The sequence below is a fragment of the Pelodiscus sinensis genome, chromosome 22 (genome assembly GCF_052426305.1).
Source record: "Pelodiscus sinensis isolate ZL-2025 chromosome 22, ASM5242630v1, whole genome shotgun sequence".
Taxonomy (NCBI): Eukaryota; Metazoa; Chordata; order Testudines; family Trionychidae; genus Pelodiscus; species Pelodiscus sinensis.
In genome coordinates, this window is record NC_143073.1 from 545,523 (window position 1) to 682,155 (window position 136,633).

General features: G+C 62.1%; 4 protein-coding genes across 5 annotated transcripts in view; 1 reads left to right on the plus strand and 3 right to left on the minus strand.

Moving 5' to 3' along the window:
- Positions 1-29,569: 29,569 nt before the first annotated feature.
- On the minus strand, positions 29,570-62,543 carry NCSTN (nicastrin). Of its 2 annotated transcripts, XM_075908336.2 has the most exons (17): positions 62,413-62,543; positions 61,302-61,406; positions 56,487-56,610; positions 52,440-52,558; positions 50,365-50,510; positions 49,605-49,755; positions 47,048-47,157; positions 43,972-44,124; positions 40,849-40,953; positions 40,601-40,678; positions 38,286-38,455; positions 36,200-36,302; positions 35,874-35,969; positions 34,214-34,301; positions 33,942-34,096; positions 33,032-33,244; positions 29,570-30,224 (listed from the first exon to the last, which is right to left on the minus strand). In XM_075908336.2, the coding sequence occupies exons 1-17, from the start codon at positions 62,474-62,476 to the stop codon at positions 30,111-30,113; spliced, it is 2,094 nt and encodes a 697-aa protein (XP_075764451.1). In that variant the 5' UTR covers positions 62,477-62,543; the 3' UTR covers positions 29,570-30,110. The 2 variants fall into 2 exon arrangements, with proteins under 2 accessions (XP_075764451.1, XP_075764452.1); XM_075908337.2 differs by lacking the exon at positions 56,487-56,610.
- Positions 62,544-62,564: 21 nt separating this feature from the next.
- On the plus strand, positions 62,565-107,192 carry COPA (coat protein complex I subunit alpha). Its single transcript, XM_075908334.2, has 33 exons — positions 62,565-62,697; positions 63,999-64,112; positions 65,382-65,455; positions 65,824-65,904; positions 67,106-67,182; positions 69,147-69,256; positions 76,039-76,148; positions 76,918-77,017; positions 77,694-77,829; positions 81,363-81,445; positions 83,542-83,692; positions 84,227-84,293; positions 84,722-84,797; positions 87,260-87,342; positions 88,442-88,581; positions 89,598-89,683; positions 91,663-91,801; positions 92,406-92,568; positions 92,654-92,800; positions 95,126-95,315; positions 95,570-95,665; positions 96,370-96,458; positions 96,635-96,758; positions 98,456-98,545; positions 98,623-98,732; positions 99,298-99,375; positions 99,545-99,613; positions 99,779-99,915; positions 100,269-100,455; positions 100,544-100,654; positions 104,199-104,360; positions 104,570-104,764; positions 106,578-107,192. Exons 1-33 carry the CDS (start codon positions 62,658-62,660, stop codon positions 106,635-106,637), a joined length of 3,675 nt encoding a protein of 1,224 aa, XP_075764449.2. The 5' UTR covers positions 62,565-62,657; the 3' UTR covers positions 106,638-107,192.
- A 2,077-nt stretch (positions 107,193-109,269) lies between these two features.
- LOC142819511 (protein S100-A11-like) lies at positions 109,270-113,534 on the minus strand. The gene is made up of 3 exons (XM_075907243.1): positions 113,397-113,534; positions 110,636-110,791; positions 109,270-109,586 (listed from the first exon to the last, which is right to left on the minus strand). Exons 1-3 carry the CDS (start codon positions 113,397-113,399, stop codon positions 109,413-109,415), a joined length of 333 nt encoding a protein of 110 aa, XP_075763358.1. The 5' UTR covers positions 113,400-113,534; the 3' UTR covers positions 109,270-109,412.
- Positions 113,535-127,279: 13,745 nt separating this feature from the next.
- LOC102459675 (uncharacterized) overlaps positions 127,280-136,633 on the minus strand; it is a 20,187-nt gene continuing 10,833 nt past the window's right edge. Inside the window, exon 2 of the mRNA XM_075908318.2 lies at positions 127,280-131,755. Coding sequence (XP_075764433.2) covers positions 127,283-131,755 — 4,473 coding nt within the window. The 3' untranslated portion in view covers positions 127,280-127,282. The remainder of the gene's footprint in view (positions 131,756-136,633) is intronic.

The window sequence follows — 136,633 nt, forward strand, 5'->3', positions numbered from 1 at the left end:
GGATTCACACACAAGTGCTGCAAGGCCCATGGAGTTACATGGGGGGGTCAGGGGGCTGGATTCACACACAAGTACTGCAAGGCCCATGGAGTTACATGGGGGGGGGTCAGGGGGCTGGATTCACACACAAGTGCTGCAAGGCCCATGGAGTTACATGGGGGGGGGGGTCAGGGGGCTGGATTCACACACAAGTGCTGCAAGGCCCATGGAGTTACATGGGGGGGGGTCAGGGGGCTGGATTCACACACAAGTGCTGCAAGGCCCATGGAGTTACATGGGGGGGGGGTCAGGGGGCTGGATTCACACACAAGTGCTGCAAGGCCCATGGAGTTACATGGGGGGGGGGGTCAGGGGGCTGGATTCACACACAAGTGCTGCAAGGCCCATGGAGTTACATGGGGGGGGGGGTCAGGGGGCTGGATTCACACACAAGTGCTGCAAGGCCCATGGAGTTACATGGGGGGGGGTCAGGGGGCTGGATTCACACACAAGTGCTGCAAGGCCCATGGAGTTACATGGGGGGGTGCAGGGGGCTGGATTCACACACAAGTGCTGCAAGGCCCATGGAGTTACATGGGGGGGGGGGGCAGGGGGCTGGATTCACACACAAGTGCTGCAAGGCCCATGGAGTTACATGGGGGGGGGCAGGGGGCTGGATTCACACACAAGTGCTGCAAGGCCCATGGAGTTACATGGGGGGGGTCAGGGGGCTGGATTCACACACAAGTGCTGCAAGGCCCATGGAGTTACATGGGGGGGGGGCAGGGGGCTGGATTCACACACAAGTGCTGCAAGGCCCATGGAGTTACAGGGGGGGGGGTCAGGGGGCTGGATTCACACACAAGTGCTGCAAGGCCCATGGAGTTACATGGGGGGGGGCAGGGGGCTGGATTCACACACAAGTGCTGCAAGGCCCATGGAGTTACATGGGGGGGGTCAGGAGGCTGGATTCACACACAAGTGCTGCAAGGCCCATGGAGTTACATGGGGGGGGGCAGGGGGCTGGATTCACACACAAGTGCTGCAAGGCCCATGGAGTTACATGGGGGGGGGCAGGGGGCTGGATTCACACACAAGTACTGCAAGGCCCATGGAGTTACATGGGGGGGGGGCAGGGGGCTGGATTCACACACAAGTGCTGCAAGGCCCATGGAGTTACATGGGGGGGGGCAGGGGGCTGGATTCACACACAAGTGCTGCAAGGCCCATGGAGTTACATGGGGGGGGGGCAGGGGGCTGGATTCACACACAAGTGCTGCAAGGCCCATGGAGTTACATGGGGGGGGGTTAGGGGGCTGGATTCACACACAAGTGCTGCAAGGCCCATGGAGTTACATGGGGGGGGGGGTCAGGGGGCTGGATTCACACACAAGTGCTGCAAGGCCCATGGAGTTACATGGGGGGGGGTCAGGGGGCTGGATTCACACACAAGTGCTGCAAGGCCCATGGAGTTACATGGGGGGGGGGGGTCAGGGGGCTGGATTCACACACAAGTGCTGCAAGGCCCATGGAGTTACATGGGGGGGGGGGTCAGGGGGCTGGATTCACACACAAGTGCTGCAAGGCCCATGGAGTTACATGGGGGGGGGGGTCAGGGGGCTGGATTCACACACAAGTGCTGCAAGGCCCATGGAGTTACATGGGGGGGTGCAGGGGGCTGGATTCACACACAAGTGCTGCAAGGCCCATGGAGTTACATGGGGGGGGGGGGCAGGGGGCTGGATTCACACACAAGTGCTGCAAGGCCCATGGAGTTACATGGGGGGGGGGCAGGGGGCTGGATTCACACACAAGTGCTGCAAGGCCCATGGAGTTACATGGGGGGGGTCAGGGGGCTGGATTCACACACAAGTGCTGCAAGGCCCATGGAGTTACATGGGGGGGGGGGGCAGGGGGCTGGATTCACACACAAGTGCTGCAAGGCCCATGGAGTTACAGGGGGGGGGGGTCAGGGGGCTGGATTCACACACAAGTGCTGCAAGGCCCATGGAGTTACATGGGGGGGGGCAGGGGGCTGGATTCACACACAAGTGCTGCAAGGCCCATGGAGTTACATGGGGGGGGTCAGGAGGCTGGATTCACACACAAGTGCTGCAAGGCCCATGGAGTTACATGGGGGGGGCAGGGGGCTGGATTCACACACAAGTGCTGCAAGGCCCATGGAGTTACATGGGGGGGGGCAGGGGGCTGGATTCACACACAAGTGCTGCAAGGCCCATGGAGTTACATGGGGGGGGGTTAGGGGGCTGGATTCACACACAAGTGCTGCAAGGCCCATGGAGTTACATGGGGGGGGGGTCAGGGGGCTGTATTCACACACAAGTGCTGCAAGGCCCATGGAGTTACATGGGGGGGTCAGGGGGCTGGATTCACACACAAGTGCTGCAAGGCCCATGGAGTTACATGGGGGGGGTCAGGAGGCTGGATTCACACACAAGTGCTGCAAGGCCCATGGAGTTACATGGGGGGGGCAGGGGGCTGGATTCACACACAAGTGCTGCAAGGCCCATGGAGTTACATGGGGGGGTCAGGGGGCTGGATTCACACACAAGTGCTGCAAGGCCCATGGAGTTACATGGGGGGGGGGTCAGGGGGCTGGATTCACACACAAGTGCTGCAAGGCCCATGGAGTTACATGGGGGGGGGCCAGGGGGCTGGATTCACACACAAGTGCTGCAAGGCCCATGGAGTTACATGGGGGGGGGTCAGGAGGCTGGATTCACACACAAGTGCTGCAAGGCCCATGGAGTTACATGGGGGGGGGGGGGGGGGGGGGGGGGGGGGGGGGGGGGGGGGGGGTCAGGGGGCTGGATTCACACACAAGTGCTGCAAGGCCCATGGAGTTACATGGGGGGGGGTCAGGGGGCTGGATTCACACACAAGTGCTGCAAGGCCCATGGAGTTACATGGGGGGTGCAGGGGGCTGGATTCACACACAAGTGCTGCAAGGCCCATGGAGTTACATGGGGGGGGGTCAGGGGGCTGGATTCACACACAAGTGCTGCAAGGCCCATGGAGTTACATGGGGGGTGCAGGGGGCTGGATTCACACACAAGTGCTGCAAGGCCCATGGAGTTACATGGGGGGTGCAGGGGGCTGGATTCACACACAAGTGCTGCAAGGCCCATGGAGTTACATGGGGGGTGCAGGGGGCTGGATTCACACACAAGTGCTGCAAGGCCCATGGAGTTACATGGGGGGGGGTCAGGAGGCTGGATTCACACACAAGTGCTGCAAGGCCCATGGAGTTACATGGGGGGTGCAGGGGGCTGGATTCACACACAAGTGCTGCAAGGCCCATGGAGTTACATGGGGGGGGTGCAGGGGGCTGGATTCACACACAAGTGCTGCAAGGCCCATGGAGTTAAATGGGGGGGTGCAGGGGGCTGGATTCACACACAAGTGCTGCAAGGCCCATGGAGTTACATGGGGGGTGCAGGGGGCTGGATTCACACACAAGTGCTGCAAGGCCCATGGAGTTACATGGGGGGTGCAGGGGGCTGGATTCACACACAAGTACTGCAAGGCCCATGGAGTTACATGGGGGGTGCAGGGGGCTGGATTCACACACAAGTGCTGCAAGGCCCATGGAGTTACATGGGGGGGGGGGTCAGGGGGCTGGATTCACACACAAGTGCTGCAAGGCCCATGGAGTTACATGGGGGGTGCAGGGGGCTGGATTCACACACAAGTGCTGCAAGGCCCATGGAGTTACATGGGGGGGGGGGGTCAGGGGGCTGGATTCACACACAAGTGCTGCAAGGCCCATGGAGTTACATGGGGGGGGTCAGGGGGCTGGATTCACACACAAGTGCTGCAAGGCCCATGGAGTTACATGGGGGGGTCAGGGGGCTGGATTCACACACAAGTGCTGCAAGGCCCATGGAGTTACATGGGGGGGTCAGGGGGCTGGATTCACACACAAGTGCTGCAAGGCCCATGGAGTTACATGGGGGGGGGGGGGTCAGGGGGCTGGATTCACACACAAGTGCTGCAAGGCCCATGGAGTTACATGGGGGGGGGGGTCAGGGGGCTGGATTCACACACAAGTGCTGCAAGGCCCATGGAGTTACATGGGGGGGGGGTCAGGGGGCTGGATTCACACACAAGTGCTGCAAGGCCCATGGAGTTACATGGGGGGGTGCAGGGGGCTGGATTCACACACAAGTGCTGCAAGGCCCATGGAGTTACATGGGGGGGGGGGGCAGGGGGCTGGATTCACACACAAGTGCTGCAAGGCCCATGGAGTTACATGGGGGGGGGGCAGGGGGCTGGATTCACACACAAGTGCTGCAAGGCCCATGGAGTTACATGGGGGGGGTCAGGGGGCTGGATTCACACACAAGTGCTGCAAGGCCCATGGAGTTACATGGGGGGGGGTCAGGGGGCTGGATTCACACACAAGTGCTGCAAGGCCCATGGAGTTACATGGGGGGGGGGGGTCAGGGGGCTGGATTCACACACAAGTGCTGCAAGGCCCATGGAGTTACATGGGGGGGTCAGGGGGCTGGATTCACACACAAGTGCTGCAAGGCCCATGGAGTTACATGGGGGGGGGTCAGGGGGCTGGATTCACACACAAGTGCTGCAAGGCCCATGGAGTTACATGGGGGGGGGGGGGCAGGGGGCTGGATTCACACACAAGTGCTGCAAGGCCCATGGAGTTACATTGGGGGGGGGGGGGTCAGGGGGCTGGATTCACACACAAGTGCTGCAAGGCCCATGGAGTTACATGGGGGGGTCAGGGGGCTGGATTCACACACAAGCGCTGCAAGGCCCATGGAGTTACATGGGGGGGGGGGGTCAGGGGGCTGGATTCACACACAAGTGCTGCAAGGCCCATGGAGTTACATGGGGGGGGGGTCAGGGGGCTGGATTCACACACAAGTGCTGCAAGGCCCATGGAGTTACATGGGGGGGTCAGGGGGCTGGATTCACACACAAGTACTGCAAGGCCCATGGAGTTACATGGGGGGGGGGTCAGGGGGCTGGATTCACACACAAGTGCTGCAAGGCCCATGGAGTTACATGGGGGGGGGTCAGGGGGCTGGATTCACACACAAGTGCTGCAAGGCCCATGGAGTTACATGGGGGGGGGTCAGGGGGCTGGATTCACACACAAGTGCTGCAAGGCCCATGGAGTTACATGGGGGGGGGGGGTCAGGGGGCTGGATTCACACACAAGTGCTGCAAGGCCCATGGAGTTACATGGGGGGGGGGGTCAGGGGGCTGGATTCACACACAAGTGCTGCAAGGCCCATGGAGTTACATGGGGGGGGGGGTCAGGGGGCTGGATTCACACACAAGTGCTGCAAGGCCCATGGAGTTACATGGGGGGGTGCAGGGGGCTGGATTCACACACAAGTGCTGCAAGGCCCATGGAGTTACATGGGGGGGGGGCAGGGGGCTGGATTCACACACAAGTGCTGCAAGGCCCATGGAGTTACATGGGGGGGGGGCAGGGGGCTGGATTCACACACAAGTGCTGCAAGGCCCATGGAGTTACATGGGGGGGGTCAGGGGGCTGGATTCACACACAAGTGCTGCAAGGCCCATGGAGTTACATGGGGGGGTCAGGGGGCTGGATTCACACACAAGTGCTGCAAGGCCCATGGAGTTACATGGGGGGGGGGCAGGGGGCTGGATTCACACACAAGTGCTGCAAGGCCCATGGAGTTACAGGGGGGGGGGTCAGGGGGCTGGATTCACACACAAGTGCTGCAAGGCCCATGGAGTTACATGGGGGGGGGCAGGGGGCTGGATTCACACACAAGTGCTGCAAGGCCCATGGAGTTACATGGGGGGGGGCAGGGGGCTGGATTCACACACAAGTGCTGCAAGGCCCATGGAGTTACATGGGGGGGGGGCAGGGGGCTGGATTCACACACAAGTGCTGCAAGGCCCATGGAGTTACATGGGGGGGGGGTCAGGGGGCTGGATTCACACACAAGTGCTGCAAGGCCCATGGAGTTACATGGGGGGGGGTCAGGGGGCTGGATTCACACACAAGTGCTGCAAGGCCCATGGAGTTACATGGGGGGGGGGCAGGGGGCTGGATTCACACACAAGTGCTGCAAGGCCCATGGAGTTACATGGGGGGGGGGTCAGGGGGCTGGATTCACACACAAGTGCTGCAAGGCCCATGGAGTTACATGGGGGGGGGGGGTCAGGGGGCTGGATTCACACACAGGTGCTGCAAGGCCCATGGAGTTACATGGGGGGGGGGCAGGGGGCTGGATTCACACACAAGTGCTGCAAGGCCCATGGAGTTACATGGGGGGGGGTCAGGGGGCTGGATTCACACACAAGTGCTGCAAGGCCCATGGAGTTACATGGGGGGGGGGTCAGGGGGCTGGATTCACACACAAGTGCTGCAAGGCCCATGGAGTTACATGGGGGGGGGTCAGGGGGCTGGATTCACACACAAGTGCTGCAAGGCCCATGGAGTTACATGGGGGGGGGGGGTCAGGGGGCTGGATTCACACGCAAGTGCTGCAAGGCCCATGGAGTTACATGGGGGGGGTGGCTCTGCCCTCTCCCAGCTCCCCCAGGCCAACTCCTCTTCCCACCAGCTGCGTCTCCTCTCAGCTGACACGGGCGGAGCCGAGCAGAATCCAGCCCTTGGCTCGTCCACACAGGAGCCCAACGGCTGCTTTCTCCGTCTCCCAGAGACGCCCCCGGCCGGGCCGGGCTGCGTGGCCAGTGCCCAGGGGCGAGGTGGGAGACCCCCTTTCTCTCTGCCTGTCCCTCCAGCCTGCAGCAGGGTGGCGAGTGCGGCTCGGAGCCGGCCTGTTAGCAGCGCCAGGGCCGTGGGCTCCTCTGCGGCTGTGTTTGTGCACCCGTGGTTCTGGGGACGGTGCCCCTGCATGTGCGTGCGCAGCCGTGTGTGCAGGGCCATGCACGCCACGCAGAGCTGGGCGGGGTGCGCACAGGGCTGTGCGTGGACAGGTGGGGTGTCACACGCCCGTGCCCGGCTCTTGACAGGTCCCGGCTCTGCGCGGCTCTCCGCACCCTGGGCACGCCTGCCTGGCTGGTGACAGAAGGTCTCGGCTCCCCTCACCCCTCTCCCCTCCTCGCCTTTGTCTCCCTGGCTTTTATGGAGTGCAGGTTTTGTGAGCGGCCGGTGACAGACGGCCCCGGCGCTCGCTCACCAGACAATCTGTCACTGCTTTCCCGAGGAGAACGCTCCTTTCATGCGCCCGGCTCCTCTGGCCCCACTCGTCCCTTTCCCCACGTGGGCCCGGCCCGCCCCCGAAAAGCCAAATAGCGACAGAAGCTGCTGATCATAATATCGCTCTAATTGAGTCTGTCATAATCGGATCCAATCTAATTACGCCCAGATCCCTCTCCTCTCCTGACTCTCCCTTGCCCGCCCATCTGTCCCCCTCTCCCCTTCCAGTCTTTGTGTCCGGGCATCTGTTATCTGCAGGCCCTTCTCCCTCCCCGCCGGGTCCTCGCGCCCAGCCCCCGTGCGGCATGGCGGCCCGGCCGGCCTCCAGTGGGTCCCTCTCCAATCCAGCTCTGAGGCCTCGCCATCAATCCACTTAGCAGCAGCTCCCTGCCTCGCTTAGCCCATCTGCTTCTCCCTTGCTGGAGGCGGCGCCTGCTTTGTGTGCAAGTCCGTCTTGATTAGCCCCAGCAACCTCGCTGCCTAACGCTGCGCCCGCAGGGCTGGGGAGAGATCACCGGAGTGGGACGGGGCCCCGGGCCCTATGCAGCATCCAGCCCCCTGCCTGGCGTCTCGCCCCTCCACGGAGGGGGCTGGGCGGCACTCTGCACCCACTGTGACAGCACGGGGGGGGGGGGGGCAGTGGAGAACGGGCCCCTGCAAGAGGGGTGGGAGGGATCCCCCCGCAAACAGGAAACATCAACCTCTCCCTTCTTCCCAAACCCGCACGGAGAAAACGGAGTCCCAGAGATGGGCCTGGACAGACAGGCCGTGAGGGGACAGGTGGCTAGAAGGGATCGGGGTGTGAGGGGATGGATCGGGGTATATAGGGATAGATCGGCGCGAGTGGGGATAGGTTGGCATGCGAGGGGATAGATCAGCGCGTGTGGGGAATAGGTCAGTGCACGTAGGGGTAGATTGGCATGCGAAGGTATAAACTGGCATGCGAGGGGCTGGATCAGCGCACGAGGGGTAGATTGGTGTGCAAGGGGATAGATTGGCGTGCGAGGGGATAGATTGGTCTGTGTGGGGATAGGTCAGTGTGCGAGGGGATAGCTTGGTCTGTGTGAGGATGGGTTGGAGTGCAAGGGGATAGAGCGCCATACAAGGGGATAGGTCAGTGTGTGGGGGGATAGATTGGCGTGTGAGGGGAGAGCGCCATGCGAGGAGATAGGTCAGCACGAGGGGATAAGTCACCATGCGCGGGGATAGGTCGGCGTGCGAAAGGATAGAGCGCCGTGCGAGGAGATAGGTCAGCGCATGAAGGGATATGTCACTGTATGCGGGGATAGAGCGCTGTGCGAAGGGATAGGTCGGCGTGCGAAAGGATAGAGCGCCGTGCGAGGAGATAGGTCAGCGCACGAAGGGATATGTCACTGTATGCGGGGATAGAGCGCTGTGCGAAGGGATAGGTCGGCGTGCGAAAGGATAGAGCGCCGTGCGAGGGGATGAGTCACCGTGTGCGGGGATAGAGCACCGTGCGAGGGGATAGAGTGCCGTGCGAGGGGATAGGTCGGCGTGCGAAAGGATAGAGCGCCGTGCGAGGGGATCAGTCGGCGCGCGAGGGGATAGGTCAGTCTGTGTCAGGATAAATTGATGTGCGAGGGAATAGGTTGGCGCACCAGGGGTTAGGTCACTGTGCGAGGGGATATGTCGGTGTGTGAGGGGATAGGTCAGCACATGTGGGGATATGTTGGTGCGTGTTGGGATAGGTCGGTTTGTGAGGGGATAGGTCAGTCTGTGTGGGGATAGGTCGACGCATGAGAGGATAGGTCGACGTGCAAGGAGATAGATTGGCGTGCGAGGGGACAGATGCGTTGGGCCATTGCTAGGTAGAAGGGGGTGCGCGACAGTGCGAAGTGACACACAACTGTGCCATTCCACCTTGTGGCACTTTGCTCCGCTGTGCAGGGCTGTGGCTGAGGACACATGGTGGGGCCCCCACAGAACCGGGCCCCTTGTTTTCCAACCCTCCAAAGTGGGGGGGGGGCACCACGCCGGAGCCGGGGGTGGGTTGGATGGGGGGGCACTTGTGTGGTTCTGCCGCCTTCCTGCCAAGCAGCTGGAGCTGGCTGCTGCCAGCCAGGGGCCGCGGTGCGGATGCAGATGCGGCCTCAGCGCCGGGTTCCGGACACGTGGGGGGACTTACTTACCTGCAGGCTGGGGCCAGTCAGCGTCCTGCGGCTCCTGTGCTCCCCCCCCCCGGCTGCTCGGCAGGTAGGACAGGACGGTGCGGGAGCAGGGCCTGTAGGCGACACTGCGCTCAGAGGTGCAGCGCCTGGCTGCTTTGGGAGCCTCCATGTCACTCCAAGGGGATTTAGGCACTTCACCGCTCAGACCCATCGGCAGTTGATGGGACTAGGCTCCTAACGAGCCAGGGCTGGTTTGGAAAGGAGATCCCAGAGCTCTTGTGACCCGGGGAGCAGCAACAGGGAAAGACCTTTAACAGCTGGGCCAGCAAGGAATGGGGTCCGGTGCCTAGAACAGGCTCTGATGCCTAGAACGGGGTCCGGTGCCTAGAACAGGCTCTGATGCCTAGAACGGGGTCCGGTGCCTAGAACAGGCTCTGATGCCTAGAACGGGGGCTGGTGCCTAGAACAGGCTCTGATGCCTAGAACGGGGGCTGGTGCCTAGAACAGGCTCTGATGCCTAGAACGGGGTCCGGTGCCTAGAACAGGCTCTGATGCCTAGAACGGGGTCCGGTGCCTAGAACAGGCTCTGATGCCTAGAACGGGGTCCGGTGCCTAGAACAGGCTCTGATGCCTAGAACAGGGTCCGGTGCCTAGAACAGGCTCTGATGCCTAGAACGGGGGCTGGTGCCTAGAACAGGCTCTGATGCCTAGAACGGGGTCCGGTGCCTAGAACAGGCTCTGATGCCTAGAACGGGGTCCGGTGCCTAGAACAAGCTCTGATGCCTAGAACGGGGGCTGGTGCCTAGAACAGGCTCTAATGCTTAGAATGGGGGCTGGGAGACAGGACTCCTGGCTTCTGTGTGCACCACTATCCGGGACTCATGGCATGACTTGAGCTGGCCAGTTAGCCACTCTGTGCCTCAGTTTCCCTCAGCTGTAAAATGGGGCTGACACCACTCACCTAGCCTCTCCCCTCCCCGCCATGAATCCTTGTGATCAGAGTCCTTGCGTACGGAAGGGCCGGGCAGGCGACTGTGAAAGCCAGTTAATCCAGCTGGGGATGCGCCCAGCCAAAAGGCACCAGGGACACGCACACTCCGTTCGGCGTGATGCAGCAATGGTCACAGGCCAACGGGGTCAGGTTGAATTTCAGGTGTCTAAGTGACATGCCCAGGATCACATGGGAAGTCAGTAGCAGAGCTCCATATTGAACCCTGACCCCTGGGCCAGTGCTTTAAGCACCAGATCAGCCTCCCTCAGCAGAAGGAAGCTTGGGGATGTGACCGCCCCAATGAACCCAGCAGCAAGGGACCAAACCCAGACATCACAGCTCCAGGCAGCAGCGGGCCTGCAGTCTAGGGCCGCACAAGGGGGAGGGAGCCTGGGCGCAAGGCGTGCGGCTGGCAGGAGCCGGGGCTGACTGCATCCGAGGCCGGGTGCCACGGGCAGTGGGGGCCAGGCGGCACCTTAGAGAGGGAGGCACCAGCCCGATGGAGCTTTGAGCCTTGTGGCATGGCGAGGGGGGTTGCTAGCCACCCACCCCTCAGCGCAGGGACCGCGGAAACCCGGGCCGAGTCCCACAGCGCCAGCTGCTTTTGACCCTTCCCTCGCCCCCGCTCATCCGCCCAAAGTGCTTCCTCCCGGGAACAGCGGCACCAGGCCTGGCCTTGCCCTGGGCGCTCAGTCCCTCCCTGTCTCCCCGCAGCCCCCAGCCAGCAGCTCGGCGCCTGGGAGGAAGATGCACAGCTCCTATTTGATTCCTTTCTCCTCGATTGACTCTCCGCTGCCCCCAGCCCCGCCCCCAGGCACTGGGGCAGCTGCAAACCCTCCCCTCCGGGCTCAGCCCCACCCCTCCGCCCCCAGGGAGGGAACCGAGGCCAGAGGCCAAGCCCGGCCGCGTTGAACCCCCCCAGGCGTCAGAAGGGAAAAGGAAATTAACGTGGGGGATGGGGAGCTGGGGGTGCCACCGGGGGGGTCGGATGCGGCCAGAGGCAGGGGATGCTCTACATCAGGGCCTGCAATTGCCGGCTGCCTCTCCCCCAGGCCGCCCCACCCCACCGACCGCAACCGGGGACGGCTTGTAGGACTCCAGCAGGCTGGCTACGGCGGGGGGGCATGGCCGCTGGAGAGTCACCCTGGGAGCAGGGGGCAATGGCAAAGTTGCCTCTCTTTTTCCAGCCACGTGCAGAATAACTGTTGCTCCATGCACCATGGTACGTGCGGATGTGCACCACCGATATACGCACCTGCTGCCGGCCATGGGCGCTCTGCTAACCAGCTGGGGGCACCGGAGTCTCTCCTGGGCGGGCGGGCCCCCCAGCGCTCAGCTGCAGGGGAGCTGGGCCAGCAGGAAGGGGAGCATGCCGGGCAGTGTGCTCAGGCAGGCTCCTGGGAGGCCCTGGGGTCCCCTTTGGGCAGGGTCTGTCCAGCTGCCCTTTGAACCAGGCCCCCAGCGGAGGCGAGGCCACCTCAGCTCCTCTCCTGCTGCTGGGGCGCCCCTCCAGGAGACAGCGGGGCCGGGGCCGGAGCTGGGAGTGCGGCAAGCAGTGAAAGCGGAGGGCTGGGCGGACGTGGCGGAGGGAGGGTCGGGGCTGGGAGTGCGGCAAGCAGTGAAAGCGGAGGGCTGGGCGGACGTGGCGGAGGGAGGGTCGGGGCTGGGAGTGCGGCAAGCAGTGAAAGCGGAGGGCTGGGCGGACGTGGCGGAGGGAGGGTCGGGGCTGGGAGTGGGGCAAGCAGTGAAAGCGGAGGGCTGGGTGGACGTGGCGGAGGGAGGGAGGGTCGGGGCTGGGAGTGGGGCAAGCAGTGAAAGCGGAGGGCTGGGTGGACGTGGCGGAGGGAGGGAGGGTCGGGGCTGGGAGTGGGGCAAGCAGTGAAAGCGGAGGGCTGGGTGGACGTGCCGGAGGGAGGGAGGGTCGGGGCTGGGAGTGGGGCAAGCAGTGAAAGCGGAGGGCTGGGTGGACGTGGCAGAGGGAGGGTCGGGGCAGGGGCTGGGAGTGGGGCAAGCAGTGAAAGCGGAGGGCTGGGTGGACGTGGCAGAGGGAGGGTCGGGGCAGGGGCTGGGAGTGCGGCAAGCAGTGAAAGCGGAGGGTTGGGTGGACGTGGCAGAGGGAGGGTCGGGGCTGGGAGTGGGGCAAGCAGTGAAAGCGGAGGGCTGGGTGGACGTGGTGGAGGGAGGGTCGGGGCTGGGAGTGCGGCAAGCAGTGAAAGCGGAGGGCTGGGTGGACGTGGCGGAGGGAGGGTCGGGGCTGGGAGTGGGGCAAGCAGCGAAAGCGGAGGGCTGGGTGGACGTGGCGGAGGGAGGGTCGGGGCTGGGAGTGGGGCAAGCAGTGAAAGCGGAGGGCTGGGTGGACGTGGCGGAGGGAGGGCCGGGGCTGGGAGTGGGGCAAGCAGTGAAAGCGGAGGGCTGGGTGGACGTGGCGGAGGGAGGGTCGGGGCTGGGAGTGGGGCAAGCAGTGAAAGCGGAGGGCTGGGTGGACGTGGTGGAGGGAGGGTCGGGGTCGGGGCTGGGAGTGGGGCAAGCAGCGAAAGCGGAGGGCTGGGTGGACGTGGCGGAGGGAGGGAGGGTCGGGGCTGGGAGTGGGGCAAGCAGTGAAAGCGGAGGGCTGGGTGGACGTGGCAGAGGGAGGGTCGGGGCTGGGAGTGCGGCAAGCAGGGAAAGCGGAGGGCTGGGTGGACGTGGCGGAGGGAGGGTCGGGGCTGGGAGTGTGGCAAGCAGGGAAAGCGGAGGGCTGGGTGGACGTGGCAGAGGGAGGGTCGGGGCTGGGAGTGGGGCAAGCAGCGAAAGCGGAGGGCTGGGTGGACGTGGTGGAGGGAGGGTCGGGGCTGGGAGTGCGGCAAGCAGTGAAAGCGGAGGGCTGGGTGGACGTGGTGGAGGGAGGGTCGGGGCTGGGAGTGCAGCAAGCAGTGAAAGCGGAGGGCTGGGTGGACGTGGTGGAGGGAGGGTCGGGGTCGGGGCTGGGAGTGGGGCAAGCAGCGAAAGCGGAGGGCTGGGTGGACGTGGCGGAGGGAGGGTCGGGGCTGGGAGTGGGGCAAGCAGTGAAAGCGGAGGGCTGGGTGGACGTGGCGGAGGGAGGGTCGGGGCTGGGAGTGGGGCAAGCAGTGAAAGCGGAGGGCTGGGTGGACGTGGCGGAGGGAGGGAGGGTCGGGGCTGGGAGTGGGGCAAGCAGTGAAAGCGGAGGGCTGGGTGGACGTGGCGGAGGGAGGGAGGGTCGGGGCTGGGAGTGGGGCAAGCAGTGAAAGCGGAGGGCTGGGTGGACGTGGCGGAGGGAGGGAGGGTCGGGGCTGGGAGTGGGGCAAGCAGTGAAAGCGGAGGGCTGGGTGGACGTGGCAGAGGGAGGGTCGGGGCAGGGGCTGGGAGTGGGGCAAGCAGTGAAAGCGGAGGGCTGGGTGGACGTGGCAGAGGGAGGGTCGGGGCAGGGGCTGGGAGTGGGGCAAGCAGTGAAAGCGGAGGGCTGGGTGGACGTGGCAGAGGGAGGGTTGGGGCAGGGGCTGGGAGTGCGGCAAGCAGTGAAAGCGGAGGGCTGGGTGGACGTGGCAGAGGGAGGGTCGGGGCAGGGGCTGGGAGTGGGGCAAGCAGTGAAAGCGGAGGGCTGGGTGGACGTGGCAGAGGGAGGGTCGGGGCAGGGGCTGGGAGTGGGGCAAGCAGTGAAAGCGGAGGGCTGGGTGGACGTGGCGGAGGGAGGGTCGGGGCTGGGAGTGGGGCAAGCAGTGAAAGCGGAGGGTTGGGTGGACGTGGCGGAGGGAGGGAGGGTCGGGGCTGGGAGTGGGGCAAGCAGTGAAAGCGGAGGGCTGGGTGGACGTGGCAGAGGGAGGGTCGGGGCTGGGAGTGGGGCAAGCAGTGAAAGCGGAGGGCTGGGTGGACGTGGTGGAGGGAGGGTCGGGGTCGGGGCTGGGAGTGGGGCAAGCAGTGAAAGCGGAGGGCTGGGTGCACGTGGCAGAGGGAGGGTTGGGGCTGGGAGTGGGGCAAGCAGTGAAAGCGGAGGGTTGGATGGACGTGGCGGAGGGAGGGTCGGGGCTGGGAGTGGGGCAAGCAGTGAAAGCGGAGGGCTGGGTGGACGTGGCGGAGGGAGGGTCGGGGCTGGGAGTGGGGCAAGCAGTGAAAGCGGAGGGCTGGGTGGACGTGGCGGAGGGAGGGTTGGGGCTGGGAGTGCGGCAAGCAGTGAAAGCGGAGGGCTGGGTGGACGTGGCGGAGGGAGGGTCGGGGCTGGGAGTGGGGCAAGCAGTGAAAGCGGAGGGCTGGGTGGACGTGGCGGAGGGAGGGAGGGTCGGGGCTGGGAGTGGGGCAAGCAGTGAAAGCGGAGGGCTGGGTGGACGTGGCGGAGGGAGGGTCGGGGCTGGGAGTGGGGCAAGCAGCGAAAGCGGAGGGCTGGGTGGACGTGGCGGAGGGAGGGTCGGGGTCGGGGCTGGGAGTGCGGCAAGCAGGGAAAGCGGAGGGCTGGGTGGACGTGGCGGAGGGAGGGAGGGTCGGGGCTGGGAGTGCGGCAAGCAGGGAAAGCGGAGGGCTGGGTGGACGTGGCGGAGGGAGGGTCGGGGCCGGGGCTGGGAGTGTGGCAAGCAGTGAAAGCGGAGGGCTGGGTGGACGTGGCGGAGGGAGGGTCGGGGTCGGGGCTGGGAGTGGGGCAAGCAGTGAAAGCGGAGGGCTGGGTGGACGTGGCGGAGGGAGGGAGGGCCGGGGCTGGGAGTGGGGCAAGCAGTGAAAGCGGAGGGCTGGGTGGACGTGGCGGAGGGAGGGTCGGGGTCGGGGCTGGGAGTGGGGCAAGCAGCGAAAGCGGAGGGCTGGGTGGATGTGGCGGAGGGAGGGCCGGGGCTTGGAGTGGGGCAAGCAGTGAAAGCGGAGGGCTGGGTGGACGTGGCGGAGGGAGGGCCGGGGCTGGGAGTGGGGCAAGCAGTGAAAGCGGAGGGCTGGGTGGACGTGGCAGAGGGAGGGTCGGGGCTGGGAGTGCGGCAAGCAGGGAAAGCGGAGGGCTGGGTGGACGTGGCGGAGGGAGGGTCGGGGCTGGGAGTGGGGCAAGCAGTGAAAGCGGAGGGTTGGGTGGACGTGGCGGAGGGAGGGTCGGGGCTGGGAGTGCGGCAAGCAGTGAAAGCGGAGGGCTGGGTGGACGTGGCGGAGGGAGGGTCGGGGCTGGGAGTGGGGCAAGCAGCGAAAGCGGAGGGCTGGGTGGACGTGGCAGAGGGAGGGTCGGGGCTGGGAGTGTGGCAAGCAGTGAAAGCGGAGGGCTGGGTGGACGTGGCAGAGGGAGGGTCGGGGCTGGGAGTGCGGCAAGCAGGGAAAGCGGAGGGCTGGGTGGACGTGGCGGAGGGAGGGTTGGGGCTGGGAGTGCGGCAAGCAGTGAAAGCGGAGGGCTGGGTGGACGTGGCGGAGGGAGGGAGGGCCGGGGCTGGGAGTGGGGCAAGCAGTGAAAGCGGAGGGCTGGGTGGACGTGGCGGAGGGAGGGTCGGGGTCGGGGCTGGGAGTGGGGCAAGCAGCGAAAGCGGAGGGCTGGGTGGACGTGGCGGAGGGAGGGCCGGGGCTGGGAGTGGGGCAAGCAGTGAAAGCGGAGGGCTGGGTGGACGTGGCAGAGGGAGGGTCGGGGCTGGGAGTGCGGCAAGCAGGGAAAGCGGAGGGCTGGGTGGACGTGGCGGAGGGAGGGTCGGGGTCGGGGCTGGGAGTGGGGCAAGCAGTGAAAGTGGAGGGCTGGGTGGACGTGGCGGAGGGAGGGAGGGTTGGGGCTGGGAGTGGGGCAAGCAGTGAAAGCGGAGGGCTGGGTGGACGTGGCGGAGGGAGGGTCGGGGTCGGGGCTGGGAGTGGAGCAAGCAGCGAAAGCGGAGGGCTGGGTGGACGTGGCGGAGGGAGGGCGGGTTCTGGGAGTGGGGCAAGCAGTGAAAGCGGAGGGCTGGGTGGACGTGGCGGAGGGAGGGTCGGGGCTGGGAGTGGGGCAAGCAGTGAAAGCGGAGGGCTGGGTGGACGTGGCGGAGGGAGGGTCGGGGTCGGGGCTGGGAGTGGGGCAAGCAGTGGAAGCGGAGGGCTGGGTGGACGTGGCGGAGGGAGGGTCGGGGCCGGGGCTGGGAGTGCGGCAAGCAGTGAAAGCGGAGGGCTGGGTGGACGTGGCGGAGGGAGGGTCGGGGTCGGGGCTGGGAGTGGGGCAAGCAGTGAAAGCGGAGGGCTGGGTGGACGTGGCGGAGGGAGGGCCGGGGCTGGGAGTGCGGCAAGCAGTGAAAGCGGAGGGCTGGGTGGACGTGGCGGAGGGAGGGAGGGTCGGGGCTGGGAGTGGGGCAAGCAGCGAAAGCGGAGGGCTGGGTGGACGTGGCGGAGGGAGGGTCGGGGCTGGGAGTGTGGCAAGCAGCGAAAGCGGAGGGCTGGGTGGACGTGGCGGAGGGAGGGTCGGGGCTGGGAGTGGGGCAAGCAGTGAAAGCGGAGGGCTGGGTGGACGTGGCGGAGGGAGGGTCGGGGCTGGGAGTGCGGCAAGCAGTGAAAGCGGAGGGCTGGGTGGACGTGGCGGAGGGAGGGTCGGGGCTGGGAGTGCGGCAAGCAGTGAAAGCGGAGGGCTGGGTGGACGTGGCGGAGGGAGGGTCCGGGCTGGGAGTGGGGCAAGCAGTGAAAGCGGAGGGCTGGGTGGACGTGGCAGAGGGAGGGTCGGGGCTGGGAGTGCGGCAAGCAGTGAAAGCGGAGGGCTGGGTGGACGTGGCAGAGGGAGGGTCGGGGCTGGGAGTGGGGCAAGCAGTGAAAGCGGAGGGCTGGGTGGACGTGGCGGAGGGAGGGAGGGTCGGGGCTGGGAGTGCGGCAAGCAGTGAAAGCGGAGGGCTGGGTGGACGTGGCGGAGGGAGGGAGGGTCGGGGCTGGGAGTGGGGCAAGCAGTGAAAGCGGAGGGCTGGGTGGACGTGGCAGAGGGAGGGTCGGGGCTGGGAGTGCGGCAAGCAGTGAAAGCGGAGGGCTGGGTGGACGTGGCGGAGGGAGGGTCGGGGTCGGGGCTGGGAGTGGGGCAAGCAGTGAAAGCGGAGGGCTGGGTGGACGTGGCAGAGGGAGGGTCGGGGCTGGGAGTGCGGCAAGCAGTGAAAGCGGAGGGCTGGGTGGACGTGGCGGAGGGAGGGTCGGGGCTGGGAGTGGGGCAAGCAGTGAAAGCGGAGGGCTGGGTGGACGTGGCGGAGGGAGGGTCGGGGTCGGGGCTGGGAGTGGGGCAAGCAGTGAAAGCGGAGGGCTGGGTGGACGTGGCGGAGGGAGGGTCGGGGCTGGGAGTGGGGCAAGCAGTGAAAGCGGAGGGCTGGGTGGACGTGGCGGAGGGAGGGTCGGGGCTGGGAGTGCGGCAAGCAGTGAAAGCGGAGGGCTGGGTGGACGTGGCGGAGGGAGGGTCGGGGTCGGGGCTGGGAGTGGGGCAAGCAGCGAAAGCAGAGGGCTGGGTGGACGTGGCGGAGGGAGGGTCGGGGCTGGGAGTGGGGCAAGCAGTGAAAGCGGAGGGCTGGGTGGACGTGGAGGAGGGAGGGTCGGGGCTGGGAGTGGGGCAAGCAGTGAAAGCGGAGGGCTGGATGGACGTGGCGGAGGGAGGGTCGGGGCTGGGAGTGTGGCAAGCAGTGAAAGCGGAGGGCTGGGTGGACGTGGCGGAGGGAGGGTCGGGGCTGGGAGTGGGGCAAGCAGTGAAAGCGGAGGGCTGGGTGGACGTGGCAGAGGGAGGGAGGGTCGGGGCTGGGAGTGGGGCAAGCAGTGAAAGCGGAGGGCTGGGTGGACGTGGCAGAGGGAGGGAGGGTCGGGGCTGGGAGTGGGGCAAGCAGTGAAAGCGGAGGGCTGGGTGGACGTGGCGGAGGGAGGGTCGGGGCTGGGAGTGGGGCAAGCAGTGAAAGCGGAGGGCTGGGTGGACGTGGCGGAGGGAGGGTCGGGGCTGGGAGTGGGGCAAGCAGTGAAAGCGGAGGGCTGGGTGGACGTGGCGGAGGGAGGGTCGGGGCTGGGAGTGGGGCAAGCAGTGAAAGCGGAGGGCTGGGTGGACGTGGCGGAGGGAGGGTCGGGGCTGGGAGTGGGGCAAGCAGTGAAAGCGGAGGGCTGGGTGGACGTGGCGGAGGGAGGGTCGGGGCTGGGAGTGGGGCAAGCAGGGAAAGCGGAGGGCTGGGTGGACGTGGCGGAGGGAGGGTCGGGGCTGGGAGTGCAGCAAGCAGTGAAAGCGGAGGGCTGGGTGGACGTGGCAGAGGGAGGGTTGGGGCTGGGAGTGTGGCAAGCAGCGAAAGCGGAGGGCTGGGTGGACGTGGCGGAGGGAGGGTCGGGGCTGGGAGTGGGGCAAGCAGTGAAAGCGGAGGGCTGGGTGGACGTGGCGGAGGGAGGGTCGGGGCTGGGAGTGGGGCAAGCAGTGAAAGCGGAGGGCTGGGTGGACGTGGCAGAGGGAGGGTCGGGGCAGGGGCTGGGAGTGCGGCAAGCAGTGAAAGCGGAGGGCTGGGTGGACGTGGCGGAGGGAGGGTCGGGGCTGGGAGTGGGGCAAGCAGTGAAAGCGGAGGGTTGGGTGGACGTGGCGGAGGGAGGGAGGGTCGGGGCTGGGAGTGGGGCAAGCAGTGAAAGCGGAGGGCTGGGTGGACGTGGCGGAGGGAGGGTCGGGGTCGGGGCTGGGAGTGGGGCAAGCAGGGAAAGCGGAGGGCTGGGTGGACGTGGCGGAGGGAGGGTTGGGGCTGGGAGTGCGGCAAGCAGGGAAAGCGGAGGGCTGGGTGGACGTGGCGGAGGGAGGGTCGGGGCTGGGAGTGGGGCAAGCAGTGAAAGCGGAGGGCTGGGTGGACGTGGCGGAGGGAGGGAGGGTCGGGGCTGGGAGTGGGGCAAGCAGTGAAAGCGGAGGGCTGGGTGGACGTGGCGGAGGGAGGGTCGGGGCTGGGAGTGCGGCAAGCAGGGAAAGCGGAGGGCTGGGTGGACGTGGCGGAGGGAGGGTCGGGGCTGGGAGTGCGGCAAGCAGGGAAAGCGGAGGGCTGGGTGGACGTGGCGGAGGGAGGGTCGGGGCTGGGAGTGCGGCAAGCAGGGAAAGCGGAGGGCTGGGTGGACGTGGCGGAGGGAGGGTCGGGGCTGGGAGTGGGGCAAGCAGTGAAAGCGGAGGGCTGGGTGGACGTGGCGGAGGGAGGGAGGGTCGGGGCTGGGAGTGGGGCAAGCAGTGAAAGCGGAGGGCTGGGTGGACGTGGCGGAGGGAGGGTCGGGGCTGGGAGTGGGGCAAGCAGTGAAAGCGGAGGGCTGGGTGGACGTGGCGGAGGGAGGGTCGGGGCTGGGAGTGGGGCAAGCAGTGAAAGCGGAGGGCTGGGTGGACGTGGCGGAGGGAGGGTCGGGGCTGGGAGTGCGGCAAGCAGTGAAAGCGGAGGGCTGGGTGGACGTGGCGGAGGGAGGGTCGGGGCTGGGAGTGGGGCAAGCAGTGAAAGCGGAGGGCTGGGTGGACGTGGCGGAGGGAGGGTCGGGGCTGGGAGTGCGGCAAGCAGTGAAAGCGGAGGGCTGGGTGGACGTGGCGGAGGGAGGGTCGGGGCTGGGAGTGCGGCAAGCAGTGAAAGCGGAGGGCTGGGTGGACGTGGCGGAGGGAGGGTCGGGGCTGGGAGTGCGGCAATCAGTGAAAGCGGAGGGCTGGGTGGACGTGGCGGAGGGAGGGTCGGGGCTGGGAGTGGGGCAAGCAGTGAAAGCGGAGGGCTGGGTGGACGTGGCGGAGGGAGGGTCGGGGCTGGGAGTGGGGCAAGCAGTGAAAGCGGAGGGCTGGGTGGACGTGGCGGAGGGAGGGTCGGGGTCGGGGCTGGGCGTGGGGCAAGCAGTGAAAGCGGAGGGCTGGGTGGACGTGGCGGAGGGAGGGTCGGGGCTGGGAGTGGGGCAAGCAGTGAAAGCGGAGGGCTGGGTGGACGTGGCGGAGGGAGGGTCGGGGCTGGGAGTGGGGCAAGCAGGGAAAGCGGAGGGCTGGGTGGACGTGGCGGAGGGAGGGTCGGGGCTGGGAGTGGGGCAAGCAGTGAAAGCGGAGGGCTGGGTGGACGTGGCGGAGGGAGGGCCGGGGTCGGGGCTGGGAGTGGGGCAAGCAGTGAAAGCGGAGGGCTGGGTGGACGTGGCGGAGGGAGGGAGGGTCGGGGCTGGGAGTGGGGCAAGCAGCGAAAGCGGAGGGCTGGGTGGACGTGGCGGAGGGAGGGTCGGGGCTCGCCCGGGGACCGGGCTTTCCAGCAGGTGAGAGCGGGGCCAACAGCATTACTGCCCTGGCCAAGCCCCTTCAGTCCTTGGGTGGGCAGCCCCCAAGGGGCATCAGCCAGCTGCAGCCCCCTCCCCTGGGGAGCCCCCTCCTGAACGCAATCAGCCCCTCGTCCGGCCTTCAGGCTCTCCAAGCCCCCCCGGCCGGGCCCCCCCACGGCAGCACAGACCCTGCCAGAACCACACGTGCGACTCTGCACGCCCTGCGCAAGACACCTCTCCAGAGGGCGGGTCCAGGTCCCACCCCGCCTCCCGGGGGCACCTTCCCCCCCCCACGCAGGACACGCCCCCTGCCCCGTGGCTGACACCTCTCCAGAGGGCGGGTCCAGGTCCCACCCCGCCTCCCAGGGGCACCTTCCCCCCCCCACGCAGGACATGCCCCCTCCCCCGTGGCTGACACCTCTCCAGAGGGCGGGTCCAGGTCCCACCCCGCCTCCCGGGGGCACCTTCCCCCCCCACGCAGGACACGCCCCCTCCCCCGTGGCTGACACTTTTCCGGAGGGCGGGATCTACCCCTCCTGCTGGGGGCACCTTCCCCCCCCCACGCAGGACACGTCCCCTCCCCCGTAGCTGACACTTCTCCGGAGGGCGGGATCTACCCCTCCTGCTGGCGGCACCTTCCACCCCCCCACGCAGGACACGCCCCCTCCCCCGTAGCTGACACCTCTCCAGAGGGCGGGTCCGGGTCCCACCCCGCCTACCAGGGGCACCTTCCCCCCCCCACGCAGGACACGCCCCCTCCCCCGTAGCTGACACCTCTCCAGAGGGCGGGTCCGGGTCCCACCCCGCCTCCCAGGGGCACCTTCCACCCCCCCACGCAGGACGCCCCCTCCCCCGTGGCTGACACCGTGTGGCCGGCGCTGGGCTCTCAGCTGAACTGACAGGAAAGTGACAAATGCCCCTTGTGGCTGCCCGTCTGCTCTGCCTTCACCTGCCCGGGGAGCCTGCGCCACTGCCGAGGGCCAAGGCGGGGGGCTCCCATTCGTCACTCGGGCAGACGCAGAGTCCCGGGCTCACTGGACACTAACCCGCGACCACGGAGCCGGGAGGGGCCCGCCCTGCGCCGCCGGCCCCTCACAACCCTGCCCGCACATTGGGCGCGGCTGTCCCTGCCCTGCAGGACACCCTGGGCAGCTCAGAGCAGGCCCGATAAGAGCGGAGCCGGGAGCGCAGGGCTACAAGCCGACTGCGCAGCCGCGCCTGCGGTAGGGCTGCCAGCTCTGCCCGCACGTCTCCACGGGCGACGCCATGCCAGGGCCTAACCCGCTCTGCCACCCTCACGCGACCTGAGCCAGCAGCCCCTTGGCGTGGGCATCGGCCAGGGCGGGCGTCTCTGCACCGCAGGAGAAACGGGCACAAACAGGGCGTCAGGAATGGTCACACCCCCGCCTGCAGGGAACGGGAACGGGGCCTGGATTTAACGCAGCCCTTCTTTTACACAAGGGACGCCTGGCCCTGGGCTGGGACAAGGACATTGACTGGTCGGCGCATTGCAAAGCTCGTTTCTCCTGCCTTTACCGTGCATTTCCCTCAAACGCTACGCGGGGGACACACCCGCCCTCTTAACTAGCCTCCTTCACACGGGCCCTGCAATGGACAGGCACTGCGGAGCTCAGCCTCTGTCCTCTCCCACCCCCGAGAAGTGGGCTTTGCCTAGGGAAGCTCATGGGTCTATAGACTTTGGTCTCTCGGGTGCCACAGGGCGGCTCGCTGGTTTTAAGTTACAGACTAACACAGCCACGGCCCTGTCAGCACGGAGACCCCGCCAGCCCGCACATGGTGCGGGAGGGACACATGGGAGGGTGCACTGAGAGCAGCCAGTTCCACCCCATCGCACCCAAGCCCTTCCACCGAGTTCTCACCGGAGGCCACGCGACCGGCGCTGCCCTCTCCTCTGGGGCAGGGCAGAAGGCCTGTCTGCCCCCAGCTCTGCCCATCCCTTCTGCAGGGCCCTCGGGAGAACGTCTGGGCCTGGAGCGGCGGGGCAGGGCCGCCCTCGGCCTCGGCGCAGATTGCTTGCAAGCAGCAGCTCTGTGCACAGACAACCTCCCGCCCCAGGGAGCAGCTGCCCCAACACCCGCAGGCGTCAGCAGCCTGTTTAAACAGCGTCTCTGCAACGCTTGCCACAAGTTGCATCACTTCTGTGGCCTGCCCAGGGCGGCAAGGGGGTGGGAAATCAGCTCCGGAGCCCCGCGTCTCTTCTCCCCCTTGGCCCCTCTGCGCATGGCGCCGGGTGCACAGCCGCTGGCACAAGCTGAAGGGCTTCGTGACACCCGCTGCAGAGCGGGAACCTGTGGCACCAAGCAACCCAAGACGGGTCGACGGGAGAGGTCTGGCCCTCGCGGGTCAACACGCCGAGCTCCGGCGGGCTTTGGCTGACACCTGGCCGGGCTGAGGGACGGTCTCTGGGCATGACGCACCTCTAGCTACTGGGCGCTAACGGGGTCTGCGTCTCTGGAGGAGCTTCTCTCATTGCTGCAGGGCTCTTGCTCCTTCTTTGGAAGCAGCTGACACGGGCCGCTGTCCGAAACAGGATCCTGGACAAAGTGGATCCACTGCTCTGAACCAGGAGGTCCAACCCACGGCTCCTGCAGATGGGCCAGTGGTTGGGGAGTTTAGGAGACTGCAGTTCAATTCTCTGCCACAGACTGTGTGGGTGACCTTGGGTGAATCACTTGACTGCTCTTTGGGCCTCAGTTTGCATAGCTGTACAATGGGGATAAAAGCCCAGCCCTGCCTCACAGGAGGCTGTGAGGCAAATACATTAAAGGGCGAGAAATGCTCAGATTCTCCACAGCTGGGGTCTATTGACATACCAGATAGGGAGATGCTCCAAGGGAGAGGTGAGCTGTCCTAGCTGGATTAGCCCTGCCATGCTGACAGCACTGCCAAAGCTAGTTTGTGCGTCTCTCAGCTCGGCAGTCACAGCTGGGGAGCTAAACTGTGACCAGACAGAACACGCAGCCGCGGCGAGACATGGCCACGGAGCCTGCTGCAGAGAAGTTATTTACTTTCCATGTGCTTTGCATAATTTCCCTCGCCGCCTTTCCTAATTATCAAAGCAAACTGGCCTGGAGCGAGGGAATTCGCCAGCGCCTCGTCTTCCTGCACAGGCGGCCAGGTTGGAGCCGTGGCGCCAGCTAGCGCGAGCACCGCCAGCTGCAGAAGATCAAGCAGAAATAGAAGCTGGACCGTCTTCGAACAAGACTGGCGCAAACACATTTTCGGGGCGGGAATTGCGGGGGTGGGGCGGGACCCCCTTACAGGAGAGGACTGGGATTCAGGCCTGCGGGGTTCTGCTCCCAGCACTGCCATGGGGCAAGTCATTTCCCTGCTCCATGCCTCAGTTTCCCCATCTGGAACTGTGGGAGCAAACTGCGCCCTCCTGTTGCCTTTCACCATGTAGGCAGACAGTGAACGGGGCTGCCACTCTTTCTAAGCACAGGGTCTTTGGAATTGACCTGCCAGCCAAGATCCTCCTCAAAAATAAATCCCCTGCCCCTGCTCACTCCACCCTCCCTCCCTTTCACCAGGCCGGGGCAGAGGTGGGGCACAGGCTCTGGTCTTGGTTAAGGAATTTGGGGCATGAGAGGGCTCAGAGCTGAGCTTGGGGCAGGGCGTGGAGGTTCCAGGTGCAGGCTCTGGGAGGTGTTTGGATGCAGGGTGCTCGGGGTGCAGGAGGGGGGTTCATTGCCGCTCTACTCTGCACTAGTTAGGCCTCAGCTGGAGTACTGTGTCCAGTTCTGGGCGCCACATTTCAAGAAAGATGTGGAGAAATTGGAAAGGGTACAGAGAAGAGCGACAAGAATGATTAAAGGTCTAGAGAACATGACCTATGAAGCCAGGCTTCATGAACTGGGCTTGTTTAGTTTGGAAAAAAGAAGATTAAGGGGGGACATGATAGCGGCTTTCAAATATCTAAAAGGGTGTCACAAGGAGGAAGGAGAAAATTTGTTCCTCTTGGTTTCTGAGGTCAGGACAAGGAGTAATGGGCTTAAAGTGCAGCAGGGGAGGTTTAGATTGGACATTAGGAAAAAATTCCTAACTGTCAGGGTGGTCAAATATTGGAATAAATTGCCAAGGGAGGTGGTGGAATCTCCCTCTCTGGAGATATTTAAGAACAGGTTAGATAGACATCTGTCAGGGATGGTGTAGACGGAGCTTGATCCTGCCTTGAGGGCGGGGGGCTGGACTCGATGACCTCTCGAGGTCCCTTCCAGTTCTATGATTCTATGATGACTAGGGTAGGAGTTCGGGGTGTGGGCTCCAGATGGGCCCTGCTGACCTCAGGTGGCTCCTGGGTGGGGTGCAGCGGGGCTGAGGCAGCTCGCCCCTGCCCTGGCCCCGGCCCCATTCCCCAAAGCAGCCGGCGAACTCCCAACCAAGCCCTGGATATGGATGGGACACCCTGCTCTGCCTGCCCTGCCCCACGTGCAGGCAGCTCCCCGGGAGAGGGCAGGCGCTGTGCAGCAGTGGGGGGAAGGGCAGCTGAGGTGCCTCTTGGCCAAGCAGCTCAGGGTCAGAGGCTCCGAGATGCACCGGTAGCTCCCGACCCCCTGGCTGGGGACCGCTGCGGTGACCTCTCGGGGGCGGGACGGCCGTTGCCTTGCGTGCGTCCCCCCCACGCCCAGCCGGCCCTACACAACCCGCCTCCTCCCCACGGCCTCCCCTCCCTCCCGGACCCCAGCCTCCCACCAGGGCCCCGGGCAGACACGCCAGCAGCAGAGCCCATGACTCGCGCTGCGTCCTGCCACCGGACTCGCCGCATCTCCCGGCCGAGGCTTCGCTCCTTCGCAAGGGGCTGGGAAGCAGGGGGATTGCCCCACCGCTCCCCAGAGCCGCCAGCCTCGAGCGGGGAGAGATGCATCCAGCAGGCGCTCCAGGCCCACACAGGGCCCTGCCTCACGCTCCCATCCCCGGAGCCGGCCTGCTGGCTGCTCTCCGGGCACCTGCCTCAGCACTGCTGACTGCGAGCCACCCAGACAGAGCGAGCTCCAAGCCCCCAGACCTGGAGCCTGCACCCCAAACCCCTCCTGCCCACCAATCCCCTGCCTCAACCGGCACCCCCTTCGTATTCCGACTCCGAGCCCCCTCCTGCACCTCTCACCCCTCCTGCCCAATCCCCTGCCTCAACCGGCACCCCCTTTTGTATTCCGACTCCCTGAGCCCCCTCCTGCCCACCAAACCCCTCACCACTCCTGCACCCCGAACCCCTACTGCCCACCAATCCCCTGCCTCAACCAGCACCCCTTTCGTATTCCGACTCCGAGCCCCCTCCTGCACCCCAAACCCCTCACCACTCCTGCCCCCCAAACCCCTCCTGCCCACCAATCCCCTGCCTCAACCAGCACCCCTTTCGTGTTCCAACTCCCTGAGCCCCCTCCTGCACACCAAACCCCTCATCACTCCTGCACCCCAAACCCCTCCTGCCCACCAATCCCCTGCCTCAACCGGCACCTCCTTCGTATTCCGACTCCGAGCCCCCTCCTGCACCTCTCACCTCTCCTGCCCAATCCCCGGCTTCAACCGGCACCCCCTTTTGTATTCCAACTCCCTGAGCCCCCTCCTGCCCACCAATCCCCTGCCTCAACTGGCACCCCCTTTCATATTCCGACTCCCTGAGCCCCCTCCTGCACCCCAAACCCCTCACCCCCCCTACCCAATCCCCTGCTTCAACCAGCACCCCCTTTTGTATTCCGACTCCCTGAGCCCCCTCCTGCACCCCAAACCCCTCACCCCTCCTGCCCCCCAAACCCCTCACCCCTCCTGCCCAATCCCCTGCCTCAACTGGCACCCCCTTTCGTATTCCGACTCCCTGAGCCCCCTCCTACACCCCAAACCTCTCACCCCTCCTGCCCAATCCCCTGCCTCAACTGGCACCCCCTTTCGTATTCCGACTCCCTGAGCCCCCTCCTACACCCCAAACCTCTCACCCCTCCTGCCCAATCCCCTGCTTCAACCGGCACCCCCTTTCATATTCCGACTCCCTGAGCCCCCTCCTGCACCCCAAACCTCTCACCCCTCCTGCATCCCAAACCCCTCCTGCACCCCAAGCCCCTCACCCCTACTGCCCAATCCCCTGCCTCAACCGGCACCCCCTTTTGTATTCCGACTCCCTGAGCCCCCTCCTGCACCTCAAACCCATCGTCCCTGGCCCCACCCGAGCCTGCACTCCTAGCCAGAGCCCTTACCCCCTGCATCCCAACCCCCTTCCCCAGCCCTGAACCCCCTCCCACACTCAGAACCCCTTTCACCACACCCCCACCACAATAATTGGTATGTGCACCAACATGGGGACATGTCACGTCGCGCCGCATGTCCCCTCCCCCTTGGTGCACATAAAATTCATTGCGCTCCAGGTATGAAAAGTTCGAGGGAACTCTGGCGCTGACTAGTTTTCTTCTGGGTTTCTACCTTATTGTCTCCAGCACGAGGCACGGGAGGGCTGTTCCGTCTCCCCCCAGATGAACCCTCTCTTACTTCAGGGTGCTGCGTGCACCGCAAAGGTTAAGAGGAAATCAAAGTCGATGGCAAACCCTCGATTTCCCGGCCATGATCAGAATAAGCATGGCGCGCAGGCAGCGGGAAGGGCTTCTTCGCCACTGCTTATTAGCATTAGGAACGCTCTAATTAACGTGTCTAATCGCGGGAATGATGGAGAGAGCGTATCAGGGGAGTTCAAAACTGTGCTCTGTTGCAGCTGAGGACTGCTGCCGTACAGGCGCTGAAGCCAGAGCCCCTGCCAGGATGCAGCCCCAGGGAGCTAGGGGAGCAGAGACGAGGGCTGGGTAGGACTCTGCCGCCCCGGGATGGCTTGGGAAGAGGAGAACGAGCCCTCACACTGGGATGGAAGCGACTAGTCGACTATCCGATAAGCAAAAGCTCATCAGGCAGCCTAGTCCCGCCCCCCTTGCTGCTGGGGAGACCAGGAGCCGGTGCTGGGGGAGCCGGCTTAAAAGCCATTTCCCCCCTGCACCGTCTCCGCGGGGGCAGGGCAGCGGGGACCGGGCACGAGTGGGAGTCCCCGGCTCGTGTCCAGTCCCAGACGGAGCCCGAGTCAGGCCTGCTCTCGCGCCAGGGCCCCGCTGCCTGCTGCCCGCTAATACATCGACTAGGCAGAGCTGCAGCGGGCGGGCTCCGGGGTCGGGAGCTGACCCCGCTGTGGCTCCCCTGTGGGTGGAGAGTTCAGTGGAAAAGCCATCGCCTCGTCCATTAGCTGGTTAAGCTAAGTGGAACGTCCCTAGGCTCCACTCTGGGCAGTGCAGCCTGCTCCCAGTAGATGAGCATGTCCCCCAAATGCTACCGCTGCCACGGGGCCCTTGGTTTGCAAGTCAGGGGCGGATGAGCCATGGGGCGGGGCGCAGGGCGCGATGGGGCCTTCTCCGCGTCCGTCACGGCCGGCGAGCCAGCACCTTTCACTGCTGCTCGCTGCGTTTTCATCAGAAATACGGTGCCTCTCGCGCCGCCCATGCCCAGGATCGCAGGCTCCCCACACTCCTCTGCCACCCCACAATATCCTCCCTGCTCACAGATGGCACGGGCAGGGGGAGGGGGGGGGGACACTCACTTAGGGACCAGAAACCAGGGGCTGTGGATTCAGGTCCGCAAAGCCGGGAGCAAACCCACAAGTCCTGACTCTTCGAACTGGCAGGAGGCTGAACACCTGAGTCATTCGCTGAGAGCAGCAGGACGGAGAGGAGGGGGAGGAACGTTCCTTGCTCTCCCCCTGATCCGGGGAGGCTGCTGGCACCCAGGGCTTCTGAGGGACTGAAAACCCCCAAACCAGGACACATTCTGGGCTGTCAGTCAAGCGACTTTTGGTGTTTTGCAGCCTTGGCAGCAGCGTGGAAAACGCGTCTTTGGCGCTCTGCTCTCCAGCCTGGCCCCTCGCTGCTCCTCTCCCTTTGTCAGCTCCTGATAGGAGCACTGCTTATTGCCCCGTCCACAGGGAGACCTGCTGGCCGTCCGCGGAGCGGCGGAGGCACAGACAACAGAGGCAGCTGTTCGTCAGCCTCGCCAGCCATCGGCTTGGGCACCAAGAGCCTGGAGTGGAGAACGAGGTGGGGGAGGGTTTGTGTCTCTTCCTAGAGGGATAAATACTGAGGGGCTCAGTCAAGCCGTCCTCAGCAAACAGCACGAGCACTGAATCTGCACGCCGCAGGGAAACCCCTCTTAGAAATACGGCTCAGGCCGAGGAGAGCACCAAGAACGATTCCAGCCTGGCTTTAAGCGGAACCCTTCCCCCACAGACCCCTCAGCGCTCTGCGGTTACCCAGCACCCTTCTTCAGGGAGCAGAGCTCGGCGCCCCTGGCCCAGCTTGGGCTGGGTTAGAAATTCGGTAGGGCCAGGGGCCCCTGATCGGCGGCCAGGCCAGCAAGCGAGCAAAGGAAGCGTCTCAGGCCCGGTGTCCTGCCAGCAAGGCGTGTGGGGGGGACCAGCTCCCCGGCCCAAGGGAGGCAGGGGGATCGCACAGCACGTCCCGTCCCAGACTCCACTGGAGAACAGAGCTGGGGACCCTTCCGGAGGCTGCCGCAGGACCACACCTTGCTCCTTACGGAGGCTTAAGGGGTTTGGGGTGGAGCTGACCAGCTCCACTTGCTGAGAGTTGCTCCTTGACCCAGATCTGAGCGGGCCACTGGGGACAGCAACACCATTTCCCTTAAATCCAGGCTGCTGAAGGACAAGAGGAATTTCTGATAACCCAGCACCACTGGAGCGGCGGCTTCTCCTGCCCTCCCCAGCCCGCACTGCCGCCAACGAGCGCTCAGGCCCGGCAGGTGCTGAGGCCAGCGTGGAGAGTGCTCACTACTAGCCATGTTTTGGTGAGCGCGCCCGGGGCTATCCACGATGGGGGCCCTTTGCCCTGGGCGCTGTAAACAGAGCAGCAGACACCCCCGCCCCGCAAGGCAGACTTTTTAAACAGACCAGGGGAACAATTCACAGCCCAATCTGCGGGCCCGGCTCGCTCTCCTCCTCCGGCCTACTGACCACACAGAGAAACGCGCCATGGTGAGAAGTAAGATCTGACAAGCTCCATTTCCCCAAGAGCAGACGTGGCAATGGCCAAGGGACTGCAGGCCCACAATCCCTGGCCCCTAAGACGCAGCAATGGAGAAAGGCAGCAGGAGCATGTAGTGGGGGTTTTAATTAAACCAAGCTATTTATATATGTACAACCCCACCCTCCCCCCAATATTGCACCATTAAAAAAGGAGCTTTTACATCTAATTATTTGTTCACTTCCCCTTCCCTTGCCCATACTGTAGTTTGCACCAATTCACAGCAGCTGTCAGACAATTCCTCAGCCAGTCCAGTTAAGTGCGGGACAACCGGGATTCTGAGAGAGCAAAGAAATCTGCAGTCCAAGTATGTCCGGAGAGGCCTTCTCTCGGGAAGCAGCCATGGCAGTACCCAGTACTGACCTGTCCAAACGGAAGGACAAAGCCTCAGAGGCCTGGTAAACGTCTAAGCAACATGATTTCTTGAGGACTTGGTCAACACAGGTTTCTGGGGGAGCGTCTTCTGTTTCAGGCCTGGCTCTCGGGCTCACCCTTGGAAATCACAGCGCGATCCCCGTCACGGCAGAGGCACGTTCCAGCATCTGCCGTGCAGCGTGAGTCAGAGGAGCTGTAATCCAAGCGGGGGCTCGTGAGCCCGCCGGACGCGCTCAGTAAGCCACGTCCCCAGGGCTGCTGAACAGCACGTGCGCTTTGGCATTGATGAAGTAGGTTGCGAGGAGCGAGAGGACCAAGATGGCGATGCCCACGACCAACGTGATGATCTACATGGGGACAAGAAAGGAAACACGTGATGGCGCGGTTACGAGCGCAGAGCAACGCGCTCACACCGGATGCAGAGCCCACCACGCTCCTGCTGTGGCCCCCAGGACAGAGATGGCCTCTGCCCAATGGCTTGCCATCTAAATCGAGAGGGAGGAAGGAATTTCAGGCCGAACCCTGCAGGGTCCATCCAGCCTTCTGTATCTCAACTGACAGCGGCAGGCACTTGGCGTCAGAGAAGCAAGTCCAGGCCTTGCATTAGGTAGACGTGGATAAACTGCTCCCCACGTTCGCTTTTCTTTCAGTACCTCAGAGTTACAGGTTAGTTTAAGCTCCAAGCGTGAAGGTCACTAGCTCTTCCAAAATGTATGTTTGCATTAACTAGCATCCTCAGACACCTCAGTCCCCCTCTGAATCCCGCCAAGTTCTTCAACTCCACAACGTCCAGTAGCAGAGAGTTCCACAGTCTAAGTGCCGTGTGAATTTTTTCCCCTTTCTTTAATTTTGAATCTGATGCATTTTCATTTCATTGAACGTCTCCTTATTCCTGAGACACGGAGAGCAGACGTTCCCTATCCACCTCTCTGTCATTTGTTATTTATACACGTATTTCCTCTCTCATCGGACACCTTCTTAAGAAAGCAGAGAAGTTAACTGATCCGTTTATTTGTTCTTCATTCCAACAGCTCAACACCAACTACTGAGCATCAACTCTTTGCCCTTGCTGAGCTTTTTATCCATTCCTAAGGTCTCATAACGGGCTGCTCTTTGGAGTCACCAGGCCTGATTCATTGATCCCCACGACTGCTGAGTACATGGCTACAGCTAACGCCCATTTCAAGGCTCCTTTACACTGTTGCGGGGTCATAAAGGCGCCTTTGTAGAACAGTGAACCCAGTTCGTTAGCTTGCTCACTTGGCTAGCTCTGCGGGTCTTGCCTGGGTATTTAAAGGCGGAGGCAGGGAGCTATTTTTGCCCCGGGTGGAGTTAAGAGCGACAATGCTGTGATACTCACTCAGTGGGTGGTTGCTTACAACCCTAGCAGCCCAGCAATTGCCCCGACATGCACGCCCGGCCCCAGGGCCACTTGCTGCTGTCACACAGGTCAGGCTGTGCATTCTCAGGTGGTTACAAACGGGCATGACATCACCAACAGCCAACCAGAGAGCCCCACGGGAGCCCCACAGCTGGAAGGGGATCTCAACCTTAACCCTTCTGTGGCTGGGGCTTAACAGCAATGTAGTCACTGGAAGCTGGCGCCAAGAATGTTGTGAACCTGACTAGCAATCGTGTAACAAACAGGTGAGTTGTGTTCGCTTGGTACCAGACCGATTTGCCTTGGAGCCCGTTTCCTTCCTAGGAGACGCACTTGGTGCTGCTCGGGTCCTTAACGCAACTGGCTTTTTAAAATGAAATGAGAATGCCCAGGCTTCATTTGAATCGCTGACGTGGGGCAGGGCTGGGGAGGAGGGTTCAGATGCAGGCTGACGGGGGACGGGGACGGACGACGGGACAGCCCCAGCCCTCTGTCATTGCAGCCGCTTGGGGCCAGGTGAGAAGAGCCTCTCCATGGCTGCGGCAGCCGCAGAGGGCGCAGCCAGGGGAGGGGTTCAGCCTGTGGGCTGGGGCGAGTCCACGTTCATCTGCCCCCTGCACTTCCCAGCCAACTGGGCACTGGCCCCTTGCTCCCTGATGAAGGGGAATAGCTGGAACACCCCTGTACCAATGGGGGGAGGGAGCTGGGAGGCCCGGGCTGGAGCAGTCCCAGATGAAGGGGTGCCCCCAGCCAGCCAACTGGTTTTATGAAAAGCAATGCCATTGCAGGCACACCCCATTGTCTTGGCCCGACCAAACCCTGACCTGGCTTTACGTTCTGCTAAGAGGAAGCTGCCTCCCAATTTGGCGGCCCAAACTAAACTGCAAAAACAGGCGCTCAGCAGTGACGTCTGGCTTCTCCTTCTTTGTGCACCAGCACGACAGAGCCTTGGTACAGCATCACACAGAATGAATGCGGAGTTAACGGCAACATCAGAATTCGAAGTCCCACTAGCATGTCGCAGGTTTGTTTTTTCAGGCTGCCTACAGTTCCAAGGGATGCACTTCATTGTCACTTACCGCACGATTCGAAGGCCTTCCGTCCCCACCGGGGCTAGAACCGTGTTTTGAAAAGGAAGAAGAACTCAGGGAAGGACAGAATCGCTGAGTGATCAGAGCCCTGAGGACGCCTGCTGAGGCCGACAGAACACTCTGCAATTTCTACAGGGCCCCATCAGCCCTGAGGATCCCAAAGCATTTTACGCGCCTAATCCAACACACAGCACCCCCTTCAGCTCAAGCTGGGAGGGAGCTCAGAGCAGTTTCAGAGCACCTCGCCCCAGCTGTTTGGGGAGAAACTGAAGACGAATACGGTGCCTAGCTAAACCACACGGGGATCTTTGGGGAACTGAATGGAATTACCCTTGTGGAATTTTGCCAGACTATAGAATTTTGCCTTCTACCTTGCCAAGTGTCCAAGGTCCTTTATTCACCCAAACTGGAGCAAACTCGGGATCAGGCTACAGGTTCAGAAATGACTGAGGGGGAGGTGAGGAGGAGCACACCCCGGCCTTCTGTAGAGGTTATCCCAAGAGTTGAGCAAGCCCAGGCCTGCTCAGCTGGGGAGAGATTTGACAGGAAGCTGGCAGAAGGTGTCATGAAACCTGGTCCCAGCATATGTTTCAAAGCTTGCCCAGAGACACTGAAGTCAGCATGGCGCCTTGGCATCTATTCCCAGCATCGTCTTGATGAGGCTCTAAACACAACGACTCACCTCCAACTCCTTGCTGGCCACGAGAAATATGCGGGCGCGGATGTCCTTCCAGCGGCTCTCTGTCCACGTGGAGTACTCTGTGGAGCCCCACTCCTTCAGCTCGAAGGCAGGAGAGAGGGCCTTGGTCAGGTGGACAGTTGACTGGACGCAGAAGGGCACTCGCGACGTTGAGTTTGGCTCCCTGGAGCCCTGCACCCAGGTGTAATCGTACATCTGCCGAGAGAACACAGGGAAGTAAGAACAGAACCGTACAGCATCCCCCTCCCCCGGAAACTTCACTTGTTCTGGATCGTAACAGGCTTTGCTGATTACACTGCCAACATGCATTTGCTTCACCCACTGCTGAGAAGCGACCACCTCTAAGGCGGAGCATGGATGCTGTTTAACCACACACAGCAACAATGTACAACAGCTAAGGCCTGGCAGTAACAGCCCTGGGTCCAGCTGAAACTGCAGGGGAATGTTTATTGGCAGAACGTAGTTCACAAGCTAGTTTATCCAGCACCTCGGGACAGGCTCCTGTCAACGGCCTCACGAGATCTCTGATGCCCACCCGTGGCCAAGGTCTCGGCAGGAGCTAGAGACACGGTCTGGCCACAGAGCGAAGGACCGGACGCTCTCAGAGCTGGCACCCCCCTCGGACTGGATGCCCGCACTGCCAGCGCCTGTGCTGTCTGTGTGGAGTCTGGACCCAAGCTGCCCCCCCGCTGTGCTGCTTTCAAGGAGCACTCCCCTCCGACATGTCTCCCGCCTCGGGCACAGGAACGTCCTTCCTCTCCCCACGTCTCGCTCAGGACAGGAGGAGACTTTCCCACCCTGCGTTCTTCAGAGAGACGGAACGAGCCCAATTGCGCGCAGGGACGTCCGTGAAGCTCCCACCCCACCCTCATTCTGCTCCCCAGCAACTTACTTCCTTGTCGGCGCCGGGCGCTCTTTCGGGGTTCAGGCATTCCTCCTTGGTGAAATTGACCACCGTGCCCGTGAGGTTGGCCAGAACGAACTGCACTAGCTGGGTGGTGTTCACCGGGTAGGAAACCGCAATGTAGTGCTGGGGGGGCTCATCACCTGGAGAGTGCGAGCAGACAGGGTTGGCAGGGAGGAGGAAAGCCAGGGCCACGGGGCTTTAGAAAGCTCCCAGGGGACATGGGAACTAGCCCAGAATTCTTCCCACGCCCGGCTTACCCAGGAGTCCTTTCAGGTCTTGTTTAATGATGGACTGGAACCAGGAGTTGTTGGTTTTGATCAGAAATCCATAGAGCATTCGGGAGACCTGAAAGGGAGATGGGAACAGGCTCATCCCAGGCAAGAGTGGTGTCTGCCTTCAGCGGGAAGGACGTCAGAATTGACAGGCCCCAGCTGGAGAGCTGTGCCCAGGGCTGGGCACCCCACTTGGGAAAAGATGTGGACATACAAGTGAAAGTCCAGAAGACACCACCACAAATGAGGAAAGGTCTAGAAAACGACCCACGAGGGAAGCCAGAGAACTGGGGTGTTCAGTCTGGAGAAGAGAAGACCAAGCGTGTAGAAGGTTGCTAGAAAAAAGCGACACGTTCTCTTTCCCCAGGACAGGACACGAAGCAACGGGCTTACATCACAGCAAAGCAGGTTTAGCTTAGACATTAGGAAAACCTGTGAACTGTCGGCACAGCCAAGCACTGGGACACGTTACCTGGGCAGGCTGTAGGTTTCTCCGGGTGTTTTTAAGAACAGGACAGACACACACCTGTCAGGGATGGCCTAGCTGATACTTAGCCCTGCCTCAGCGCAGGGGACTGGACAAGATGACCTGTCAAGGTCCCTTCCAGTCCTACATTTCTATGATCTAGTCGGGGTGGGCAATCATTTTTGGCCAGGACCACTTCAAAAATTTTTGAAGTAGCCTCAGGCCACCCCAGAAGGGGCGGGGCCTAAACAGGAAGGGATGGGGCTCCCCCACCCCCAGACTATGAGTGGTTTGGAGGTAGGGGAGCCCCTTTGTCCCCCCTTCCCACTAGGCACCCATGCCCTGGAAGAGGCTTGGCATGCTCCCCCACCCTCAGGCCAATCAGGGCCTGGGGAGCGCAGGAAGTCTCCTCCCACTCTGCCAGGAGCAAGTGCCACGGGTGGGCTGGGGCAGGGGGAAGGAAGCTTCACACAGCTCCCCCTCCCCCCAGGCCCTGATTGGCCTGCAGACGGGGGAGCGCACGGCGCCTCCTCCACACTCCCCCCACCCTGCGAGCAGCGCGCGGTGCTTCAAAGTGCCACATGCTCCTGGCAGGGCGGGAGGCGGCTTCACGCGCTCCCCCACCCCCCAGGTCCTGATTGGCCTGCAGACGGGGGAGCGCACGGCGCCTCCTCCACACTCCCCCCACCCTGCGAGCAGCACGTGGTGCTTCAAAGTGCCACATGCTCCTGGCAGGGCGGGAGGCGGCTTCACGCGCTCCCCCACCCCCAGGCCTTACTTGGCCTGAGGGCAGGGGAGCAGCAGGGCCCACCCCAATCTAGCAGCTAAAAGTGCAGGGCTGGGAGTCAGGACTCTGTTCCAGGTTCTGTCCCCCTCGTGGCCACGGACTTCTTGCCTGACCTCGCGTGATGCATCTGCACAGCCGCGCCCCCCGCTTCCCGGCGGGGACTCTGCACGCCAAGGGTGAGTATTGCTCTTGTTCAGCTTAACGCCTACGACGCCGGGAGCTGCTGGGAGGCACCAGAGAGGGTAAAGTGCTAGTCGTTCAGCTACAGCAGGGGAGGCAGGCACCCCGAGAGACAGACAGGCCAGCATGATGTGTAAACACACAAACAGAGACAGAAGGGAACTGTGAGAGCTCAGCATGCATGCCAAGGAGAGGATCCCATCTGCTCGTACCGTTCTTGGATCCGCCTGAATAGCAGAAGTGTTGCCGGTTCCCCCCGCAAGCTGGTACAGGGCACGGGCGACCACTGTGGCTACTTCTGCCAGGGACTGCAAGGGAAGAGGGCTCTGTGTTAATCAAGACAGGCAGGCCCAGCACAACAGGGAAGGAGAGCCGGCCATTCCTCACACATCCATCAAAGCATTTACCACACTCGGATCTGAGCGCCTGATGCCACCGGCGCAGCAGAAAGCCCCCAGGCCCCAGGAATGGGCAGCGAACCTGCCACCCAGAGGCGGATCCCCAGGCTCCACCCGCCCTGCGTGCAATGGACAGAGACCTGAGCTGTGTCCGTGACGTAGTCCAGAGTCTCCTCGGGGCTAAGCCCCTCGGGATACCGCATCAGGATGTTCTCCGCTGTGTCGTACACACTCTGGTAATATCTGAAAGAGCAAGGGAAACGGGGCTGGGGAAGGTGCGGAAAGAAGCCACAGGGCATGGAACTCAATGAAGCAGACATTGGGAGCAGTCCCCTGCCAGAGCTGGCCTCCCACGCACTCCTTAAACGATTTAACGAGGCTTTGCAAAGGTCTTTGGGCCTGGCACCACTTCTACCATCTGAGGAGTTGAATGCAATTGACAAGCTGCGATTAAACCGCAGTGTCCGGTGCCTCAGTTTCTCCATCCGTTACGTGGCTGGAGAAACTGAGGCTCGGAGTGGGGAAATGATCCACGAGGCCACAACACGTTCATGGGACCAGAACCCAGAAGTGCCGATTCCCAGTTCCTTTCTCCCAGCCAGGCCCACCGACTCCCCTGCACCCAAAGGTCCGAGAGGTTCCAAATGAACGAATGCTGGGAGACTCGCATCAAGAAATCTGCAGCAGCAATGCCCAGCTGAACGGAGGCTTGGGCGAGAAGCCCAGCACGATGGTCTGTGCTTCCAGGCTGGATGGGAATGCTGACAGCGATTCCCGAGAGCGAGAGCTGGAGGGACGAGACGCACTGCCCTCCGCTCCAAGCCTCGCCAGCACCCAGCGCGGGGCTGCTCCACAGGCCAGGAGAAGTGGGGTGCACCGGGGAGAGCGGCAACCTGGAAAGACAGGATGGGCAAGAGCCGCCCCGCCCCTCCATCCCCCAGCGCCCCGGGAGAGGAGGCTCATGGGACATCTACGAGGGGGTCAGGTGGGGTGAAGGGAAGAGCCGCCCCCTGCCCGGGGCCCTGCCGCTGCTCGATTAGAACACAGCAGCTTCGGGAGGAGCAGATGAGGCCCGGCACGCTCAGCTGCCATTTGCTCACCTCTGGCTCCCAGCCAGCTGCAGGGAGCGTTTCTGTACAAAACTGGATTTCTTTCGCTTGTCAGGATGATTATGTCGCGCCTGGTCAATTACATGGCACGTGGCTGCTCCCCCCACCCTCTGCCCTCCATCCACCCACTGTTCCGGGGGCTGGGCTGCCCTCTGCTGGCTACCGCTGGAAATGCGTCGTTCGGCCCGTGGCGCCGGTACCTGCCCCGCAATAGTTCCGCGGGCAGGTTTGCTAGGCTTTGCGCGCGCCGCTAACCCCGCAGTGAGGAAGGCTCCAGCCACCTGGGGGCAGGTGCTGGCTGTGATGAACCCCCCCCCCCCCCCGCCATTCCTTTTATGATGGACCAGAGGGCGTCAGGCATTTGGGTGGGTACTGGAAAATGCAAAGCGTCCCAGGACTCCTTAGGTCAGCAGGGCATGGGCCAGGCTGCCTCCGCTGGCCAGGAATCCTGGCTCTGCTCTGCAGGGTGCCTCACTTTGGCTACCACCAGGAGACCTGCCGTTCGAGGGTCTGGAAGCCAGACTACTCGGGCTACAAGCCGCTGGGGTTCCTGCCCTGTTCCGTGCCTCGCACGGCCCTTCTCTCGCGCACATTCCGCACTCCCGCTGAGCGGGGCACCGTGGCTGGGCGATGGGAAGGCAGAGGGAGAGCCCAAGTCCAGTTCCTAGCAAACAGGAGGCAGAAGAACCCGAGAGCTGCCAGACCGTCTAGCCCAGAGCCTTGGCAGTTTCAGCACAGAGGCTGATGAGCAAGTGAGTCTGGCCTCATGCCACACGGGCGGCGTGATGCAGGGTAACTGCTGTGGCTAGCAGTAATATTACAGAATACATTTTGTTTTATGCACCAAGGCATGTGTGGACGTGCACCACAGTAGACACGCCGCTGGCTGTGGGAGCCCATGCTAATCATTTCAATCTTTCCTGGGTGGCAGCCCAAGCGCTCAGCTTGCGGGGAACACTGGCCAGCCTGCAGTTTGCAGCACCGTTAAGCCCACACTGAGAACTTGTTTTGCTCCTGCAGTTTAAACCCAGGCGGGAAGAAATCACATCCCAGCTGACCCCGCCTGCCGCCCTCACACCCGCCCCGGACGCACAGGAGAGGGCGCTGCTCCCCGTACCGGTTCTGGAAGGCGGCGCGATGATCAGCCAGCACCGCCCCAGGGATGGGCCTGGCCCTCAGAAAGCGCTGGAAGGAAGAAGGCGGGAGGGGCTGCGACTGTGACACCTCCTGCAGCGTCACGTTCACACCCAGGCTGCTGTTGAGCAGCGTTTCCACCAGGGCTCTGACCTGCAAGGGGAGCGAGAGGAGTCAGGAGCGCGCTGCCGCTTACATCACAGTCCTTAGGCACAGCTGGCGCTCACGGCCGGGAGCTGAACCACTTCGGGCTGGGGTCTCACGCTACCCAAGGTCAGCGCTGGGGGGAGAACCCAAGTGCTGCAGGAGTAGCAGTGACTCAGAGGGTCCCGCCAAGTCAGTGAGCTGGGAGCGCAGAGATACGAGGAGGGGAAACAAGGTCCTGGCCGCTCGTGACCGGGAAAGGTCTCCGGGCACTTTTCGCCCTACGGTCTGAGCAGTGTGCAGCTTCACTCTGGCTCGGTCAGTTCCCGCCTGCTGGCCACGGAGACAGGACTTTTCACTCTGCCTGAGCTGCTGCACAAGTCTGCAGCCCTGCTCGCTCGGCTCAGACGGCTGCAGCTCCGGGTCAGAGAAGCCGGCCCAGGGGCTCAGACAGGTCTGCAGCGCTGCTCGCTCAGCCCAGAGGGCTGCAGCTTCGGGTCAGAGAAGCCGGCCCAGGGGCTCAGACACAGGTCTGCAGCGCTGCTCGCTCGGCCCAGAGGGCTGCAGCTCGGGGTCAGAGAAGCTGGCCCAGGGGCTCAGACACAGGTCTGCAGCGCTGCTCGCTCGGCCCAGAGGGCTGCAGCTCCGGGTCAGAGAAGCCGGCCCAGGGGCTCAGACACAGGTCTGCAGCGCTGCTCGCTCGGCCCAGAGGGCTGCAGCTCCGGGTCAGAGAAGCCGGCCCAGGGGCTCAGACACAGGTCTGCAGCCCTGCTCGCTCGGCCCAGAGGGCTGCAGCTCCGGGTCAGAGAAGCCGGCCAAGGGGCTCAGACACAGGTCTGCAGCGCTGCTCGCTCGGCCCAGAGAGCTGCAGCTCCGGGTCAGAGAAGCCGGCCCAGGGGCTCAGACACAGGTCTGCAGCGCTGCTCGCTCGGCCCAGAGGGCTGCAGCTCCGGGTCAGAGAAGCTGGCCCAGGGGCTCAGACACAGGTCTGCAGCGCTGCTCGCTCGGCCCAGAGGGCTGCAGCTCCGGGTCAGAGAAGCCGGCCCAGGGGCTCAGACACAGGTCTGCAGCGCTGCTCGCTCGGCCCAGAGGGCTGCAGCTCGGGGTCAGAGAAGCCGGCCCAGGGGCTCAGACACAGGTCTGCAGCGCTGCTCGCTCGGCCCAGAGGGCTGCAGCTCCGGGTCAGAGAAGCCGGCCCAGGGGCTCAGACACAGGTCTGCAGCGCTGCTCGCTCGGCCAAGAGGGCTGCAGCTCCGGGTCAGAGAAGCCGGCCCAGGGGCTCAGACACAGGTCTGCAGCGCTGCTCGCTCGGCTCAGACGGCTGCAGCTCGGGGTCAGAGAAGCCGGCCCAGGGGCTCAGACACAGGTCTGCAGCCCTGCTCGCTTGGCCCAGAGGGCTGCAGCCCAGGGGCTCCTCACACCAGGGTGCTGTTCAATATCCAGCACGGGGGTTTGCAAACAAACGTTCCTTCTCGTGACCCGCTGAAGAAAATCGCTGACGCTACGACCAACAGAATTGGACTGGTGCGTGCCCCGGGGAGAGGGGGGTGCTGAGGATCAGAGCTGTGAGGGGGTCAGGGCTGGAGCAGGAGGGGCGGCTCCCAGGCAGCAGGGGACTAAGGCAGCTCTCTGTCTCTCCTGTCCCCGCAGGCCAGGCCGCACTCAGCAGGCTCCCAGCCGGTGGGAGTGCAGGGTTACTGCTCAGGGCAGAGGCAGTGCGCGGGCCTGTCCCCCTAGGAGCTGGGGCTGCTGGCGGCCGCTCCTGGGTGCAGCGCAGTCTGTGGGGCCAGGCCAGGCAGGGAGCTGCCTTAGCGCCCCCGCTGCTCACCTGAGCACCCTGCAGCTTCGAGCGCCAGGGCCCGATATCCCGCCCCCCAACCAGTGCTGGGGCATGGCCGGTAGTCTGAAAACCGCTGGTCGGACACTGAAGCACCTATGGAGAGCGACTCCCCCCCTTCCCCCGAGACTAGCAATAGGCCAAGAGGTCAGCAGAGTCAATGGACGGAGGGAGCCGTACCCCGGCCGCCTCAGCCCACAGAAGCCGCTGTGCTGCTCGGATGAGGAGGGGTGCTCCCCCGCCCGGAGGAACTGGCTTCCCCTTGGGCCTCCGTGTGCAGCTGGGAACACAGGCGCGGGCGTGGAGCGTTCCGTTACCTGCGGCCGAACAGACTCGTTCCTTCCAGAGACGGGGTCCGTGTGCACCCACAGGGCAGAGGAGTTCCGCAGCGCCACCTGCCAGAGAGCGAGCCGCCTGTCAGCGCCCTGCCTGGCGGGGTGCAGAGGGAAGCCACCGACTCCCGCCCCCCCGGGACGAGACTGAGTGGGAGCTAGAGCGACCACCGCAGGGCAGCCACCAAGAGGCCACGGGGAAGGGCTGGCTGGGGAGAGAACCGAACCGGCACCTGACTCAGCTCCAGGAAGGAGTGAATGTTCTCCAGGCGGACGGGAAACTTGTTTCTTTCCATGTCGTAGACCATGCGGGAGCTGCCGATGTAATCAAAGGTCTCCTGTGACGGAACGAGAGCATCCGTGAGCCGCGGGCATTTGATAGTTCACCAGCGGGGGGACACTCTCCAACTAGCCTCTGTCCTCACGTGTCTGCAAATGTTGCCATTTGGTGGAGGCTCCAGAGCCGCCCCTCCCCATAAAAACCGCGTTGTCTGGTTCTGAGTGGGGGATAAAGGGCCCGAGGGCAGGGCCGGCCGACAGCAGCAGCCAGAGAGCGGCTAGCGACTTCCAGCAGAGCCCGGGGCGTCTCCACCCACCTCTGCTCTTGGCGAGCACTGACGGCCACTGGGACTTAGCGGCATAAACTGGGTGTGAACAGGCTCCACGGGCCTGCTGACGAGGGTACTGAGGCACCTCAGGGTGCAGGTAAGTGCCTTGAGCCCACAGAGCCAGGAGTGCCTAAGGGGCCTGGCCACCGTGGCACTTCCCACCAGTCTTCCTTCTACATCTCTGCGCGGGAGAGGGTCCGCTCCCCAGGGCGCTGCTCCTGCGGAACGAGCCGGATCCGCTCGCTCGGCCACTTGCTCCGGAATCAGGGATAACTCGCGCTGGCTCCATGTGCCTCCCTCACCGTCAACGGGAGATGCCTGGGCACCAAGCCCCGCCAGCCTCCGCACATCACAGTGCCTGCCCGCCGCCCCCGCAGGGATCCCAGAGCAGCTCTCAGAGAAGGGCTGACTGCAGCCCCCCGCGGGGGTCACATGGCCCCGCACACCAGAGCTCCACAAAGGAGGCGGCTGCAGATGCCTGGAGGGGAACATCAGCTGCTCACCATCAGCCTCCTTCCCCCACGAGCCTACGCTGGCTTAACACAGCCGCCCCCGGTGCCAGCGCGCGCTCTCAGGCAGGAGCCCATCGCGCTGCAGACAGCTCGCCCGCGCCTGGGAGTCACTGACCGGGCACGAGACTCACTGCCCCGTCCGGCCAGGCTAGAGGTACCTGGGAGAGCCTGGGACTCACGCCAGTACAAGGGACTAGGGAGAGCCAAGGGGGACGCGCTCCAGGCCAGAGGTTCTCACCCCGCGGTACGCGCCCTCCCGCCGGAGCTCTTCCCCATGGTACACGCCCCCGCCCCAGAGCTCTTCCCCGTGGTACATGCCCTCCCGCTGGAGCTCTTCCCCGTGGTACGCGCCCCTGCCCCAGAGCTCTTCCCCGCGGTACACGCCCCCGCCCCAGAGCTCTTCCCCGCGGTACACGCCCCCGCCCCAGAGCTCTTCCCCGTGGTACGCGCCCCCGCCCCAGAGCTCTTCCCCGTGGTACGCCCCCCCGCCCCAGAGCTCTTCCCCGTGGTACACGCCCCCCGCCCCAGAGCTCTTCCCCGTGGTACGCGCCCCCCCCCGCCCCAGAGCTCTTCCCCGTGGTACACGCCCCCCTCCCCAGAGCTCTTCCCCGTGGTACACGCCCCCCTCCCCAGAGCTCTTCCCCGTGGTACGCGCCCCCTCCCCAGAGCTCTTCCCCGTGGTACGCACCCCCCTCCCCAGAGCTCTTCCCCTGTAGTACGCGCCCCCCCTCCCCACCCTCGCAGTACGCGTCCCCCTGCTGGAGCTCTTCCCCGTGGTACGCACCCCCCTCCCCGCCCTGCCCCCCCCCACAGAACTCTTCCCTGCGGTACGCGCCCCCCTCCCCGGAGCTTTTCCTCATGGTACACACCACCCTCCCCAGAGCTCTTCCCCGTGGTACGCACCGCCCTCCCCAGAGCTCTTCCCTGTGGTACGTACCCCCCCACCCCCCCCGCCCCGGAGCTCTTCCCTGTGGTACGCGCCCCCTCCCCAGAGCTCTTCCCTGTGGTACATACCCCCCCAGCCCCGCCCCAGAGCTCTTCCCTGTGGTACGCGCCCCCTCCCCAGAGCTCTTCCCTGTGGTACGCACCCCCGCCCCAGAGCTCTTCCCTGTGGTACGCACCCCCCCACCCCTGCCCCGGAGCTCTTCCCTGTGGTACGCGCCCCCTCCCTGGAGCTCGTCCCTGCGGTCCGCGCCCCCCTCCCCCTGCGCAGCTCTTCCCCGTGGTATGTGCCCCCTCCCCCCGTGCAGCTCTTCCCCGCAGGCACACGCCACTCTCCCAAGGGCACATCAGCACATCCAGATGCGTGTCTAGTGCTAGACCAGGCTCCATGAAGCCCCAGCGAGGTGGGTGCAAACCACCACTTCAGACAGTGACTTGTCTGCACACAGGTTGTACCTCCCTGGGCTGGCACCCTTGGGACCTGACTCGTCCTGATCCAGGGAATTTGCTGGATCAGGGGAGCCACTGTGCCCCTCTGCTGCTGTCGGCTGCGGGGCTCTGCTCTAGCAACAGGAGTGGGGCCAGGGTTGGCCGAGGGGAGCCTGGGGGGAAGAGGCCAGGAAGCAGCGGAGCCCGGTGGCAGAGGGCCAGGAGCACAGCCCCATGGGAGCGCACCAAGCCACGCAGCCATCGGCCTGCGCTCCCGGCCCCTGCCTCCATGGGGCTCTGCAGCCACCCTACCTCCTCCCTAAGTAGCCTATCGTGGCACTGCAGACGCTCTGGAGGGCAGGGGAGGAGCTGCTGAGTTCGGGGCCCTGGCTTCTCCCCACAAATGCTCTAGCCTGGGAGTGCCCCGGGGATGCTGGGCCCCAGATGGTGTCGGACGAGGTCCAACCAGGCCTCCGCGCTGCAAGGCAAGTTTGGTGTTTACCTTCCAGCTCCCGCGCTGTGTAATTCTAAGGCAAAGTGACCCCGTGCGTGCGCGCTGTGACGTGCGCAGGGCCAGGCCGTGCCAAGTGAGCTGGAACGTGGGGGGTCGCGAGACAGACTCCGCAAGGGGAGACAGCTCTCTAGCAGGGTCGAGAGCCTCTTCTGCTCCCTCCGCTGCTGGGGAGAGCAGGCCCCACCTGTCAGCAGCTCCTGAGCACGTCCCCTTCAGAGGGACTCCATGTCCTCTGCCTCACTCCTCGTTGTGGGGCAGGGACCTCTAGCTCAGCAACAGGCCGGTGCGGACGGACAGGTCTCCCAATGGGCACAGTGCACAGGAGGGGGGGGGGGGGGAGGAAAGTCTTACCCCTTGGAAGAAGGTAAACATGATGTTCCTGGGCAGCGTCAGAGCATCTGGCACTTTATGGAGAGCTTCGGCAGCCGCCAAGTGGGCCACGAAAGAGGAGACGGCACTCTCCGCCCCGGGGGCTACGTTCCAGAAGAAAGAATGGCTGTCGATCTGCAAGCGCAAGCAGGAGGCGTGACACTCGTGCGACATAGAGAGAACGAATCCAGAGGCTCTGGCGCACTGAAGAACGAGCAAACCCGACTGGGCAAGACCACGGCAGAACCCTCACCCCCAAACTCAATCCACCTGCGAGCCACGGAACAAGCCTGCTCTGCTATGAATCTGAACATACTGCTCCCAGACCTACAGCGGTCCTGCGGCTCTCCCCCAGCTCTGCCATGCGTCTCAATCCCGCCTGCAGCGCATGCTTGTCCCGGCCTGGCTCTCAAGCCAGCAGTGCGCACAGCCGGAGGTGTACTGATGGGTCAACTGGGGCACACTAGGGGCTAGAATGTGGCCATTAAACTTGATAGCCCCACTCGTTCCACTCTGTCATCTGTAGGGGTGGCAAACCAGGGAATGTACCAACTTTCGGGTGGCCCAGGGGATGAGTCACCAGGCTGGGAACAAGGAGACTTAAGTGCTAGTCTCAACTCTGACACTGACTCATGGTGAAGCCCTGGTCAAGTTACCTGTGTGACTCAGTCCTACTCACCTCCCTGGGTAAAATTAGGCTCGTTCACCTTGGTAAAATGCTTTGAGGTCCATGGCTAAAACCCCCACAGAAGAGCCAGGATTCATTAATGTGACCTCATTTACTTATGAAGATCCATGTAACAATATTCCTTCTTTAAAGAACCTGCTAGACCAGAGCGGATTTGTTTTGGGACGCCACAGTAACCTGATGGTGATCTGAGGGTATAACTGCCTTGGAGGGGAACCCTGGGTCACAAAGGGCTCTTCACCTAACAGCAAAAGGCAGAAAGAGATCCCACAGCCAGACAAACTCCTAGTCGAGATGTTTAACAGCGAGGACACTGGCGCACACTCCCCAGGGAAGCGGTGGCGTCTCCATCTCCCGAAAGCCAGACCCAGGCTGCTTGCCGTTCTGGAAGGTATGCTTTAGCCAAAGAAGTTATGGGCCCCGAGACAGGGGAAACGGGTGAAGTGTCATGCCCTGTATTACACAGGACACCAAGTACACAGACCGGTGGGTCTGTCGGCCTCAGGCTCTATCGATCTAGGAGCAGAAGGCCTGCAGTGCACGAGACCCCAGTATCTCAAAGCATCTTAGAAGCCATTCAGCCTACACGGTACGATGTGTGAGAGGGAGGCACGTGTATCCCCACGTGAGTGGCTTGCCCTGGAGCACACAGCAAGTCAGAGGCAGATCCAGAAATCAAACCCAGCAGCACCGATGTTCCCAGCTGCCACAATCACCACTGGCCCCTACTACAGGATAATGCAGTGGTCTCCAACCGTTTTACACCGAAGATCGCTTTTTAAATCTCAGAACAGGCGAAGATCTACCGCCCCGCCCCTTCCTTGAAGCCCCGCCCTCTCTATTCTCCTCCTGTCCATCACTTGCTATCCCCAGCCCTTACTTACTCACTCGGATAAAGAGTTTGCTTTTAAATTATGCGCTATATAAAATTAAAATCACGTGTTTATAGTGATGAAATAAATGGTCTGGTTTTTATTCATGCTATTTAAATCTAAAATGAAGCATTTATAATTATACCTTTTGTGGGGACAGAGTTCTGCAGCTGGGGGCAGGGGAGAGGGGACAGGGTGCTGGGAGGGCAGAGGACAGGGTTCTGCAGCTGGGGACAGGGTGCCAGGGGGGACAGAGTTCTGTAGCCGGGGACAGGGGAGAGGGGACAGGGTGCTGGGAGGGCAGAGGACAGAGTTCTGTAGCCGGGGACAGGGGAGAGGGGACAGGGTGCTGGGAGGGCAGAGGACAGGGTTCTGCAGCTGGGGGCAGGGGAGAGGGAACAGGGTGCTGGGAGGGCAGAGGACAGGGTTCTGCAGCTGGGGGCAGGGGAGAGGGGACAGGGTGCTGGGAGGGCAGAGGACAGGGTTCTGCAGCTGGGGGCCCGGGAGAGGGAACAGGGTGCTGGGAGTGCAGAGGACAGGGTTCTGCAGCTGGGGGCAGGGGAGAGGGGACAGGGTGCTGGGAGGGCAGAGGACAGGGTTCTGCAGCTGGGGGCAGGGTGCCACGGGGGACAGAGTTCTGTAGCCGGGGACAGGGGAGAGGGGACAGGGTGCTGGGAGGGCAGAGGACAGGGTTCTGCAGCTGGGGGCAGGGGAGAGGGAACAGGGTGCTGTGAGGGCAGAGGCCAGGGTTCTGCAGCTGGGGGCAGAGGAGAGGGGACAGGGTGCTGGGAGGGCAGAGGACAGGGTTCTGCAGCCGGGGACAGGGTGCCAGTGGCAGCAGAGAGACCCCTGCATCTGCCTCCTCCCAGGATTCTCCCCCCCCCCCGAGGGAAGCCAGCACATGCCTGCCCCGGGGCCAACCCCCCCCCTCCCGCAACGCGGCCTGGCCAACCCCCCCCACAACATGGCCAACCCCGCGGGTGCCTGCCCCGGGGCCAAACCCCCCTCCTGTGACGTGACGCGGCCCAGCCCAGCCAACCCCCTCCCCTCCCGCAGCGCAGTCAAACCCTGGGGCCGACCCCCGCTCCTGCGGCGCAGGGAAACCCCTGCGCTCAACTCACCCCTCTGGCGCCGGCGGCGCAGGGAAGCCTCCGCACTCCTCCTCCAGGGCCGACACTCCCTCCCCCAGCATGCATCAGAGCTGTGGGAGGGGAGCAGCCAGCGCACCTCCAGAACCCCCGGAAGTGACGCGGGCTTCAGGCAGGACTTCCGCCCACCCCACGGGAAGCCGGCACTACACTAGAGGTAGGTAGTGGGGCTTCTCAGGGGTGGCGGTGCCCAAAAGCCTCGCGATCGACTGGTCGAGGCCTCACAATCGACCAGTTGATCGCAATCCACGGGTTGGTGGCCACGGGGATAATGCCAGCCACGGCTAGTCAGCCAGGGGACCTGGGTTACAGGCAGGAGGACCACAGGAAGGACAGGCATGACCACCTACTCGAGTAGCAACAATGACGACTTCATCCGCAGGGTCCATTTTCCTGGAGGCGTTGATGGGTTTCAGGGTGCTCCACACATTAGAATCAGACAGGGGGTCGCAGACAACTTCTAGGAAGCAGAAACATTACGGCTCAAGAGCAGGAACTCTGGCAGTACCAAAGAACAAGGAACTGAAGCTATTCTTTGGCCAGCTACAGCACTAAGCCCCCTTCCGGTGATCCTGGGAGAAACCCTGGCCTCTCTGACACCAACGACATCAGTCCCAGGGGCGTCACTTTGACCCCAGGTGTTCACTGCTCCCCTGCCGCTTTGTCTGGTCACCGCACAGCCCCAAACAGCTGCGTTCGAGCAGGGCACTTTGCAGGCAGGACGCCCCTTCTCCCCCACCTGCCCGCCTCAGGGACGTTCTATGGCCCTCTGGCCTCCAGGGCTCTCGTTGCTTTAACTGTAAACAGTTCACACTGAAAAGGCTGAGGGGGAAGCTGGTGTCACAGGCGTCTGATGCAGGCAAAGCACGGCACATTGCTCTTGTGTTTTGCACACTGGAGTCTCAACGGGCTGGCAGGGTCTTGGGCTTCGCACTGGGACGGAGGCCAGCCCATCGCTCCAAACCCACAGCCAAGAAGGGATTCCCAACCATTCATTAAAGACAGAACCGCTTTCCTCAAGCCCGGGCCAAGCGGGCAGTTTGCTAGGGCCAGATGCAGCCACCCTCGCCTTTAGCTCGGAAGCGTCATCTGTGCCACCACTGGTCCCGGCAGGCAGCGCTTTGGCTTGGATGTGGCCTTCATCATAGCACCCGCTGTGACCACAGATCCCCCTCCAGGCGACAGGTCAGAGCGGCCCTGGGCTGGGCTGGGTCAGCTATTAACAGCCCCACCAGTTCTCCCACCCCCTGCTAGGACAGCACCCACCTGGGCTGGGCGGTGTCAGCTATTAACGGCCCCACCAGTTCTCCCGCCCCCTGCTAGGACAGCACCCACCTGGGCTGGGCGGTGTCAGCTATTAACGGCCCCACCAGTTCTCCCACCCCCGGCTAGGACAGCACCCACCTGGGCTGGGCGGTGTCAGCTATTAACAGCCCCACCAGTTCTCCCACCCCCGGCTAGGACAGCACCCACCTGGGCTGGGCGGTGTCAGCTATTAACGGCCCCACCAGTTCTCCCACCCCCTGCTAGGACAGCACCCACCTGGGCTGGGCGGTGTCAGCTATTAACGGCCCCACCAGTTCTCCCGCCCCCTGCTAGGAGAGCACCCACCTGGGCTGGGCGGTGTCAGCTATTAACGGCCCCACCAGTTCTCCCGCCCCCTGCTAGGACAGCACCCACCTGGGCTGGGCCGTGTCAGCTATTAACGGCCCCACCAGTTCTCCCGCCCCCTGCTAGGACAGCACCCACCTGGGCTGGGTGGTGTCAGCTATTAACAGCCCCACCAGTTCTCCCGCCCCCGGCTAGGAGAGCACCCACCTGGGCTGGGCGGTGTCAGCTATTAACAGCCCCACCAGTTCTCCCGCCCCCGGCTAGGACAGCACCCACCTGGGCTGGGCGGTGTCAGCTATTAACAGCCCCACCAGTTCTCCCGCCCCCTGCTAGGACAGCACCCACCTGGGCTGGGCGGTGTCAGCTATTAACGGCCCCACCAGTTCTCCCGCCCCCTGCTAGGACAGCACCCACCTGGGCTGGGCGGTGTCAGCTATTAACAGCCCCACCAGTTCTCCCGCCCCCTGCTAGGACAGCACCCACCTGGGCTGGGCGGTGTCAGCTATTAACGGCCCCACCAGTTCTCCCGCCCCCTGCTAGGACAGCACCCACCTGGGCGGTGTCAGCTATTAACGGCCCCACCAGTTCTCCCGCCCCCTGCTAGGACAGCACCCACCTGGGCTGGGCTGGGTCAGCTATTAACGGCCCCACCAGTTCTCCCGCCCCCTGCTAGGACAGCACCCACCTGGGCTGGGTCAGCTATTAACGGCCCCACCAGTTCTCCCGCCCCCTGCTAGGACAGCACCCACCTGGGCTGGGCGGTGTCAGCTATTAACAGCCCCACCAGTTCTCCCGCCCCCTGCTAGGACAGCACTCACCTGAGCTGGGTCAGCTATTAACGGCCCCACCAGTTCTCCCGCCCCCTGCTAGGACAGCACCCACCTGGGCTGGGCCGTGTCAGCTATTAACAGCCCCACCAGTTCTCCCGCCCCCTGCTAGGACAGCACCCACCTGGGCTGGACAGTGTCAGCTATTAACAGCCCCACCAGTTCTCCCGCCCCCGGCTAGGACAGCACCCACCTGGGCTGGGCGGTGTCAGCTATTAACAGCCCCACCAGTTCTCCCGCCCCCGGCTAGGACAGCACCCACCTGGGCTGGGCGGTGTCAGCTATTAACAGCCCCACCAGTTCTCCCGCCCCCGGCTAGGACAGCACCCACCTGGGCTGGGCGGTGTCAGCTATTAACAGCCCCACCAGTTCTCCCACCCCCGGCTAGGACAGCACCCACCTGGGCTGGGCGGTGTCAGCTATTAACAGCCCCACCAGTTCTCCCGCCCCCTGCTAGGACAGCACTCACCTGGGCTGAGGCTGAAGGTGCTCTGGATGGAATTGCGTCTCATACAGGTCACCGTGTTGGTGACGGCGTGCATGTGGGCAAACAGCTGCATGGCACACAAAGGGTACTCCGGGCCCGAGCCGTTCCGAGGGAGATTATGGTCTTGGTAGCACTGAGACAAACAGAAATCAACACCTTGCTCTTTAGAACAGTGCGGGAGAGACAGGGCTGGGACTTAGGAGACCTGGGTTTAGTCCCAGTCCCGCTACTGACTCACGGTGTGACCTCAGGCAAGTCATTTCACTTCCCCTACTTATCCTTTCCTCTCCTCCCACTCTTTATCTTGTCCATCTGGACTGCAAGCACCTGCTCCCACTGCATGTACAATGCCGATGCCCTGGTGTGCCACCCTCGGAAAATAATACAGGCAGAGACCTAGGTCTCTCCAGGTTAGAGTCTTCCCTTTCATAGCACCTTCCACCTGAAGATCTCAAAGCACTTCCCACAGGTGGGTGCATGCCAGACCCACCCCCCTTTCAGATGGGTATGAGGCACGGCATAGATTATTTACCCCATCTGCCCTCTCAGGTGAAGACTTTTCACCTGCTCCAGACATTACTCTTACGTGCAAAGAATCTGCCTGTTTCCCCAAACCGCCTCCAAAAGGTTACTCAGCCAGGAAGCTGGCACCTCAGATCAGCGTACGCTAGCGTGGAAGAACACGGTTCCCAACCCAAGGGGCACAGCCAGGCTCCCCTCTGCAGGTGCTAAGGCACGGTACCTGCTTAATAACTTGAGTCTCATTGGCATCTTCAAGCAGAAAGATGGGGAAATGGAAATCCTCGTAAGAAAGCCCATTCCCGAGAGGGTTCCACACAGTCCAGTTGCAGTGAGCGTACTGAGGGCCGTAATCACTGTCATAGACACCTGCGAGACATGGGCGGATCCAGTCACTGGGGAAGAGCAGAGACCGGGAAAGGCAAGGCCTGCTGAGCAAGCGGCCGCAGGCACAGAGAGAGCCACTGCAGGCTAAGAACCCAGCTGAGAAACAGAGCGCGCTGGAGTCCGTGGCCGCAGGAGAGACAGAGCGCTGCCAGGTGAAGAGAATGAGCGATAGCCATCCCGTGCCAAGAGGCTGGCAGGAGCACATACTGAGAGAACGCAAGGTGCACAGAGAACACTGCACTTTGAAAGAGACGCATCGTTTCCTGAGCGCCTCGTGCGCTGGAAGCACCCCAAAGTATTCAATAAGCGCCAATCACTGCAGCACCGACGTGCTGTGCGAACAGCATGAAGGTGAGGGGATGATGAACGCCAACGAACCAACTAACTGTGTGTTCATACTAGGGATGTGACTGTAGAAACATGTGAACAGTTCATCCATAAGCCTGGCCTATCAGTTAACATTCGCGGTTACACACAGGCTCCTGCCCTGCTCCTGTATCAGAGGAGCAGCGCAGGGTGGCAGGCAGGAGTCAGTATGCACAGGGAGCCTGCTTAAAAGCCAGCCCCCATGTGTACCGACTCCTGGGAGCCAAAGGCAGGTACCTGTTTTTCAGTGGTTACACATTCACACAATTACCCACATTTTAACATGCCTAGTTCATACAGCACCTTTCACTGCAAAGCAGTTTGGGCAATCTACACACAGCATAGCAATTCCTTCTGCCACCACCAAACTGCAGCCACCTCTGAGGTGGAACACAGCCCTGGGTTAGCTGCACAGAGCAGTGGGTTTGGGCAGGTAGTGACCAGCCAGTGACGTGAATACCCAATTGAGTCTGCAGGGAGGTAGAATGGGATTCAGAGCGTGGGAATTTGGCCAGGACACTGAGATGAACAGTGCAATGCCGCAAATAGAGCCCCAAGACCTTTCAGTGAGCACAGATGGTCAGATTGAGTTTACCCCTCATCTAAAAGACCAACTGCAGAGACCAGGTCGGTCTGCGTACCGCAGGGAAGAAACTCCTTAGTGAAGCACTGACATCCCTGTCTCGAGCAGGCACGTCAAACTCGAAGCCTACTGAGGGCCGCACAAACGAAAACGGATCGCTTTCAGGGCCCCCAAAGAAAATGTACTTCTATCGGAAAGTTGTAATTATTTATTATTATAGATTGCGTTTTAGGTATATTTGATCATTTCTCAGACCTTGCTTTAATAGAATACAATAATTTGACGTGTAAAATTATTATTTGCCCATATAAAATATTTTTTAATTTAAATATAAATTTAAGATACTTTTAAATTTTGTATATGATACGCAACTTAATTTGTTGCAATAAAAACAGGCATAGACTGGGATTAATCAAATAGAACAAGCTTCTGTGAAAATTTCAGATACTTTGTAAGTTTGAGATTTTGCATAAACATATAATTATTCACACAGTTGCATAAAATTGACATTTATTAATATAAAATATACAATTTGTGCTTTTATCTGGGAATAAATAAACCCTCCCAAAAAGTTAACAAAATATTCCCCTCCTCTCCCCCAGAGCCAGAAACCCCCATACCTCTGTTCTAACCCAATCTCCCTCCGCTCCTCCAGAGCCGCCCCTCCTGCTCTAATGCCTCCCCCCCCCCCGAGCCAGCCCCCCCAACTTAACGTCTCCTCCCTCCCCCAGAGCCAGGCACTCCCCCTCCTCCCCCCCAAGACTAATGACCCCAACCCAACCCTATGAGATCGAACACAATTCCAGCAGAAACTGGATCCTGCTACAGATTGTTAAGCTGCCTAACTGTTAAGCAACACTCCCCACAGCCAGTGTCGAGCTGCAGGTTGTCAGTCTTTTGCAAAACCTTCCTGCTCTGACCCCCACATCCCGAGCCAAACCAAGGGGTTCACGTTGCCTTACCAAATCCATCGTTTGGGCATTGTAAGCCAGGGGAGAATCCTCGTGGGGGGCTGGGTTTGGAGATGGCCACAGCCAGCCCAGAAACTCGCGATGTTCCCTTCAGCCGCAGCATCAGCTCCCTGGAACAGAGAAGGTGGGTGAAACAGCCTCCCCCCAGAGTCCCAGGGAAATCGTACCACAGAGCAAGATTAAGCACATGCAGCAGGAAAAGTATCCCAAAGAAAAAGCCATTCCATAATCTCCACTACTCCCCTGTGAGCGACTTGTGTCCCACAGATGGGGGACCAGTCCCGGCGTCACTCGCAGAGCCAGGAGCGAACCCGGGAATCCTGGGCCATCTACTAAGCTGTCTAGAGAGAGGCTGACAAGTACAAATACAGGCTGCACTCCCCTGCACCGGGACTCTCTTGCCCAGCAGTATCGGTGGTCTGGCAGGACTGCAGCTGAGCGTCCCGCGAAAGGCAAGGCTGGTGGTAGCGGGGCCAGGTGCTCAGTAGCAGGGCCATGAGAGTGGGGGGGGGCAGCCCGTGAGTGCTGGCAGACCAAGGGGGTCTGCATGCCGGCCCGGCCCAGCAGCGGGGACAGAGCCGCGGAAGCCCAACGGGGTCTGTGCACCAGCCCAGCAGCGGGGACAGAGCCGCGGAAGCCCAACGGGGTCTGTGCACCGGCCCAGCAGCGGGGACAGAGCCGCGGAAGCCCAGTGGGGTCTGTGCACCAGCCCAGCAGCGGGGACAGAGCCGCGGAAGCCCAGTGGGGTCTGTGCACCAGCCCAGCAGCGGGGACAGAGCCGCGGAAGCCCAATGGGGTCTGTGCACCGGCCCAGCAGCGGGGACAGAGCCGCGGAAGCCCAGTGGGGTCTGTGCACCAGCCCAGCAGCGGGGACAGAGCCGCGGAAGCCCAACGGGGTCTGTGCACCAGCCCAGCAGCGGAGACAGAGCCGCGGAAGCCCAGTGGGGTCTGTGCACCAGCCCAGCAGCGGGGACAGAGCAGCGGAAGCCCAATGGGGTCTGTGCACCGGCCCAGCAGCGGGGACAGAGCCGCGGAAGCCCAGTGGGGTCTGTGCACCAGCCCAGCAGCGGAGACAGAGCCGCGGAAGCCCAATGGGGTCTGTGCACCAGCCCAGCAGCGGGGACAGAGCCGCGGAAGCCCAACGGGGTCTGTGCACCGGCCCAGCAGCGGGGACAGAGCCGCGGAAGCCCAATGGGGTCTGTGCACCAGCCCAGCAGCGGGGACAGAGCCGCAGAAGCCCAATGGGGTCTGTGCACCGGCCCAGCAGCGGGGACAGAGCCGCGGAAGCCCAGTGGGGTCTGTGCACCGGCCCAGCAGCGGGGACAGAGCCGCGGAAGCCCAGTGGGGTCTGTGCACCAGCCCAGCAGCGGGGACAGAGCCGCGGAAGCCCAACGGGGTCTGTGCGCCAGCCCAGCAGCGGGGACAGAGCCGCGGAAGCCCAGTGGGGTCTGTGCGCCAGCCCAGCAGCGGGGACAGAGCCGCGGAAGCCCAACGGGGTCTGTGCGCCAGCCCAGCAGCAGGGACAGAGCCGCGGAAGCCCAACGGGGTCTGTGCACCAGCCCAGCAGCGGAGACAGAGCCGCGGAAGCCCAACGGGGTCTGTGCACCGGCCCAGCAGCGGGGACAGAGCCGCGGAAGCCCAATGGGGTCTGTGCACCGGCCCAGCAGCGGGGACAGAGCCGCGGAAGCCCAGTGGGGTCTGTGCACCAGCCCAGCAGCGGAGACAGAGGCGCGGAAGCCCAATGGGGTCTGTGCACCGGCCCAGCAGCGGGGACAGAGCCGCGGAAGCCCAGTGGGGTCTGTGCACCAGCCCAGCAGCGGAGACAGAGCCGCGGAAGCCCAATGGGGTCTGTGCACCAGCCCAGCAGCGGGGACAGAGCCGCGGAAGCCCAACGGGGTCTGTGCACCGGCCCAGCAGCGGGGACAGAGCCGCGGAAGCCCAACGGGGTCTGTGCACCGGCCCAGCAGCGGGGACAGAGCAGCGGAAGCCCAACGGGGTCTGTGCACCGGCCCAGCAGCGGGGACAGAGCCGCGGAAGCCCAACGGGGTCTGTGCACCGGCCCAGCAGCGGGGACAGAGCCGCGGAAGCCCAACGGGGTCTGTGCACCGGCCCAGCAGCGGGGACAGAGCCGCGGAAGCCCAACGGGGTCTGTGCACCAGCCCAGCAGCGGGGACAGAGCCGCGGAAGCCCAGTGGGGTCTGTGCACCGGCCCAGCAGCGGGGACAGAGCCGCGGAAGCCCAACGGGGTCTGTGCACCAGCCCAGCAGCGGGGACAGAGCCGCGGAAGCCCAACGGGGTCTGTGCACCAGCCCAGCAGCGGGGACAGAGCCGCGGAAGCCCAACGGGGTCTGTGCGCCGGCCCAGCAGCAGGGACAGAGCCGCGGAAGCCCAACGGGGTCTGTGCGCCGGCCCAGCAGCGGGGACAGAGCCGCGGAAGCCCAACGGGGTCTGTGCGCCAGCCCAGCAGCGGGGACAGAGCCGCGGAAGCCCAACGGGGTCTGTGCGCCAGCCCAGCAGCAGGGACAGAGCCGCGGAAGCCCAACGGAGTCTGTGCACCAGCCCAGCAGCGGGGACAGAGCCGCGGAAGCCCAACGGGGTCTGTGCGCCAGCCCAGCAGCGGGGACAGAGCCGCGGAAGCCCAACGGGGTCTGTGCGCCGGCCCAGCAGCGGGGACAGAGCCGCGGAAGCCCAACGGGGTCTGTGCGCCGGCCCAGCAGCAGGGACAGAGCCGCGGAAGCCCAACGGGGTCTGTGCGCCGGCCCAGCAGCGGGGACAGAGCCGCGGAAGCCCAACGGGGTCTGTGCGCCAGCCCAGCAGCGGGGACAGAGCCGCGGAAGCCCAACGGGGTCTGTGCGCCAGCCCAGCAGCAGGGACAGAGCCGCGGAAGCCCAACGGAGTCTGTGCACCAGCCCAGCAGCGGGGACAGAGCCGCGGAAGCCCAACGGGGTCTGTGCGCCAGCCCAGCAGCGGGGACAGAGCCGCGGAAGCCCAACGGGGTCTGTGCGCCGGCCCAGCAGCGGGGACAGAGCCGCGGAAGCCCAACGGGGTCTGTGCACCAGCCCAGCAGCGGGGACAGAGCCGCGGAAGCCCAACGGGGTCTGTGCGCCGGCCCAGCAGCGGGGACAGAGCCGCGGAAGCCCAACGGGGTCTGTGCGCCAGCCCAGCAGCGGGGACAGAGCCGCGGAAGCCCAACGGGGTCTGTGCGCCAGCCCAGCAGCAGGGACAGAGCCGCGGAAGCCCAACGGAGTCTGTGCACCAGCCCAGCAGCGGGGACAGAGCCGCGGAAGCCCAACGGGGTCTGTGCACCGGCCCAGCAGCGGGGACAGAGCCGCGGAAGCCCAGTGGGGTCTGTGCACCAGCCCAGCAGCGGGGACAGAGCCGCGGAAGCCCAGTGGGGTCTGTGCACCAGCCCAGCAGCGGGGACAGAGCCGCGGAAGCCCAGTGGGGTCTGTGCACCAGCCCAGCAGCGGGGACAGAGCCGCGGCAGCCCGGCTGGCAGTAATGCCAGGCTGCAGCAGACCAGCAGGGGAAGCCCCCTTGGGGCTGCAGCAGGTCGACAGCCTGATTGGGGCTAAAGCTGTGTGCTGCCGTGCCAGCTGTGGTGCTCGAACAACTGCTATGGCAGTGGTGCTGCGGCAGCCGTGTCACCCGGACAGCAGCGGGGCCAAAGGCAGAGGAGGCCGGAGGCAGGGATCGTCCCTGGTCCAGCAAATTCCCTCATCTGGGACCGCTCAGGCCCCAAGGGCGCCGGACTAGTGAGGTTCAGTGTGCACTAACGCACGTGAATATGGCCCGTTCTAGTTTATTTCTCTAAACGTAGGCACAAGGTCTGGTTTTCAGCGTTCGGCTGCTGCAGCCAACAAAGGGTGTCACGGAGGCACTGCCAAAACCAGGCACCCTTCGCAAGGGAAGTCACGATTCCAGATGTGGCTGCTCTCAACACACAGGTGCTTGATCTGTGGCCACTGACGTAGGCCACCCGTTTGCAAGCTGGGCTCCCGCTGTGTCAGCAGAGTTGAACCGGACGGGGGCCCTCACCTGGTGAACAGCTCCCCCTCTAGCAATACCATGTACGGGGGATGAGGTCCATCTGCAAGCACCCAGTTCAGGTCTTGGTCCTTCTCCACCACATGGATTACTCCAGTGTCCCCATTCATGGAGGCTGCAGAGAATGACAAAGTGCTCTAAGCTTCCCCGAAATCCATTCCCCTCAAAGCTGCACACCTCCTGGGCACTTCCGTGAAGGACAGGCCAAGCGGGATTAGTGGGAAGAAGCAACGGACGCACCCAGCTCAGCTACAAGCTGACTAACGACGAAAAAGCACAGCGGTCTCCTAAGTGACTGTCTGAAAGAGAAAGAGACAACTCGGGGACTGTGCCCCCTGCTCGCGATGCTCGCCAATCCCGTCACTGGGGGCAGCCAGGGGGCGCTGGGGCCACGCCAGCCCCGGCCTCTCGGGCCCCCCTCCCTGGCCACAGCCAAGCCTGGCCTCTCAGCTAGCCCCCTCCCCAATATCTTGCCTCCCCCTACACCCTTCCCTGGTCTCTTGGCCCCCCTCTGGCCACTGGAGGAGGGCCAGGGCCAAGTCAGGGGATGGCGGCAGTGGCTCTTCGCTGCGCTCTGGGACCCCGCAGGGAACCACCGCCTCCACTTGTCTCTGGCCAGTCGGGCTGTTGCCTGCCTGGCGCTCCAGCCTCGTGCCCCCCTCCACCAGATTGGAGCGCCAGCCGGCTTCCTTGGAGAGGGAGAAGGAAACCGGAGGCTCCGCCCCAGATCTGGCTTGCGGGGAAGTGCGTGCACTGCTGCGGGGAAGCAGTCCCCACACACGACGCTGGGCTCCAATCTTGGGAGGTATTTTGAGGCTGGAGCACCAGGCAGGTGGCAGCCCAAGCGCAGGCCAGGCAGAGGTGGCGGTTCCCCGCTGGGTCCCAAAGCGCAGGGAGGAGCCGCCGCCGCCGCCGCCACCCCCTGGCTCTCCTGCAGGGGAGCTGAGGGCCAGTGGGGAGCCTAGGGCGCCCCCAAGGAGGGCGGGGAAACCCGAAGCCATGGCTGCTGCTTCCCCTTCTGGGGACTCTGCTCAGGCTGGGGGGCGGGACGACACGGTGTCGCGATGATGTCACTGTTGCCCCACAGGAAAAGTTTCTGTAGAGATTGTAATAACCACCTGCACTTCTAACACAGATTTTATCTGAACAGTCTGATGTACTTTAGCCTCATCAACCAATTAAACGTCACCCGAGTCCCTGGCCTGTTTGACCCTGGCCTCTGCTGTCAGAAACTGGGAACGGGCGACAGACTCGATTCCCGGTTCTGTTCACTCCTCTGGGGCAGCTGGCACTGGCCACTGTGGGCAGACAGGACACTGGGCCAGATGGACCTTTGGTCTGGCCCTTCCTAAGAGAGGCTAACACATACGAGGTGCTTGAGAGGTCTGGGCCAAAGTAGCGGTCAAAACTGTGCTGCTCTAAAGCCAAGTCAGGCTGTGAGCTAGGCAGGGCGGATGGCGCAGAAACATCCCTAAGAGGTGTAAGCTCAGGACACTCACACACAGACATTCTAGCAGGGCGGGTCAGAGCACCCTGATACCAACGTGTTCCCTAAGAGAAGAGGCACCCAAAAGATAAGGGCAGGATGACGGACAGAGATGTGGGTCTACAGGCTGCCCAGCGAATGTTACCTAGCGACGTCAGCGAGGCAATACGTAACGTGTTTGTACCGACGCATGCAATGGAGCCTTTGGCCAGGCCAGGGGGCATTGGGAAGTCCCAGCGCTGACTGGGCTGCAGCCATTGTCACAGGCACACATGTGCTAATGTAACTGCAGACATTGATCCAGGGAGCTAGGACAGTGCTTCATCGGCAATAAACCGGACCACAGGCCTTCACTACAAAGTCTGTAGATTTATTGGGCAGGTCAGCCAAAGTCTACTCTGCGGCCTCTGTCATATGTGCAGAGCCAAGACAGCAGGCCGAAACAACCCCAACACACACCTGCCTCTTGGGGCAAGTGGGAAGATGTTGAATATGAACATTCCTGCGTACAGGGGAAAAGAGACACAGTGATGGGGAGCACAAGGAGGAAACAGAAGAGGCCAGCCAGTGTTCCCTCGAGTTTTTTTTCATCCATGTATGGAACAAATTTTGTTCTGTGCACCAAGGCATGTGCAGATGTGCACTACCAGTAGATGCACATGCGGGCACCCCGCTGATCAGCTGGGCAGCACTTGAATCTCTCCTGGGTGGGAGCCCAAGTGTTTAACTCATCGGGAACACGGGGCCAGCCAACAGCAAGGAAAAAAGGGGACAAATCAGCTTAGAGCTCATCTGGAGAACTACAAGAAGGGGAGAACGTGCGGTGAGCCAGGAGGGGTCCATGCAGCAGAGAAGCCTTGTGCAGGGGAGAGCAGAGCAGGACAAACTGGGACTGGCATAAAAAGACAAGTTTAACGTTTTCCAGCAGCACTTACTGCATCAGACACAGCTCAAGATAGACAGACACGATCACCTTTCCTGCTCAGCAGTTGCTGTAGTTGTCACAGTACTAAGTATTATGGGATTGAGAAAGGAGGTGCCCCTACAACAATCTGTATTAAGAGGTGGCTCACACCACGGTAGGAAAAAGTGGGAGCACCCCCTACAGCAGGGTGGAAGACCATGCACAACTGTTCGGCTCTTCAACTGCTGCTGTCAGGGCTCGCTTGGAAGCACAGCTCACTCCAAGGACACACCACGAGACTCAACCACAAATTAACAAAACGCTGAGTCACAGGAAACCCTTTCTCACAGCACCAAGAGCAGCGGAGGGAGTCTGTTAGACCAGTGCTCATTCCCTGTCACCCTGCCCTTGTCATCCCCAAACCCCACAAACCTCCAAAAGCGGCATTCTCTGCTCCGGCAACATCCGTCATCACCACACATGCTCCTGGACCAGAGAGCCGGGAGCCGAAGGGCAGGAGGGACGGCCGGGGCCAGGGCAATAGGGTCAGCAGCCTGGCTTGGGGCAGCGCAAAACCAGAGCCAGAGTCCCGCGGCAGCCTCCAGCAGCAGCGCAGGGCCAGGCCGGAGTCCTGCAGCAGCGTGGGTTGTTGTGGGGCTGGAGCCCCACAGCAGGGCCTGGGAGCTTGGGGCTGTGGTCAGGGCCCCACAGCAGAGCAGGACTCAAGTCCCCAGGCAGCTTCCTGGAGTGCAGGGTTGGAGTCGAGCTCCACAGCACCGTGGAGTCAGAGCCCGGCAGCAGCCTGCTGGAGCGCGGGGCCGAGCTAGAACCCCGCAGCAACCCCAGGGCTAGAACCCCACAGCAGCCCCCTGGAGCCCCACGGTTGACCCCAGATGTGCTGGGCTGGAACCCTACAGCAGGAGCTGAAGCCTCTGCTGACCAGGAAGCCAGCAGCAGCTGGGTAAGCAACCCAGTCAGGTTGGGGGTGAGGGAGGGAGAGGCATGATGCCTGCTGGGACAGCCTGCCAGCAGAAGGTGATGGGCTTGGGAGCCGGGGGCAGGAGACCTCCCCAGTCCAGCAAATTCTCTCATTAGGGACTGGTCAGTCCTGGTGATGCCAGACCAAGGAGGTCCAACCTGTAGTACAACCACTGCACAACATGAACAAGCTAAAACCTCAGCCCACGAGGGTTTTAAAATAATGTGCTGGACAGAGGAAAGCATGTGCTAGGGAAGATGCTCAACTGATTACACACTCTGGAACCAACTCCATAGGAACACAGGACACGTGACCGACAGCAGCATGGGAGGCAGGTCATCTTACTGAAGTACCTACACGTGCTGAAGTTAATCAGAATTTGCCTGTACAAAACTCAAGGAAATGGACAAAAAAATCACATTACAGAAAAAAATTGAAAGACATTTCACAGTGAGAGGCTTGCACTACAGAGGGACAAGTCAGTGCATATAGCAGCTTGCTTTGGGGAAGACATTAAAGAAGATTTCACCAGAGCTCAAAGGTTTACTATTTGAATATGATGAAATCTACTAACATCTCATGGATATTAAGTTAATTACGTACGACTGTGATAGGACTTCACAGCATGACAGAACGTGGCTGTAAGCCCCTTGCATTGCAGGCACATTGCCAATATAAACTTACTATAAACTATAGTAATTAAAACCATACTAATAAATCCATATACTTTTAAGTGATTAAGCAGATTAACGCCATAGGCTACACACAGCAACAAGAGAGATCAAAGCAATTTTGGGCTGCATATACAAAGTGGCCCCACATCAAAGAAAGAGTGTTCCCAACTCTCAGAATTTTATTGCAGCCTTGATTTAATGATTTTAGGCCAATCTCAGAATCTCTGACGCACTTGAGGTTGGGGAAACAGGAGAAGCAGTGAAGTGACAGCATCTCCCACATGGCTTGTAATGTGATCACAACTAAGTATATGGCTTTCGCTTTTTGGCACTAAATTGCCAAAAAGTCTTTGACCAACTAAAAGGAGTTCAGAAACCAGAAACAAACATTTTTAGTGTTCTCCAAGGGTACATCTACACAGTAATGTTATTTTGAAAGAACTTAGTCCGTGTCTCCACAGCAGGTGGTTATTTCGAAATAATGTCAAAATACTGTCAAGCTGTAGCACTTCTTACTCCAACTCCTGTAACCCTCATTGTATGAAGAGTAAGGGAAGTTGGAGGAAGAGTGCTCTATTTCAAAATAAGTGTAGTGTAGACACTCCCAATTTCGAAATGAGCTATTTCGAACTAAGCTACGCCACTGATGTAGCTCAATTTGCGTAGCTTATTCCTAGGTAAGCCCTGCTGTGTAAACGCACCCCCAGTGAAAAAGGTGGCTGCCTCTACAACTTAAAGTAAAATCACTATTAACAACACTTACATTGACAGCCTACTTGATGAGTGGCATTCAAAAGACGAACACATGGGGCAGTTCTGTTTAAGGGGATATAGATTTTCCTCTCTACAGAATTGGCCCAACAGACACCTGAAGAGAAAGAAACACAATTCAAGATAAATAAGAGATCACAGCCACTTGTTCAGTAAAAAGAACTACTTCAATTTCAAACAGGTCTTGTTGACTTCTGGGTGAAAGTAAAAGGCGTCCGGTCAGGGTGAAAATGAAAGGCAGCTAAGTTGTGAAGCAACCAATTCCCACCCGCCAACACCCCAGGACAGGAACATCACCAGCCTGATGCTGACTTGACCCCCCCCCCCCTCCCAGCAGGAGAGGAAATTGTCTGTTTCCTTCAACCGATCCTAGCTGCCCCCCCCCCCCCCACTGGGCCAAGTCCAGCCGCCCCTCCAGAGACCTTCCTTCAGACTGGGCTGCCCCAAGCCAAGACAGGGAGCCCATGAGGCCCCAGGGGAAGGGCCCCGCGCCTGCCGGCCCCCCCCCCCCGGCCCCAGGGGAAGGGCCCCGCGCCTGCCGGCCCCCCCCCCCGGCCCCAGGGGAAGGGCCCCGCGCCTGCCGGCCCCCCCCCCCCCCCCCCCCGGCCCCAGGGGAAGGGGGCCCCGCGCCCCAGCCGGCCCCCCCCCCCCGGCCCCAGGGGAAGGGCCCCGCGCCTGCCGGGGCCCCCCCCCCCCCGGCCCCAGGGGAAGGGCCCCGCGCCCGCCGCCGCCCCCCCCCCCCGGCCCCAGGGGAAGGGCCCCGCGCCTGCCGGCCCCCCCCCCCCGGCCCCAGGGGAAGGGCCCCGCGCCTGCCGGCCCCCCCCCCCCGGCCCCAGGGGAAGGGCCCCGCGCCTGCCGGCCCCCCCCCCCCCGGCCCCAGGGGAAGGGCCCCGCGCCTGCCGCCCCCCCCCCCGGCCCCAGGGGAAGGGCCCCGCGCCTGCCGGCCCCCCCCCCCGGCCCCAGGGGAAGGGCCCCGCGCCTGCCGGCCCCCCCCCCCGGCCCCAGGGGAAGGGCCCCGCGCCTGCCGCCCCCCCCCGCCCCAGGGGAAGGGCCCCGCGCCTGCCGCCGCCCCCCCCGCCCCAGGGGAGGGCCCCGCGCCTCACCGCAGCCCAGCGCGCAGAGCAGGATCCCGCCGAGCCAGGCCTCCGCTCCCCTCCCCGCCGCCATCTTCGCCGCCGCTTCCGCTTCCGGCCGGCCCCGGCATGGCCCCGCTGCGCGCGCACCCGGAAGCGCCGCTCTGCCCTGCGGAGGCCGCCCGCTCGGTGGTGCCGGAAGCGGAAGCGGCGCCGGGGTCGACGTGGAGGCTCGAGGCCGAGGGCGAGTCCGGCCGGCGGGGGCGGGAGCCGCGATGCTGACCAAGTTCGAGACCAAGTCGGCCCGGGTGAAAGGTACCGAGCCCCCCCCCGCGAGCCCTCCCGAGACCGCTCCTCGGGCCCCGCCCCCCGAGCCCCCCCCGCCCCGAGACCGCTCCTCGCCCCCCCCGCGAGCCCCCCCGAGACCCCCCCCCCCCCGAGCCCCCCCGCCCCGAGACCGCTCCGAGCCCCCCCCCCCCGCGAGCCCTCCCGAGACCCCCCCCCCGAGCCCCCCCCCCCCGAGACCGCTCCGCCCCCGCCGCCCCGAGCCCCCCCCCGCGAGCCCCCCCGAGCCCCCCCCCCGCCCCTTCTGCCCCGAGACCGCTCCTCGGCCCCCCCGCGAGCCCCCCCCCCCCCGCCCCCCCGAGCCCCCCGCCCCGAGCCCCCCCGCGAGCCCTCCCCCCCCGCCCCGAGACCCCCCCCCCCCGCGAGCCCCCCCCCCCCCGCCCCGAGACCGCTCCGAGCCCCCCCGCGAGCCCCCCCGAGCCCCCCGCCCCTTCTGCCCCACAGACTGTTCCTCTTTAGCCGCCCCATCCAGCCCCCGGCCCCAGCGCGATTCCCCCCCCCCCCCCCGGCCCCGGGCTTCAACCCCCCCGCCCCAGACACTGTTCCTCCTCTCCCCCCGCCCGCTCGGCCCCAGGCTTCACCCGCCCCCGCGAGCTCCCTCTGCCCCAGAGTCTGGTCCGGCCGCCCCACACGGAATGAGCCTGTTTCGGAGCAACGCGTCCTCACTGCAGGGAGCCTGCAGGTCCGTCCAGCCCAGCCCCCGCGTGTGGGCCCTGCCAGGCAGCCCCAGGGGGAGTGATTCCCAATAACAGCCCTGGGGCATCCACACGGCCCCTGTCTCGGGGGCGGCGCTGTTCCCCGTGGGAGGAGGTTCACGGAAGTGTTAGACACCCCCCTCGTGCCTGCAGCGGGGTCACAAGGGTGTAGAAACTGAGCCCCAAGTAAATAATCCACACCCAGCCCCCTAGTTCTGGTTGGGAAGAGCCCTAATCTTGCTGCCAGTAGCTGTGCTGGGAGTTTGCTAGAAATGCTCCTGGTGTAGTTCCTGGATTTGTAGATGGTGGTGTTCCTATAAAGTGTCAGTTCTATCCTCCCCCTGCAACTGATGGTCAAATACATGTTGTTGTCTGGTTAGTCGTATTTAGAAATTATGTTTTTTTAAAAAGTCTGTGGTTGCCTATGAATGTAAGGCAGCGTGTCCTGCCCTTGGGGATTTGGCTAAGGTTTTTGGAAGTGGCTAGTAGTTCTGGCACCTGACTTTTTTTCACCTTCTCAGTGTCTTCGGTGATTGAATTTAACTGAAAGCTTCATTACTTTGCATCTCTCTTTAGGGCTCAGCTTTCACCCTAAGCGGCCCTGGATCCTCACGAGTTTGCACAACGGAGTGATCCAGCTATGGGACTACCGGATGTGCACCCTCATTGACAAATTTGATGAGCATGATGGTGAGTTTGGAGCGTGAAAGAGAAGAAGGCAGAAGGCCCTTTGCAGAAAATAGTGTGCTCCTGAGAAGAGGTAGAGGAGAGTGGGCTTTTAGTTAACACCCTGGATTGAGTCACAGGAGGCCTGGCTTCAGGTCCTAGCTGTTGTCGAAGCAAAAAAACGCTCCTCTCCGTTTAGGCAGCTAACAAACAGCTTTATTAATTAAGAAAGCACAGCATGAGCCAAACGTGGTCCCAGCAGAGCTGGGCCCAGTAAGGCTGGCTAATGCAATCAATCCTAGTATCTTTATACCCTTAGCCAAACAGTCTGATGTCAGGGCATCCAATTACAGAAATCATCAATTAAACTTGGAAAAACAAAACTTTATCAGCAAGATGGCGGACAGGTACGAGGGAGTGCAACTCCTGTCCCAACCAGCCCAATGAACACATACCAATAGCCCATCCTGTAGGCCTCTTCTCACGAGGTGACAGAAAGTTCACTCTGGTCTACGTGCTTGAGAGAAAAGCTGAAATGGTTTCTGATATACAAGATGGCTTCTAGCTAAATATGAAATGGTTTCTACAGCTTCGACACTGTGCCACAGACTTCATGTGTGACCATGAGCAAATAGCTTGTTTCTTGCTTGTACTTTCCCAGCTGTAAACTGGGGCTAATATTTCACAGCACTCTTATGATGATAACTTTATTATGGCGTAGCAGCCTGGGAGGTATCAGGTCTTATGGTGCTGTCGCTATATAACCCCACAGAAGAGAACTCTTTTGCACTGGCCTGGGGCAAATGTGGTCTTAGAAAGTTGTACCCTGGAACCTCTGTCCTCCAGGTGTCCCTAAGCCAGGAACACGTGTGGGACAGAGGAGGAAACGGCTCTGTGTGCTGCCACTTCCCTGCCCTGTAGCCAGGGTAATGGCAGTGCAGTGATGTGCTTCCCCTGCGACTTTTCCCCATCGTTTCCATAGCAATGCCTCAGAGTGGCATCAAGCACCGAGCCATGTGTGCGTTGTATCCCATTCGCTCATGCCCAGAGCAGAGCCCGCAGTGCCCTCCCTGGCCTGGCAAAATCTGTAATCCAGCATATCCTGTTTCCCAGGGTTGCTAGATTAAAGAGGCTCAAGTGTCCTTGACCTCTGTGAGTCACGTTGAGATTAAAATGAAGTATGATGCGCTCGAATTGTTCTGCTCTGAATGGAAGGGCCTGTTCTGGCTGTCAGTTTGGCTTGGTATACAGCTGTTTGTCTCCCGTCGTTTCACCTGCCTCTTCCTTCTGCAGGACCAGTCCGAGGTATTGATTTCCACAAACAGCAGCCACTCTTTGTCTCTGGAGGCGATGACTACAAAATAAAGGTAGATCAAATCTGCCTTCCACCCCTTCAAAAAGCGATGGTGGGCAAAGGGAGACAGGGCATTTGACAAAGATGTGCACAGAATGTGCCTTAATTTAGTTTTCTGTGAGAGGAAAAGGTGAGAGGATAGAGATGAAAAAAGGAAAAGGAGGGTTCAGGATTCAGCCCTTCTGAGGATGGGGGGTAATTAAATGAAGCCTGACAATTTCTGAGGGGTTTACAATTCTAGGCCTAGAACTGTAATGAAAAATGGGCCAGTCCAGCATGGAGGGTGGGGGATGCGTAAAAGCTTCCTGTGCCAGATGGGATGGCGGAAGAGAGCTGGGCAGAGTTTGGCAGGTGGTTCTCACTGGCCTCTGTCTCATATAGGTCTGGAATTACAAACTGCGCCGCTGTCTTTTCACGCTCCTCGGGCACCTGGATTACATTCGCACCACCTTCTTCCACCACGTGAGTGTTCCCACTCTAATGTCACGCCTCTGTGCCTCACTATATTCCTTGCTAGGACTCTCTGGCATCCCTGGGTAGGACTCTTTCCTGAAGAAATCTAGTGCACACAACGTGCTGGCTGCTGCGCAAACGTAGGAAGGCCTGATTTCTGCTCTGAAGAGCGTCCGATATTAAATTGTTATGGGGTCAGTTGGTACCACCAACTGCAGAGCTCACCAGGAGCGTCTCTCCTCCTGCCAAGGCATTTGGAGCACGATGGGGATGGGTGTTTCGTTCTTCGTGTGGGCTAGCTTCTTGCTCTTCCTGTGTGAATAGACGACACTTACCCAGAGCAGTCCGAGGTCCTTTTTCAGTGAAAGAGCCCCAGCAATATGCACAAACATGCCTCCGTCCTCTGGTGCGCATCTTGGCATCCTTGGGAGAACCGCCTTTGAAGGCAGTTCAGTCCATTATCTTCTCCCTGGTAATTCCCGCTGTTGCACGTTTGTACTGATGCTCTGTAGGTGCGGCAGAGCCCCGCATGCAGAGCTGTCCCATCCATAGGATGGTTTGGGCCGGCCTCCCCAGACCCCACGCTTTTGGGGGCCCCGTGGCAGCCAGCCTCCTATGGGCGAGACCTGTGGGATTTCCTGGGGCTGGGGGCCTAGTGCAGTAGGGTAGGTGTTGCCTCGCGCTCACCACGGTGGAGGCGGGGGGGCGTGACTTCTCAGCAGATCACCACAGCTCCAGGATGCGCCTCTTCCCGCTGCTGTGGAGAAGTGGGACACGGCTGGGAGGGTGCTGCGGCGAGGGGACTGCTCCGGGTCCAGTGGTGATGGGGGACCCCTGCTGCTGCTGTGCCAGGCGCCCCGTAAATCCCTGGGCTGAGGGGTGGGGGAGCAGCCTGTGGCCTTTGGGGATTGCCCCCGGATCCTGCGTCTAGGCCACTGGGGGGGTTGCCCCAGGTATCACTCCCCTCCCCCCGGGCAGGACACTTCCTGTGCAAGCGCTCTACAGGGGTTCAGTTACTCTGTCACTTTCTCTACCCTCCTTTTCTTTAAGGGAGATGATTCTGCAGTGGAGCTGGAACTCTTGCCTGGGGCAGCTGGCCCAATGACCTAGAAAGCCTCTGGGCTTCTCTGGCTGCGTGGCAAACCACTCGGAGGGAACCGTGAGGGTGGAGACTACAGTTTCAGCTGTTAATTGTCACATGTCTTTCTAGGAATACCCCTGGATCCTGAGTGCTTCTGACGATCAGACGATCCGGGTTTGGAACTGGCAGTCCAGAACCTGTGTTTGGTAAAAAGCAGCAACAGTCACTGCGGAGACACCAGTCGTCTCGAATCTTAGAAATGAACGGAGGGTCAAATTCTCTGAACTGTGTCTTTCACTACAACGTTTTGGTCATATTTGAAAGAACAGAAGTTCTTTTCCCAACAATTTTAGATTTGTTTTTAAATTGGCTCTAGAAATGAGGTAGAAATAACATGCAAAGTAACGCGCATTGGAAAGCAGAATCCAACTATACATATAGGTATAGAATGTGGGCTACTCGATGAGCTATTATCACCCAAGAAAGAGGCCTTAGAGTCACTAGGGATCGTTCTCTGGGAACATCCGCTCAGTGCACCACAGCAGCCAAAAAGCAAACCATGTTAGGGAGCATTAAAGGGATAGAGAATAAAGAGGAGTATAGTTTATTGCCTCTCTCTAAATCCATGGGACGCCCACATCTTGAATACTATGCATAGGTGTGGTCATTGCATCTCAAAAAAGGTATCTTGGCATTGGAAAAAGTTCAGAAAAGGTGAACAATTGATGAGGGATTTGGAACAGCTGCCAGACGAGGAGAGATTAATACAACTGGGAAGTTTCACCTTAGAAAAGAGGAGACTGGGGGTGTGGACATGCTAGAGATCTCTAAACTCATGACTCGTGTGGAGAAAGTGAATAAGGAAAAGTTATTTACTTGCGCCCATAACACAAGAACTAGGGGTCACCAAATGAAATTAATACGTAGAAGATTTAAAACAAACACAAGGCAGTATTTCTTTGTGGTAACCTGTGGAACTCCTTGCCAGAGGAAGTTGTGAAAACCAGGAATTTTAACTGGGTTCAAAAAAGAGCTAGATAAATTCATGATCCATCAATGGCTGTCAGTCAGGATGAGGAGGAATGGTGTCCCTGGCCTCTGTCAGAGGCTAAGAATGGGAGACAGGATGGATCACTCAATGGTTCCCTGTTGTGTTCACTCCCTCTGGGGCACCTGGCGCTGGCCACTGAGGGCAGACAGGACACGGCTGGATGGACCTTTGGTCTGGCCCAGTCTGGCCGTTCTTATGTAAATAGCCTCTGAAGTCCCATCTAGTTCATTTTTCTTGTCAGTGCAGGGTTATGTCCTCCAGTGTGATTGCCAAAGCTTTGTCCATTGTAAAGTGATCCTGACGAGTGGAGCTTTCCTCCATTCCTCCACTGGCGAGAGCGCTAGGTCAGGTTCTCCATTCCCTCTTTATCTCCTCATTTTGGGAGTCGGGCTCTTTTTTAAGTAGCATTCGCGGGGGAGTTTGTTTTCAGTTAAGTGTGTGAGATTGTGAAACCAATGAAAGAAAAACGCTCCCGTCTTTACGTATCCCGTGAACGCTCCACTGATGAGTTTCCTTAGTAGAGCCTCCTTTTCACCACCTTCATCCTGAACAACCCACAGCCATCTTTCAGCATTGGTTGTGCTTGCAGGTGGTGTGTTCCAAGAATTAAAGTAGGGTTGCTGTGGCTTTTCTGAATTGCAGTCTGCCTGGTTTGGTGTCGGAGGTACATGGGCTGTGGGTAGTAGAAGGGGTGACTCTGAGGAATTTGAGGAGTTTTTGGAGGATTTTTGAAATGTCTTCTCTGCTCTTTTTCTTCCTCTTGTTGGTTCACTGTGGTGGGCTGTGCAGTCTGGCAGCCTAAACTGTCTTCCGAAAATTTGTGTGAGAATTATCCAGGTTTTTTAGTAACTGCATCAGCGTTGATAGTTATTCATGTGGAGAAGTGTTGGCCTCAATGTACGTTATCTCTTGTATGCTTCTCTACAAAGTGATGCTTCAGATTTATTTCTTCTTCCCTCTCTGCCTTGCTGAGTTGCCTCCCTCCTCCCTCCCAGGAATGTCCCTCTATGGCTTTGCTCCCTCCCACCCTCCCCAGCTTCCCTGCTAGATTCTGCTTTGAAATGTCAGGACCGGTGAGACTGTACGTTGAAACGGTGTCTTCTCTCCCCTTCTGTGCAGCGTGCTGACAGGACACAACCACTATGTGATGTGCTCCCAGTTCCATCCCTCCGAGGACCTGGTGGTGTCGGCCAGCTTGGATCAGACCGTGCGCGTTTGGGATATTTCTGGTGAGCTGCCCAAGTCGAGGGGTATCCAGCAACAAAGCCCAGTTCAAAACTGCAGTCGCTGAAAGCAAAGTGTGGGGGGAACTATCCAGTTCCAAGAAGGGCTACCGATGAGTCTGAGCCAGGCCCCAAAGGCGTCGGAGCGTAATCGCTGTCTCCGCTGCTGGGGCTTTATGCCCCTCAGTCTCTTTGGGATGGCCAGCTAGATTCCCTAGGCCCTGCGGGAGGTGCATATTGCTCCTGAGACATGGTGCAGCCCAGGCACTTGGCTGCCTTTGCTTTGCCGCCAGGGAGGGGAAGCTGCAGGCTGAGAGAGGGGTTCTGCAGGGCACCCTCATCCCTTGAGAAGCATTGTATCCAGAGGCAGCAAAATCCTGGTGATTGAGGGATGCGTCCCCCTCTCTTGGGCATCCCTCAAAGGGCTTCTCTGGGGACGAGGGAGCGGGCTGAGTTTTTGCCCCCCAGCTGTTGCTAAACAGCAGGTGGAAGAAGAGGTCACTAAGCACAGTGGCAGCCAGTCCTCTGGGGTCCCTGTCGCAAGGATGCAGTGTGGGCTAGAGACGAGCAGGTGCAGAGCAGCACTGGTGGCATCTGTGGTTCTACCCGTCCGGCAGGGCGTGCTGCGAGGGCTGGCTCGGGACTGTTAGGAAAACGTTAGAAGGCCCCCTCAGGAAAGGCTGCACTACATCTGTGGGACGTGAAATCCCACCGGTTCAGCGCTAGTTACCCATCTGCTTGCCTGGTTAACCGACTAAAGTGGGATCAGGGCTGGGGACCACTCGAGTGAGGCTGGGGCTGCCACCGGCTCCCGGTGCCCGCTCCTCCCACCAGTGCGGTGCCCGGACCCACTGCGAATGGGGGCTGCTCCGGAAAAGAGCAGCCTCTGTCAGCAGTGGGCCCCCTGCCCGGCTGGAGCAGTACCCTGCCCGTGGAAGGCAGGGAGCTGCTCCAGCCCCTGCAGGACCAGTAAGCATTCCCCGTTGAAGGTGATGCTTACCGGTTAACCTGTCGCTTCGCTGCTACCTACAGGAGTTGAAGCAATTGCAGATAAGTGACTAAAGGAGAGAAACAGCCAGGAGTCCTGTGGCTCCTGAGAGACTAACAGATGTGTTAGGGCATGGGTTCTCAAACTGGGGGGCGTGAAGAAATTCCAGGGGGAGGGGGGAATGAGGTGACCCAGCCTCCCCCTCCCCCCATCAAATCTTGCTGCCCTGTTCAGTTCCTTTTTTTTTTTGCTCAACGAGTTTTGCTGCTATTTGGGGGGGGTGTGGGGTGAGGGTTTTTCAAAAATCAAAAGGGGGGCGTGATGCCAAAAAGTTTGGGAACCACTGTGTTAGGGCATGAGCTTTGGTGGGCAAAGCCCACTTCCTCCGGTGAATTGCAGTGGGCGTTGCACAAGCAGGGCCACAGCTAAGAACCAAGTTGTTTGTTTGTGTTAATGAGACTAATCAAGTCAGGAAGGAAGAGGCCCATTCACACCATTTGGCGTGGAGATGAGCATCTCTGGAGAGGGGAATTGCTGTTGTAATGTGTTAACCAGGTCAGATCCTCCTTCAGTCTTAAGTAGTAATGAGTTTGCAAAGGAACTCCAGTCCAGCTGTCTCCCTTTAATTGGGCGGTTCTTTTGGAGAAGCAGGGCTACTTCCAAATCCAGGACTGCCAGTCCAGGGAGTCACTGGTCCCCTACAGGTCTGTGTGTTGCCTTTCCTGGTGTCTGGTCCCAGCACTGTTACTGCTTTGAAAGCTGTTGTAGGACTTAAGTTGGGGCCCTTTTCCCAGCCTGCCACTTTGGCCATTGCAGTTTTGACTGGGGGTTGCTGTGTTTGTAGTACACGCTCAGACATGACCAGCTGTGTCAACAATAGAGCTGGGGACAGGCGCTGTGAATATTTCAAACCTGTCCTTCTCTATTGCCAGCATGGGGAGTGTAACATCCATTCTGCCAGTAACCCCGCTGCTGCGTTCACCCGCACGCGCTCTCAGCAGATCCTGCCGCCAAAGGCATTTGGAGAGGGTACAGATGTGAGCAGCTCATCTGTGATCCAGATGCTGAATTATTGATTCCGTTGCCACTCCACTTCAAAACCACCAGGCCATGTGCCAGCAGAACACACTGGTGGGGTGGGGGGAGATTTGCAAGGTTGCCCCGAACGAGTTCTGCCCTTGGTCGCTTGGCTCCAACACAGCAGGTCTATTGGGAACGGCCTCTGTTGCATTCAGGCTGTGTCATTCGTGGAGCTGCACCCACAGCTTACAAATCAAGGGTCTGGCCGGCACTGATAGTGACTTAAAAACCAGCCCTGACCCAGCCGCCCCACTGTCTTTGGGAGTGGGGGGGGTCCTCAGCCCCTCTAAGGACTGTGGATGTTAGTCGTTTGATTTCAGTGGAATGAGCTGCTGGGTCGTCTTTCTTCTCCTAGGGGTATGCCTACACTAGCCCCCTCGTTCCAACTAGGGCGGCTAATGAGGGTGACTGAAATTGCAAATGAAGCGTGGGATTTAAATATCCTGCACTTCATTAGCATGTTCCCGGGTGGTCGCCATTTTGGAATTTGACTAGCCCGGAGTAACTGCCCGCGTCTACATGCAGCAGTGAAACGGAGGTTCCAAGTAACCCCTACCTCGAATTAGCTGGTAAACCTCATTCCAGGAGGAGTAACAGCTAATTCGAGGTAAGGGGTTACTAGTGTAGACATACCCCTAGTCGCCACTTGTCCAGAGACCTCCTCCCCCCACAACTCTCACCCTTCCTGGCAGTCGCAGCGGGAGGCCAAGGCCCGTGTGGCCCGTGGAGACCCAGCGCTTTCACCCCAAGGGAGGGCTCTCCGGTTTAGAGGGCTGGGAGCAGGGCAGGGCGGGGACCCGGGGTGTGTTTGTGCTGGGAATCGAGGCCTTCCATTTCACATTGTTCTCCAACTCCCATTCCCACGTTAGAACCTGTGGGGTGGTCCTCTGCTGATCTCCTGAGAGCGAGTGTCAGTGTAGCCAGCATGTGCTGGCTTCCAGGGCGGCGTCAAAATGCATGCAAAGCCGTGTCCTGCCAGTGCCGTGTGCTGGGGAGCCAGGGCTCTTGCGCGTCACTAACCTTGACTCGGGCGTCCACAAACTAACCTCCTGCCTGTTTGCCTTCCTCTTCCTGATACCCTGAGGCTGCTTTCCTGCGGAGTGCACAGAACTGCTTCCCTTCCACCCGCCTGCCTCCTCTCCAGCTAACACTGCGGCCCTGAGTCCTTCAGGGCTTGCCTAGCAGAGCTCCCCAAGCAGGGAGTCGGCCTCTGAGGGGTTTGCCCAGCAGCCTGCTCTTGGGGAGCTCTGGAATACAGGCTGTTGGAAGCTGGGGACGTGCAGGGTAACGCTGAGTCTCAGCACGGGCGCTGCAGGGCTGAGTACATGACTGTGGGGTCCCGAGCGAGCGTGTGGTGACACCCCCGGAGCTCAGCCAGCACGCAGTCACTGAGTAGTGCTGTGAGTGCCGATGGCTTAGGGGGTGAGGAAGGATCATAAGTCCAGAATGAAGCTGCTTTAGTTACCCCAGAACCCTTCCTTCGGTAGGCGGCAGCCCTTTGGTTGGGAGTGGAGGAGACCGCAGCCTCGGTGCTCCGGCCCTGGCCGCTGACAGGGTCCATACTTTGAGCTTCCAGTTGGCTCATGCCTGTATGTGGCTCTGGCCATTGCACTCTGGAAAGGGAAACTGAGAAACCTCCTGATGCCGCAGGACTTCCTCCCCCTCGTTCCGTGAGCTGTCAGGGTGCAGTCAGGCCCTGGCCCTTTTCCCGAGAGCCCTTTCCTGCGTTATCAATGACTCCGCTTGGCATCTGCTCTCTTACTGGGACGCTCTTGAGCATGTTAAGTGCAGGCACCTTCCTCGTGCTTTCCTAACAGCTGTCCTGCTCCAAGCCCTTCCGCTCCTCTCCCGCTCCCCAGGGCGGCACAGGAAGCTGGTCCATTCTGCAAGTGTCCTGCCTTCCCTCTGGATTTGTGCAGTCAGCCCAGAAATTTTTCACCCGTCGCTTCAGTCCATTCTGCTGGCCTGTCAAAGGCTCAAGTATCTCTTCTCAGATCCCTCTGCTTCCCCTTTCCACAGCTTCTCTGAATTTCTGTCATTCCACTTCTCTGGGTCTGGCTCCTCCTGGTCATTGGAGCCATCTGTGTGTGCACCTGAGAGTCCACACGTGGAACATTCGCACCTACTTGAGTCAGTGTTTCACCCACCTTACAGGTCTTGTCAAAGGGACACTAAAGATTGGAACCACGTCTTAAATCTCTCCTGCTCTGCTAACACCTGAGGAGACGAGAATTCAAACAAAAGACTTGTCCAATCCAGCGTGGTCTGATCCTCTCCTGCACTTCACCCACCCTGGGCAATGGCTCGACCAGTTGGGTCAGTTTCACTTTGTTCTGAGTCAGTGTCCGGTCCTGGATCTCAGTCGCCTGTACAGGCAGTCCCCGGGTTACATACAAGATAGGGACTGTAGGTTTGTTCTTAAGTTGAATCTGTATGTAAGTCGGAACTGGCGTCCAGATTCAGCCGCTGCTCAAACTGACCGCCAGTTCTGACTTACATACAGATTCAACTAAAGAACCCCAGGCGTCCCCAAGTCAGCTGCTGCTGAAACTGATCAGCGGCTGATTCCAGGAAGCCTGGGGCAGAGCAACTCTGCCTCGGGCTTCCTGTAGTCAGCACTGGTCAGTTTCAGCAGCGGCTGACTTGGGGACACCTGGGGCAGAGCAGCTGGGGTGCTGCTGGGTTGCTCCAGTAGCACCGCTCCTCGCTCCTCGGCGCTACTGGACCAACCCAGCAGCACCCCAGCTGCTCTGCCCCAGGCGTCCTGATTCAGCCACTGCTGAAACTGACCAGCAGCGGCTGAATCAAGACCTGGGGCAGAGCAGCTGGGGTGCTGCTGGGTTGGTCCAGTAGTGCCCAGAGCGGTGCTGCAGGACCAATCGGCAGCGCCCCAGCTGCTCTGCCCCAGGGTCCAAAACAAAAGCCTGGTCTGCTGGGGGGAGGGGGGCACACTAGCTGCGCCCCCCCCCCAGCAGACCAGGGACACGGGGAGCAGAGCCGCAGCGGCAGCAGGGTGCCGTGCCTCTGAGGCTTTGCTCTGGCAAAGTCTCGAGGCGCGGGACCCCGCCGCGGCTGCGGCTTCAGTCCCAGTGCCTGTGGTCTGCTGGGGACGGTCCCCAGCAGACCACAGGCACCGGGACTGAAGCCGCAGCAGCGGTGGGTTCCCGCGCTTCTGAGGCTTTGCTCTGGCAAAGCCTCAGAAGCGCGGGAACCCGCCCGGTGCCCCTGGTCTGCTGGAGACAGTCTCCAGCAGACCAGGGGCACCGGAGCAGCTTACGAACGGGGCTTTCTCGCCCCGACCTCCGGGGCGAGAAAGCCCCGTTCGTAAGTGCGGATCCGACACAAGTCGGATCCGCGTAAGTCGGGGACTGCCTGTATTTTATTTAAGAGTCTGTGATAGTTTGGCATGTGACTCCTCTGTTTAGCGCCCCCCCCCCCCCCCCCCCGCCTTTTAACATCCCCAAGCTTTGCTCTTTGTTTGGCAGCACACATGCCAGTTCCTCCCTGGTCTGTGTAGGTCAGTTTCTGACAGAGGAGCAGCTAGTTTGTCCTGCTGTATAAATAGGAAGTCCCCATTGATGGCCTGTGGCCCTGGAAGGAAGGGTGAGGGCCCTGCACAACACACAGCGCTGAGAGTTTCATACCACAGGTGGCTGTCTCTAGACACCAGTCCCTGTAATTGTCACTGCAGGGATGTAGACACGCCCGTTCCCGTAAGGAGCGGGAGGAAAGTTTCACACCTCACTTCCCACCCTTAGATTATGGCCAGGTACAGGACTCAGTCTAAATTGCTCTCTGTTTCTTAGAGCACCCTGGTGGGGCCGTTTCTGGTTCTCCCACCAAGGCTTACCCAAGGGTTCAGCTCTGAGCCATGCCCTTAAAGTGGCTCAGCCTGGTCTCTGGGAGGAACAGATTCAGTAGCATAGCCCCTGCTCAGACACGATCCTGCCTGCCAGTCCCACAAGCGGAAGGTTCCGTCAGCCTGGGGTTAGCATGTCCTGGTGGGTTTGCTTTAAAACAATCTAGAGGATGTTCCCTCCTCAGAGGGGAACCGTTTGGAAATGGGTTGGTTGAATGCTGGGACTGAACTTACTCTTGTGTGTTCAGTAATAACGATCAGAGAAACTGCTGGAGGATTCCGGCCTGAACTTCCAGTGAAGACTCGTTAAAGTTGTGGGTTGTCACCACTTCATCAGTCAATCAAGCTCTATCCAGATGAGCCGTATTTCTCCCCAGCCCATGGTTCCTCGGGAAATTTGTAGATTCCCCGATCACTTTCCAGAATACTCAGGAAGCCTGTATCGGTCACAACTGACTCAAGTGTCCACACAGATGATCCTGGCTCACAGCCGAGAGCAGAGCGAGAACAGCTGCCAAACTGGCCTAGGCGAAAGCCCCCTGAAGATGCAAGCTCAGAGTGGGAATTAAGTCTTGAAAGAGCGAGGAATCGGAGGGACAGTGTGCCTCCAATGTAGCCTCCCTGCTCATCAGTCCCACGGGGCTGAGCTGTGACTGCTGCCTGCTGGGAGCATTTGATCTTCGTGCACCTGGTCTGAGCTTGTGCTTTTGGGGAAAGAGGAAGGGCTCCTTGATCGTTCTCTCTCACTTCCCTCCTTTCTCAAAATTCCTCCTTCCTGCCACCCTACGTGTCTGGGTTAGTGCACTGTCTGGTAACCACATGTTTGCTTCCTCCACACCTGCTTCTCCCTCCCTCTCGAAGGCCTACGGAAGAAGAACCTGTCTCCTGGGGCGGTGGAGTCGGATGTCAGGGGAATAACTGGAGTGGATTTGTTCGGGACGACAGATGCCGTGGTGAAGCATGTTCTCGAGGTACTGTGTGTGTGAGCAGTACAGTGTGTCCAATTCCACGTAGGATAGCCCCAGTCTTACAAATGAGCGGGAGAAACACCTAAGGAGGGAAAGCAAGAGACTTGATGGGGCCCTGTGAATTCATGCGTTCCTTTGGAACGAGGCCCTCCTTACCCCCCAAAGCTTAACATCTCAAAACTCGTCAGCTGTGATCCAGGACAGGACCCCACTCTCTGTCCAGTGCAAATGACAGTGATGGTGGCAGATCCATGGCTGCTCTTGACCCTGGAGAGCAGTTCTGAATGGGGCGGGGCGCCACTCAGGGCTAGTGAAGGTGGGCTAGTGAGATTTCACTCCCTCGCTGCTACTGGGCCGCACCTGTGCTAATGAATCGCTGCTGCAGCCCCCTGAGGGAAGCCATCAGAGGAGCAGCAGCATCCTTGGCGCTAGTGCACGTTGTCTTCTGTGCCATCCAACTACTGGAGGGTAGATAACATGGTGGCAAACCCCTCTGGGTCCCGTTATCGGCTCCCACTATTGCTGGCGTGGGGGGGAGGCGCTCTGCGGAAGTTAATAGCGCAAGTGCAGCCTTGCTCTGCAAGCGCCTGGCATGGCCATGGAGGTCAGCCCACTGGAATGAAGACCGTCGGAGCTCACGGCAGGCCTGGGCTAGCACTTCCTGGAGTCTGTATCTTCTTTGCTGGAGCATTTTCTCTGGCTGCCCCATCTCTGCGTGCTGGCCTCGTGGAGCGCTGGGCCTGAGGTGAGACTGCTTTCTCCCGCCCCACAGGGCCACGATCGTGGGGTGAATTGGGCCGCCTTCCACCCCACCATGCCTCTCATCGTGTCGGGGGCTGATGATCGGCAGGTGAAGATCTGGAGGATGAATGGTAAGAAGCAGCCCCAAAAGGCACCCCAGGGAGAAGGGAGAGTGGAGTGGGGCCCTTGTTTATGTGTACACTGGCGTTGCTGGGTTTTCGGGGCAGAGGGCTTGGGGAGGGGGTGGGAGTCCGGGCAGGCCTGGGGAAGTGCCGGACGGAGGCTGCAACGGCACGAGAGTGAGGCTTGGGGGGGTGGGGAGAGGCTCAGGGTGGGGGTCCCATCTGGCACAGGTGTTTTCTCTCCCCCGGGCGCCAGGGGCATTCCCTCCCCCGGCACAGTTGCCAAAGGTAGGATGGGGGGAAAGGGTTTGCAGCGGAGGGGCTACTTAGTGTGCTGGCAGGCAAGACATGGGAACCCCCGCCCTGCTGGCCACTCCCAGCGGCCACCCTGCGGGAGGGCTCTGCCCTGGGCTCCCGGCCCTCCGTGGCCCCACTCACGTCCGTCCCTCTGGACAGCAGCCCCTCCCTGTCCTTTTCCTGGGGTGTCCGGTTCTCCTGCCACAGCATCCGTCAGTCGTGCTGCTCCAGTCGCAGGGCAGGGCGTTGGGCTGGAGAAAAGGCGCCGGTCGGAGCCGTATGTGGTGCCCAGCGGCCTGGGCTCCCTTTGATATTGGTGCTTATGCGTCAGGAACACCAAGAGCTTTGAAATGTGGCCCCGTCTCATTCTCTTCCACTCCTGTTTTAGAGTCAAAGGCCTGGGAGGTTGACACCTGCCGCGGACACTACAACAACGTCTCGTGCGCCGTCTTTCACCCACGGCAGGAGCTGATCCTCAGCAATTCAGAGGATAAGAGCATCCGTGTCTGGGACATGTCGAAGCGGTGAGTGCGCTGCTGAGCTAGGTCTCCGATGGGCCTGGTGTTTCAGGCCGAGCAAGTACCAGGTGGTGAATTCCGGCCTCTGAGCGCTTCAGAGACGCTTCCCTGCAGCACGCCGCGCCTGTCGCGGACGAGTCGCAGGAGATGCTCATTGCTGCTCGGTTAGTGAGGACGCTAGAGCGTATTATTGAATGGGGTGAACGGCGCCTTTCCCGCCAGTCACAGAAGAGCACGTTAAAGGAGCACGAGCAGAGCTGCTTCCTAGCAAGTGCAAGCGTTCACCTAACGGACTAGGACTGTAGCGGAGCAAGACGCAGTCTCTTAGGATGGTAACAGACGGTTACTTTTGTCAGCGTGTAACTGGTGACATTTTTGGCGGTTACACGTTTACACGCTTGAGCTGATGCTCATGGAGAGACGGCTTGTAAGAGGCAGCAGTGCAGGGGGCGGGCAGATTGGGTACGTGCGGCATGGGAGTGGGTACGCGCAGAGAGCCCTCTTGAAAGCTGGCTTCCTGCGTGTACCGGCTCCCGCCTGCCCTCCCATCCCCGCACTGCTGCCTCTCTATCAGAGGCAGTAGCATGGGGGGAGGGAGAAGAGGCGGCCCCATGGGAGCTGGTAGGCGTGTGGGGCCAGCTTAAAAGCCAGTCCCTGCCTTGCTGCCTCTATATCAGAGGCAGCGGGAGGGGAGGGGGGTGAACTGATGAGCCCAGGTTTATTGGTTAATGGTGAATGTCTACACGCCAGCATCACTAGTCTTTGTACAAGATGGTTGCTCTTGCCTCCGTCTTTTCAGCTATTCCTTGGTCCTGCCCAGGACTCGCCGCAGAAATCCCATCCCTTGCGTGGTTTGTCTCTGTGGGCAAAGGGCAAAGGCGGAGTCTTCTCCACTCCTTGAGCCCTGCCTGGCCTTTGTCATGCGAGTCAGGAAGGTGCCCGGGGGTGTCGCCTGTCGCTGGGGCACAAGAGCCCCAGCTCCGCACCAGGAGAACCCAGGCTGGATCCACTCCACAGCTCTTTACTGTTAATATGTGGAGTGAGACCCAGCCCCGCTCCTCTGCCTAGGCCGGCCTTGTTCGCCGCCTTGCCCTAGGCTGCTCCGTCTGATCAGGAGCTGGAGGGTGTTTGTCACTGGGGGGCGGGGGGGGGGCGTGGCCAATGTGGTGTCGGGGCTCGGGGTCTCTCACGAGGCCACTGCATGCAGACACACCGCTGGAGGGTGTTTGTAACTGGGGGGGCGGGGGGGGCGTGGCCGGCGCGGTGTCGGGGCTCGGGGTCTCTCGCGAGGCCGCTGCATGCAGAGACACCGCTGGAGGGTGTTTGTCACGGGGGGGGGGGGGGGGGGGCATGGCCGGCGCGGTGTCGGGGCTCGGGGTCTCTCGCGAGGCCGCTGCGTGCAGACACACCGCTGGAGGGTGTTTGTCACTGGGGGGGGCATGGCCGGCACGGTGTCGGGGCTCGGGGTCTCTCGCGAGGCCGCTGCGTGCAGAGACACCGCTGGAGGGTGTTTGTCACGGGGGGGGGGGGGGGCATGGCCGGCACGGTGTCGGGGCTCGGGGTCTCTCGCGAGGCCGCTGCGTGCAGAGACACCGCTGGAGGGTGTTTGTCACTGGGGGGGGGGCATGGCCAGCGCGGTGTCGGGGCTCGGGGTCTCTCGCGAGGCCGCTGCGTGCAGAGACACCGCTGGAGGGTGTTTGTCACTGGGGGGGGGCGTGGCCAGCACGGTGTCAGGGCTCGGGGTCTCTTGCAAGGCCGCTGCGTGCAGAGATACCGCTGCAGGGTGTTTGTCACTGGGGGGGGGCATGGCCGGCGCGGTGTCGGGGCTCGGGGTCTCTCGCGAGGCCGCTGCGTGCAGAGACACCGCTGGAGGGTGTTTGTCACTGGGGGGGGGGGGGGGGGCATGGCCGGCGCGGTGTCGGGGCTCGGGGTCTCTCGCGAGGCCGCTGCGTGCAGAGACACCGCTGGAGGGTGTTTGTCACTGGGGGGGGGGGCGTGGCCAGCACGGTGTCAGGGCTCGGGGTCTCTTGCAAGGCCGCTGCGTGCAGAGATACCGCTGCAGGGTGTTTGTCACTGGGGGGGGGCATGGCCGGCGCGGTGTCGGGGCTCGGGGTCTCTCGCGAGGCCGCTGCGTGCAGAGATACCGCTGGAGGGTGTTTGTCACGGGGGGGGGGGGGGGGGGGGGCATGGCCGGCGCGGTGTCGGGGCTCGGGGTCTCTCGCGAGGCCGCTGCGTGCAGACACACCGCTGGAGGGTGTTTGTCACTGGGGGGGGCATGGCCGGCGCGGTGTCGGGGCTCGGGGTCTCTCACAAGGCCGCTGCATGCAGAGACACCACTGGAGGGTGTTTGTCACTGGGGGGGGGGGCATGGCTGGCGCGGTGTCGGGGCTCGGGGTCTCTCGCGAGGCCGCTGCGTGCAGAGACACCGCTGGAGGGTGTTTGTCACGGGGGGGGCATGGCCGGCGCGGTGTCGGGGCTCGGGGTCTCTCGCGAGGCCGCTGCGTGCAGAGACACCGCTGGAGGGTGTTTGTCACTGGGGGGGGGCATGGCCGGCGCGGTGTCGGGGCTCGGGGTCTCTCGCGAGGCCGCTGCGTGCAGAGACACCGCTGGAGGGTGTTTGTCACGGGGGGGGCATGGCCGGCGCGGTGTCGGGGCTCGGGGTCTCTCGCGAGGCCGCTGCGTGCAGACACACCGCTGGAGGGTGTTTGTCACTGGGGGGGGCATGGCCGGCGCGGTGTCGGGGCTCGGGGTCTCTCACAAGGCCGCTGCGTGCAGAGACACCGCTGGAGGGTGTTTGTCACTGGGGGGGGCATGGCCGGCGCGGTGTCGGGGCTCGGGGTCTCTTGCAAGGCCGCTGCGTGCAGAGACACCGCTGGAGGGTGTTTGTCACTGGGGGGGGGGCATGGCTGGCGCGGTGTCGGGGCTCGGGGTCTCTCGTGAGGCCGCTGCGTGCAGACACCCCGCTGGAGGGTGTTTGTCACGGGGGGGGCATGGCCGGCGCGGTGTCAGGGCTCGGGGTCTCTCGCGAGGCCGCTGCATGCAGACACACCGCTGGAGGGTGTTTGTCACTGGGGGGGGGGGGGGCATGGCCGGCGCGGTGTCGGGGCTCGGGGTCTCTCGCGAGGCCGCTGCGTGCAGACACACCGCTGGAGGGTGTTTGTCACGGGGGGGGCATGGCCGGCGCGGTGTCGGGGCTCGGGGTCTCTCGCGAGGCCGCTGCGTGCAGAGACACCACTGGAGGGTGTTTGTCACGGGGGGGGGGCATGGCCGGCGCGGTGTCGGGGCTCGGGGTCTCTCACAAGGCCGCTGCGTGCAGAGACACCGCTGGAGGGTGTTTGTCACGGGGGGGCATGGCCGGCGCGGTGTCGGGGCTCGGGGTCTCTCGCGAGGCCGCTGCGTGCAGACACACCGCTGGAGGGCGTGACTTCCGGCTGCCTGCGGTCACGCTGCCACGCGAGCGCCACGTCTATTCTGACCTCCTTCTCAAAGTGGCGCTGGCACCGAGGCGTCGGCTCAGTCTTGTTTCTCGTTCCCCCCAGCACGGGCGTCCAGACCTTCCGCCGGGACCACGATCGTTTCTGGGTGCTGGCTGCTCACCCCAACCTCAACCTTTTTGCTGCAGGTGGGAAGAATCCTTCCAGGCTCCGGCTGGTGGCGCGGGGGGGTGGGGCAGCGGGGCAAAGGGGTCCCATCACACGTGCCGGTTGAGCGGGATTTTACACCCCTCGGCCGTCCAGGTAGTATGTTCTTGGAGGTAGCTCGATGCACGCGGAGAGACTGCGTGTGTGGCCCACGCCGGTACCTAGGTTGGGGGCCACTGCCATGGTGTTCAGGGGTCCCAGACGTGGTGTGGGACCCACGGTGCTAGCGGCTGTGCACAGAGAAAAGACAGTCCCCGCCCCAGAGAGCTCCCGGGGTCAGGCAGGAGGCAAGAAGCGGTCCAGGAGGTGGGGAGTGCGTGGGAATAGCCCGGCTGGGCAGCGACGCTTGAGACGGGTGTCGGGGGATGGAGTTTTAAGGAGGGATCTGAAGGTCTGTACTGAGGAGTCTGGCAGGTGCTCACAGTGAGGGCGGGTGCGAAAGGCCCCTTTGAAAACGTGCCCAGTGGGCAGCGGCTGCTGGCAGTGGCAGAGAAGGGGAGAGGGGTGACGTGGTCCAGGCGACAGGCTGGAGAAGGATCCATGCAGCGACGTTCGGAATGGATGGGCGCAGGGATGTGGTTCGGGGGGGGAGAGGCGTAGGGATGTGGTTCTGGGGGGGGAGGCGTAGGGATGTGGTTCTGGGGGGGGAGGCGCAGGGATGTGGTTCTGGGGGGGGAGAGGCGTAGGGATGTGGTTCTGGGGGGGGAGGCGCAGGGATGTGGTTGTGGGGGGGGGAGAGGCGTAGGGATGTAGTTCGGGGGGGGAGAGGTGTAGGGATGTGGTTCGGGGGGAGAGGGGTAGGAATGTGGTTCTGGGGGGGAGAGGCGTAGGAATGTGGTTCGGGGGGGGAGAGGCGTAGGGATGTGGTTCGGGGGGGGAGGCGTAGGGATGTGGTTCGGGGGGGGAGGCGTAGGGATGTGGTTCTGGGGGGGGAGAGGCGTAGGGATGTGGTTCTGGGGGGGAGAGGCGTAGGGATGTGGTTCTGGGGGGGGAGAGGCGTAGGGATGTGGTTCGGGGGGGAGAGGCGCAGGGATGTGGTTCTGGGGGGGGAGAGGCGCAGGGATGTGGTTCTGGGGGGGGAGAGGCGCAGGGATGTGGTTCTGGGGGGGAGAGGCGTAGAGATGTGGTTCTGGGGGGGGAGAGGCGTAGGGATGTGGTTCTGGGGGGGGAGGCGCAGGGATGTGGTTCTGGGGGGGAGAGGCGTAGGGATGTGGTTCGGGGGGGAGAGGCGTAGGGATGTGGTTCGGGGGGGAGAGGCGTAGGGATGTGGTTCTGGGGGGGAGAGGCGTAGGAATGTGGTTCGGGGGGGGAGAGGCGTAGGAATGTGGTTCGGGGGGGGAGAGGCGTAGGAATGTGGTTCTGGGGGGGAGAGGCGTAGGGATGTGGTTCTGGGGGGGGAGAGGCGTAGGGATGTGGTTCTGGGGGGGAGAGGCGTAGGGATGTGGTTCGGGGGGGAGGCGTAGGGATGTGGTTCTGCGGGGGGAGAGGCGTAGGGATGTGGTTCTGGGGGGGAGAGGCGTAGGGATGTGGTTCTGGGGGGGAGAGGCGTAGGGATGTGGTTCTGGGGGGGAGGCGTAGGGATGTGGTTAGGGGGGGAGAGGCGCAGGGATGTGGTTCTGGGGGGGAGAGGCGTAGGGATGTGGTTCTGGGGGGGAGAGGCGTAGGGATGTGGTTCTGGGGGGAGAGGCGTAGGGATGTGGTTCGGGGGGGAGAGGCGTAGGGATGTGGTTCGGGGGGGGGAGAGGCGCAGGGATGTGGTTCGGGGGGGGGAGAGGCGTAGGGATGTGGTTCTGGGGGGGAGAGGCGTAGGGATGTGGTTCTGGGGGGGGAGAGGCGTAGGGATGTGGTTCGCGGGGGGGGAGGCGTAGGGATGTGGTTCGCGGGGGGAGGCGCAGGGATGTGGTTCTGGGGGGGAGAGGCGTAGGGATGTGGTGGGGGGGAGGGACGCAGGGGTACACTTGCCCTAGTCAGTGCTCTGCTGGCGAGGTGGCGGGGGCAAGCGGCTCGGCTCGCCCCTCCCTGCCCCCCCAGGGTTTCCTCGGGATGGCCGCCGGTGACTCCTGCCTTTCCTTCCCAGGCCATGACGGCGGCATGATCGTGTTCAAGCTGGAGCGGGAGCGGCCGGCCTACGCCGTGCACGGGAACATGCTGTACTACGTGAAGGACCGGTTCCTGCGCCAGCTCGACTTCAACAGCTCCAAGGACGTGGCTGTCATGCAGCTGAGGAGGTGAGGGACGCGGGGCAGCCACTAGCTGGTGCTGCCGCCGGCCCCTCGGAATGACTCCCAAGGAGTTCAGTGCCCTGTGGGGTCGCTTTGAGGCAGGGTCTGCCATGTGGCTTGGGGAGTCGACAACCGGCTACGGAGCTCTGGCTTCTCAGCTGTTCCCCATTGGCGGGGGCCATTTGGTGACCTCTGTCTCAGCCCCGTTCCTGGTGGGGCCTGGTGTCCTCCCAGAAATCACCATCGCCGCTAAGGCTGATTGTCCCCGTTGTCTGCAGCAGCGGTGGGGACTTGCTCTGGGCCCCTCGGGCAGCTGTGGTTCGAGCTCTGGGGATCTGCCGTCTAGCCCACGTACTGGCCTCTGCGGATGTCACGGCAGATACCCGCCGCTCCCGTGGGCAGATGCAGACACCGATGTAGTGTCCGCGCAGGGCTGTAGCCAGAGGATTCAGGGAAGACGCGCTCCGGGACGTGCGCAGCAAACCAGACACGGGCTCTCGGGCGAGAGCGATTCACTTCCTCTTTGTCTCCCCTCTTCAGTGGTTCCAAGTTCCCAGTGTTCAACATGTCGTACAACCCGGCCGAGAACTCCGTCCTGCTCTGCACGGTAAGGCAGCTGGGGTGTGAATCCTGTCGAACAGAACAGTCCCGTCGCTGGGTGTGCTGCCAGCCTGTAGGGAGTCTTCTCCCTCTCCCATACACACACGGCTGCCCGTTGCCTTGGGATCCAGGCTGTGTTCTCTCTGCTTTTTCCATCTGTGTGTGGAATAAATATTATTTGCACAGAGGCACATGCACCAGCAGTAGAAACACGCGATGCTGGTTGTGAGCGCTCTGCTAATCGGCATTTGAGTCTCACCTGAGCGCCTGCCAGAGCGCTCGGCTTACAGGGGACGCTGTATCCGGGTGTCCTGTGCAACACACAGCACCCGACGGAGATGATTTCTCACCCGTTGCAATTCAGTTCCCTCTAGAGGGAGGAGGTTCACGTGTGCGCGTGTCTATTTAATGTGTATTTCTTTCCCCTCTCTCCAGAGAGCCAGTAACCTGGAGAACAGCACCTATGACCTGTACACCATCCCCAAGGACGCAGACTCCCAGAACCCGGACGGTGAGCGTTTCAAGTGTTGTATTTCTCTGTGTTGTTCTCCCGTATCCCGTTGTAAAAAAGTGTCTGTTCCCGAAGTCTTTGTGTTCTCTCTCTCCCTACGTAGCCTGAGCAGCGTGAGTCATTTGGCAGGCCTGCCTGCTCACTATATCATGCGGTACATGGACTTGAAAAATTCATGTTCATCCCAAACTTTACAGCTGCAAATATATATTTTATAATTCAATTATTAGGGCCCTTCCATTTTCCCTTTCGGCACAGCAGGCAGCCTTCCTGGCTTGTCAGCGGAGATGGATGTCACCCAGATACGCCGTGCTCCGAGTGGCTTTCTACTCCGACAAGCGGCTGTGACAGTCACACTGCTGGGGCCCGATAGTCACATTCTCTCGCTGCAAATTCCAGATCTGATTTGCTCAATTTACAAATCAAACCATGATTCATTTTTTCCCTTCCACTTGGGATCTGAAACTCCAGCTGGGTTCTTCCTGCCGCTGTCGTCACAGCAGTGAGGCGCGAGGGATGAGGCAGGGTGGGGTGAGGCACGAGGCAGACGAGAACCCAGCTCGCGCGTTAATGACTTTCCTGGCTGATGCAGGTCTGCTGGAGGGACTGTCTCTCGTGCAAAAGGGTCCCGGCATAGCGCCGCGCTGAGCCGGAGAGGGGCCATGTTTACTCCCGTTCCCGTGGTGGCTGAGGTTAATGGAGCCGCTCATGTTCGCACATTTCGGTTGAAAGTTTAAAAAGTGGCTAGTGATTTTTGGGAAGTGACCTGAGGCCCCTCCGAGGGGAGTGATTGTCCCAGAGGGCGAATGCTCTGCTTGCTGAAGGTGAAGCCCTTTAAAAGTCTCTCCCGTTTGGTACTCAGCATCTCCCTGTCTCTTCTGGAGATCTTGGCCTTGGCCCTTAAAAACCACACGCAGCAGGTATATCTAAGGCAGCCTGCCGTGCTGGGGCAAATCCCAGTCGCACTAGGGATGAGAAGGGTTCACCAGTCAGCCGCAGCCTTAATAGACGAGTGGGGCTGGAGCAGCTCCCCGCCTGCTGCGGGCAGGGGGCTGTTCCAGCCCCACGGTGGGCCTGCCATGGACAGGGGCTGCTCTGGCCAGGCTGGAGTGGTTCCTGCAGTGGCTAGTGGGGAGGAGGGAGCTCCAGTGAGGCTGGAGCACCCCTCCACCCCCTCCCCCGCTCACCTCCCCCTTAGTCAGTGAACTGGATAGCCAGGGTTTTACATGCCTACTTTGTACCATCCTGCTGGTTCACCCAGACGCCAAGCCCTGACCTACAGACATCCCAGCCATGTCTGCATGCGCCATCAACCCTGAACTTAACCCGTAGGGGCAGCCACCTCCCAGCCCTCCGAACACTAGAGCTGGAGGCACCGTGTCCATCCCCTGCCCTCCCGGCAGGACCCAGCACCGTCTAGATCCCTCAGCCTGTTCCTCTGGGAACACGTAGGAGAAGAGCGAAGTCAGTAAATCGGGGCTTTTGGAACAAGGAAGAAAATGAGCTGCCACAGCAGACGGTTCATGGCCTTCCCTTCTACAGCACACATGCTGGGTAATAGGAATGTCAGGCACCTTCGATCTGAGCAGCTCTCGAGGGATGTTCTCCCACGTGAACCAGTGTGAGAGGCCATTGGTAGTCGGGCTGTGAAGGTGCATACGCTCAGGGAGAGCCACATGACTCCCATTCACGCGGGAGAGACCCCGTCTGAGCCAGAAATAAAATCCAGCTCTCCAGCCTCGAGTGTTTACCCACAAGAACGTCCAGCCCTCATCCCCTTCCCTCTTGGGGCACTGACCTCTCACAAGCCTGACCATAGGCCTCCTTGGCACTAGCGCCGGTCTGGATCTCAGGTAACCCAGCTATCGCGATGAAGACAGAGGCGGGAGCTAAGGAGCGGGCCAGTCGCTTTGTTTTACCGGAACTGGTCTCTCCCCAGCGTCTCTGGTCCCTCGCACAGAGCACATGTGCTACCGCTGCGGAGCCCTCAGCCCATCTGCTGCGGGCGCCGTGCAGTTCTCTCCAGGCTGTGCGCACATGGCCATTTGAAGCCGAGGGAGCAGCTGCACGCTAGGGAAAGCACATTCATTCTCCTCCAGCGCATTAGGCTGGGGAGCCCCGGCAGGGGGCCTGCATTGAAGCCGGGACCTCGCCGCTCGGTTTGCTTGGCCAGTGAGGCTCCGCTCGTTAGCTTGATGGAGTGCGCTGTCACCCACGATGGCCTCTTCTGCGCCAGGCAGCGGCGTTGGCTGAGTCTTGTGCTTGGCTAGCGCGAGGGGCTGGCGCTGGCCGTGTGGCGCTCTGAGAGGGCGGGGGGAGGAAATGAATCTTGCGAATCGCCTCGGGTTACATGGGATGAGTAGGAAGCAGCTGATCCCGCGCAGCCAAGATGGAGTCAAGCGAGACTTGATCATCCCAGCCTGCCAGAGGTTTTATTCGCTGCCTGTGCTTTGTCTTCCCAGCCCCGGAAGGGAAGCGTTCCTCTGGGCTGACAGCTGTGTGGGTAGCTCGCAACCGCTTTGCAGTCCTGGATCGCATGCATTCGGTAAGGGCGCGTCCCGGGGTCCTTGGAACTGGGCGGAAGTGCGTGTGCACGGAGAGGGGCAGTCGGACTGCTCACGTGTGGGCCCTGGCCCTGGCCCTGGCCCTGGCTTAACAGGAAGCGTGCTGGAGACGTGACATTTAAACTAATGAAAAGGTGTCGGGTAGGGAAGTGAAAGGTTCACCAGTTAACTGGCACCTGGCAGAGGCTGGAATGGGCGGGGGCTGCTGCAGACGGGCTCCTCTTGTCTGGAGCAGCCTCTGCAGAGGGAGCCTAACCTGCCCCCTGCCCGAGATCCTGCTTAGTGGCTTAGCTGACCTACCATTCGGTTACCCTAGCGGTTGCCTGCTGGGCTGGGATTGCAGTGGGGGGCCCAGGCTTTGAGTTGAAATGGGAGACTCGAAGTGAAACTGACCAGAGTCGGGAAGGAAAGTGGTCGGCTGGTGTCACTTAAAGGCACAAAGGGGTAAATGGCATTGTCACGCTTTACAGCCTGTCGGTTGCCTCCCCCTTGACGGGAGAGAAGCAGGGCTCAGATCGTCCCCCAGCGCCAGCCGGGCAGCTGAAGAAATACGTGTGCGCACCCTGCGACGTTAGTGCAGCGGCACAGCTCCGTGCAATAGACGCTGCCGCCACCTCCTGAGGAGCAGACTTTGGAACTTCCTGCTTCTCTCCCTTCCGCTGTTCCTTGTTCTCTGGTTTCTGGCCTCGGATTGGCCTCTTCCTGCTTCCTCCCTTTCGACCACCCCTCTGTTTCCCTCTCCTGCCGAGCGCTCTACATTTCCTCCGCTGCATCTTTTCCATCCTCGCCCCTCCTGCAGAGCTCGCAGATCCTGCCAGAAGGTTGAACTTCACTAGCCAGAGAGATACAGAGGAGGGTGCGAAAGTGGAACCGTGTACACGGTGAACCCACGAGCATGGGCTCGCAGTGCATGCAGAGACGGCTTAACCTGCCCCCCTTGGGGCTGGTGGGAGCTGGTACGTGCTGGAACCAGCTTAAGAGCAGTGTGGTGTGTAGACTCCATTTGGATTGCAAATGGGAAATCTTCTATTGTTCCTAACTAGCTACCTCGCTCCTCGATTTCCCCTCCCTGCACCACAGATCCTAATCAAGAACTTGAAGAATGAGATTACCAAGAAAGTGCAGGTCCCCAACTGTGATGAGATTTTCTACGCCGGCACCGGGAACCTGTTACTGAGGGACGCGGACTCCATCACCCTCTTCGATGTGCAGCAGAAGCGGTAAGGTCCCTCCCTTGTGATCCTGCCACGGGGTGCCTGTTGGGGCAGGGAACGCTGTTGATACCCACCCAGACCTAGCGCCAGCTGCAAGCAGTGTCACATTGAGCCAAATCGCAGCTACCAGCTGTTACAAGGGCCATGGTGCCGCTTGTTCTGCAGGCACTGTCACCTCTGAGGGACAGGTGTGTTCATCACTGCGACTGCAGAATCAGACTGACAAAGCACCAGCCTCAGTGGTGGTCAGGGCGCCGACTCCCCCTTGTTCTACACCTTGTGACAAAACTTACACTGGTGCGAAGTGAGCGTGAAATGCTGCCACTGGTGCACTGACCACGCAAGGCAGAGGGTGGGGGAGAACGAGGCTCTGAATTTGGCCAAAGCCCTACGCCCGTGCAGGAGTGATCCCTAGTGCACCTGGGTCTGTTGTAAAGGCCCCTGCCGGTACGCACACGGTGCCTTGCAAGCGTCCTTGTGTGTTACCAGGGTCTGTCGAATCCCAGAGGAAAGATACCGAGGCATTTACAGACAGATTGACTTGGCCTTTCACCCAGTGCTGTGCCTTGAAACTAGCCTGCTTCCTGTCATTTCTACTTAGCGCTAGCCCAAGGCCTGGGTTTCTAGCGCTGCAAGGAGGGTTGTGTCAAGCTGTTAGTGAAACAGAAGTTCCACGGGAACTGGAAAATCTGCCTCTGAAAATAAACCCCAAAGTTGGGGCTTTTAAGTTGTCGCTTTACACATCTCGGCCTGTGTAGCTTTGGGGGGCGTCTCCTGGTGTGACTAGACTCCCGAGGATCCGGCTCTCGGGCGAGGGCCCCTTACTGCTAGTCCGGCAGCGTCCGTTTCGTGTAGACGCGCCGTAATCGCTGCTTTCCAGTGCCGGCCCGGCGTAAAGGGCTCTTCGGTAGCTGAGAATCAAGCCCCGTGCTGCTCAGGAGCGGGAGCCCATAGACCTAAGGGGAGGGCTGCTGTGAGTCTCCCTGGGAGAGGCCCTTGCGGTAACGCTGTGTCCCCTGCAGGACCCAGGCTTCGGTGAAGATCTCCAAGGTGAAGTACGTCATCTGGTCAGCGGACATGTCCCACGTGGCTCTGCTGGCTAAGCACGGTAGGGGCCCTCTGCCTTGCACGCCCCGTGGGCTTCTGGGTAGGCGTGTGAAATCCCAATCGACCAGTTAACTGGTTAAACATTGTTTCACTGCTTACCCGCTTAAACGGGGGCCCTTCCTGCCGCGGCCAGGGGATGCTCACGCTGGGCTGAAGCGCCCGGCCTGCGGAGAGCTGGGCAGGGTCCCGGTGGCGGGGGGCTGTTCCTCCTGGGCTGAAGCGCCCGGCCTGCGGAGTGCTGGGCGGGGTCCCCGTGGCGGGGGGCTACTCACGCTGGGCCGAAGCGCCCGGCCTGCGGAGTGCTGGGCGGGGTCCCCGTGGCGGGGGGATGCTCACGCTGGGCTGAAGCGCCCGGCCTGCGGAGTGCTGGGCGGGGTCCCCGTGGCGGGGGGATGCTCACGCTGGGCTGAAGCGCCCGGCCTGCGGAGTGCTGGGCGGGGTCCCCGTGGCGGGGGGCTGCTCACGCTGGGCCGAAGCGCCCGGCCTGCGGAGTGCTGGGCGGGGTCCCCGTGGCGGGGGGCTGCTCCTGCTGGGCCGAAGCGCCCGGCCTGTGGAGTGCTGGGCGGGGTCCCCGTGGCGGGGGGCTGCTCCCTCTGGGCCGAAGCGCCCGGCCTGTGGAGTGCTGGGCGGGGTCCCCGTGGCGGGGGGCTGCTCCTCCTGGGCTGAAGCGCCCGGCCTGCGGAGTGCTGGGCTGGGTCCCCGTGGCAGGGGGCTGCTCCTCCTGGGCTGAAGCGCCCGGCCTGTGGAGTGCCGGGCGGGGTCCCCGTGGCGGGGGGCTGCTCTAGCTGGGCCGAAGCGCCCGGCCTGTGGAGTGCTGGGCGGGGTCCCCGTGGCGGGGGGCTGCTCCCTCTGGGCTGAAGCGCCCGGCCTGCGGAGTGCTGGGCGGGGTCCCCATGGTGGGGGGCTGCTCCCGCTGGGCCGAAGCGCCCGGCCTGCGGAGTGCTGGGCGGGGTCCCCGTGGCGGGGGGCTGCTCCTCCTGGGCCGATGTGCCCGGCCTGCGGAGTGCTGGGCGGGGTCCCCGTGGCGGGGGGCTGCTCCCGCTGGGCCGAAGTGCCCGGCCTGCGGAGTGCTGGGCGGGGTCCCCGTGGCGGGGGGCTGCTCCCGCTGGGCCGAAGCGCCCGGCCTGCGGAGTGCTGGGCGGGGTCCCCGTGGCGGGGGGCTGCTCACGCTGGGCCGAAGCGCCCGGCCTGCGGAGTGCTGGGCGGGGTCCCCGTGGCGGGGGGCTGCTCACGCTGGGCCGAAGCGCCCGGCCTGCGGAGTGCTGGGCGGGGTCCCCGTGGCGGGGGGCTGCTCCCGCTGGGCCGAAGTGCCCGGCCTGCGGAGTGCTGGGCGGGGTCCCCGTGGCGGGGGGCTGCTCCCGCTGGGCCGAAGTGCCCGGCCTGCGGAGTGCTGGGCGGGGTCCCCGTGGCGGGGGGCTGCTCCCGCTGGGCCGAAGTGCCCGGCCTGCGGAGTGCTGGGCGGGGTCCCCGTGGCGGGGGCTGCTCCCTCTGGGCCGAAGCGCCCGGCCTGCGGAGTGCTGGGCGGGGTCCCCGTGGCGGGGGGCTGCTCTTCCTGGGCCGAAGCGCCCGGCCTGCGGAGTGCTGGGCGGGGTCCCCGTGGCGGGGGGCTGCTCCCTCTGGGCCGAAGCGCCCGGCCTGCGGAGTGCTGGGCTGGGTCCCCATGGTGGGGGGCTGCTCCCTCTGGGCCGAAGCGCCCGGCCTGTGGAGTGCTGGGCAGGGTCCCCGTGGCGGGGGGCTGCTCTAGCTGGGCCGAAGTGCCTGGCCTGCGGAGTGCTGGGCGGGGTCCCCGTGGCGGGGGGCTGCTCCCGCTGGGCCGAAGCGCCCGGCCTGCGGAGTGCTGGGCGGGGTCCCCGTGGCGGGGGGCTGCTCCCGCTGGGCCGAAGCGCCCGGCCTGTGGAGTGCTGGGCTCTCAAGTGGCTGCCCCGCTCCCAGGGAACCCGGGCTGTAACCTTACGGCTTTCTGCTCTTCCCTCTCCCCAGCCATCATGATCTGCAACAGGAAGCTGGAGTCCATGTGTAACATCCACGAGAACATCCGCGTCAAGAGCGGGGCCTGGGACGAGAGCGGGGTCTTCATCTACACCACCAGCAACCACATCAAATACGCGGTCACCACGGGGTGAGTCTGCCGCCTCGGCGCCCGGCCTGGCGTGGGAGCCGCCCCGTCGCCGGGGCGCCTGGGCTCGGTTGGGTCTTGGGCTGTGCCCCGGGTGCTGGGCCTCTGAGCCTTGGCAGTCCCTGCTCGCTCTGGGCGTGTGACCCATGCCCTGCGGGGACCCTCCCTCTGTAGCCGCGGCCTCCCAGGCAGCCCCCGAGGCGAGCGCCAGAGCCGGCTGTGCCGCCCCCACTGTCTAGAGCAGGGATGGGCAAGATCCGGCCCGCCAAGCCCTGGGGCTCTCTGCGCTGTGGGGGAGGGGGAGGCTTCACACGCCCCCGCCCCCAGCAAAGTCCCTCGGCCCCTGTTGGCTGAGAGCGTCCCAGACTGCCAGGAGGGGCTTGGTGTTGTCCCGCCCTCCCTGGAGTCAGGTCAGTTCTGGGACTCAGAGCGAGGCAGCCCTGCAGCCCAGCCCTGGGTGCTCAGCTGAGCCTTGTGGGTCTCGCTGGCGCCGGCTGCGGGCTCGTGGGGTGGCCTGTGCCCTGGGCTGGGCTGGCTGCTGACACCCTGGGGGCGAGGCGCATGGGCCGCACGGCGTGACGTGCAGATCCCTCCTGGCCCGGTCTAGGGACCATGGAATCATCCGCACTCTGGACCTGCCCATCTACGTCACCCGCGTGAAGGGGAACAACGTGTACTGCCTGGACAGGGAGTGCCGGCCCAGGGTCCTCACCATCGACCCCACGGAGTTCAGGTTCAAGCTGGCGCTGATCAACAGGAAGTACGACGAGGTGAGTGGGCGGGCGGGGCCTTCCCGCTGCCAGAGGGCGTGGCCTGCCAGGTGCACGCCCAGAGCCCGGCCCTTCCTCCCGCCAGGTGCTGCACATGGTGCGGAACGCCAAGCTGGTGGGCCAGTCCATCATCGCCTACCTGCAGAAGAAGGGCTACCCCGAGGTGGCGCTGCACTTCGTGAAGGACGAGAAGACCCGCTTCAGCCTGGCCCTGGAGTGCGGCAATATCGAGGTGAGAGGCCAGGGCACGACGGGGGCACCTCTGTGAAATGTGGCTCTGCGGCATGGCCTCGGGCGAAGGCTCGCCTGTGTTCTGGGGGGTGGGCGGGTGCGGTGCAGGGATGGCCTCTGCGGTTCTCCGGTGAGGCCTCTCTTGCCCTCAGCATCCAGCCGGTCAGAGGTGGGAACCCCCTAGAAAGTTCACCCTCTCTGCTCAGGCCCTAGTGTTAGGAGCCGCCCTCTGCCCTAGGTCTCCCAGGCCGGCCGGCACCAGGTGTGCAGGAGACGTGGAGTTCCCAGCTGGAGCCGGCTTCCCTTAAGGGGCGACGGGAGCGGGCGCGCCCTGGGCTTCCCTTAAGGGGCGGCGGGAGCGAGCGCGCCCTGGGCTTCCCTTAAGGGACGACGGGAGCGGGCGCGCCCTGGGCTTCTCTTAAGGGGCGACGGGAGCGGGCGCGCCCTGGGCTTCCCTTAAGGGGCGACGGGAGCGAGCGCGCCCTGGGCTTCCCTTAAGGGGCGGCGGGAGCGAGCGCGCCCTGGGCTTCCCTTAAGGGGCGGCGGGAGCGAGCGCGCCCTGGGCTTCCCTTAAGGGGCGGCGGGAGCGAGCGCGCCCTGGGCTTCCCTTAAGGGGCGGCGGGAGCGAGCGCGCCCTGGGCTTCCCTTAAGGGGCGGCGGGAGCGAGCGCGCCCTGGGCTTCCCTTAAGGGGCGGCGGGAGCGAGCGCGCCCTGGGCTTCCCTTAAGGGGCGGCGGGAGCGGGCGCGCCCTGGGCTTCCCTTAAGGGGCGGCGGGAGCGGGCGCGCCCTGGGCTTCCCTTAAGGGGCGGCGGGAGCGGGCGCGCCCTGGGCTTCCCTTAAGGGGCGGCGGGAGCGGGCGCGCCCTGGGCTTCCCTTAAGGGGCGGCGGGAGCGGGCGCGCCCTGGGCTTCCCTTAAGGGGCGGCGGGAGCGGGCGCGCCCTGGGCTTCCCTTAAGGGGCGGCGGGAGCGGGCGCGCCCTGGGCTTCCCTTAAGGGGCGGCGGGAGCGGGCGCGCCCTGGGCTTCCCTTAAGGGGCGGCGGGAGCGGGCGCGCCCTGGGCTTCCCTTAAGGGCCGGCGGGAGCGGGCGCGCCCTGGGCTTCCCTTAAGGGCCGGCGGGAGCGGGCGCGCCCTGGGCTTCCCTTAAGGGGCGGCGGGAGCGGGCGCGCCCTGGGCTTCCCTTAAGGGGCGGCGGGAGCGGGCGCGCCCTGGGCTTCCCTTAAGGGGCGACGGGAGCGGGCGCGCCCTGGGCTTCCCTTAAGGGGCGGCGGGAGCGGGCGCGCCCTGGGCTTCCCTTAAGGGGCGGCGGGAGCGGGCGCGCCCTGGGCTTCCCTTAAGGGGCGGCGGGAGCGGGCGCGCCCTGGGCTTCCCTTAAGGGGCGGCGGGAGCGGGCGCGCCCTGGGCTTCCCTTAAGGGCCGGCGGGAGCGGGCGCGCCCTGGGCTTCCCTTAAGGGCCGGCGGGAGCGGGCGCGCCCTGGGCTTCCCTTAAGGGGCGGCGGGAGCGGGCGCGCCCTGGGCTTCCCTTAAGGGCCGGCGGGAGCGGGCGCGCCCTGGGCTTCCCTTAAGGGGCGGCGGGAGCGGGCGCGCCCTGGGCTTCCCTTAAGGGGCGGCGGGAGCGCGCGCGCCCTGGGCTTCCCTTAAGGGGCGGCGGGAGCGCGCGTGCCCTGGGCTTCCCTTAAGGGGCGGCGGGAGCGGGCGCGCCCTGGGCTTCCCTTAAGGGGCGGCGGGAGCGGGCGCGCTCTGGGCTTCCCTTAAGGGGCGGCGGGAGCGGGCGCGCCCTGGGCTTCCCTTAAGGGGCGGCGGGAGCGGGCGCGCCCTGGGCTTCCCTTAAGGGGCGGCGGGAGCGGGCGCGCCCTGGGCTTCCCTTAAGGGGCGACGGGAGCGGGCGCGCCCTGGGCTTCCCTTAAGGGGCGACGGGAGCGGGCGCGCCCTGGGCTTCCCTTAAGGGGCGACGGGAGCGCGCGCTCCCTGGGCTTCCCTTAAGGGGCGGCGGGAGCGAGCGCTCCCTGGGCTTCCCTTAAGGGGCGACGGGAGCGGGCGCTCCCTGGGCTTCCCTTAAGGGGCGGCGGGAGCGGGCGCGCCCTGGGCTTCCCTTAAGGGGCGGCGGGAGCGAGCCTAGACCTGCAGAACATGGCTCTGCGGCGCAGCAGGGGAAGACGTGCCCCGAGTCTCACTCGCGCCCTGGTGAGGCGGGGCCGGGCCGTTATCTCCGTGGCACAGGCGGGGAACCAGGCTCCGAGACTTGCCCCAGGTCGTGGGCGGAGTTGAGCCTGGTCTGCGCAGTCCAGGCCTGCCCCAGGCTTCCATGCCGCTTCCCCCGTTCTGCTAGATCGCCCTGGAGGCAGCCAAGGCGCTGGACGACAAGAATTGCTGGGAGAAGCTGGGGGAGGTGGCCTTGCTGCAGGGAAACCATCAGATCGTGGAGATGTGCTACCAGCGCACCAAGAACTTCGACAGGCTTTCCTTCCTGTACCTCCTCACCGGCAACCTGGAGAAGCTCCGCAAGATGATGAAGATCGGTGAGTCCCCGGGGTGGGGGATGAGACGTCCACTCCTGGAGGCAGCAGCAGTCCTGTGGTTGTGTTCGTACACGCCCAGCACGGTGGGATCCTGGTCCTCCACCACGGCTGCGAGATGCTGTTGCAGTGCAAATAAAGACTCCTAAGGAAGGAGCCACGGGACACCGGGGGGGGGGGGGGGGGAGGAGACAGCTTGTCGAGGCACCTGAGACCTGCAGAGGGTGGTGACTGTTTCTGTGTCTGCCTCGGTTTAGCTGAGATCCGTAAAGACATGAGTGGCCATTACCAGAACGCCCTGTACCTCGGGGACGTGGCGGAGAGGGTGAGGATCCTGAAGAACTGCGGGCAGAGTGAGTATCACGGCGCCAGCTGCGTCTGCCACGGCCCTGCGGGTTGCAGGCAGGAGCCAGTAAACGTCCATTCCTGCATCTTGGCTTTGTCTCCCGTTTAATTGTATCGCAAAAGGGGGACTTGGCGGAGCGTTAGCTGCTGCGCCTTGGCTGGGTGGGACCCGCTCGTTTGGGCGTTCCCCCCGTCTGCCTTCCAGCCAAGCTCTCAGACCATGCTCAGATGTTAACCCCTGCTGTGCCCTGGGGCAGCTCAGCATTACCACTGCAGATGGAGAAACCGAGGCAGAGCACAAGGAAGTGCCTTGTCTATGAGTAGTTATAGGGCTCCCAATTACGCACTTCGAATAGGGGCTCTCCTTTCTTGAGCCCACAGCCCCTCCTATGAGGCGATGGCCCTGGTGTGCTGCCGGTCTGACGGTCCGTGAGACCGGCTGTGGGAGTGCCCTCTCCTTCCTCGCAGTGCGTGTCTGGCAAAGGGAGTGTCTGTGCGGAGTTCTGGTGAATCGCCATTCCCCAGCGGGCACCGAGTCTCTGAGCTTGCCCCCAAACTCTGGTCTGCCCTGGCATGGACTAAACTCGCCTGTAAAGCGCGTTCTGCGCCAAGCGGGACATTGCAGCCGTCTGCCATTCGCACGCTCATGATGCGGTTTAGGAAGGATCCTAAACCCCCTGTCCCTCTGCCACGTGCCTTCCCTCCTTTGCAGAGTCCCTGGCCTATCTCACGGCTGCAACCCACGGCTTGGACGAGGAAGCCGAGAGCCTGAAGGAGACGTTTGACCCAGAAAAGGAAACGGTTAGTAGATCAGCTGGTCACAAGGCTCCGCCGGGAAAAGGAGGGGAGGGAGGGCTGTGGGTGCTGGTGCTGAGGCAGCTGACAGGCCCCGCTCCAGCCTGGGCTGAGCCCGGCCCCTTGGGCTGCCCAGAGGGGAGGCTAAGCCAAGGGCGTCTTCCCACGGTCTCTCCTTTCAGATTCCAGACATTGACCCCGACGCAAAGCTGCTGCAGCCGCCGGCGGCCATCATGCCTCTGGATACCAACTGGCCGCTGCTCACTGTCTCCAAGGGCTTCTTTGAGGGAACGATTGCGAGCAAAGGTGGGAACAAACGGGCTCAGCTAGTCATGGGTTAGCAGACTCGGTCGCCGTTCAGCGTCAAACCGGGCCTGCTCCGGAGCCCTCGGCCTGTGGGAAGCCTCGGCAGGGGCGTCCTCAAAGCCCTAGGGTATGTCTACACTACCCTCTTAGTTCGAACTAGCGGGGTAGTGTAGACATACCCCTAGCTCCTTTGGAATACAGACTCAGGAAAAGGGAAGGGCTGAAGCACTGGAAATGAACAGGGTGCAGTGAGGTTTCCCTTGTTCATTTTAGCCAGAGAGAGGGTTTAGAAAGAAACGTGCACACGTACGGACACGTGCACACGTACGGACACGGACACGCACGGCCACGGCTCTGCGATGGGGTTAAAGACGGCAATAGCCGTTCTTTGGGGGAACAGAGGAGGGAGTTGAGAGGGGGGGAGCTGTTGCTGCTGCTGTTTGAAGTCCGACCCTGGTTCCTAAAAGACAAGACCAAAACACACAGACCAGGGAGAGAGCAGCACAGTAAAGCTAGGGGCCGATGCTGTGGTTTCTAGTACTGATTTTTCACTCGCCACCTGACTGCGACTAGCGCAGGGCCAGCACCTGGTTTTTAGTCACGCTGAGACCTAGTAATCGCGGCCCCACGTGGCGCTGGGTCGGCGTTGCTTTTAGCTGCCTCCGGTCCCAAGCTGACAGCAGGGTTACACAAGATGCTGACTGGGCCAGCCACGCCAGATCCTCGTCAGACAGAAGGGAGCAGGGGAGAGGTGGGCAGGAAAAGGAGGGAAGAGAGCATTTCCCATCCCACGGGGAAGCGGTGATGTTTTCTGGCTCTTTGGCTAGCTCTGGCCAGGGTCAATTGCAGGATTAGCACAGAGAAGGTCCAGGTGGCAGCGTGATGGGGGAAGGTCTCTCCTTCCCCTCCTTGTCTCTCTCAGCCAGCCAGCTCCAGGGGAGCAGGTTTCTCCCAAGTCTGCAGTGTAGGGCCCCGAAGGAGAGCAAGAGGCAGGCTGACCCTCCCCTCCTGCTTTGTCCACCCCTTAGGCCTCATTTCCTCCCCTTCAGTTTGGATGTGTTGATTTCCAGCCTCGTGCGGTCGTAAGCGTCCGGGAAGCAGGAGGCCTGTTGATTTGGGTTGCTTTGGTCTGCCAGGCTGGGGCACGTTTCCCTTCGGCATTTGCTGCAATAGGCTCCTGTGACACCTTGCGAACGTTCTCCCCCTTTCCGTCCTGGGATCCGTTTGTACTCTCGCCCCAGAAGAGGGTCTCGGGCGGGGGCAGGCCCGTTGTAATTCCTCGCTCCTCCAGGCGGCCAGGGGCCTGCTGTGGGAAAGCCGCCAGTGGGCCGCGCTGCCTGGTTTACCGAACGGGTCCGTCGGCGCGGAGCCTGGCACTCCCATTGGCCCGTGCACCGACTGCAGCCAAAGGGAGCCGCCGGAGGCAGTGGCCTGGGCCCCCTTGGCTGGAATCCAACTACGGCCCCGTCAGGAGAGCAAGGCGGCGAGGGCCCGCGGCCCCCCTGACAAACGCCGTTTTGATTCCCTCGTGACTCCAGATTCCTGGTGCGGGCCCTGACATTGAAATCATCCCCAGGAAGTCCCCTGGATGATTTCACCTGGCCCCAGGTCCCCTCAGCCTTCCCCGCAGCAGGGTCTGGGGTGGGCCCGCGTAGTGTCGAGTGTCGGGGGCGCTGAGCCATCCTGTCCTTCCCCAGGCAAGGGCGGGGCGCTGGCTGCCGACATTGACATCGACACCGTTGGCACCGAGGGCTGGGGAGAGGACGCCGAGCTGCAGCTGGACGAAGGTGAGAGGGGCGCAGGAGGGGAGCGTCGGGGCGTCTCCCCTCCAGCGGGGCGCTCACCCCTCTCCTGTAACGCGCAGATGGCTTTGTGGACGCCGGGGAAGGCTTTGGCGACGAAGCCCTGGGTAAGGGCCAGGAAGAAGGAGGCGGCTGGGAAGTGGAAGAGGATTTGGACCTTCCCCCCGAACTGGTAGGGAGCCGGAGGGGGTCCTGGGAGGACGCTGGAGTCTCAAGCAGCGGGTTTGAGTGGCCCTTCAGGGCAAGGAACAGGAGAGCGCGCGGGCGTGATCCGGCCGGGGCCTAGCGAAATGGTCAGTGGTGGGGTTCAGAGCCAGCGCCCTTGTGGAACGTGGGGCATCTCCCTGAGCGACTGACCCAGGCTGGTAGCGTCACGCTGATGCTTTTCCTTCCCCGCGGCGAGTGAGCCCTCCCGTTTCGGGGGAACCCAAGGTTTGGCGCCGGGTGCGGGCTGTGTCTGCGGAGACGCTGGCTCCGGTGATGGGCCCCTACCGCCTGCTGGCCAGTGAGGCGCAGGGAGAGGTCCCAGGCCAGCCCCGACCCCAGCTCGCCCCGCCTGGCCGTTTCAGCAGAGGCCGGTGGCGGACCCGCCCCTCCTCAGGACCCCAGCCTAGAGGCGAAGGCTGGCGCACGAGGGCAGGGCAGCCTGGGCGTGCGCTCTCCCGTGCTGGCTCCGGCTGCAGCGCTGCAGCCCCGCCCGGCACTGGCGAGCTCCTCACGCCCTGCTTGCTCCCCAGGACGTCCCTGCGGGCCCGGCAGGAGGGGCAGAGGATGGATTCTTCGTGCCACCCACCAAGGGCACCAGCCCAGCTCAGGTAACTGGAGCAAACACCCCGCCTGGCCTGAAACCTCCTCTCGCAGGCACCCCCCCCCCCCGCCTGTGCGCCGGTGACGCTTGTGGGGAGACGCGAGGAGCCCTGCTGCTGGGGAGCGTTGGGCGGGGGGACCCTGCAGCTCCTCTTGTCGTCTTTCCTGCTCCCGTAGGTCTGGTGCAACAATTCCCAGCTGCCGGTGGATCACGTCCTGGGAGGTTCCTTTGAGACGGCCATGAGGGTGAGGCTCCCCGCTCCCTCCCGTCGGACTCCTCCGGCCAGGAGTCACGGGGCAAGGCCCCGCTCGTGGCCTGGGCCGCTCGGTGGCAGACGGGGGGTGCGGTGCTAATGGGCTCTCAGGCTGGCCGGCCGGTGTAGTAAGCGTGGCGCTTGCCTTCCCCTTCAGCTCCTCCATGACCAGGTGGGAGTGACTCACTTTGGCCCCTACAAGCAGCTGTTCCTGCAGACCTATGCCCGGGGCCGCACCACCTACCAGGCACTGCCCTGCCTCCCCGCCATGTACGGATACCCACATCGCAACTGGTGAGCAGCCGGGCGGACCCGCCGGCCCTGCGTGCTGCGTGTCCGGGGGCACTCCCCGTGTGCCAGTCGCTTTCTGACACAACAGGCCCAGCCCACACCCTGGGGCGGGGCATCTGGAAACACGTCCTCTGCCCCGGGGTAGCTCGCTGTGGGGAGTGACCCAGACTTTCCCAGCACGCACCGGAACAGCCAGTCAGGCGGCAGGGGGCCTCCGTGGGGCCGAGGAGCTGTGTGGATCTGGCCCGTTTGCACTGCAGACGGCCCATCAGGGTAACTCGCCCCTCCCTGCCCGGCTGGCCTCCCGGTGCATTCCCGGTTTCTCAGGGCCGGCCCTGCCCCTCCCACCCCTGCAGGAAGGACGCCGGCTTGAAGAATGCCCTCCCGGTCGTCGGCCTGAAGCTCAACGACCTGATCCAGCGCCTGCAAGTCTGCTACCAGCTCACCACGGCCGGCAAGTTCGAGGAGGCGGTGGAGAAGTTCCGCGCCATCCTGCTGAGCGTGCCGCTGCTGGTGGTGGATAACAAGCAGGAGATTGCTGAGGTGAGGGCCCGGCACGCCCTGGCCCCCAGGCCCCCGCTCTCGGGAGCCACGGGGGACGGTGCCTGACCCCGCGCTCCTCTCGCCACAGGCCCAGCAGCTCATCACCATCTGCCGGGAGTACATCGTGGGGCTCTCGATGGAGATCGAGCGGAAGAGGCTCCCCAAAGAGACCCTGGAGCAGCAGAAGCGCACCTGCGAGGTCCGGGACTCTCGGCGCTCCATTGTGGTGGCCAGGACGCTGGGTCCCTGGCTCTGGGTGGGAGCAGACCCTGGTTACAGGAGGCGACAGTCTCTCTGGGGGATCCCTTGGCCACGTCACTGGGCCTCAGTTTCCCCATTGATGATAACCCGCTTGCCATGCCGGCAGCAGCCTGAGACTGCCCTGCCCACCGAAGGCCCAGCCCTTTGCCCCTTGCAATCGGTGCCCGTTTTGTCCTTCGTCGGTCGAGTGGTGGTTGCCTGGTGTGTTCTGCTAGCCAGGGCCACGTCCTGTGAGGTCCACTAGCCACACCCAGGATCGCTGTGCTCATTGAGCTGTGCAGGGATCAACTGCACTGAAAGGTGAACCGGTTAGTCAGTAACCCTAACCGTGAAGGGGCAGTGCTCACCGGCTATCTGGTTAGTCGGTAACCCTCGCCGTGAAGGGGCAGTGCTCGCCGGCTATCCGGTTAGTCGGTAACCCTCGCCGTGAAGGGGCAGTGCTCGCCGGCTATCCGGTTAGTCGGTAACCCTCGCCGTGAAGGGGCAGTGCTCACCGGCTATCCAGTTAGTCGGTTACCCTCGCCGTGAAGGGGCAGTGCTCGCCGGCTATCCGGTTAGTCGGTAACCCTGGGCCGTGAAGGGGCAGTGCTCGCCGGTTATCCGGTTAGTCGGTAACCCTGGGCCGTGAAGGGGCAGTGCTCGCCGGTTATCCGGTTAGTCGGTAACCCTGGGCCATGAAGGGGCAGTGCTCGCCGGTTATCCGGTTAGTCGGTAACCCTCGCCGTGAAGGGGCAGTGCTCGCCGGCTATCCGGTTAGTCGGTTACCCTCGCCGCGAAGGGGCAATGCTCTCCGGCTATCCGGTTAGTCGGTAACCCTGGGCCGTGAAGGGGCAGTGCTCGCCGGCTATCCGGTTAGTCGGTAACCCTGGGCCGTGAAGGGGCAGTGCTCGCCGGCTATCCGGTTAGTCGGTAACCCTGAGCCGTGAAGGGGCAGTGCTCGCCGGCTATCCGGTTAGTCGGTAACCCTGGGCCGTGAAGGGGCAGTGCTCGCCGGTTATCCGGTTAGTCGGTAACCCTGGGCTGTGAAGGGGCAGTGCTCTCCGGCTATCCGGTTAGTCGGTTACCCTCGCCGTGAAGGGGCAGTGCTCTCCGGCTATCCGGTTAGTCGGTTACCCTCGCCGTGAAGGGGCAGTGCTCTCCGGCTATCCGGTTAGTCGGTAACCCTCGCCGTGAAGGGGCAGTGCTCGCCGGCTATCCGGTTAGTCAGTAACCCTCGCCGTGAAGGGGCAGTGCTCTCCGGCTATCCGGTTAGTCGGTAACCCTCGCCGTGAAGGGGCAGTGCTCGCCGGCTATCCGGTCAGTCGGTAACCCTCGCCGTGAAGGGGCAGTGCTCACCGGTTATCCGGTTAGTCGGTAACCCTGGGCTGTGAAGGGGCAGTGCTCTCCGGCTATCCGGTTAGTCGGTAACCCTCGCCGTGAAGGGGCAGTGCTCGCCGGCTATCCGGTTAGTCGGTAACCCTGGGCCGTGAAGGGGCAGTGCTCGCCGGTTATCCGGTTAGTCGGTAACCCTGGGCTGTGAAGGGGCAGTGCTCGCCGGCTATCCGGTTAGTCGTTTACCCTCGCCGTGAAGGGGCATTGCTCGCCGGCTATCCGGTTAGTCGGTAACCCTCGCCGTGAAGGGGCAGTGCTCGCCGGCTATCCGGTTAGTCAGTAACCCTCGCCGTGAAGGGGCAGTGCTCGCCGGCTATCCGGTTAGTCGGTAACCCTGGGCCGTGAAGGGGCAGTGCTCGCCGGCTATCCGGTTAGTCGGTAACCCTGGGCTGTGAAGGGGCAGTGCTCACCGGTTATCCGGTTAGTCGGTAACCCTGGGCTGTGAAGGGGCAGTGCTCACCGGCTATCCGGTTAGTCGGTAACCCTCGCCGTGAAGGGGCAGTGCTCGCCGGCTATCCGGTTAGTCGGTAACCCTTGCCGTGAAGGGGCAGTGCTCTCCCGCTATCCGGTTAGTCGGTAACCCTCGCCGTGAAGGGGCAGTGCTCGTCGGCTATCCGGTTAGTCGGTAACCCTCGCCGTGAAGGGGCAGTGCTCGCCGGCTATCCGGTTAGTCGGTAACCCTTGCCGTGAAGGGGCAGTGCTCTCCGGCTATCCGGTTAGTCGGTAACCCTCGCCATGAAGGGGCAGTGCTCGCCGGCTATCCGGTTAGTCGGTAACCCTGGGCCGTGAAGGGGCAGTGCTCGCCGGTTATCCGGTTAGTCGGTAACCCTGGGCTGTGAAGGGGCAGTGCTCTCCGGCTATCCGGTTAGTCGGTTACCCTCGCCGTGAAGGGGCAGTGCTCTCCGGCTATCCGGTTAGTCGGTTACCCTCGCCGTGAAGGGGCAGTGCTCGCCGGCTATCCGGTTAGTCGGTAACCCTCGCCGTGAAGGGGCAGTGCTCGCCGGCTATCCGGTTAGTCGGTAACCCTGGGCCGTGAAGGGGCAGTGCTCTCCGGCTATCTGGTTAGTCGGTAACCCTCGCCGTGAAGGGGCAGTGCTCGCCGGCTATCCGGTCAGTCGGTAACCCTGGGCTGTGAAGGGGCAGTGCTCTCCGGCTATCCGGTTAGTCGGTAACCCTCGCCGTGAAGGGGCAGTGCTCGCCGGCTATCCGGTTAGTCGGTAACCCTGGGCCGTGAAGGGGCAGTGCTCGCCGGTTATCCGGTTAGTCGGTAACCCTGGGCTGTGAAGGGGCAGTGCTCGCCGGCTATCCGGTTAGTCGTTTACCCTCGCCGTGAAGGGGCAGTGCTCGCCGGCTATCCGGTTAGTCGGTAACCCTCGCCGTGAAGGGGCAGTGCTCGCCGGCTATCCGGTTAGTCAGTAACCCTCGCCGTGAAGGGGCAGTGCTCGCCGGCTATCCGGTTAGTCGGTAACCCTTGCCGTGAAGGGGCAGTGCTCTCCGGCTATCTGGTTAGTCGGTAACCCTCGCCGTGAAGGGGCAGTGCTCGTCGGCTATCCGGTTAGTTGGTAACCCTTGCCGTGAAGGGGCAGTGCTCGCCGGCTATCCGGTTAGTCGGTAACCCTCGCCGTGAAGGGGCAGTGCTCTCCGGCTATCCGGTTAGTCGGTAACCCTTGCCGTGAAGTGGCAGTGCTTAACGGTTAATCAACAATCCCACTAACTGATTAACCAGGATTTTACACCCTGACTTAACAGGGAGGCAGGGTGGCGTAGTGGGTAGCGCATGGCTGGGTCTCCAGAGACTTGGGTTGCGTTCCCAGCTCTGCAGCTGGGCGAGTGGGGGCCAGTCGGTGCTCCGCTCTGTGGCCTGGCTCTCCGTCTGGGCGGTGGGGAGAAGGAGGCTATAGATCCGTGTGAGATCTGCTGGGGTTTATTAGCCGCCTGGGTCGCTGGGCGTGGCCTTGGCCCTCTGCCGCTCCACTGCCCTGCTGGCTTGGTCCTGCCACCGTCCCCCCGCAGCCGGGCTGCCCATGGCTCGGGCAGGCTCTCCTCCCACGGGGCCCAGGAAGCAAGTGGCACACACTGCCCCTTCTGACAGGGTCTCTCCCCCCACGCAGATGGCAGCCTACTTCACTCACTCCAACCTGCAGCCTGTGCACATGATCCTGGTGCTGCGCACCGCCCTCAACCTCTTCTTCAAGCTCAAGAACTTCAAGACGGCCGCCACCTTCGCCCGCCGGCTCCTGGAGCTGGGCCCCAAGCCGGAAGTGGCGCAGCAGGTAAATGCAGAGCAGAACGAGGGGGCTTGGCGCAGACCCTCGGGGAGCAGGGAGGCTGGGGCGGGGGGGGTGCAGGTCACAGGCGGGTGGCTGGGGAGGGAGGGAGGGAGGAAGCTCCCCTGTGCTAAAGGCTCCGGGGGATCCCCAGTGCGTGCAGCAGAGCTGAGGGCAGGTTGGAGCCGTTCCACTGACGCCCCGTCCCCCCCCAGACGCGCAAGATCCTGTCTGCCTGCGAGAAGAACCCCGTCGACACCTACCAGCTCAACTACGACATGCACAACCCCTTCGACATCTGTGCCGCCTCCTACCGGCCCATCTACCGCGGCAAGCCGGTGGAGAAGTGCCCGCTCAGCGGGGCCTGCTACTGCCCTGAGTTCCGGGGACAGATCTGCCGGGTCACCACGGTACGACGCCGCGGGGGGGGCCTGCCGGCACCTTCGTCACCCCGCTCCTGTTGGCTCTGCCGGGCTTGCAGGGATCGCCAGGCCACCTTCCCCTTCCCAAACATTACACCCGGGCCGCCTGTGCGGTAAGGTCGGTGGGGGCTGCTCTCCCATCGACACCGGCTACTCTTTCCATATTGGCGGAGTGCGGGGTCTGGGAGCGCGCTCGGAGATGGATTGGCCATGTCTTAGCGGCCGGGGGGTCGATCTGGAGGCGACCCCTTGTGGAGCGCGGGATCTGGGAGCGTGCTCGGAGATGGATTGGCCATGTCTTAGCGGCCGGGGGGTCGATCTGGAGGCGACCCCTTGTGGAGCACGGGGTCTGGGAGCGCACTCGGAGATGGATTGGCCATGTCTTAGCGGCTGGGGGGTTGATCTGCAGGTGATCCCTGGCGGAGCGCGGGGTCTGGGAGCGCGCTCGGAGATGGATTGGCCATGTCTTAGTGGCCGGGGGGTCGATCTGGAGGCGACCCCTAGCGGAGCGCGGGGGTCTGGGAGCGTGCTCGGAGATGGATTGGCCTGGTCTTAGCGGCTGGGAGGTCGATCTGCAGGCAGCCCCTGGCGGAGCGCGGGGTCTGGGAGCGTGCTCGGAGATGGATTAGCCTGGTCTTAGCGGCTGGGAGGTCGATCTGGAGGCGATCCCTGGCAGAGCGCGGGGTCTGGGAGCGCACTCGGAGATGGATTGTCCAGGTCTTAGCGGCCGGGGGGTCGATCTGGAGGCGATCCCTGGCAGAGCGCGGGGTCTGGGAGCGTGCTCGGAGATGGATTGGCCATGTCTTAGTGGCCGGGGGGTCGATCTGGAGGCGACCCCTGGCGGAGCGCGGGGGTCTGGGAGCGTGCTCGGAGATGGATTGGCCTGGTCTTAGCGGCTGGGAGGTCGATCTGCAGGCAGCCCCTGGCGGAGCGCGGGGTCTGGGAGCGCGCTCGGAGATGGATTGGCCTGGTCTTAGCGGCCGGGGGTCAATCTGCAGGCAGCCCCTGGCAGAGAGCGGGGTCTGGGAGCGTGCTCGGAGATGGATTGGCCTGGTCTTAGCGGCCGGGGGTCAATCTGCAGGCAGCCCCTGGCGGAGCGCGGGGTCTGGGAGCGCGCTCGGAGATGGATTGGCCTGGTCTTAGCGGCCGGGGGTCAATCTGCAGGCAGCCCCTGGCGGAGCGCGGGGTCTGGGAGCGCGCTCGGAGGTGGATTGGCCTGGTCTTAGCGGCTGGCAGGTCGATCTGCAGGCAGCCCCTGGCGGAGCGCGGGGTCTGGGAGCGCGCTCGGAGATGGATTGGCCTGGTCTTAGCGGCCGGGGGTCAATCTGCAGGCAGCCCCTGGCGGAGAGCGGGGTCTGGGAGCGCGCTCCGAGATGGATTGGCCATGTCTTGGCGGCCGGGGGGGTTGATCTGCAGGCGACCCCCGGCGTAGGGCCAACAGGCCCCAGGGAAGGGCCGAGTGGGGCTCGGGTGCCTTGGGAGCAGGGGAACACCAGCGCCCGGGCTGCGGGGGGGAGCGCCTCTCCCCACTGACAGCCTTGGGAATGGCGGCAGGGCCCGGACGGAGGCGCCGCGGGGTCCGAGCCGCTTGCCCAGGAGGCTCGTCATCGCTGCGCGGCGAAGCCTGGCGGGGGTGGTCCGGGAGACGCGCCCGCTGCTCCTGGAGGGCAGTGAGGGCGGGGGCGGGTCCCGTCCATGGCGCTCGCCGGCGTCCCAGAGCCGGGTGTGGGGGTGAGGGTCTCTAGCGGCGGCGGCTCCCCGGTGCTGCTTTAGCCGTTGATCGCCCCCCTTTGCTTCCCAGGTGACCGAGGTCGGCAGAGACGTCATTGGGCTGCGCATCAGCCCGCTCCAGTTCCGCTAAGGCCCTGCCCAGGCTGCGGCGAGACGGGAACTTCCTGCTTCCCTCCGGCTAGGCCTGGAGTCCTGCGCCCGGCAGCACGCCCAGAACCCTTCCCCTTGCTCCCGCTCCTCCCTTCCAGCGCCTGAGCCAGCCGCTGCCCCAGAGCCTCTGCGCCCTTGTGTGCAAGATCCTCTCGCCCTCCCGGCCCTTCCCCCAGCCGGCCGGCCACAGCCTGGGTACCGCTCCTGCGCCAGCAGAGAATATTGCCTTTGCTCGAGAGCGGCCCCTGAGCTCCAGCCACGTGCGCCAGAGCGAAGCAGCCGCTCTTAGTTCTCCACCCCCCGGGCTCGGAGCCCCCGGCCGGCAGGGCAGCCTGCGTCCCGTCCGGGCCCTGCAGAGCCAGGGGGTGGGGAGCAGGCGTTTATCCCGCCGCTGTCGCGCCCTGATCCCAGGAGGCCCCTGGACTTTGCTGCAGGCCGGTCGGGCCTCAGGCTCCCAGCTCTTTGGGTTTTGTCCTTCACAGCTTTTCCCACCGTTGTCTCCGTTTCACCTCAATAAAGTGAATTAACCACCCCGCCCCCTTCACTGGCTACCTCTGCTGAGGGCAGGGCCAGCCGGGAGAGGGAGAGGGAGAGGGAGAGGGAGAGGGAGAGGGTGTGTGTGTGTGTGTCACCCCTCCCCCCTCCCCGCCCCTGGTGCTGGAAACGCCCGTGTCTGACCCCCCCCCCCCCCGGTCCCCGGTGCCGGAAACGCCCGTGTCTGATCCCCCCGGTGCCGGAAACGCCCGTGTCTGACCCCCCCCCCCCCGTCCCCGGTGCCGGAAACGCCCGTGTCTGACTCCCCATCCCCGGTGCCGGAAACGCCCGTGTCTGACCCCCGTCCCCGGTGCCGGAAACGCCCGTGTCTGACACCCCCCCGTCCCCGATGCCGGAAACGCCCGTGTCTGACCCCCCCCCCCGTCCCCGTCCCCGGTGCCGGAAACGCCCGTGTCTGACCCCCCCCCGTCCCCGTCCCCGGTGCCGGAAACGCCCGTGTCTGACCCCCCCCCCCCCCCGGTGCCGGAAACGCCAGTGTCTGACCCCCCCCCCCCCCGGTGCCGGAAACGCCCGTGTCTGACCCCCCCGTCCCCGGTGCCGGAAACGCCCATGTCTTCCCCCCCTCCCCCCCCAGTGCCGGAAACACCCGTGTCTGACCCCCCCCGCCCCTGGTGCCCTTGAGGGGGCTGGGCAAAGCACCATGAGCTGTACCCTTCCCCACTGGCACTAAATGGGGTGGTGAGTGTTCAACGCAAGGAGCCCAGTCGATTTCATTGATCCGGGGGTGGGGGGGGGGGGGGGGGCAGGATCACAATCTGCAGGGGGAGCAAATACTTAACGGCAGCCCAAGGTCTGATGACTGGACCTCAAAGCTCAGGCTGGAAGCGCAGCCGCTCTTAAAGGGGCCACGAACAACTTCCCAAGGCTCACGGGCATTTTCCAATCAGGCTGGGTTGGGTTTATCTGCCCCAGGAATGACGTGGGGAAGTTCTCTGGTCTGGTGCAGGGCGGTCGTCACGGAACGCGACACCCATGCGGCCTTGTTCCCGACGTGGGCCAGCTCGTGTGTGTGCAGCGGGTTGAGCGTCCCGCTTCTGAGCTTTCGCAATGGAAGTGAGTCAGGGTCAGGCCGGGAGCGTTTCCACCAGGGGCCAGTCTAGCCCAGGACGAGGCCAGCTGACACCCTGGCACGTTTCCATGGGCCCAGGGACACCTGGCCCCCAAACCGCTCACTTCGCTGCTGTAGGAGGATGCCCCGAGTTTGACTTCACAGCTATGGGCAGCCAGCCTACGCGGGAGACTCCATGCTCCTGTGGGATCCCCCCCCTCTAATCACAGGCATTTCCCTCTCCTGAGCAGGTCCCGTAGGGCTCAGATCCAGACCCTCAGCCTTGCTTTTCAGCTTTTCTCCCCTTTTAAGGTCCCTGCTTCGGCAACAGCCCTGTCCTCGCAGCTCAGTCCGGGAGAAAGCCCAGGCCCTTCAGCGTGGCCGATGGGATTCGCAGCACCACGGGGGCACTTCATCCAATCTCAAGAATTTTATAGACTCACTGGAGTAGGCACGTTCTGACCCCAGATCTTTGCAACACTAAATGTAAGTTGCTTGTGTTTTGCATGGCTCTTCCCCTTTGAACGTAGACATCCCCCTCCCCCGGGTCAGATGCAGTGATTGTAACGTCCCCACCCTCGTCTCCAACGTTTGAGGGGAGTCGCTGTTAGTCTGTAACTGAAACCCAGCGAGCAGGCCGGCTGCAGCTGAGACTAACGATACTAGAGGGTAGCATGAGCGCTCGTGCCCCCAGCTCATGGGAAGGGGCCGTGCCCACCAAAGCTCAGGGCACCAGTGCTGCGTTTTGCTTGTCCCTAAGGTGCTACCGGGCTAGTCGCGGTTTCTAAGTTCCTCCAAAATGTGGATTTCCATGGTGCTCATTCCCTCCTCACAGCACTAATTCACAGTGTCCCCCGGCTTAACAGGTGGGGAAACTGAGGCAGGGAAGGTCCTGTCACGTCCCAAGAGCAGAGGCAGCAGCAGGGATAGGGCGGCTGGCTCCCAGTTTGGTCCCTCTTCTCCAGCCCCCCCCCAATCCCCAGCCAAACTTTTGTATGAAAAAACCAAGCCTAAGCAGGAGCGTTTATACCACTCTTAAGGGATACAAAAGCAGTGAGACCCGCCCTCGCGCGGGAGCAGGGCTGTCGTCCGGGGCTGGCCGTGCCGGGGGTGCGTCTGGAACGACTGCCGGGCTGTCGCTGTCGCTACGGGTCACAGTTTCTTTGACTGTGGGTGGCCGGGAGGCCCCTGCCCACACAGGACGTCGTGACAGGCCTGCGCGATGCCCCCAATGAGGTTCAGGAACTCCTGGAAGTCCAGCTGCCCGTCGCAGTTCAAGTCGAGCTTCTTCATCATCCGGTCCAGGACGCCTGGGTCCTTCTGGTTCTGGGGGAGACCAAGGAGGGTTTTACCAATCTCCCTGCTCGCAGGTCTGGGGAGCTACGCAGCTTCTCCCCGCGACCGGGCCCCTTCTGGGAATTCGGGAGAGACCCCCACCACAACGTGCTCCACATCCCCTGCATGCAGCACCGCTGCCCCGGCGCAGACCAGAGCCGGAGCGCTGACTGGCCACAGGGAGGCCGAAAGATCGTAAGAGCAGCCAGGCGGGGTCAGACCAAAGGTCCGTCCTGCCCAGGGTCCTGGCTGCCCACAGTGGCCAGCGCCGGGTGCCCCAGAGGAGGGAACAGAACCGGCAATCCTCACGTGATCCCTCCCTTGTCCCCCATTGCCAGATTCTGACACAGGCCCGGGACACCGTCCTGGCTAATGGCCATTGATGGACTCATCCTCCATGAATTTATCTAGTTCTTTCTTGAACCCTGTTAAAGTCCTGGTCTTCACAACATCCTCTGGCAAGGAGTTCCACAGGTTGTGCACTGCGTGAAGAAAAACTTCCTTGTGTTTGTTTTAAACCTGCTGCCTATTAATTTCATTTGGTGACCCCTAGTTCTGTTACAGAAAAGTCAGTAACTTTTCCCTGCTCACGTTCTCTACACGGGTCATGATTTTATAGACCTCTACCCTATCCCTCTGTCTCCTCTTCTCCAAGCTGACACGTCCCCGTCCTTTTAATCTCTCCTCACATGGGACCCGTTCCAAGCCCTCCTCAGTTTTGTTGCCCTTTGCTGAACTTTCTCCACTGCTGGGAGAGCTCTTTTGAGAGCTGCAATTTGCATCTTCCTCTCTGGCTGCTGGGGCAGAGCTCAGGAGGCCACGGCTCGGTGCGGGGGAGAGAGCTGGAGACAGCGGGGAAAGCGCCAAAGGGAAGGTGATTTCCAAGCCATGGCCCCAGGTAAGGACCTCCGAAAGCACTTCACCCCCCCCCCCCCCGCACTCCCTCTGCTCCCTGCCCCGCTCCCAGCCAGCTACTCAGCAGAGCAGCCGTGTTGGCAGAAGCTGCAGTCCCCCCGCGGGCTGGGCGTCCCCAGGCTCACCTTTGTGAAGGAAGCCAGTTCGGCGTTCATGAAGGTGAGGAACTCCCGCTTGGACAGCGTGCAGCTGTCGCCTTCGCGCCCGGCGTAGCGCTGGAACACGGCCAGCAGGGACTCGATACAGCGCTCCGTTTCCGTCGGGGACATGGGGACCTTCGCCTGCAGGGGTGGAAGCACCGTGCGGCTGAGCCCGCTCCTCCCCCAGCGCCAAACCCGGGGGCCACCAGCTCCCCTGAGCCCGCTCCTCCCCCAGCGCCAAACCCGGGGGCCACCAGCTCCCCTGAGCCCGCTCCTCCCCCAGCGCCAAACCCGGGGGCCACCAGCTCCCCTGAGCCCGCTCCTCCCCCAGCGCCAAACCCGGGGGTCACCAGCTCCCCTGAGCCCGCCTGGCCGGTGTCGCCTGTTTTCCATCCATGGGCCCAGTACGTTTTGTTACATGCACTGAGGCACGCGCACCAGCCGGGGAAACCCATGCTGCCTGCGGGGGGTGCTCTGCCAATCAGCCCTCCCGGTGGCTGCCCAAGCGCCCAGCTTACAGGGAACACTGCTCCCAGCTCCAGCTGAGCCTTTCACCTGAGCACTGAAAGGAAGGGAGAGGCTGCCGGGTAAGTCAGGGACAGCACCAGGCTGCCGGATAAGTCAGGGACAGCACCAGGCTGCCTGGGCTCTGATCCCGCTTCTGGACGCAGGGCCTAGTGGTTGCAGCAGGCCCCGGGGGGTCCAGACTCCTGGCTGCTTTCCTGAGCTTCGGCAGGGGAGCTGGGTGGAGCAGGGAGACGGGAGCGGCTGCTGGACGAGTCTATTCCTGGGCCCGGCGGGCGGGGCCTGACCGCAAGGTGCCGTTGCTCAGGCGCTCCTACGCCAGCCCCATGCAGCTTTCTGGTTTCCCCAGGCCTGGTGCAATCCCTCCTCTGCACCCGCTCCCACGCTCTTCCTGCCCCCCCCCCCCCCGGGCGCTGCGAGCCAGACCACAGCGAAGCCGCAGCTGCCAGCCCAGTGAGCGCAGTGGCGGAAAGAGGCCAGGGCAAGGAGAGGTGACGCGAGGGTGGCAGAGGCTCAGCAACGGGCCATGGGGCCTGGCAGGGCAGGGGGTGCGTCTGCACTGAGGTTGTGAAAGAGACTCCGGAACAAAGGTGCCTGGCTTTTCCACCCTCCTCATTAATATGAATTGGTTTTGGCTGCCAATCACAGGCAGGGGCGGGAAAGAAAAACACCCTCCTCTCCCCCCCACCCCCCATTTGTTGGGAGAAATTCGGAGTGAAGAGAAATGGGACTGGGGTGGGGCTGCTCCAAGCCACGTGGCCAGGGGCTAGCTGTGTCAGGACAGCCACAGGGTGAAATGCAGGCCTGCTGGCCCCAAGGGGGTGAGGCCTTTCCCCGGGGGGCACCGCTTCCTCCCTCGGCCCAGGGCGGAGAAAGGCCGCCTGGTTCTGGGGAGCAGCGAATGGCCTACGTAGCTTTTCCTCTACGAGATGCTGGTTCTACTGGGATACGGGGCCTTGCCTCTGGAGGGGTGCTGGGCCGGGCGGCTGAGGAGGGCATGGGGAATGGGATAGAGGGGGTTCACCGGCAGGGGGTGCCAATCCAGCCCCAGGGCAGGGGGCCTAGCTAGCTCAGGGCACCAGAAAATAGCAGCCAGAGGCTCTTCCCTCTAAGCCACCAGTTCCAGTCAGACTCTGGTGATGGTGGCAGCGGTGGGTACACAGGACTGGGGCAGGGGAAAGGGAGACCAGGCTTGACCGGCCTGGGCAACGTGCACCCCTCGAGGTCCTGGCTAGGCCCCCCGGAGCAGGGCTGGCTGGCACACGTCCAAGGAGGCGGGAAGGCAGAGCAGCGCCCAGGCCCCCACCCGGGGCTCTGCTTGTGAGCAGGGGGGAGAGCCCCCTCCAGCCTCCTTCCCCCGAGCCAGGGCGGAGTGATGGGGGGACGCGCCAAAGGGCAGCTGGGCCTGAATGACTCAGTGCCAGGCAAGCTCTGAGCAGTGACTGAGCTGTGGGAGGAAGGGGGGGGGGGGCTCTGCCCCTCTCTGGCCTGGAGTCTCTGCCCCCCCCGGGACTCTTTAGCCCCCCCCCCCCCAGCAGCTGAATTTAGCCTTTTTTGGTGGTATGAGACAGGAAACCAGCCCCCCCCCCCCAGCCTGGCCCAGCTCCCCCGCCCCTCAGTGCCTGGCAGCCCAGGGTGCAAACCCGCAGCTGGGGCCTCCTGGGGTGGGGGGCGCCTCTGCCCAGGACGGGGGGGGGGGGGGCTGAGTCCTGAATGGAGGGTGGGGTCTGGCCCCTGGGAAACCACCCTGCGCTGGGGCTGGGGGGGGGGGGGCGAGCGGAGCCGCCCTGCTGGGGCTGGGGGGGGGGGGAGCGGACACACCCTGCGCTGGCGGTGGAGGGGGGGGGGGGGGGGGGGACACACCCTGCTGCGCGGGGGGGGGGGGGGTCACAGCCTGGCCAGGGACCAACAACTCCTGCCCCGAGCAGCCTGGGGCCCTGCTGCAGCCTGTGACCGGCCCCGCCCTGGGGTGCTGGTACCGGGGGGGGGGGGGGGCTGCACCCTGGTTTGAGGCGGTTTCCATCGTACCCGGGGTTTGCAGTTTGGGTCGGCAGCTCTCAGCCCCCCCCCCCCCCCCCCCGACAGCTCCTGGGCAACTGCCAAGCCAAGCTCCGGGGGGGGGGGCTCCTGCCTCCCCCCGCCCTTCCCAGGGAGAGTTTATCGCCCCCCGGGAAAGGGGGGGGGGTCCCTGCCGGGAAACTCCCCCGCCCCCCCCACTCACCATGGCTGCAGGGAGGGAGCGGACCGTGCGCGGCTCAGACTTCGGGGCGCTCTGAGCCCCGCCCGGCCCCGCCACCGCCCTTGGCTGCCTGGCCCGGCCCCTTCCCCGGCTGGGCGGAGGCTCGGAGCGGATCCGGACTCGCCGGCCTGCGAGCCCCACCCAGGAATGTGCCCCCGGCTGCCCCCCCCCCAGCGCCCCGCGCTGGCTGGGACCCCCCCCCAGAGCCCCGCGCTGGCTGGGACCCCCCCAGAGCCCCGTGTTGGCTGGGACCCCCCCCCAGCGCCCCGCGTTGGCTGGGACCCCTCCCCCACAGCCCCGCGTTGGCTGGGACCCCTCCCCCACAGCCCCGCGTTGGCTGGGACCCCCCCCGAGCCCCGCGCTGGCTGGGACCCCCCCTCGACCCCCCCCGCCCCGCGCTTGGCTGGGACCCCCCCCGAGCCCCGCGCTGGCTGGGACCCCCCCAAAACCCCCACCGGCTGAGAGCGCCCCGCGCTGGCTGGGACCCCCCCCCAAGCCCCACATTGGCTGCGCCCCCCCCGTTTCTTTTCCTCCTTTTCTTTTAGCTTCTCTCCCCCCCTGCCCCCCCCTTCCCCTCTTGTCTCTGCTCCAAGTTCCGCTTCCCCGGCCGAGGCGGGGGGGGGGGGGGGGTGCTAAGCTGCTGCCCGGGAATGTGCCTCTGTTTCCCCACCTGGCACCGTAACCAGCCCGCAGACGCTGGCCCCTCGGCTCCTACGCCCAGGGCACGCGAAGGCTGAGCCAGGCCAGGGCCAGTAACCGCGTGCTGGACACGAGGCTCCGTGGCACTGGCCGAGCAGCACTGGGCAGAGGCGGCCGCAGGGGAGTCGGGTTGGACATCAGGGCAAGCGTCCTGCCTGGGGGGGGAACCTGGAGTAAGTTGCCGAGGGGAGGGGGGTTTGGAATCTCCATCATCTTCGTCTTCGGGATCGTTTCGAAGTGCCCCGTCCCGAAGATCACAGCCAGGGCTGCCACAGCGGGGAGGCAGCTTCCTCGTGTCCGGACCTATAGCAAGGTGAGGTTTGGGTGGGCCAGGATCTTGGGACGGCCCCCTTGGCCGCAGGCCATGCACCTCCCTGCCACCGAGCAGCCTGCATGGCCTGGGGAGAAGCCAGTGGGCGGGAAGCACTGGATCAGCCCCCAGGAGAAGCCGGAACCCCCCCCCCCCGCCCTTAGCCCCCCTCCAAGTCTCTACCCCCTCCAAGTCCCCCTTCTCCTGATCTGCCCCAACGCCTGCATCCCACCTCATGCCCTGAGCCCCTCCTCACCCACTGCTCCTCCCACTCCACCTCCCCACATCTCCAGCCCTCTGCCCTGAGCCCCAACCCTGACTCCTGCACCCCCCCCCCAGCCCCCTGCCCTGAAGGACCTGAGCACGCCGGGTAAGACTCCCAGTTGGAGATACTTCAGAGCGGGCGGGACACATGCCTGCCAGGGCCTAGACCAGGCTATTTAACACGCGGCCATGGGTGGCCTGCGGCTCGTTGGTTTGCGGCCGCGGGGCGGTTTGGGTTCACGCAGGCTCAACACGTGGCCCGCGGGAGGGATCCTTTGGACACGGCGCCCACTGGGAACACGCTGCACAGCGGTGAGTCCATAGAACGGGCTTCTGCCGAGATGAGCCTTAGTAGTTAAATTCCTGGCCTGCCATTGCCCATGCAGAGTGCAGTCACGCGGGTGGAAATGGGGTCAATGTGGCAGTGTGTTAGTGTCAGCAGAGCTGCCTTACACGGGGCCTGCGTGTTGTGTAGTCTTGCCTTCAGCTTTGTATTCTGCCCGTCAGTGTGAAAGAAGCTGTTTGCATATATTTGCATAGATATTTGCATGTAAATGCCACCATATGTAAGTTGCGGCCCTCGGCATGTGCTGTGAGCGTCCGAAGTTGAGTTGCCCTGATGTAGCCGGTGCTGGGTCCTGCCGTGAGGGCCGGGACTGGACTGGACGACCTCGCGAGGGCCCTTCCAGTCCTAGGGGTCTATGAATCACAGTGGGAGTTGGGACCCTAAATACTGGGGTGAGTTGGAGCCTCGGGGCGTCAGGGCATCAGCAGGGCTAGAATCCAGCCCCAGAAGCCCAGGCCTCTGCTCTTTTGGCAGCAGGAGACTCCCCATCAGCTGTGGGCAGTGTCAGGCCCCTGACACACAGGTGAGCAGTCGGGTTTCTGAGCTGCAGAAGACAGGAGCTGCCCGCACACCAGCTCATTTCGCAGCTGACCTGAGTCTCGGGAGGGGGCGGAGTCGGCAGTGTGTTTGAGGAGGCTTGTGGCTTTTCCCAGGGGACTGGGGAGGATCCACAGGACAGGCGGGACTGTTCCTCACAGCAGCTGTTCAAGTGCAGCGCGGGTGGCACGGGGTAACTGCCAGCAAGACGTGGTCTGAGGGGTAAGCGCCCCCAAGCCTCACCTGAGAGCAGGTCCCTGCAGTGCCGCCCAGGCTAAAGAGCCTTAGGGTGGGAGGGGAAACCGAGGCGCCGCACTGGAAGTGACTTGGCTGAAGGGCGCGCAGGCAGACAGTGGAAGATCTGGGATTACAGCGCTGCTGACCCGACTGTAATCCAGTATCGGAGCTGCTGCACCCCGGGGCTGCTGGTAGGTGCCGCTGAGCCGGGTCAGATAACAGTCCCTGAGGCCCCGTGTCCTGACCTCTGACCGTGGCCAAAGCCAGGTGCTTCAAACGGTGATTATCAAGTGACCCATCCCCTGGCAATCAGACGCCAGGGACCCCCGGAGCAGGGGCTGCATCCCTGACCATCTTGGCTAAGAGCTATTGATGGGCCCAGCCACCAATAACTAGCTCTGTTTGGAGCTGTTATACTTTTAGCCTTCACCGCGTCCCCTAGCAGGGAGTTCCACAGGTCGGCTGTGTGCTGCATGGAGAAGCATTTCCTGTTGGTTTGAACCTGGGGGGGGGGGGCAGAGCTGTCCCAGTGCCCATGCCGGGGGGCTTCATCTTCTCATTGCTCTGACTTGGGGTTGGGGGGTTGTACCTGCTTTGCAGGCAGCCTGTGCCCAGGCCAGCTTTCCTGGGCCTGGCGCTGTTGATTCCACGCGGCGTGTGGATTCCGCCCCGTGCAGAGAGCCAGCGCGAGGCCCAGCTGTGACGAACGGCCCTCGGAGCTGGGCCTGGGAGGGGCCTGCTCTCTGCCTAAGGGGAGTTGCAGCTGGAACGGGCTCCGCGTCACTTGAAATGGGTTTCCTGTGTCACTTGCACAAGGGGGTTTGCAACACCGCACCGTGGCTGTGGGGAGGAACGGCTCCAGCCGCTGCTTCCCAGTGTCACCTGCCTGAGGCGGCTCCGCAGCATCCTAGTGATCCCCTCCCCCCCGAGATGCATCAAACCGTGCCGGGCGGGTGGGGGGGAGATCAGGGAATGTTCCTGCTCTTGACTCACTCGGTGGCCGCTCCGCTCCCTCAGCCGTAACGCCCCGGAACTCAGTGATGCGTAGGGGCGCCAGCCACGCGGTGACTAAAGAGTTAATCTCAGGCAGGTGGAGGTGTCGGCAGGGAGCCAGAGGAGCCCATGGAAACAGGTACATTGGAGAGAACCCTGCCGGCTGTTTTCGTTGGGTTCTTAGGCCCGGGACGGGGGGACCGATGAATTGAACAGGCAGAAGTCCCAGGCCCGCGGGGGATACGGGGTAGGGGGAGGCCTGGACCGCGCAGTGCGGCTCTGTGAGCAGACGGGAAAGTGTCGATTGAGCGGCGGGCAGGGTGGCGCCTTTATCACGTCTCTTGGCTTTGTCCATAAAAACCCCTCTCTGGGCGGCGCTGCCTTGGGCTCGTGTGCTGGGAAGTAGCAGGAGGCCTGCCCCGCGGCCTCACGGAGAACTCAGCCGCCTTCCCTCTGCAGGCTCGCTTGTGCGGAAGGGACGGGGGGGGGGGGGGGGGGGCCTTGCAAAGGGAATTAAAACCAATAGCAAAAGGTTTTATAGCCATATAAATAGGAAAAAAACAAAAAAAGAAGTAGGACCATTAATTACTAAGGCTGGAGTGGAGGTTAAGGATAATCTAGGAATGGCCCAATAGCTAAACAAATACTTTGCTTCAGTCTTTAATGAGGCTAATGAAGAGCTTAGGGATAATGGTAAGTTAACAAATGGGACTGAGGATAAGGAGGTAGATATTACCATATCTGAGGTAAAAGCCAAACTTGAACAGCTTAATGAGAGTAAATCAGGGGGCCCAGATAATCTTCATCCAAGAATATTAAAGGAACTGGCACATGAAATTGCAAGTCCATTAGCAAATTTTTTTAATAAATCTCTAGACTCAGGGGTTGTACCATTTGACTGGAGAATTGCTAATATAGTTCCGATTTTTAAGAAAGGGAAAAAAAGCGACCCGGGTAACTATAGGCCTGTTAGTTTGACATCTGCAGTATGCAAGATCTTGGAAAAAATTTTGAAGGAGAAAGTAGTTAGAGACATGGAGGCTAATGGCGATTGGGACAAATTACAACATGGTTTTACAAAAGGTAGATTGTGCCAAACCAACCTGATCTCCTTTTTTGAGAAAGTAACAGATTTTTTAGATAAAGGAAATGCGGTGGATCTGATCTACCTTGACTTTAGTAAGGCATTTGATACAGAACCACATGGGGAATTATTGGTTAAATTGGAAAAGATAGGGATTAATATGAAAGTTGAGAGGTGGATAAGCAACTGGTTAAAGGGGAGACCACAGCGGGTCATACTGAAAGGTGAACTGTCAGGTTGGAGGAAGGTTACTAGCGGAGTTCCTCAGGGATCAGTTTTGGGACCAATTTTATTTAATCTTTTTATTGCTGACCTTGGCACCAAAAGTAGAAGTGTCCTGATAAAATTTGCGGATGACACAAAGTTGGGAGCTATTGCCAATTCAGAAAAGGATCGGGATATCATACAGGAAGATCTGGATGACCTTGTAAATTGGAGTGATAGCAATAGGATGAAATTTAATAGTGAGAAGTGTAAGGTTATGCATTTAGGGATTAATAACAAGAATTTTAGTTATAAGCTGGGGACACATCAGTTGGAAGTAACGGAGGAGGAGAAGGACCTCAGAGTCCTGGTTGATTATAGAATGACTATGAGCTGCCATTGTGACATGGCCGTGAAAAAGGCTAATACGGTCTTGGGATGTATTAGGCGAGGTATTTCCAGTAGGGATAAGGAGGTGTTAGTGCCATTATACAAGACATTGGTGAGACCCCATTTGGAATACTGTGTGCAGTTCTGGTCTCCCCTGTTTAAGAAGGATGAATTCAAACTGGAACAGGTACAAAGAAGGGCCACTAGGATGATCCGAGGAATGGAAAACCTGTCTTATGAAAGGAGACTCAAGGAGCTTGGCTTGTTTACCTTAACCAAAAGAAGGCTGAAGGGGGACATGATTGCACTTTTTAAATATATTAGAGGGATAAATGCCAGGGAGGGAGAGGAATTATTTAAGTTTAATACCAATGTGGACACAAGAACAAATGGATATAAGCTGGCTAGTAGGAAGTTTAGACTTGAGATTAGATGAAGGTTTCTAACCATCAGAGGAGTGAGGTTCTGGAACGGCCTTCCAAGGGAAGTAGTGGGGGCAAAAGATCTAGCTGGCTTCGAGATTAAACTAGATGGGTTTATGAAGGGGATGGTTTGATGAGATAACATGACCTTGGTAACTAATTGACCATTTATTATCAGTGGGAAATAGGTCAATGGAGGGATGCTAGGAGTTACTATAGGGAACTTTCTGGGTGTCTGGCTGGTGAGTCTTGCCCACATGCTCAGGGTTTAGCTGATCGCCATATTTGGGGTCGGGAAGGAATTTTCCTCCAGGGTAGATTGGCAGAGGCCCTGGAGGTTTTTCGCCTTCCTCTGTAGCATTGGGCACAGATCACAGCTGGAGGATTCTCTGCATCTTGGGGTCTTCATGGTATTTGAAGGCTTCAGTATCTGAGATCTAGGTGTGAGGATTATTCTAGGAGGGGTGGGTGAGATTCTGTGGCCTGCACTGTGCAGGGGGTCAGACTAGATGATCAGAATGGTCCCTTCTGACCTTAAAGCCTATGAGTCTATAAGAGGGTTTTACACTTGCTGGGGGCAGCCCCTCCCGCGCCAGCGACTCTGTGGCCTCGGAGAGGTTTGTAGCAGAAGCCGAGAGGCCAGGGATTTAAGGTCTCTCGGGGGCCCATCTTCTGCACTTGGCGTTCCAGAGCGGGGAACAGCCCAGACAACCTGCCAAGCGCCAGCAGCCCGCCGGGGCCGAGCCTGCTGACCCGCCTCTGGGCTGGGCGCCTCTCCCCTGGGTGAATTGTCCCAGTGGAGCCAGGTGAAGTCGGCAGCGCTCTGGCCCAGTGCAATTGTCATTCATGTAAACGAGAGGAGACTCTGCCCATTGACAGGGCTGCAGGCAAACTACCCCGGCCTGGCTGGGCTGTGTCCTGGGTCACTGAGCGAACCCGCTCAATGCCGACAGCTGCGCAGCTCTAGCCCGAGCAGCCGTCTGTCCGTCTGTCTGTCTGTCTGTCTGTCCGTCTGTCTCTCTGTCTGTCTCTCTGTCCGTCTGTGTCTCTGTCTCTCTGTCTGTCTGTCTGTCTCTCTGTCTGTCTCTCTGTCCGTCTGTGTCTCTGTCTCTCTGTCTGTCTCTCTGTCTCTCTGTCCGTCTGTCTGTCTGTCTGTCTGTCTCTCTGTCTGTCCGTCTGTGTCTCTGTCTCTCTGTCTGTCTCTCTGTCTGTCTGTCCATCTGTCTGTCTGTCTGTCCATCTGTCCGTCTGTCTGTCTGTCTGTCTCTCTGTCTGTCTGTCTGTCTGTCTGTCTCTCTGTCTGTCTGTCTCTCTGTCTGTCCGTCTGTGTCTCTGTCTCTCTGTCTGTCTCTCTGTCCGTCTGTCCGTCTGTCTGTCTCTCTGTCCGTCTGTCTCTCTCTCTGTCTGTCTCTCTGTCTGTCTGTCTGTCTCTCTGTCCGTCTGTCTGTCTGTCTGTCTGCTGGAGAACGGCGAGCGCTCTTGTCCGAGACTCTGGCTACAATGCCACGATGCGAAGTCTGCTTTCCCATCCTGTGATCGGTGTCAGAGCAAGTTCAGACACTGCCCGTTTTACTTGGCTCCAGGCGGTTTGTGCGTCCGCATTCCTGTGCGATACAGATCAGCGTGGGGGTTGGGTTTCTTCATCGGAAAGCCACGTTTTCCAAACTGCTCCACTCCCAGAGAGGCAGCAGAAGAAAGGAGCCAACTGCTGGAAAGCATTTGGCACCCACTGAGCCCAAGGTAGGTGAGTGGGTGGAAGGGCGGGTCCCCCATTGTTCTCAAGGAGAGCTGCCAGCTGCGCAGGTCCCTGGACAGCCTGGCCCTGCCATTAGGGGGAAGAAAATGTTTCACTCTTTGTGTGTGATGCAAAATGGCCTTTTAACCGCATGGCAATGTTCAGGGGGGCGGGAAGGGGGGGTCTTTCATCCAATTTGGGGGGAAATGTTTCCTTTTCCTGAAGCATTTGGGTTCATCAGCTTTGGAGAGAAAGTTCCCCCATCTCCATTTTCGTCACGTTTCGGTGGGAAATGTCCCCCCCAGGCGTGTGGGGGTGGAAGGGGTGGGGGTGGGGGGGGTGTTTTCATCCAATTTTTCCAAAGAAGCGGAACCTGCCAAAGCCTCTGAGGAATGTCGTGGGGAGGGAAACCGAGTGGAAAGTCACCAACCTGCCGCCCCAGGTTCCAGTTCCACCTTTGCGGCCACTGGCAGGCGAAGCCGGAGCCAGCTGGGTTTGCACTTTTCCGGTCTGTTTTCGACAGGCCCGGATCCCACGGCAGGGGAGATCCAGGTCCGGTGCTCCGCGAGGAGCCGGGTTTGCAGGGGATGCCCTGCCAGTGGGCTGGGGGGGAGGGTCTGTGTGTGAGGGTGTTTCCAGACAGGCCGGCTGTGCCAACGTACGTCTATCGCCCAGGTGCACAGTCCTCACATCCAGGCACCAGCATCACTTTGAGCGTCCTGCAGTACGTCCGTGTCACGTTGCTGGATCTTGAGGGGAGCAGCCGGATCACTGATGCACCCATAGGTGGGGGTGTTGGCCCCGGGAATGGTATGGGAGGGGGCCATGTGGGGTGTTGAATGGAGGCTTATTGTCCGATAATCCTGTGTATGCTGTTCTGGTGTTTGTATAATGTCTGTGTGTGCAATTATTAGCATGTACTCGTATGGACATTGAAGATTTCCCTGCATGTGGTTAAGCATTGGGCAGGGCTGAGCCTGTGGACATGCTAATTACCGAGGCCCTGTGGGACAATGGCTCTCAATGGGCCAAGGACACACCCAAAGAATGGGGTTTGTCATCTGAGGGCAGCCAGCAGGGAACATAGAGATTGGCCTCTGACCAGGTGACCTGCTACATACAAGAAGAGGCCAGGAAGGAGGTATAAAGAGGCCATGTGGTCGATGCCATTTTGTTCTCAGCTCAGCACTTCATCCCAGAGGCAGCACTGCAGGGATTGAAGAGCCCGGAAGACCTGTGAACCCATCCTGATCGTAGGATGTGCAATAAGAACTTTTAAACCAGCAGCTTCAACATCTCTGCTAGAGCCTGCATCGAGAACTGGGAGATTCGGTGCATGTAACGTACTGTACTTTAATAACCTTACTCTCAGGCTTTTCTTTCTTGTAATAATAAACCTTTAGATGTTAGATGCTAAAGGATTGGCTCAGCGTGATTTGTGGGTAAGGTCCAGAGGGTAAATTGACCAGGGATCTGTGGCTGGTTTCTTGGAACCGGACAGAACATGTTCGGGGTAGGTGGGATTGGGTAATAGGACCCCCACCGGTGTATGAGGCCCGGGGCCATGTGGGGCACGGATATTGCTGGGGTGTCGGAGGGGTTTTGCTCGGGAGGCTTCAGGCAGGCAGCTGAAGCGCTCTGTGGGACTGGTGTGTGGCCTGTTTGGAGAGGTCACCAGTCTGGGGGCTGTAAGGAGCCCCGGATTTGAGCAATTCGCCCTGAGCGGACGCCCTCAGCTGTGCCCAGACACGGCCCGGTCCGTCACAGTCCGGCTCAGCCCGCTGGGCCCTGTCCCACAACTGGCCTCTGGTGGGACCCAAAGTGGGTCCTGGCCAGTGTTCCCTCAGTGTGTGCAGAATAAAGTTTTATTCTGTGCACCGAGGCCTGTGCACCATGCACCACCCAGTGGAAACGCCGGCTGTGGGCGCTGGACTCTCCTGGGTGGCTGGCCCAGTGCTCAGCCCTTTGCTTCTGCTTTGGCCTCCCTGGCCTGATGACCGGGGGGTGCACTTGCTCCAGGGCCCAGCAATTCAACAGGACCCAGGGCTCCTCGTGCTGCTACCTCAGAAGCAGCGGGCTGAGCCCCAGGCCCTGTTTCTGGACAGCTGTGCGGGCTGTCAATGGGGGGGGGGGGTCATGGTGGGCCCCGGGCAACGCTGACGGTGATTTGCCTCCAGTCCTGCCCCGCCTACCCGAAATGCCGCCCCTGCGGGAGCATGGAGCCAGCCTCCCCTCCTTGCCCAGGTGCTCAGTGCCCCGTCCCCCCGCCAGGATTGGGGTGCTCAGGCGTGGGTCTCCCCTCCCTGGGGCGGGCTCAGGCTGGGTCCCTGCTCCAGGGACAGTGCAGCGATAAGGGGTGGGGGGACGCAGGGGGGGGGTGCAATGGATTGGAGAATCCCAGCTTTGGAGGTGGGTGCCCATGGCATGCGGGGGTGAGCGCGAGTCCTGCCCGTCAGGCGGGTTGCTGGTCCCGTCGCACCCGCAGCGAAATCCACCCGGCCAGGCCCCCTGCTCCCCCGGGATTTCCCTGAATGCAGGAGGCAGGGGCAGGTTCAGACTTGAAAACCCACATCAAGTTTCAGGCAAACACGGGGAGTCTTTGCCTCTTCCCTCAGGTTAAGTAACTGCACCCTTGTGAGTGCTGTGCTGGTGGTCTCACACACACACACACACACTGATTGCTATGGTGGTGGACACACACACACACTGATTGCTATGGTGGTGGACACACACACACACTGATTGCTGTGTTGGTGGACACACACACACGTACACTATGATTGCAGGTGGGCACACACAAGCGCACTCACTATGATTGCTGTGCTGGTGGACACACACACACACACACACACACGCACACACACACGCGCGCTAGCAGACAGGCCAGAGACCAGAGGACCAGCGCCCCCTGGCTGTCCGGGAGGGGCTGAGTGACAGGCCGATAACCAGCCCCGCACAGAAGGTGGCCTCTGGACACCCCAGGCGGTGGGGGAGGGAAAACGTATGGGACTTAGCAGCGGGGGGGACACGCGAAGAGCCGCCCGCCAGGCCCAGCCTGGTCTGTGGCCTCAGTGGTCCCCGGAGGGTCCAGAGTCCGGGCGCCGCCCAGTCCCAGCCCTGCATCCGGCAATGGCCCGAGGCTGGCGCTCCGTCCGCAGCTCTCCGCGCAGGCTGGTACCCGGCTCTGCCCGTCTAACAGCGCCAGGCCAGGCGTGGGCTCGGGGGGGAGGCGGGGCAGGCTGGGGAATGGGGCAGCCCCCTGCGGACGTGTCCTTCCTGAGCCCTGCCCCCACCATCCTCTTGAGTCTTGTTGTGCGAGCCCCCCCCCCCCCCGCCACCCAGCCCTTCCCTCCTTGAGCTTCTTTTCTCCCTGCAGCCCCTGTTCCTGGGGCGGGGGCACATCCCGGGGGCCCACAGCTCGGTCCCACTTGCCGTCCGTAGCTCTGTTCCCCGCCAGCGTCTCCCGTCTCCCTGCCCATCGAACCGCCGACTGCACCCTGAACAGCTGATCCCCGTGATCAGGCACCGGGGGGAGCGGGGCCAAGTGCCTTTGCCTCGTTAACAGTGGGGGCCCTGATGGGAAAGGGCTGGAGGACCCGCCCCCCCGCTCCAAAACCCGGAGTTTAGCTGCCCCGTCACCGTGTCGGCCATGCCGGTTCCAGTGCCCGTCTGCGGCGTGCCGCTCTGCTGACAAACGTGGTGCAGTTTGTCTCACTGAACGTCCGTCGGTCTCAGGCTCCTACGTGGCTTCGGGCCAGCTGCTTGAAGCAACGTAGCTGCCCGAAGGCACAGATGGCACCTAATGGGATTTTCCCACGCGCCTAACTCCCATTGATTGCCCTAGGAATTAGGCACCTGTCTGTCTCCCATCTTGCGGTGCCTGCCTGCCTTTGACAGCCTGGCCCTGGGGTGCTCTGGGACGTTTTATCCCCTCCCCTGGCTCCAGAAGTGAGGAGATTCCTTGGGGCGGGCCATGGGCTGTGTAATTGGTTCTACTCAGGGGGATGAGAAGAGGAGCTGGTCTTAAACGATACAGTGAGCATCAGTCACTGCCCATTGCCTTTGGGGCAACACAGAAACACGCCAGTGAGCTCAGTCGTCATTTATTGTGACTTGGTGCGATACAAGAGTGAAGCAGAGACCCCGCCGGGCGCCCAGGGCTGCATGTCTGCTGCAGAGCAGAGCTCTCATTTCGCCCAGCCAGGGCCCGAAAGGCCTGGTCGTGCAGCCAAAACCCTCACCATGCCCCTACAAGTCACGGCAAGCGGGATGGCAAGATCCAGGCAGCTCTGGGCGATACTTGACAGCAGTTCACATAGGGACCCAGGAGCACTGTGCTGTCCGTGGTCTAAGCAGCACAAATAGACCCAAAGACTGATCGATCCAACCGGTAAGGAGGCGGAGATGCTATAGACGTGTATGCATGGAAGATGGGGTGTGTGTAGACAGAGAGGTTCATAGAGGGGATACCTAGAGAGGTGGCTACGCTAGAGTCGATCTAGTAGGTGACTAGATACAATAGCAAGACAGAGCTCACACGTATTAGTCATTACACCCCTGACACCAAAGAGCCACGAGCAACCAAGCAGGAACTTCACCCAAGAGCACAGCACCCACCAGCCCCGTGTGCTAGACACATCTCTGCCAGGACTGGTTCACCTGCTCACATGCACCCAGGAACCCTACAAAGGCTGGAAGGAAAATGTGGGGATGAGGTTTTGGAAGGGACCCAGGAAAGATCGGTAGGTGGAAGCCCATGCATTCCACTGGGGAAAGTGGGCACCGCTGCAGGTTCCACGCTCTGTCCGCCGGAGAAAGCGGGCAGCGCTGCAGGTTCCACGCTCTGTCCACCAGAGAAAGCGCGCACCGCTGCAGGTTCCACGCTCTGTCCGCCGGAGAAAGCGGGCACCGCTGCAGGTTCCACGCTCTGTCCGCCGGAGAAAGCGGGCACCGCTGCAGGTTCCACGCTCTGTCCACCGGAGAAAGCGGGCACCGCTGCAGGTTCCACGCTCTGTCCACCGGAGAAAGCGGGCACCGCTGCAGGTTCCACGCTCTGTCCGCCGGAGAAAGCGGGCAGCGCTGCAGGTTCCACGCTCTGTCCACCGGAGAAAGCGGGCACCGCTGCAGGTTCCACGCTCTGTCGGCCGGAGAAAGTGGGCACTGCTGCAGGTTCCACGCTCTGTCCACCGGAGAAAGCGGGCACCGCTGCAGGTTCCACGCTCTGTCCGCCGGAGAAAGCGCGCACCGCTGCAGGTTCCACGCTCTGTCCACCGGAGAAAGCGGGCACCGCTGCAGGTTCCACGCTCTGTCCGCCGGAGAAAGCGGGCACCGCTGCAGGTTCCACGCTCTGTCCACCGGAGAAAGCGGGCACCGCTGCAGGTTCCACGCTCTGTCCACCGGAGAAAGCGGGCACCGCTGCAGGTTCCACGCTCTGTCCGCCGGAGAAAGCGCGCACCGCTGCAGGTTCCACGCTCTGTCCGCCGGAGAAAGCGAGCACCGCTGCAGGTTCCACGCTCTGTCCGCCGGAGAAAGCGCGCACCGCTGCAGGTTCCACGCTCTGTCCGCCGGAGAAAGCGGGCAGCGCTGCAGGTTCCACGCTCTGTCCACCAGAGAAAGCACGCACCGCTGCAGGTTCCACGCTCTGTCCACCGGAGAAAGCGCGCACCGCTGCAGGTTCCACGCTCTGTCCACCGGAGAAAGCGGGCACCGCTGCAGGTTCCACGCTCTGTCCGCCGGAGAAAGCGGGCAGCGCTGCAGGTTCCACGCTCTGTCCGCCGGAGAAAGCGCGCACCGCTGCAGGTTCCACGCTCTGTCCACCGGAGAAAGCGCGCACCGCTGCAGGTTCCACGCTCTGTCCGCCGGAGAAAGCGCGCACCGCTGCAGGTTCCACGCTCTGTCCACCGGAGAAAGCGGGCAGCGCTGCAGGTTCCACGCTCTGTCCGCCGGAGAAAGCGCGCACCGCTGCAGGTTCCACGCTCTGTCCGCCAGAGAAAGCGGGCAGCGCTGCAGGTTCCACGCTCTGTCCGCCGGAGAAAGCGCTCACCGCTGCAGGTTCCACGCTCTGTCCACCGGAGAAAGCGGGCACCGCTGCAGGTTCCACGCTCTGTCCGCCGGAGAAAGCGGGCAGCGCTGCAGGTTCCACGCTCTGTCCACCGGAGAAAGCGGGCACCGCTGCAGGTTCCACGCTCTGTCCACCGGAGAAAGCGCGCACCGCTGCAGGTTCCATGCTCTGTCCGCTGGAGAAAGCGGGCAGCGCTGCAGGTTCCACGCTCTGTCCACCGGAGAAAGCGGGCACCGCTGCAGGTTCCACGCTCTGTCCGCCGGAGAAAGCGCGCACCGCTGCAGGTTCCACGCTCTGTCCGCTGGAGAAAGCGGGCAGCGCTGCAGGTTCCACGCTCTGTCCACCGGAGAAAGCGGGCAGCGCTGCAGGTTCCACACTCTGTCCACCGGAGAAAGCGGGCACCGCTGCAGGTTCCACGCTCTGTCCACCGGAGAAAGCGGGCACCGCTGCAGGTTCCACGCTCTGTCCGCCGGAGAAAGCGCTCACCGCTGCAGGTTCCACGCTCTGTCCACCGGAGAAAGCGCGCACCGCTGCAGGTTCCACACTCTGTCCACCGGAGAAAGCGGGCAGCGCTGCAGGTTCCACGCTATGGCCATTCCTGGTGCGGTGGTGCGAGGTAAAGCTGCTTCTCCACGGTCTGCTCCAGCAGGTAGACATAGAGTGGGCTGCAGGGCAGGCAGGCTTTGGCGTCCTCTGCACCTGTCTCATCCGGCTCCTCCTCGGAGCTTGCAGACTCAGGGTGGCTCTGGCTCCACTCGCCTTCTTGGGGCGCCTCTCCCAGCCACGGCTGAAGCTCGCTGGCCTGAGGGCTGCTCCTCTTGCTTGCGTGTTCCTGAGGCTCCTTTGGACAAGGAAGGCTCCTGTCGGCTTGTGGAGGCTCAGTGTCCAGCGGGAGGCAGCTCCTGTCGCCTCCTGGTGGCCGCTGAGGACGGCTCCCTTCCCGTTGTCCTTCCAGGTCACATGGCTGGTGCTGGCTCCCCGTCGCTGCTCGCGGCTCAGACTCTGGTGTCTCCCTGAGGATCCCATCTTCCTCCCTGTGTTCTGGTTCACGGAGCTGAGGCTGGCTGTCCTCCCTACGCTCAGAGTCTGTGGCCGCCTGGCGGCTGCCCTCACCTCCCGCTAGGGAGCCGTCCCAAGGCTGAAGTGGGATGCCCACCTCTCCAGTGGGCGAAGGCTTGGGCATGGCAGGGCATCTCGTGTAGTCCCCTGGGGCGTCAGCATCACGCTGGGTCCCCACATCCTCCCGCGCTTCAGGCTCCCTCCACAGAGGCAAATGCCCCTTCTCCTGCTCTGGCTCATGACTCCCTGGCTGCTGCTGGCTCACCTCTTCCACCCCAGCTTCAGGCTCAGGTGGCTGATGGCAGCGCCTCTGTTCCTCTCGAGGTTCAGGCTCACGTGGCTGACGGTGGCTGCTCTCTTCCTCTCTGGGTTCAGGCTTATTTGGCTGCTGGTGACTTCTCTCTCCCTCCTTAGGTTCCAGCTCATGTGGCTGATGGAAGCTCTGCTCGTCCTTTCTAGGTTCAGGGTCAAGTGGCTGATGGTGGCTCTGCTCGTCCTTTCTAGGTTCAGGGTCAAGTGGCTGATGGTGGCTCTGCTCGTCCTTTCTAGGTTCAGGGTCAAGTGGCTGATGGTGGCTCTGCTCGTCCTTTCTAGGTTCAGGGTCAAGTGGCTGATGGTGGCTCTGCTCGTCCTTTCTAGGTTCAGGGTCAAGTGGCTGATGGTGGCTCTGCTCGTCCTTTCTAGGTTCAGGGTCAAGTGGCTGATGGTGGCTCTGCTCGTCCTTTCTAGGTTCAGGGTCAAGTGGCTGATGGTGGCTCTGCTCGTCCTTTCTAGGTTCAGGGTCAAGTGGCTGATGGTGGCTCTGCTCGTCCTTTCTAGGTTCAGGGTCAAGTGGCTGATGGTGGCTCTGCTCGTCCTTTCTAGGTTCAGGGTCAAGTGGCTGATGGTGGCTCTGCTCGTCCTTTCTAGGTTCAGGGTCAAGTGGCTGATGGTGGCTCTGCTCGTCCTTTCTAGGTTCAGGGTCAACTGGCTGATGGTGGCTCTGCTCTTCTCCTCTGGGTTCCGTCTCAAGAGGCTGTTGGTAGCTCCGCTCTTCCTCTCTGAGTTCAGGCTCATGTGGCTTATGGAGGCTCCTCTCTTTCTCGGTTGTTTCTGGCTCACGTGGCTGATGGAGGCTCTTCTCTTCCCCTCTGGGTTCCGGCTCACGTGGCTGATGGAGGCTCTGCTCATCCTCTCTATGTTCAAAGTCACGTGGCCGGTGGCGCCTCTCTTCCCCTCTGAGTTCAGGCTCATGTGGCCGATGGAGGCTCTGCTCTTCCTCCCTAGGTTCAGGGTCAAGAGGCTGTCGGTAGCTCCGCTCTTCTCTGAGTTCAGGCTCGTGTGGCTTATGGAGGCTCCTCTCTTTCTCGGTTGTTTCTGGCTCATGTGGCTGACGGTGGCTCCTCTCTTCCCCTCTGGGTTCAGGTTCCCGTGGCTGATGGAGGCTCTGCTCTTCCTCTCTAGGTTCAGGCTCATGTGGCTGACAGTGGCTCCTCTGTTCTCCTTTGGGTTCCGGCTCACGTGGCTGATGGAGGCTCTGCTCATCCTCTCTCGGTTCAAACTCATGTGGCTGGTGGCTCCTCTCTTCCCCTCTGAGTTCAGGCTCATGTGTCCGATGGAGGCTCCGCTCTTCCTCCCTAGGTTCAGGGTCAAGAGGCTGTCGGTAGCTCCGCTCTTCTTCTCTAGGTTCAAGCTCACGTGGCTGGTGGTGCCTCTCTTCCTCTCTGGGTTCAAGCTCTTGTGGCTGACGGTGGCGCCTCTCTTCCCCTCTGGGTTCAGGCTCAAGTGGCTGTCGGTAGCTCTGCTCTTCTTCTCTGAGTTCAGGCTCGTGTGGTTTATGGAGGCTCCTCTCTTTCTCTATTGTTTCTGGCTCATGTGGCTGATGGCGGGTTTTCTCTTCTCCTTTGGGTTCAGGTTCCCGTGGCTGATGGAGACTCCTCTTTTCCCCTCTAGGTTCAGGCTCATGTGGCTGACGGTGGCTCCTTTCTTCCCCTTTGGGTTCCAGCTCATGTGGCTGATGGAGGCTCTGCTCAGCCTCTCTAGGTTCAAACTCACTTGGCTGGTGGCGCCTCTCTTCCTCTCTGGATTCAGGCTCACGTGGCAGATGGAGGCTCCTCTTGTCCTTTCTGGGATGTGTCTGACGGCAGCTCCTCTCACCCTCTCTAGGTTCAGGGTCACAAGGCTGACGGTGGCTCTTGTCATCTTCTCTGGGTTCAGGCTGCCATGGCTGCCGTGGGCTACTACCATCCTCTCTGGATTCCGGCTCACGTGGCAGATGGAGGCTCCTCTTGTCCTCTCTGGGACGTGGCTGATGGCAGCTCCTCTCTCCCTCTCTAGGTTCAGGGTCACAAGGCTGACGGTGGCTCTTGTCATCCTCTCTGGGTTCAGGCTCACGTGGCTGACGGCAACTCCACTTATCCACTCTCAGTTCAGGTTCCCATGACTGATAGTGACTTCTCTCATCCCTTCGCAGCTTAGGCTGCCCTGGTTGATTGTGTCGTTTGTCATTCCTTCTGTACTCAGTCTCACATCTTTCATGAGAATATCTGTCATCCCCTTGGTGTTCTGGGGAATTTGGTTGATGGTGGCGCCTCTTTGCCCCTTGTGATTTAGGTGCATGTCTTTCCGAATGACTCATTTTGTCTTCTCGTGTTCCAGATTCCCGTCGCTGGGGACAGTGTTCGTCACGGTTTCTACGTTGCAATATGTGTCTGTCATAGAGGCGTGTCTCATCCTCTCGTGGTTGAGTTTCATGGGACTGATGGGAAGTTCCGTCGTTCTCTCTCAGTTCAGCAGCGTCTGTTTCGTAGTGGTGTCTCTCAGCCCCTCGTAGTTCAGGCTCACGTGGCTGATGACGGCTTTCTTCCCTCCTAGCTTCTCGATCACACCTTTCATAACCATGCCTCTCATCCCTTCGCTGCTCAGGTCTACTTGGCTGATAGTGGGTCTTCGCACCACCTCGTGGTTTCTGTTCTCTGGGCCAGTAGTGACTCTTACCACCCTCGATTGGTTCTTGCTCAGAGCGTCTCCTCTCATAACCTTGTGGCTCAGGCTCACGTGGCTGATGGGAGCTTCTGTCATCACCTCGCCATTCAGGATCATGCGGATGCTGCTGCCTCCTGTCTACCTCCCGTCTCTCGTGGTCACGTATCCCATAGTGGCGCCACTCATCCTTTTGTATCTCAGGCTGTCGTGGCTGAGGGTGGTGTCTCTCTTCCTCTCTTGCTTCAGGCTCACATGCTCCAGCCCAGCTCCTCTCAGCCCCTTGTGGTTCAGATTCACGTGGCTGATGGTGCCTTCTGTCATTCTCTCTCTCTTCAGATACACGTATTTCATGGCAGCGTCTCTCATCCCCTTGTGGCTTAGGCTCACGTGGCTGATGGCGGTATCTCTCTTCCTCCATTGGTTCAGGCTCATGTGGTTCATAGCACCAGCTTTCAGCCCCTCGTGGCTCCGGTTCATGTGGATGCTCAGATGGCTTAGGTTCATACTCAAATGGCTCACAGCAGCTTCTCTCATCCCCTCGTGGCTCAGACTCACGTGGCTGATGGCGGCGTGTCTCTGCCTCCCTTGGTTCAGGCTCACATGGTTCATAGCTCCAGCTTTCATCCCCTCGCAGCTCCGGTTCACCTCGTTGATGGTGGCTTCTGGAATTTTCTCTAGGTTTAGGCTCATGTATTTTGTGACGACCCCCCTGGTCCCTGCGTGGCTCCGTCTCATGTGGCTGCCAGTGGCTTTTTTCCGTCTCTCTGGCTTCAGGCTCAGGCATTTCGTAGCCTCCCTTCTCACATGGCTGCTCGCAACTCCCCTTGGCTCTTCCTGCTTTGGGCGCTGGGCCCTGCTTCCCACTCATTTCCTTCTCTGCTCTTGGGGGGAGACGTTGTTTTGGCTGCAGGTACCAGTAACAAACCTTTGCCACTCTGAACACCAGCAGCAGGAATTCATTGAAATCGACAGCCCCGTCCTCGTCATGATCCAGGAGTTGCAGAACTGCCTCTATGGTCGGAGGATCATAGGGGGTCTGCAGGAAAACCCACACCAGGGGAATTGGTATTTATCTTGCTGGCCCGTCCCAGCTACACATGCAAAGGCAGATGGGCCACAGTCTCCCTACATCCACCTCCCCACCCTGTTCCCTCTGACCTTTTCCGTCCTTGTGTGGAATAAATTGTTTGTGCACCGAGGCATGTATGGATGTGCACCACTAGGAGAAACAAGCTGTTCTGCTAATCAGCTGGGTGGGACTGGAGTCTCTCCTGAGTGGCCGCACAAAGGCCCAGTGTAACGGCTCCCCACAGCTTCTTCCCTTCTCACCAGCTCCCGCATGCCAGCCCTCTGCACTCCATCCCGTCAGTCATCCCTGGCTGCCAGCCCACCGACTGGCAGGTTCCCTCCCCTTCGAGAGACACCAGCTCCTCCCCTGGAGTTTATTGTCGGTCACCCGTCCCTGGAGGAGAATCCCACCTCAACCCCACTTCTTCCCTCCACTTCTCTCCCTGGGACATCAAGGTCCCCTCCCCCGCTTCTTTCAGCTTCATGGTCAGTGTTCGTCCAGCCCCGGATGACCCTCCACAGCCGACGTAGGAATCCAGAGGATGTGGATTCATCCGTCCCTTTCAGGCCGAATCTCTCACGCTGCACAAGCTATAGGCTGCATCTAGACTGGCATGATTTTGTGCAAAAGCGGCCACTTTTGGGCAAGATGTTGCCGCCTGTCTACACTGGCCATGAGTATTTGCACAAGAGCACTGACTTTGTAATGTGCAAAATCAGTGGTTCTTGCGCAAATACTCCGACACTCCCACTCAGGGATAAGCCCTCTTGTGCAAATATTCTACACTGGCACGGATGCTTTTGCGCAAAAGCAAATCTTTTGCGCAAAGGCACATGCCAGTATAGACGCTCTCTTGTGCAAATACTTGTAATGGAAAAACTTTTCTGTTAAAAGTATTTGCACAAAATCATGCCAGTCTAGACGCAGCCATGGTGTTTGAGAGAGGAACGGATAACTTGGCTGGTGTTACTGCACATGAGAGCAGAATGGATAACCCGGTGTTACTGGGTGTGAGAGGGGAACGGATAACCCGGTCGGTGTTACTGGGTGTGAGAGCGGAACGGATAACCCGGTCGGTGTTACTGGGTGTGAGAGCGGAACGGATAACCCGGTCGGTGTTACTGGGTGTGAGAGCGGAACGGATAACCCGGGCGGTGTTACTGGGTGTGAGAGTGGAACGGATAACCCGGTCGGTGTTACTGGGTGTGAGAGTGGAACGGATAACCCGGTCGGTGTTACTGGGTGTGAGAGGGGAACGGATAACCCGGTCGGTGTTACTGGGTGTGAGAGTGGAACGGATAACCCGGTTGGTGTTACTGGGTGTGAGAGCGGAACGAATAACCCGGGCGGTGTTACTGGGTGTGAGAGAAGAACGGATAACCCGGTCGGTGTTACTGGGTGTGAGAGGGGAACGGATAACCCGGGCGGTGTTACTGGGTGTGAGAGAAGAACGGATAATCCTGTCGGTGTTACTGGGTGTGAGAGTGGAACGGATAACCCGGGCGGTGTTACTGGGTGTGAGAGGGGAACGGATAATCCGGTCGGTGTTAGTGGGTGTGAGAGGGGAACGGATAACCCGGTCGGTGTTACTGGGTGTGAGAGAAGAACGGATAACCCGGTCGGTGTTACGGGGTGTGAGAGCGGAACGAATAACCCGGTCGGTGTTACTGGGTGTGAGAGCGGAACGAATAACCCGGTCGGTGTTACTGGGTGTGAGAGCGGAACGGATAACCCGGTCGGTGTTACTGGGTGTGAGAGCGGAACGAATAACCCGGTCGGTGTTACTGGGTGTGAGAGCGGAACGGATAACCTGGTCGGTGTTACGGGGTGTGAGAGCGGAACGGATAACCCGGTCAGTGTTACTGGGTGTGAGAGCGGAACGGATAACCCGGTCAGTGTTACTGGGTGTGAGAGAAGAACGGATAACCCGGTCAGTGTTACTGGGTGTGAGAGAAGAACGGATAACCCGGTCGGTGTTAGTGGGTGTGAGAGCGGAACGGATAACCCGGTCAGTGTTACTGGGTGTGAGAGCGGAACGGATAACCCGGTCAGTGTTACTGGGTGTGAGAGAAGAATGGATAACCCGGTCAGTGTTAGTGGGTGTGAGAGTGGAACGGATAACCCGGTCGGTGTTACTGGGTGTGAGAGCGGAACGGATAACCCGGTCGGTGTTAGTGAGTGTGAGAGCGGAATGGATAACCCGGTCGGTGTTAGTGGGTGTGAGAGGGGAACGGATAACCCGGTCGGTGTTACTGGGTGTGAGAGCGGAACGGATAACCCGGTCGGTGTTAGTGAGTGTGAGAGCGGAACGGATGACCCAGTCGGTGTTAGTGGGTGTGAGAGGGGAACGGATAACCCGGTCGGTGTTACTGGGTGTGAGAGCGGAACGGATAACCCGGTCGGTGTTAGTGAGTGTGAGAGCGGAACGGATAACCCGGTCGGTGTTACTGGGTGTGAGAGCGGAACGGATAACCCGGTCGGTGTTACTGGGTGTGAGAGCGGAACGGATAACCCGGTCGGTGTTAGTGAGTGTGAGAGCGGAACGGATAACCCGGTCGGTGTTAGTGGGTGTGAGAGCGGAACGGATAACCCGGTCGGTGTTACTGGGTGTGAGAGGGGAACGGATAACCCGGTCAGTGTTACTGGGTGTGAGAGCGGAACGGATAACCCGGGCGGTGTTACTGGGTGTGAGAGTGGAACGGATAACCCGGTCGGTGTTACTGGGTGTGAGAGTGGAACGGATAACCCGGTCGGTGTTACTGGGTGTGAGAGGGGAACGGATAACCCGGTCGGTGTTACTGGGTGTGAGAGTGGAACGGATAACCCGGTCGGTGTTACTGGGTGTGAGAGCGGAACGGATAACCCGGTCGGTGTTAGTGGGTGTGAGAGGGGAACGGATAACCCGGTCGGTGTTACTGGGTGTGAGAGCGGAACGAATAACCCGGTCGGTGTTACTGGGTGTGAGAGCGGAACGGATAACCCGGTCAGTGTTAGTGGGTGTGAGAGCGGAACGGATAACCCGGTCGGTGTTAGTGGGTGTGAGAGGGGAACGGATAACCCGGTCGGTGTTACTGGGTGTGAGAGCGGAACGGATAACCCGGTCGGTGTTAGTGGGTGTGAGAGGGGAACGGATAACCCGGTCGGTGTTACTGGGTGTGAGAGCGGAACGGATAACCCGGTCGGTGTTAGTGAGTGTGAGAGCGGAACGGATAACCCGGTCGGTGTTAGTGGGTGTGAGAGCGGAACGGATAACCCGGTCGGTGTTACTGGGTGTGAGAGCGGAACGGATAACCCGGTCGGTGTTAGTGAGTGTGAGAGCGGAACGGATAACCCGGTCGGTGTTACTGGGTGTGAGAGCGGAACGGATAACCCGGTCGGTGTTAGTGGGTGTGAGAGTGGAACGGATAACCCGGTCGGTGTTAGTGAGTGTGAGAGCGGAACGGATAACCCGGTCGGTGTTAGTGGGTGTGAGAGCGGAACGGATAACCCGGTCGGTGTTACTGGGTGTGAGAGGGGAACGGATAACCCGGTCAGTGTTACTGGGTGTGAGAGCGGAACGGATAACCCGGGCGGTGTTACTGGGTGTGAGAGGGGAACGGATAATCCGGTCGGTGTTAGTGGGTGTGAGAGGGGAACGGATAATCCGGTCGGTGTTAGTGGGTGTGAGAGGGGAACGGATAACCCGGTCGGTGTTACTGGGTGTGAGAGCGGAACGGATAACCCGGTCGGTGTTACTGGGTGTGAGAGGGGAACGGATAATCCGGTCGGTGTTAGTGGGTGTGAGAGGGGAACGGATAATCCGGTCGGTGTTAGTGGGTGTGAGAGGGGAATGGATAACCCGGTCGGTGTTACTGGGTGTGAGAGCGGAACGGATAATCCTGTCGGTGTTAGTGGGTGTGAGAGGGGAACGGATAACCCGGTCGGTGTTACTGGGTGTGAGAGCGGAACGGATAATCCTGTCGGTGTTAGTGGGTGTGAGAGGGGAACGGATAACCCGGTCGGTGTTACTGGGTGTGAGAGCGGAACGGATAACCCGGTCGGTGTTACTGGGTGTGAGAGGGGAACGGATAATCCTGTCGGTGTTACTGGGTGTGAGAGGGGAACGGATAACCCGGTCGGTGTTACTGGGTGTGAGAGCGGAACGGATAATCCTGTCGGTGTTAGTGGGTGTGAGAGGGGAACGGATAACCCGGTCAGTGTTACTGGGTGTGAGAGCGGAACGGATAATCCTGTCGGTGTTACTGGGTGTGAGAGGGGAACGGATAACCCGGTCAGTGTTACTGGGTGTGAGAGCGGAACGGATAATCCGGTCGGTGTTAGTGGGTGTGAGAGGGGAACGGATAATCCGGTCGGTGTTAGTGGGTGTGAGAGGGGAACGGATAACCCGGTCGGTGTTACGGGGTGTGAGAGGGGAACGGATAACCCGGTCATTGTTAGTGGGTGTGAGAGCGGAACGGATAACCCGGTCGGTGTTAGTGGGTGTGAGAGGGGAACGGATAACCCGGTCGGTGTTACTGGGTGTGAGAGGGGAACGGATAACCCGGTCGGTGTTAGTGGGTGTGAGAGCGGAACGGATAACCCGGTCGGTGTTACTGGGTGTGAGAGGGGAACGGATAACCCGGTCGGTGTTACTGGGTGTGAGAGTGGAACGGATAACCCGGTCGGTGTTAGTGGGTGTGAGAGGGGAACGGATAACCCGGTCGGTGTTACTGGGTGTGAGAGGGGAACGGATAATCCTGTCGGTGTTAGTGGGTGTGAGAGGGGAACGGATAACCCGGTCGGTGTTACTGGGTGTGAGAGCGGAACGGATAATCCGGTCGGTGTTACTGGGTGTGAGAGGGGAAC

What these genes read in the sequence shown, in the direction of transcription:
- NCSTN (XM_075908336.2), bottom strand. Translation starts at nt 62,476, where the DNA reads ATGGCGGCGGGGAGGGGAGCGGAGGCCTGGCTCGGCGGGATCCTGCTC. An exon ending in TTCAGGCGGATCCAAGAACG is followed by an intron (nt 34,302 to 35,873) that starts GTACGAGCAGAT and finishes TCTCCCTTTCAG; the next exon opens with GTCTCCCGAATGCTCTATGG. An exon ending in CGCCCGGCGCCGACAAGGAA is followed by an intron (nt 33,245 to 33,941) that starts GTAAGTTGCTGG and finishes TTCTCTCGGCAG; the next exon opens with ATGTACGATTACACCTGGGT.
- COPA (XM_075908334.2), top strand. Translation starts at nt 62,658, where the DNA reads ATGCTGACCAAGTTCGAGACCAAGTCGGCCCGGGTGAAAG. An exon ending in AAATACGCGGTCACCACGGG is followed by an intron (nt 91,802 to 92,405) that starts GTGAGTCTGCCG and finishes GGCCCGGTCTAG; the next exon opens with GGACCATGGAATCATCCGCA. An exon ending in TGGAGTGCGGCAATATCGAG is followed by an intron (nt 92,801 to 95,125) that starts GTGAGAGGCCAG and finishes CCGTTCTGCTAG; the next exon opens with ATCGCCCTGGAGGCAGCCAA.
- LOC142819511 (XM_075907243.1), bottom strand. An exon ending in AACTGGCTTCCTTCACAAAG is followed by an intron (nt 109,587 to 110,635) that starts GTGAGCCTGGGG and finishes GGTCTCCCCCAG; the next exon opens with AACCAGAAGGACCCAGGCGT.